The sequence below is a fragment of the Pelecanus crispus genome, chromosome 3, assembly GCF_030463565.1.
Source record: "Pelecanus crispus isolate bPelCri1 chromosome 3, bPelCri1.pri, whole genome shotgun sequence".
NCBI lineage: Eukaryota > Metazoa > Chordata > Aves > Pelecaniformes > Pelecanidae > Pelecanus > Pelecanus crispus.
Window position 1 is genome coordinate 13,508,576 of NC_134645.1, and position 121,896 is coordinate 13,630,471.

The 121,896-nt window shown below is 49.0% G+C and overlaps 1 protein-coding gene across 14 annotated transcripts; it reads left to right on the top strand.

Moving 5' to 3' along the window:
* The first annotated feature begins 16,419 nt into the window (after positions 1-16,419).
* SLC8A1 (solute carrier family 8 member A1) lies at positions 16,420-121,518 on the top strand. 14 transcript variants are annotated; one of them, XM_009481195.2, is made up of 11 exons: positions 16,450-18,248; positions 106,549-106,655; positions 109,307-109,327; positions 110,131-110,148; positions 110,279-110,286; positions 110,703-110,712; positions 110,981-111,049; positions 111,905-112,035; positions 113,212-113,311; positions 118,773-119,048; positions 121,142-121,518. In XM_009481195.2, exons 1-11 carry the CDS (start codon positions 16,450-16,452, stop codon positions 121,516-121,518), a joined length of 2,916 nt encoding a protein of 971 aa, XP_009479470.2. The 14 variants fall into 14 exon arrangements, with proteins under 14 accessions (XP_009479471.2, XP_009479479.2, XP_009479470.2 ...); XM_009481196.2 differs by lacking the exons at positions 110,279-110,286; positions 110,703-110,712 and adding an exon at positions 110,259-110,273 and having other exon boundaries at positions 16,420-18,248; XM_075706966.1 differs by lacking the exons at positions 110,131-110,148; positions 110,279-110,286; positions 110,703-110,712; positions 110,981-111,049 and adding exons at positions 107,069-107,092; positions 111,636-111,643; positions 113,716-113,720 and having other exon boundaries at positions 16,597-18,248; positions 106,549-106,643; positions 111,922-112,035; positions 113,212-113,315; positions 118,779-119,048.
* The last annotated feature ends 378 nt before the right edge of the window (positions 121,519-121,896 follow it).

The following is a 121,896-nucleotide window of genomic DNA, read 5'->3' on the forward strand; positions in this document are numbered from 1 at the left end:
TTGCAAGGACAGCACAGACTAGAGCCCATTATAGTGGAGACATATTTCCCTTTAAGAGAAGCCATTTCACATCCTCTTGCCTAATAGGTGTGCTTTTTGCAGGGTGTTCCAGCAGTTTTCTTGACCTGAAGTACATAAATAAAATATAAATAAGGTGCTTTATACTGCTGAGGTCAGTCACTTCTCACTTTTAATAAAAAAGTCTATTTTCCCTGGAATATCCAGCCTCACTCAGGGCTGGCAAACAGATAGTACAGAGGAGGCCAAATTGCCTTCACAACCAGGGGCCACAGCCAGAGTCAGGCACTACATCTGATTCACCCTGTGTCTCCCAGTGATAGCAATGGGAACCTTGCACAGAGATCAAATGAGGAATATGGCCTCAGTGTGACACTGGAGCTGCTGAGGAAGCATTACAGTCCTCAGTTTGCAGAACACAGCTCCCAGATCGTGCCACATTATCATAGTATTTGCACTTTTTTTTTTTTCCTTAAAGTCCTGGCTCCTAGATTCATGTAATTACATATCACTATTTAATCTCTCTTATTTTTTCAACTTACTTCTGGTTACCCAGTAAATTGGAAAACATCAAACCTCTGGGTTTCCAAAGCAGAAGGCAAATCCAGAGAACACAACATTTGTTGCTTTTTAATTCTGGATTTGGGTGGATTTTTTTTTCCAGACAATTTTTTTCCAGGCCAGGGCAGCCTTGGCATAGTGGTGAAAAGAGCTGGAGCATCAAGTGGAGAGTGCTAGTGCCTGCTCAGTTGTAGTGCTGCCCTGGGGCTGGCAGACTGCAGCTCCATGGCCTCTTGCAGGACGCTCATCTTGAGGTAGCAGAGTCGCTAGGCTATTGCTTTCACTGGGAAACGCATTTCAGTTGACCTTGCATCTGCATTTTTAGTTCCTGTATTCAGCAGTTTTGTAACAGCAAAACAAGGTTTAGGCTTTTTGGTGGGAAAAGACGCTAAGGGACAGGCAGTTCAGCAGGGGACATCTGGTCCTTCATTTTCTAGTGACTCAGGCTAGGAACTGGGTTTTGCCTGTGAGTGCGGACAGGAGTGAGATGCTAGTATTAGCATGCAGTGCTGTTGAGACAAATGACAGCTGTCAGAAGGCTTTTGAGTTCCTACTCCTTTGAGAAGAATGAGGAGACAGTTTGCACCTTGTACATCTCCTACATTAAGCCCAGGCACTGAAGTCATTCTGTGCACATATTGAATTTTTCCTGTATATCCCTGATGACCAGAAAACAGTTTTTTTCAAAAAGTGAGGTTCTGAAGCAGAATTTGAAGAGAAGAGCATGTGGCTTGTTTTGCGGACTAGATGTTTGCAAAATACATGCAGGTCTCCCCATTTCCAAGCTCCCTAAATTCATGCCAGCCCCTATAACTAGCTCTGCTTTCAACCCCCACACAGCAGGTGGTTTCCAGTGCAAATACTCTTTTGTGTCCACCAAACGCAAGCAGTGCTCTGCAAAATTTGGCTGGTCAATGCTTCTTCCAGGAAAACTCTCTCCCAAGTTGTTAAATGCTATGCTCATCAATTAGTGCTCTGGTTTTTTTGGTTAAACCTGCATAAAGCACAGCATAGAGCAAGTACTTGGGGGAAAGCTTGAAAGCAGCACAAGAATGGTTTCTCCAGTTACCTCTGCAGGCTCCCAAAGCATTGCAGTGAGAGCAAATTATACACTGCCAATTTTTCACAGGCATGCCAAAACATCCCACTGAACACTGCCTTTTCCCTGGAGTATAGACTTTAGGTTTTCCAGGGGTATAAGACACCTTCCACTTTCCAGACCTCTGGCTGGCCAATGGACAACTGTCATACACTCAGACCTCCTTGGAATCATCAGGACTCAGGCTGTACCAGCTACTTGGAAACAGCTAAGGAGGCACTGCCTGGAGAGCTCAAAAAGTGTGTGATGTCCAGCACACAGAATTGCCCTTCCTATTCACTGCTGTGTCCCACTCCATCTGCCACATTTCTAAATGCCTGATTTATCCTCCTAACAGCAAAGGCAGGTTTGAAGGTGACAGTGAAAATGAATGCTCAAATTGCTGGAAACTATGTTTCTGAGCATCTTTTTTAGAAACACCCCTTTCAGGGATCTCCAGGTCTCTGCCAAGAACATGCAGAGGAGAGCCAGGGAAGGTTCAGTGGGCGCACGCTCACATCTGCTGCAGTGAGGAACAAAGACAGATGGTAAGCCAGAGGTGACATCCCATCTGCTCCTGCAGGATCTCTCTGGCATCTCCTGAGGGACTCAAGAAAAAACATGACCAGAGATAACTAACCAGTGAGGACTCACTGGTTATCCTCCAGCATCACCTGAACCCACAAAAGCTGGAGCAGAGACCAAAGCATCCCAGTGAGGAGATGTTCCAGACAGAGCCAGGAAAGGGTGGTAGGACAGCTGCTCAGAGGTGAGCATGCTGTGGCTGAGCTGAAGACTGACCTTGCCCTGACCACTTGTCTCTTTTACAGGGAATATAAGGCAGGAATTTTTCAAGCAAGAAATACCTGAGGGTTTGTGTCCCCCTCCTCTAAAATGTGCAGGAGCTCAGATGTCTTTTTTCACAAGGCATTGAGCAGAGAATTGGCCTGCACCATTCTGCCCTGTGCTCAAGACTCCACATTCTACTAACCCCATTCTTTGCAGGGAGGAATTGTCTTTCTGCTCTGCATATGTAGACAATACCCAGAAACCTCCAGCAACTGCAGAGAGATGCAGGCTGCTGTCGGAGAGAGCTGTGGGTGTGCATGAACGAATGAATGAATGAACCATTCGTTAGCATTGGCATGAGAATCTCCATGATTTTGAGACTACTAATTAGTGGTTGTAAGCATGTTTGCAATGGTAGGTGTTCACTTGCATGACTGCAAAGAGAGACGGGGAAGAAAAGGTAGATGGAGCAAACCACTGCCTCTCCCAGCACAGCCCAGGCTGCAATCATGATGAAGCATGGATGTGCCCACACCATGACAAACTTGCTCTGTCAGGACATGAGCAGTCTTGTTGCATTTTTGCCTGGAGCACCAGGCAGAACACAGGAGCATTTGCTCAGCTTGTCCAGCAGATTTCATAGCCCATGCAGAGCTTTATGCTGTTACAGCTACCACTTCAGCTAGCTTGGCTGAGAAAAAGCAGCATGAACAATAGCCACTGCGGCGTAGAGCAGTCCTATAACAAAGTATCTCCTCTCATCATTTGGGCTTATTGTCTCCTCTACTCCCTGACTTCCACTCTTTTTTTCAGAGCCCGACTCCACCTTTCTCTTGGAGACTGTGAAAGGTGGAGGTCTGAATGGGCCTGGAAAAGTGTGTATGAGTGACAGGGGAGCGGGGAACATCTTCTCCCAGTCTCATATCCCTCCTAACCACTCACTTTTCAAGCAGATGAAAGCTGCTCTCAGGTGCAGGTGGGATAATACTGCATCTCTGCTTCACCTTTTCTGTCCCAGTGCCATTAAGGCTGGATGATACAAAGGGTTCATTTGCATGGACTAATGAGCATCACCACAAACGCTGACAAACTCTTGTTTTCTTCAGCTCCCCTCAAATGTCAGAAAAATCCCTCAGCTGAATCAACCTCTCTGAGGGTCTCAGCAGGAGGCACTGGGAGACAGGAACACACACTGTAAGCTGCAGAGAGAGGTGAGCTGGGAGGAACTAGGGACGTGCCTGGCTCTTCAGAGAGCAGCTCACCAGTGGATCCCCATTAGCAGAGTTAATGTCTTGGTGCTCCAGAGGAGTTGTGTACCATATTCAGTGAAAGAGCTGGGAAGTAGGTCAGCAACATAACTGAGAGAAATGGGGACCTTTAGGGAGAACTTCATGGCTGACAGCTAATTAAAATCTGAGTTCCACTGCTTACTGTTGCAATGATTAGATTTCAGTGTGCAGGGTGAAAAGCAACAGCAGGGATTGTGTTTGCTGCAACCACGCCAATTTTTTTCTGCTCACATTCTTCGTTTGCCATGCCAGCTTGTGCAGCACTTTGCATCCTGCAGACATTGCCAAACCAAACGCCACTGATACGCACCCACTGCTCTGCTCAGGTCCTCATCAGAGCACAGCACTGTGCATGCTGTACACATTTAGTTGTGCTCATTTTATATCAATGGCCCTGCTGGAAGAATTGGGTCCCATCAAAGTATCACGCATGACCAGATGCAACCTTATCCCTCCTCTGAAGAGTTTTAAATCAAAGTGAGACAGACAATCAGAGTTAGCTACTGGACACAAAAACATGTTTTCTTCTAAACCAAATTCTTATTTGGAAATGCCTTTCATCCCCTGTGTATGCAATAAGCTCAACACTAATAACAAGGAGCTGTTTTTTTGGTTCATCACAAAGTGCTTGGCAAAGGAGTTTTGTGACATTGTCCATGTCTTACACCTCATCTTGAACAGACAAATTTAGTCTTCCATCCCTGCTGAAGGATGTGGTGATGCAAAAATCTTAAAAAGAAAAAAAAAAGGAAGAAAGGAAGAAAAGCACAAATTAAATCCAAAGGTAAAATTCTGGCTTGCTGTCTTGCCAGTGGTGACAAAAATTACAGGCACTGCAGACAAGATAAGAGAGAGAAGGTGTAAGAAGGTGCAGAAGGTAGAATAATGGCTCTGCTTCTCCACAGTTCTTGTTGTACCTGAGGATCTGGGCATAGAGGGCTACTCAAGGTCGCTGGGTACTGCAACTACCAGTCTGTGAGTTATTAGCCTTGGTCCTATTTTAAGTTCCTAAAGCCACAGAGTTTTGCCTGGAGGGTGGGACAATGGGTTCATCTGCTCCTTGCTGGAGCCAGTGAAGGGTGGAGGAGTCGTTCAGGCATGGTGAAAGGGGAATTGCCCACAGGAAGGACAGCTGGGCCAGCCTGAGGTGCAGCAAGACCTTCTGTGCCAGGCTGCTGGCTTCCTGCAGGACCTGCCCAGCCCCAATGGCCCTCCTGTGGGGACAGAAGGCTCTGTGTGTTCAGGGGCTGACCTGGACATAGCCAGATGTGCGGGCAGTTCCCAGGAGGGCCCTAGATAACGCATATGCCCCTTGCCTGTCACCCCATAGCCCCCTCTGTCCTCTGCAAACACCACAACATTAGTGGTGTGAGAGGTGCGTGAACTTCAACCCAGGGCCCCTTGGGATGCTCCTGGCCTCCTGTCTCCCCGCAGCAGCCATGAGCAGCACAGTGCGGCACGGTGATGGACACAGCAAGGCACTCCTTGCACCCCCCGCTCCTGCTTCCCTTCCCGCCATATCTCCCAGGTCGCCCCCACTCCTGCAGGGTGCTAATGGGGTCGGGCTTGCCCTGGCAGGCTGCGGGGCGACCGGGGGGATGCGACGAGCCACGGCGGGCAAGGCTGGGAGCTGACCGGGCAGGGCGGACAAGACAGGCAGGGCAGGGCCGGGGGCAGGCAGAGCGTGGACGGGGACTGTCCCGGGCAGGGAGGGCAGGGCTGGGGTCAGGCAGGGCAGGGCTGGGGGCTGCCCCAGGCAGGGCGGGCAGGGCTGCTGGGGGTGGGTCCGCAACCAGCCCTGCCTTTCAAAGTCCCTCGCTCCGAGGAGGAAATCAGGAAGTATTTCAAACACGAGGAAGAGGAGGAGGAGGGCTGAAGCTGCCACCGCGGAGGAGGGACGGCGGGTTTCTCCCTGCCCGCGCAGCGCCGCGGGGGGATGCGGAGGGAGGGGCGGCTGCCTGCGGGGCGGGCCGGCTGAGCGCATCCCCGGGGCGCTGTGCGTGTGTGTGTGCGTGTGCGCGCGCGCGCGCGTGTGTGTGTGTGCGTGTGCGCGCGCGTGCTCCCTCCATCCATCCCTCCATCTCTCTCTCCCTCCCTCCCTCCCGCCGCCGCGCTGCAGCCGCGCACCGGGGCTCCGCCACCCGCCCCGCCGCGATGCCCCGCCGCTGCTGAGCCGGCCCCGGCGGCACCCGATCCTGCCCCCCGCCAGGTAGGACCGCGACCCAACCCTGCCCAGCGCGGCGAGTCCCCCGCCGCCCCGACACTGGTTTCTACACCGGGGTCCCTAGTGCCGGGGGAGGCGGGATGGGGGGCCCGGAGCCGTGTGGGAACCGATGGGGAGGCGGGGGTGGGATGCCCCCCTTCCCCCGCCCGGCAATGCTTTTTGCAACCCAGCCACGGCACCTCTAGGCAGACGATGGGGCTCGCCCCCCTCCCCCGCCGGCCAATCGCGACATGTCGCGACGGGAGGCGCGGCTGCGAGGGGGGTTGCCTCCCCCCTCCCCCAAGGGCCGGGCACTGCCGGGCAGGTGGGGCCGGGGAGGGGGCTGGAGCAAACCTACCTCCCCCCGGGGGACTTACGGGCATCTTCCCCCGTGCGCGGCGGCGGGGGTGCGGTGCCTCCGCCCGGCGGGGTGTTCGTTCCTCCAGCCCCGGGGATTTCTGCCTTGAAACGGTTTCCGAGGTGAGTGGTTGGAGGCACCTTGCAGCCACGATGAAATTCCCATTTTCGTCTCGATCAGCATGTGTTATTAAGGGCTGGCATTAAGCAGCGCTCATCACGTAGGCTTTGTCTAGGTGGAAGCATGGCTGTGGCTCTTCCGTCATCTCGAGTTTAATTCTTTAATTGTAGCTTTGTTGCTTCCCTCCCCGCTGAGCCATGCTAAGCAACCCCACACTCAGCTCTGTCTCCAGGGCGAAAACAAACTGCCAAAATGTTGTAGAAATGCAGCAAGCACTAGGGAAAACTGGAGTCTAAAAATGAAAGCTGTAGTAAAACCACAAGGTCACAGGCATGTGGGTGCGAGTGTTTGATTTCAGGGCTCCCCTTTGGCTGTGCTTTGCAGAAAGCTGTTTCTCCAGTCCCAGATGTTGGATATCTGCAAGTCAGGCAATGGAAATGGGGGGTGAGAGAGGCTGGGGTTCTCTGTGCACTCTCCCAGCACCTGCCTAGGCATTCATGTGCTTTTTCTCACCACGACAAAGAGAAGAGGTGCACTTTTATTTAGAAAAGGGAAGCTGGGACGCTTGCACATTGATGTGATGATGGCGGTCGGGAAAAAAAGTGCTGTGCTTTGGCTGGGGCAGTGGACATCACCAAAGAAAGGCATTTGTGTTCCCCTGGGTGCATCTGATAAATGTTTTTCTCCCCTTTTCCTTCCGATTGGTTCTTCAATAGCAGCTTTGCCCATTTTCCAGGAGAGGCATTTATCCCAAATAGGGAAATAATCTAGCATTTCTAGAGCCATAACCCACCAGCCAAGCCATGAACCCCCCACGCTGCATCCCCAGGAAAATTGATGTATTGCCTGACTCCTCTTACACCCCACCAGCTGTTTCTCTGGAGGCATAAACAACTCCTAAGCCAGTGCTGGGGAGCTGTGTTGCTTAAAGCTTCCTCTGTAGCAGGGTTTGTGTTCAAGATATTCAAGGAGATTGGATGTACTCTTTATGCCTAGCATCCCTAATGCCAACACTGAGTAGCACAGTTTTAAGCTGATGAAACTTTGTTTGCTTCTCTCTCCCCCACCTGCACTCTGTTTTTTGCGATCTTCTGGCTGTGAATTGCTCCTGAGACTTAAATATTCACTGTCCTGCAGCTGCCCAGGCTAGTTTGCTCTCCTGGCACTGCTGTACAGGGCATGGCATGAACTTGGCTCACGTCCTTGCTCTTGGGAGTCTCCACAGCACCTTGCATGATGCCATATAGGCACAGCCATTTCTCTGCCTGTTTGGGCCTTTGGCAGTGTCCTGATCTGCTCGGGGCTGTCAGGGTTGCAATTTTCCAGCATTGTGTCTAGGACAGAATTTGGTTTTCTGCTGTGTTTTCGGGAGGGATACAGTCCTGCTGGTTTACCAGGGAAAAACCACTGTTCTCCAGCATCCTCATTAAACTCAGGTCCTGTAATAAAGCCCAGTGTTCTCCAAAGCACGAGCATGACTGGACAACCAACCAACAGGTTGGTCATAGACAACACAAAAGGCATGCGATACTGGCTCTCCTTGCGACCGGTACAGTAAACAACCTGGAGCTCTGTTCAGGCTGAGCGTGCCGTGATCTGCATGTGCTCTCAGCTCATGGACATCAGTGCCCGCAGCTGTGCAAATCCTGGCTGCACCTGGGTGCAGGGTGCTGTGCCATTGGGACTCTGGCATCCAGTATTGGCTGAGCTCACTGACCAGTCTTTCCCTTGCCAAGGGTGTGAGTGCTATCTCTCCAGCTATTTTCAGGAAGCTTGTAGGAACTTGGCTTTCTCTGCTATCTCTATCCCTCTGGCGATTTTAGCTGAAATTGGGAGGGGGGGAGCAATGTGAACAGACAGACTGACATGGAAACTGTGATTTCATATGCCTGGCTTCCTAAGGAAACCTGGCTACAAATAGAAGTGAGATTTGCTGCTGCAAAGAGCTCCTGGGGTAACAGAGAAGGCAGGGGAGACTGGGAAGGAGGGAGGGGTGGTTAACCTCGCTTTTGAGACCAAGGCCCAGCACACACCTGGGCGTAGACTCCCTTTCCTGAGATTTGGTGGTCTAAAAACTGGGCATCTGCTTGGCACTAGTATTCAACTCCCTCTAGAGTCAGTGGTGCGAGAGCTGTACCTCTGGACGTTGACTTTCCTGGGAGGTGCCACCATCCTTCACCAGCCGGGGCTAGGCATCTAGCTGATGGATGGAGCGTGCCAAGGTGGGCCTCCAGCCCAAACTAACCTGCCCAGCTTCTCTCTAGAACCGTGTTCAAACTGCCCAGGTCCACAGCCTGCACTCGCCTCAGCCTTTCCCCACGTACATTCCCAGGGATGTCTCCTACCTCTTTGTCCCTGGATGGGTGCAGGGAGCTGGGGCTGGGGATTTGTCTCTGTTGCCTTGAAGCTTTCTGCTCCTTCCTCCCGCAGGGCCCAGGAGAGCATCCTGCTGCACAGGGGGCCCACACACAGCTACAAACCCAGTGCAAAAATGGGCCTGGAGGGAAGAACGGACACAGGCAGACAGAGAGGAAAGCAACAGGCCTGCTAATTCCTCTCTTCTGGCCCCTGTGGGGCATTGCTGGGCAGGTGCTTCCTCCCCAGGCTACCCAGGAGCCTCAGGCTTATTAGCAGTGTTTTATTCTCCCAGCACTCATGGGAGGTGCTCTTCCCATTTTACAGAGGGAGGCACAGAGCACAGGGAGGTGAAGGGCTGCCCTGAGATCATGGAGGGAGTCTGTCAGCAAGGCAGCCTCAAAGCCGGCTCGTGGAGACCAGGCAGATAGCACCGTGCTTAAATCAGCAAGGGTGATCCACAGGCAGAGGAAGGCATTAACAGCCCAGGAGGAATAATGAAGAGCCTGATGCTGCTTGATAAAAAAGACACCAAAAGCAGGTGGTAGGGATAGAGAAATGGTCTGGAGTCAGCAGCGAGTAGGAGGGGAGATGTTTTTAAAAAAAAAAAAAAATACAACCCCAAAAAGAAATGTAGTATTTCTCCCTTGCTTCTGATTTCCTGGCATTTTCCTTGCTGAGTTCTTGAATCATGGGGGAAAGGGATGACTTGCCACTTGGTCTCCATGTGTTAAAAAGCAAGGATGGAATCTCCCTGACAAACACTTCCAAGCTCAGTCTCTACAAGCTGCCCCCAAATTCATCCAATCTGGCTGCAATTTTATATCAGGGATGTTTTATTTTCTCTATTTATCTGTTTATTTTGGAAAGTTGCTGGGGAGATTATGGAAGGAGACTGGATGTTTCATTGAAGAGATAGGATACTTGGAAAAATCAGTTGCAGACTGATAATTGTTCTAACTTTTTAATGTCCTTTACAGAAAACAGGGTGGCCTGATGTGTATTTTACTTGATTGGCTTCATGGAGGGCTTGTGCCTCTGACTATATTTGGAAAGGTTTTCATGGTTTTTTTATACTGATGCAATCAGGATGCTGAGGGCCTGGAAATCATTTTCCTGATGTGGAGATCTGGAGGGTCATGGGCAGGGGATGCCAACAGGCTGTACCTGTTTTGGAGTGGCAGAGCTGGGTGGAAGGGAGAAAGAGCCGGGCAGAGCTGGAGCAGGGCTGTGAGCGAAGGATTTTCCAAGCTGTGTTTAAAGTGCCGTCACACTGTGCAGCCCTGAGTGGCAACACAGTATTTGGACGTAGTGGTTTTCCTCCACAGTTCTGGATGTACAGCCAGCGTGGCAGTAGGGTCCTTCTCCTGCTTTGATGGCTAAAAACCACAGCTGGCAGGAGCTACTTTTTACCAAAGCTGTGCCATGGGTCAGCATCAAGATCAGAAGTGAAGCCAGCGGACCCTGTGGCTGCCTAGACAAATCTCCAAGCACCCTGTACCTTGCAGGGCTGTTGGCATCCGTTTTGTGTCCCTCAGCTGTAGGAAGCTGGGCTTAGGCTCTTGGCTGATTTATTGATTTGCGGTCAGAGACCAGACAATTTGGGCTTTTTTTTTTTTTTTTCCTTACAGTCAAGTCTTTTCCCAATACAGGCTTTGTTCAAGTTGCCCTGCTGTGAAGCAGATTGCTGCTTTCAATGAGGCACAGGTGTACAGGCTTCAGCATGGCCAGGAAGGGTCAGCAGGCAAGGAGAGGTTTGCTAGCACTCCAGAGATGGGGCAGTGAGTATGAGTCCCACCCATGGAGGCGAGGTGTGCAGGGCTTTCCCCAGAGAAGGCTGGTTATTGCGTGGAGTAGACTCTTAAGTGCTGCTGTCCTGCAAGAGAACCTGGGAAGGGGGTGCTATGACTTGGAGACTTCAAGTCTGACCTTGGGGTAGGAGCATAGGGCACATAACTTGAAACAGCCATTTTTGCTAGGGGGGGCAGGTGGCTCTTACTGGCTAGGAGAGCCTGTCCTCTCACTTGGGGCATTTTTGGGGGTTGCTGTCTTTTCACCAGGGACACTGGCAGGGGAGCGAGTAGCTGGCTTGTTTTCAGGCTCTGTTTCTCTAGCTTGCAGGCTAGCTGTGCCTTGCAGTAGCTACTAGCTGCTCCTTTGCCAAAGTTTTTGGCCCCTCTGGCTGAAGAGACACGGTCTTTCTCCAGCCCCTGACACCAGCAAAGGAGGTTTTGAGCTGCCTTCCCTGTCTCCCTGCAGCAGTGCACTCTCACTAGGAAAAGCTCCTCTCTGTCTAGCTCTGACTATGGGATGGGGAAGGGCTAGCTGGGAATCCCCATGTTGCAACATGCTGCTGGTTGTGTCCCCACAACAGGTTGAAAAGCAGCCACTCTTGTGTGAAGAGCAAACTTCCTGCTGCCCCCCACCAAGCAACCAGTCGCCTGTGGGGAGAGGGTGCTGCTCCAACCTCCTGTACACCAGTGACACGGCTGTGGGGACACCCTCTCCCATACAAGCTGGCAGTAAATTCACGGTAATGATGTTCATTATGAAGCTTATGTCACAGTGGGCTAGGCATTGTCAGGTAGTGTCAGTGGTAGCTGTAATGGTGTGAATGCTGCCGTGTTACAGCTGCTCTGTACAGGTTTTCTGTCAAATGCTGGGAAAAAAATCCCCCATGGAAAATATCTCACTCTCTCTTTGTGTGGCCACTCATTCCTTGTGAGCTCAGGCCTTTTCCTTCCTTGCCCAATCTTTCTTCTGTAATAAAAGTGTCTGGGCTAGCAGTTTTTTTTCAGTACTCAGAAAAAATAATGGTGCTACCAGCTTGTAGCAGATGGTCATAAACCTGTGTGTGATACAAAGGTGTAGGAAAATAACAGGCAGGGTCTTACAGTGGATATTTCAAGGGCAAAGTGCCCAAATGGAGATGGGACTTTTGGGAGGCTGCTGCAAAGAAAAAGCTGTGCTTTGTTGAAACGCAGAGCAGTTTTCAGGCTCACTTTGCATGCAGCAACCAGCCAGCCTGAAGGAGCATTGCTGCCAGGGAAAGGTCAGAGTAGAGTCTGAAAGGCTGTTTTCTCCCCCATTGGCAGCTCCTGAGCTGGGGGGCTGGAGTGCAAGCTGGCAGCAGGAGCTCTCCTACCAATTTGTAAAACCTAGAGCTCCCATGTCCAGCAGGGAGGCAAATATCTCTGCAACCCTCCTAGCCCTGCTGTGGGCAACAACTGCCCTCCTGGTGTTTCACCACACCAAGGGTTTGAATAAAGGCTGGACCAACATCCCTTGGCTGGGAGCTGCGTCTAAACTGAGCTTGTCTCGAAGGGACCATGCAGCCTCTTGCAGGCTTTCATCCATGACTGGGGCAAAACCAACTGCTAGCGCCCTGGGGGAGCTTGTCCACAAAGGGAAGGGGCACAGCTGTGACTTAAGGAGACCCCAAGTTGGGATCTGGCTCTCCTGGTTACCTCCAGCTCTACCTGAAAGCTGTCAGGCAGCTGGTTCCAGGGAAACTGAGGACAGCTCCGCTCCCTCGGTGGTAGAAAGGGCTCTGGGTGCTGCCCCTGGGGTAGTGCATATGGGCAGGGTTGTGCTCACCTGGGGTAGTGGTTTGGGGCTCTTCACTACACACGTAGCCAGCACCGAGCCCGAGAGCAGCTTGCATCCCTGCCCGGTGCTACTGTGATAAATCTGACCCGAGAGGCATTGGGGGAGTGATGCCAAGGCCACGAGCACCACAGCAGGCAAGGTTTGCCGGGGTTGCTAACCTGGCATGCTGTGAATCAGCTACCACATTTGCTTTTATTGTTGATGGCTGGGATGGGAAATGCAATTGAGACACCTTAATGAAAAGCTAACAAAGTTGGGTTTGGAGGGAGGGCTGGCGTTCTAGTAGCCTTGCTTCTCGTTAGAGAATAAGATGAATGATTTTTCTGGGAGTATTCCTACCACTGTGCCTGCAGCAGTGTGCTGACCATGGGCCGAGACCCTATGCAAATGCAGAGTAAGAGGGTCTCTGGGGACCAAGCTGTTTATTTTGGATTGTACAAATAAAGAAATGCTGCTAATTTTATAACAGCTGCTTCTCAGAGGTATTCTCAGTGTCACACTCTGATGGTGTGTGTGTGACCAGCACGTTGTGGTCAAGCATTTTCGAGCCCTCCATGCATGTTGTGGCCAAGTATTTTCTAGCCCTCCATAAATCCTGAGGCTGGTGTTTATAACACTGATTGTGAATTGGTTCAAGTAGGAAAACTGGTGGGATATGTGAATCTTACTTGATGACCACACCAGAAAATGCTGGAGAAAGTCCAACATAGAGTTGGGGGATGCTACTGCCACTCAAAGAAGGGTCCTGGCATATTGCAAGGCCAGTGGGTTTTTCTTCCAGAGCTCCAGCCTTTCCCCACCTATCTGAACTCTCCAGAAAAGTTCCATGTTTCTTATCTCCTGCTATCTGAGGGAAAAATTTTTGTACATGGAGAGCTGGATTGATTCTCAGATGTAAGCCTCTAGGCCTTTTTTCCTCCTGTTTAACGTAATATCAGACTTGATTTAAAAAAAAAAAAACAAACTTATATTAGAATGTTTGAAAGGGAAGAACATGGCAAATAAAGTTCAAGTGACTTATTAATCTGATTTAGTGGGTGTCTTTTTTCTGGCTGAGACTTCCAGTGCTCAAATCATTTTAAGACCGTAGAGTTGGTCCAAAGTGTGATGGGACTCTCCTATTCTTTATGACCTAAATCAGTGACCCAAAGCATAGTATTTTCTCTAGAACCATCTGTTTCCTCTTCTTGCCAAGGGGATTTCACAATCCCTGGTTGCTCTGAATAATTGTACATGTGCAAGGATATGATTTGCCACAGGGAGAAAATTAACTGAACAAGGGCAGGTGGATGCTCTTGAGTTTTCTGTTGAAACTACTACTCTTTAGAAAAAGATGGTGAAGAACCATGCAGCTGAGTAATATTTTATGCCCACACTAATTTTTTTTTTTTAAGCCTACATATTTTAAGAAAACCCCAAAACAACACTTAGGAGCTATCTGGGATAAACAGTAGATACCAAGTCAGCCTGTGTTTTGACAGCCCTTTTATCAAATGTCTCTGAGACTTGGTTTGGAGCAGTGTGAAACAGAGGCGTACAGATGCTGGGTGACTAATTCATGCTTCGGCTAAACTTCAATGACCATGAACACACATCTGTTTCAGCTTAGCTATCTGCCAAATGGCCTGCAACAAGGTACTCTTCTTTAGAAACATCATGTTTTCAATTTTTTACTTCAGACTTCTAAGTGGTGGCTACAGCCTGCATTTTGGGAAGCAGAAGGTACCCAGGGACTGTGATCAGGGGAGCAATGTCCAGGGCTTCTGACTCCAGCAGTAAGAGCTTTTTGTAGCATTAGCAGGATTTCCAACATAAACAACTCCTTTCTCTTAAATCTGTCTTCATACAGGAGCCTTGCTTTTTCTTGTTCATCTTATCTGTTATCACCCAGCTCTCTGACTTGCTCACTTCCTGCTCTGTGTATCTTTTTCTTTTCTTAATTAGAAAATCAAGGAGGGGGGGAGGCAGACCAACAGTTCCTGGTGAGGAAATACCATTTATATAAAACTGTATTGATAAATTCTCAGTATTATTCTTCCAGTCAAATAATCCTACTGCAGCATCCTTAAATAAAAGCAAATCGAGGAGAGGGCTTTGATCCATCATTACAATGTCCCTTTGTGAAGCAGATCCCGTAACGCAGGTGCAGGATGGTACCCATTGCTTCCTCCAGCCAATTCTTCACTTGCGCGCAGCCCTTTCCCTGCATAATATGTCCCTGCCCTAACGAGGAGGGGTGATTTCTGTGTCATGGTGGATAAGGAGATGGGTGGTGGTGACCGGGTGCTTTTCTTCAAGGCAGCGTTGGTGTGTCCCTGTTTAGGAGGGTAAATGCTTGTCCCCATGAACACCTACCTGGCTGTGCTTTTGCAGTCAGCAATGCAGCATGTGTAGCCTGCTGTGTGGCTGGAAACCCAGCCTGGTTCCCAGCTGTGCTGTGAAATAAGCCCTCTTTCAGGAGGAAGAGGGAAGGTGCACTTAGCCATCCTGCTTGGGTCACATTCACTATGACCAGGCCCAGGTGACAGCTGGGATGCTGGCACTGGATGCAGCCTTTAGGGTGGATGGGTTGGTTCGTGTCTCCCAGTGCATGCAGCTGCCGGACGTGGTATTGTGTTTGCTAGAGACCAGGCAGATGGCAAATACTAGGGTGAGACCTGCCAGGCTTTGCAAAGGCTGGACTTCAAGAGGAGTTGACTGGATCTCCGGCTTGTGTCCCATCTCTGATATGGGCCTGGGAATACCATCCTTCTCTTAGAAGTTGAAACCTTTCATGGCTGGGCTTTTCTTTTTTTTTTTTTTTTTCCCTGGGGTGTGGTTTTTTTATGAGCAAAACCAGCTCAGCCCTTTGTATTCTTCAGCAAAGTAAAGGTATTGACATACTCATTTTCCTCTCTTCATAGAAACATTTTTAAGTACCGTGTGATTAAATTAACTTGGAATGGAGAAGCATAGTATGGCCAAGGCTCTCCTTGAGGAGAAAATATATCTTTAATAACTAGAATCTGGCTTTTATTAGCTAGTAAAATTGAGAATGTAACACTGAGCATGCTCAGGTTTTTGCACTAAGCATACTTAAAGACATCTGTTCTGTCAGTTTATGCACTGTTAACTAACTGCAAACGTCTTTAACAGCTCCTCTACACTGCTGGAAAATCCTGAGGCAGGACAAAGGCAAGTACTGCTGTCATGCCTGATGACTGATGTTGTAAATGGAGTGAGAAAGGCCCTTGAAGGGGAAGCCATCAAAGCTGACCTAGTGGGAAAAGAGCGCAGGGAGAGGTTTCCTCTCAAAGCATGCCAAGAGAGCCAGGCTTGGATGCATATGGGGCTCTTTCCAGTTTTGGGAAGGTGCAAAGTGATGCGCTGTGAAAGGAATGGCTCCAAAATCATTAATTAAAGACTGCCCTTCTGGTGCACCTTATGACCAAGTTACTGTTAAGAATAAGGTTTTGCCAGGGCTTGAGCTCACTTCATGCAGATTTCTGATGTGGATTAGATGCTTGGACTGTGAGCAAGAAACGGCTGTGAAATACATCGTTTACAGTGCTAAAAAATGGCAAGTATAAAAATATTTTTTAAAAATGATGGGGGGATAGATTTCCCTGTCCTCTCCTGCTCTTACCTTGAACTCCAGTGAGTGAGTGCACTGTAATTTTGAAATGGGAAGCACTTCTGCCAGCTGTGAAGCAGAATGATGGGCTTTAATTAGATGAGAAACAAGAAAAAGGAATTGAACAAATAGGCTTTCAGCAAAGAGAAAGAAAGTGGCATTAAACACCATAGTAGGGGGTAGGTGCTAGCCCACTGGTAGCATCTGAATCTGTCCTTGTTCAGATAACTGAACTAGATGATTTCTACATGGAAAACTGCAGTAATCATAACACAGATGGGCTCATTAGATGGGTCTTCTTGAGTAACAGGGTAACTTGATCATATGTTTGGGAAAGATGGGAAATAAACAGGGTGTAGAGGAAAATCTGTTATCTCTGGTTGGCCTCACTTAATGCATCTTTCCTTTTGCCTCTGCAGGTTGAAGACGTTTGGGACCTAGTCGGTGGAAGTGGCCATGTCGCAAGCAACTCACCCACCCACCTTCCCAGTGAGCTTCCAACTCCTGAGCGTTGTGCTGGTGTTGCTCTTCCATGCAGACATCATACATGCGGAGAGCCCCAGTGAATTGCCTGTGAATGACACCGAGGAGTGCACTGGCTCATACATCTGCAAAAAGGGTGTGATTTTACCAATATGGGAACCCCAAGATCCCTCATTCGGTGACAAAATTGCTCGGGCAACAGTGTATTTTGTAGCAATGGTGTACATGTTCCTGGGAGTATCTATTATAGCTGACCGCTTCATGTCCTCCATCGAAGTCATTACATCCCAAGAGCGGGAAATAACCATCAAGAAGCCCAATGGCGAGACCAGCAAAACCACGGTGAGGATCTGGAATGAGACTGTTTCCAACCTCACACTGATGGCCTTGGGCTCATCTGCCCCTGAGATCCTTTTGTCTGTTATCGAAGTGTGTGGCCATGGCTTCACAGCAGGGGACCTGGGGCCAAGCACAATTGTGGGGAGTGCTGCATTTAACATGTTTGTCATCATTGCCATCTGTGTTTACGTTGTTCCAGATGGAGAGATAAGGAAGATCAAGCACTTGCGAGTGTTTTTTGTTACAGCGGCCTGGAGCATCTTTGCCTACACTTGGCTTTACATTATTTTGTCTGTGTCTTCTCCTGGGATTGTGGAGGTTTGGGAAGGCTTGCTCACCTTCTTCTTCTTCCCCATCTGTGTGGTGTTTGCCTGGATAGCTGATAGGAGGCTTTTATTTTACAAGTACGTCTATAAGAAATACCGAGCTGGCAAGCAGAGAGGCATGATCATTGAGCATGAGGGTGACCGGCCTTCCTCCAAAGCCGATATTGAGATGGATGGAAAGGTTGCTAATTCTCATGTGGAGAACTTTTTGGATGGGACACTGGTGTTGGAGGTGGATGAGAAAGACCAGGATGATGAGGAAGCCAGGAGGGAAATGGCTCGGATCCTGAAGGAGCTAAAACAAAAGCACCCTGACAAGGAAATTGAACAGCTTATAGAGTTGGCTAACTACCAGGTCCTGAGCCAACAGCAGAAGAGCAGGGCCTTCTACCGCATTCAGGCCACTCGGCTCATGACGGGAGCTGGCAACATCTTGAAGAGACATGCTGCAGACCAGGCCCGCAAAGCTGTCAGCATGCACGAGGTCAACAGTGAGGTGGCAGAAAATGATCCCATCAGCAAGCTCTACTTTGACCAGGGTACCTACCAGTGTCTGGAGAACTGTGGCACTGTTGCCCTGACTGTCATTCGCCGGGGAGGCGACTTGACCAACACGGTGTATGTTGACTTCCGGACAGAGGATGGCACAGCCAATGCTGGCTCTGACTATGAGTTCACTGAAGGGACAGTGGTCTTCAAGCCTGGAGAGACCCAGAAGGAAATCCGAGTTGGCATAATTGATGATGACATATTTGAGGAGGATGAGAACTTCCTGGTCCATCTCAGCAATGTCCGTGTGAGCACTGAGGCCTCAGACGAGGGCATTCTTGAGGCCAGTCGTGTCTCAACACTTGCCTGCCTGGGATCACCATCTACTGCCACTGTCACCATCTTTGATGATGACCATGCTGGCATTTTCACCTTTGAGGAGCCGGTAACGCACGTCAGTGAAAGTGTGGGGACCATGGAAGTGAAAGTGTTGCGAACCTCTGGTGCACGAGGAAATGTTATTGTGCCCTACAAAACCATTGAAGGCTCAGCCAAAGGTGGAGGAGAGGACTTTGAAGACACCTGTGGGGAGCTGGAGTTCCAGAACGATGAGATAGTGTAAGTGAAGGTTTTATTTGTTGCTTACAGTCTCTGGTTCTCCTGAAATTAAATGCACATGGCTCCCAGACCTGCGCTGGAGGTGTTTGGGTGCCAGCGCGTTGTGGTAAGCCATGAATGGCCTTATGTGCTTTGGAGAGCTGAAATGCTGCATTTCTGCCTTGCTAACAGACCAGAGAGTGATGCCTGCTCAGGGGCACTCCACTCTTCCAGCAGCAGGGAGGTGGGACAGGTTTGTGAGCCCAGCCTCATGCACCCTACCCATGTGCTGAGCAGATCTCTATAGCCTCATCTCTACAGTGGAACCGAGAACAAAACCAAGCTGGCTGTTACCACCCAGTCACAAGGACCTGTCTTGCGAAGGGCCTGAACAGAGTGTATGAATTGTGGCACCTACTTCCCTTTGCCTGTTGAGGGTCACGTCATCTGGGACTGGGCCACAGCCTGTTCCACTGATGCTCTGTTCAGGGCTTTGGTGAAGGTCACTTCAACTCCTCCTCTTCTAAAGGCTGCAGGCCTGGGTCATTGTCTGGTGCATGTCCTGAAAAAGTATTGTCATGTAGAGAAGCCTCATCATTAGGATGCAACTGCAGCCACATTTGGCTGCTTGCAAATAAAAAAGAGGCTGAAAGCTGTTGGAGGCTACTCCTGAGTGTGCTAGGTGGATGGTGGAAAAATTATTAGTGCTGTAGCCTTGTTTATTACATTATGTAGACAAAATAAATTACCCCAGTAAATCATGGTAGAACACATCTATCCTTGGGTATGTCATGAAGACATTTCCTTGCCCAGCTGGGGTTCTGGGAGGAGCAAGGGTTGGGAGTTGCATTGTTCCAGCCTCAGGCTCTTCCTACAGTGAAGTCTGTGTCTGTAGATCAGTCTGTGCCAACAGTAGACTCTGTAGCACAAAATCACTGCGTAGAACTTGGAGCAGTCACTGATAAAGGGCACTGCTATGTCAAGGGAGAGCTAAATGTTGGCTTGGGTGTTGCATATCATAGAACTGGTCTCTTAGGAGCTGAGACAGACCCATGATGAGTGCCAAGAGTGGGCCTTATGTTCCATCTGTTACTTGTGTCTGCGCCAGGTACACAGGAATAATGAAGCAAATGGGGGATTCAGAAAAGTTCTCGAAGTAGGGGGAAAGAAAAAAGTGATTTGTAGTTCTCAGGCAGGGTATTAAACCCGTTGGGGTTTTGACTTCTCAGGAAAAACTGAGCAAGAACTTCACAGCTCCAGCAACCTGGAGGCCAGAACATGCATGTTGCCCACACAAGGGTTGAAAGCACACAATATGCCATTGTTCCTGGCTCCCAAATGATAACTGTAGTAGAGAGGAATGCAGTTATTTGATTTTTTTCTTTTTTTTTTTTTTTTTTCCATTTTGGGAGAAGCAGGGAGTTGTCTGCAGAGATGCAATGAACTAGGCTATCAAGATATCCCCCAAAGGCTCTTTGCTATTTAACCAGGTCACTCAGCACTAGCAAAACTGGGCTACTGGCAGGAAGACTTTGACATTTGATCTCAGTTCCCCTGGGATGTGACATGTTTACATGGCAGGCCAAACACATGGCCACAGGCTCTGCAACTGCGCTCAGAGGGGCTTGGGCTTCCCCCTTGTCCATCACTGTGGCCAGGATCTCTGTGCTGTCCTTCATCAAAGACACATAGTGTCACCTGTGTCTGCACTGCCTGTTGGTGCTCAGTCTGTGATGTGTGGTTTTGCAGTGGGATGGTGGTGCCTTTTCCCCGGCATTGTGCCAGGGCCCGCTGTGCTGTGCCTACTGCCTCTGCCGGTGGCCTTTCCTCCACTAAGCTGTTCACTGCTGACTGTTGCCAACAGCCCAGTAACCAAGGGATGTGCTCGAAACGGGCTGACCACATCCTGCCAGAGCTGCTGCCTAGCCTCCTGGGGCATGCTGGTGTGCCCTCTTGATGGTGGCAAGCCTCCTCCTTCCTTTTCTTACTGGCTGTCAGCATGTGCACAGCAACCAAGAAATGGGGGAAAACAGCTTTCTTAGAAAGCCAAGTGTGTTTTTTCTGTGCAGGTGCCAGGGCATTGCCATCATATCTCTATTGCCTTTTAACTATCTCTCCCTGGAATCGCAGGGAGGGATGGTACATTGGAAGCACCACTAGGAGTTTGCAGCCTGGTACAGATGGGGGTTTGGGGAATGAGGTGGGAGGAAGTGGCGACAGCAAGGCCATATGTTGACCAAGGGGCTTGCTCCATTCAGGTGGGAGAGGATATGCACCTACCTTACTTTTCTGGAAGAAGGATGAAAATGTACAAATTGCAATCTATTCATGTGCCTGAAAGGCAGAGGTATTCATCTAACACTTAGCGGCTATAGCCCATGTTCAGATGTTGGATGGTACAATCTGACTTGCAGAAGATTTCCTGCAGGTCTGTGTTTGCCAGGGCACAAGTTCAGGACAGCCCTGCAGCATGAAGGCAGTGTGGTCCTGAAGCTGAGGTGCTGCTTATAGGCACCCCCCCCCCTTGGAAGAATTTGCTCTAATTGGAATAAAGAAGATGTGCTAGCACAGTGTGTGGATTGCAGAGCTAAAGCCTGTTTGCTATGTGTCGTGGTTTAGCCCCAGCCAGCAACTAAGCACCACACAGCCGCTCGCTCACTCCCCCTACCCCAATGGGATGGGGGAGAGAATTGGAGGAGTAAGAGTGAGAAACACTCCTGAGTTGAGATAAGAACAGTTTAATAATTGAAATAAAGTAAAATAGTAATAATAACAACAACAATATAATAATGATAATAATAATAACAATATACAAAGCAAGTGATGCACAATGCAATGCTCACCACCCGCCAACCGATACCCAGACAGTTCCCGAGCAGCGATTGCAGCTCCCCAGCCAACCCCCCCTGGTTTATATACTGAGCATGACATCATATGGTATGGAATAGCCCTTTGGGCAGTTTGGATCAACTATTCTGGCTGTGCCCCCTCCCAGTTTCTTGTGTACCTGGCAGAGCATGGGAAGCTGAAAAGTCCTTGACTAGCATAAGCAGTACTTAGCAACAACTAAAAACATCAGCATGTTATCAATATTCTTCTCCTACTAAATCCAAAATGACAGCACCATGCCCGCCACTAGGAAGAAAATCAACTCTATCCCAGCTGAAACCAGGACGCTATGTCATCGCTTATGAAGCTTATGAAGCTATGCTTCAGCTAAATCACTGCTGTGTAGAATGGTGCAATTCCCCAGCACATTTAATTCAATAAAGTTCTAAAACTTCAGGTTTTCCCATGCTCTGGTGGCCAAGAGATGACTTTGTTGCCCTTTCTAAAGATCTTTAGTGCCTCTTCAGCTCTGTCATTCTAGGCTGCATCAATCAGCTCGATAAAATTGAGTAAGATGCATTTTTCTGGGGCGCTAACAACAAAGGTAGGGCAGTGCAGGGGACATGAGGATGAAAGAAAACTGTGTACAAGCCTCTATTATTAGAGGGCTGGCTTGCTTGTCCCAGTAAAATTAGAAAGCGCTGGGAGGGCCCTGATCTTCTGGAGACCTTCCTTCGGTTCCCAAAAGGCCCAGTTACGTAACATGTTGTTTGTTTGCAGCGTCCAGAGAGACTTTCCCATTTTGCAATCTGTTGATGTCCCCTTTCCCAGAGCACACAAAATAGCTGTGTAACTGCTGAAGCCATGCCACTCCTGTGCATTTAAAGAAAGATCTCATTCTGATGCTACCAAAAAAGATGTATAATGGAGAACATGTTGGTCCTCTTGTGGAACGTTTTATCCCAGCACTGCCTGGTAGCCTCTTGGAGTGATGCTTTTCTGCTCCTTGCTCCTGAAGCACAGCTTGTGTGTTCAATGGGTGCATGTTGGCAAGTGAAAGAAACAGCATTTAAATGTGTTTTGCAAAGGGGTTAGCTGGGGTTGCACGACAGATTGTTCCGAGCTGTGTGGGAAAGCTAAAAATGTGTGACTTGGGTCTCAGCAAGGTCAGTCTTAGTGATGCTGCATGGGTACCTGGGGCTCTGAGACATTGGTGTAGGACAGGGTGCTATGATTTAAAGTGTAAGAGAGAGCCTTCCCTCTGGGGTCATCCTCAGCAAGGTGACTTCAGCCTTGCCTTGCATCTCCATTAATGATTAAAGCTTTCTTGATGAGAACATGGAGAAGACGTGTAGTTGCACGCTCTTCCTGCCCACCCCTCTCCCGCAGTTACTATGATCATAGAAAAGGTCACTGGTTCATCTAGCCAGTGTATTTTTATCTCCTGACCAAATGCCAAATAATTCAAAAGAAGTCCAGCCTCCCATCTTAGAGGATGAAGCAATCCTTCCTCTAGTTGATGGGATCTCTTCTTGCTGTCTCGAAACTTCAAGGAGGGGCACCTCTGGATGTGACTGCAAAGCTACATGAAAACTGTGTTTTCATTCATGTTCAAAAAATAGTAGTTTTTCTAGAGATAATATTGTGACTAGAGATCTAGTGCAATCTCCATTCCAGATGTCTGCACCCACATCCCCCAAAAGAGAAGTTTTTACCGCATTAATAAGTTAGTGAGGAAGATGGTACAAACAATTATATGGATAACCAATTAAACTGGTATTTCACCTATGTAGTTACACCTGTAAATGCATGGAGAATACAATTATATGGATAACCAATTAAACTGGTATTTCACCTATGTAGTTACACCTGTAAATGCATGGAGAATATTATGTTAATAGATCTTGCTGTTCATAATATATAGTTTAGCTGTTTTTATAAAAGGTGTCTGCTGCAGGTTTAGGAAGTGGTGCTCTTGGCCCATTGAATTTGACTTGTCCAAGCCAGCTTTGGCATTTCTCTGGAAGCAAAAATCTAGGAGCCAAATGCTGACAGTGACACAAATATCAGCTCAATCCTCTGATTTTTTAGGGAAAGTGTCCCCAGAGACCACATAGCCTTTCTCCCAAGAGCCCTTTAAAAATGTCAGTGTCAATAAACATAGGCTGTGGCAGGCGGGAACCAAGTGGTACTCTTTTTTAAGTTCCCCTTTTCCAAAAGAAGTTGGGTGAAGTATTTCTAAAGAAATAGCAAAAATAAAATCCTGACTCAGCCCTGGGACCTCTCTAGCTCAGTTTTCAATCCATGGCCTGCAGCTTCAGAGAAAAAAATGAAACCTCCAGCATGGTCAGCCTTGCAGTAGGACACAGTCAAAGAGCAGTGTCTTCCGATGTGGCAGAGACACCGCTCTAAACCAGGTTGAAGTTAAAGCAAACAAACATTCCCCTTTTCACCTTTCATCATTGAATACATTCTCTCTCTCTTTGTCTGTCCCACTTTGTTTGCGTGGGTCAGTGTGCATCCCCTCCCTCGCAAGCCCTGGCTTGCGCAGGGTTAATGTCTGGAGGCACAAAGCAAGATATCAAAACAGACCAAACAAAGATTAAACTCTTATTCAACCTGCTTCCAGTACCCAGCTTGGGTTTTAGAGCATGTTTTCCCCTCGCCACTGGCAGTCTTGCCTGGCCCAGTGGGACTTGCAGGCAGTTCAAATACAGCCACCAGGATCTTGGTGTTGGGTCCTTGGCAGGAGCACCCAGTGCCCTGGATCCATCTTATGGGATTTGGCCCTGGCCTCCCATGGCCCACAGTTGAGCACGTGTGTCGCACCAGTCTGGGGCATGGCATGGGGGCCTGTTAACCCTTCCAAGGGAGTTCTGGGGAGGAGAAGTTCCCTGGGGCTGAAATGTATCATTGCTTTGGGTTCTGAAGGCCAAAAGCTGGTCATCCCCTCTTCAGGGAGGAACATACAGCTAGAACAGGGTCAGCTGTCTTTTCTTTTTCTCCTCTTCATTCACACAATGTTTCCTGAACAACTCCTAAAATGTTAGCCTTAATATCTCCCAGCCGTGTGCATCTCTCTTAAACTGCTGTGCTCGTCTCAATTGCACTGGACAACCCCCACATTTCTGTTAGGAGACAGCAAGAAAATAAGGCCACGTGGTGTTCACAGACCTTCCCCTTTCTCCTGCGCCCAAGTGCCTGCAGGTGCTTGCTGTTGTCCTGTGCACACAGACTGGGCACCGAGTGACACAGACACAGTGTGTACTGAAAAAATAATTTCCAAGTGCCATGTGAGGTCTCAAGCCTGCAAAGCGCATAGTTGCAACTGTGTCTCTAAGTGTCTTATGGCCTGATCTGTTCCTTTCCTCCCCAGAGTAAGGCTAGTGGGTGTGCTCCTGTGACATGTCATCATGGTGTTGTGGGACAAGTACTCCCCGTAGCTTGCTTGGGGAGGGTGAGCACTGGATGCTGTCTGTGCAATTTGCCCAAATAAGTCATGAAATCTAGGCACTTGATTTGATGATGTCCCCTGTGGAGGGGATTAAGCAGCGAGGTTGTGTTATTGGATGAAGCAAGTTGTGCCAGCACATCACTGGGAGGAATGGGGGGGCAGAAGGGTGAGGACAAGAGTGGTTAGCTCTTGCTGAAGAACTGACACAGTTTTTGTCCTTGAAAAAACAATGTTTCCTTACTTGTAATGAGCTGTTGTTGGCAATTTACTGCTGCCAGCTGCATCTCTGTGGTTGATTAAGGGAGCTTGGATCTTAAATGTGTAATAACTCTCTGAAAGCTATTGAGAGGCAGTTATTAGCTTCATCAGGGCCTGTGTACACATCCACTGTGCTCCTTTATGAAAAGGCTACCTATTAAATGCATTGTAGTAATTTATAAAACACAGGATCTAGGCTTGTTTTAAGAAATTAAAGCAGCAACCCTAGCGAAGCTTGTTGGCATGGGAAAGAGTTATCTTGGAGTAAAGCACTGCTCTGCAGTTCCTTGCTGGGGAGACAAGAATGGGGGATAGGAGAAGACCTGTCCCCCTTTGCAAACTCTCTTCTTTCCCTGGCATGTGCTTGAGCACTGCTGGCAGCAGCATTAGCACCAGCTGTGATATGCAGGTCTTGCCAACAGAGCAAGGATTTATCCATCTCCCTCCAGAGCACATGGGATCCTTTACTGTGGCAAATCCTTGAGCAGGGAGAGGTAAATAGTTGGTACACAGGACCCCGATGCAAGTGCTGAGTTCAAGTTGTGCATCCGCCTTCTCTCCTCTGACGCTTTGCCCCCAGGTTTGACCTCGGTGGATGGCACTCAGTAGTTTTCTTCCAGCAGCAAGGCTGCATTTGTGGGCTTAAAATGAGGGCAACAGAACAAAAAGCAGACAGCTGACTACAGCCAGCATCCAAGCATCTGTGCAGATGGGCAGAGAAACATCTGCTGTCATCCAAAGCCAGAGAGAAGAAGCTGGACCTGGCAGACAACTGGCTGAGTCAGAAACAGACCCTCCCCAGGGGGACAGGCTGAGCCCAGAGGCATCATCCTGCATGCTGCGGGCGGATGGAGCACTATTGGCCAACTCTGTACTGGCGGGGTGATGTGATGTCGCTCTGCCCTTGGCGGGCTGGCGTACCAGAGATGATGCAGTCTTCCATGTCTGGGTCTGCCTTGTATGTGTTCCTACTGAGGCTTTGCTCACACCAAGGACCAAACTGCATGTTCACTAGCAAGGACATGCACATCACTGCTGTGCAAGGGGACAGACACCTATTCTATCCCTCGTCTCTGCTCCTTCCCCTGTTCTCCAGCAACATAGGACAACTATGTTAGCTTAACCTTCACAATCTGGTCTTGCTGAACCACCTGTATTTCTACAGTACTCTCAGATGAGGAGCTTTGATTGAAAGTTAGTCTTTCACAGCCACAGTGTTTGTGATGGCTGGGTCCATGGCCTAGCTGCACTGGTACTAGTGGATATGTTCTCTGCTTTGCAGTCTCGGGCATGGTTGGAGTTAAAGTCAGCACTCTCCAAGTCATAAATGCCATTTAGCCTGAGGACATCTTGGGAGATACCAAAACTCTACTAATAATGTTTCTGACACTAACATTGGAGGCATTGTGCTGGTTTCCAAGAATGGCAATGCTGGATCCTGGGTGACAACAAATAATATCAGCATTCTCTGTTTCAAAAATATCTTAGCGTATGAGAGAAAATATTCCCACTGCTGTGCAAGTAAGAGGGTGACCAGCATGTGCCTCCTCTGTCCAGTCCCTATATGGTTCCATTTCCATAGTATCTGGACTCCTTCCTACACAATCAAAGTAACAATAAAATGTGTCTGGCAATGAGAAACAAAGCAATAACAAATAACAGGGCACAGACTGGATCCCCATGAACAGGGTGCTGGAAGGAGAGAGATGGAGTTGATGGCATATACCTGCCCCATCAGAGCAAAGTCCTTTCCAGGGGAAGGTCCTCTGAGTGCAGATGTTCTCAGATGGCTGAGGACAGGGATCGAGATGGGTGGAGTGGAGTCCAGCGCAGAGATACTACCTTCGGGTTTCTTCTAGAGGTGGTTTAGATTTTATGGCATTGTTGTCAGGAAGCTTCTTTGCTCTTTGGAGTGCTTGAGTGATTCCTCTGGTTACTTGCTCCTGTTACAACACTGGTGTGTGGTAGTCACACACTGTGCAATGTTGGGGTCATGTGATGTGGCTCTAAATTAACCACAGGCTCAGTACGCCCTGAGGGGAGCCTTGTCCCAGAGGCAACATGCACTGGCACCAGGCGACAAAGCTGTTGTCTTGCTGGCTGGGTTGTAAGAAGGACATGAAATTTCTTGCTGGGTCCAGAACAAAACAAAACAAAAAAAAGATTGATTTGCTCTGAGTTCTTTTCCAAAGTCTGTTGCTTGCTTCCAGGAGAACAAAATAGTTATACCTTGGGCCTTTGCAAACAATTTGGAGTAGAAATATATTGATCTGTTAAAGCGCTCATCAGCCCCTCAAACTTCCCAGGCAGCCTCTCGGCTTTACAGTGCTACTGGCTCAGCTCCTCCGCCTGTGCAGGCGTTTCCCTTGCCTGCCCCTTCTCCGCGGCACTCACCCTCCCGTCTCTGTGCCACTCATGTGGCCTTGGCTCTGCTGTCTTGTGACTCCAGTCTTTACTTGTGCAGCCTGAGTGCTCCTCTCGCCAGTGTTGTGGCAGATGACTTATCCTGGCATAACTTTAGATACAGGCAAGAAACACGCCTGTCTAGAGACAGTGGACATTGTGCTCCAAGGAGCTGTGTGTCCTCAGCCGTAGCCCTCCTTTCCCTCTTGGTAATGTCACTCTGCAGCCCAGGCTCTGCTGTCCTAATACTGCACAGCTCTCACATGAATATGCAGCCCTGTCACAGCATACAAGGCAGAAAAAAAGTCTGTTCTGCAGGGAGTCTGGAATAAATAGAGCTGCGATGAGCAGGGGAGACATGCACTGGTTTAATTGAGAATGGGGGGCTGAATCTGAGATGAAACCTGTTGCTTTGGCTCAAGCAGGTGGGGAGCAGGTTTTACCTGGCACCAGAGTCTGCACAGGGCTTTGTATTTGCTTAGTTCAGTAGATTTGCATTCACACTTTAGGTTTGGTTATTGATGTTTATGTTTCTCATTAGTGACTGGATATGTGATGGGACCTAGGGGGAAAAGATATCACTCCTACATAGCATAAAAATAATATAAACAAAGTCAGTATTAATACCCCGGGCACAAATGATCCTACCACAGGGGAAAGGGAGGGAAGTGTAACAGGGGATTTACCTGACTCATGAGCTGTCTAGTGACCTGGAACTCAGAAAGAATCATACAAAAACCTGAAAGTGGGTCAGTTGAGTAGGGAGGATTGTAACAGAGCAGCGTGGGAGTGTTTCGTCAGAGTCAGGCTGAGCATAAACTGGATGAGAATTAGAGGGGAAGGAGATGTCCTGTCCATGCCTTAGCAGTGCAGAGGGAGAAGGGGAAGGGAGCTGAACAACAAGATTCCACCAGGAAGCAGGTCCTTCTGTGGACATCTGTGTTCATGAGGCCTGCAGGTGTAGGACAGAGATGGTGTAACCTACCTGGGTCCTCAGACCCAGTGAGCATACTGAAATCTAGCCTTGTGTTGTTAGAGGAATGCCTGAGGGGCTCGTAGAGCTGCTAGCAGTGCCCCTGGAAGGTTTTCTGGGCAATAGGTGAGATCTGCAGGCAAGTTCAGGAGATGCCTTCAAAAGCAGCTCAGCCAGATTGGGTCTGCTTCTGTACCTAAAAGAGCCTAGAATAAATCAACATGTTACTTGTAAGTGCCTCAAAGATAACAAGGAGATGAATAACAGCCAGCATATATTTGTCAAGAACAAATCTTACCAAGCCAACCTAATTTCCTTTTATGCCAGTCTTTTGGGTAAGGGAAGCAGTGGTTGTCATATCACTCAGTTTCAGAAGGGCTTTTAATATTGCCTTGTTTAGTACTGTCATAAGGAAGTACTGGATAAATGGGCCACTGGGGTGATGAGGTCAAACCTGTCTGGAAAGAGAAACGTGGCACTGATGGGGGTGAAAAGGTGTTCAGCAGGTGCTTGTCTTGAACTGGAGCTTGTTGGGTGTGGAAAAAAGAAGTTTGGTGTTTAAACTTGCAGATAGAAAGAGTGGAGAGGCTGGAAGCATTATTGAAGGTGGAGATTCACAGAGATGGGTTAGGAAATAGCCTGAGCAGAAGCAAGACACTGTACAGTGCTTGTGCAAGAATAGTCTTAAGCACAAATTCAAGTGGGAGGGGAACGACTTGAGTTGGGGGTGCCATTGTGACCCAGCAGCCATATCTGAGCTCACGTCACGCTCTTGCAATGAATGAGAGAGATGTCATCCTGAAGATACTCACGAGGAGTGCAGCCATCCTTACGCTCTGTCTGCCCAGCTGTGTCCAGCTTTGAGCACTCGACTCCAGAAGAAGTTGGGAAGAGTCCAACGGACAGAAAAAGACTGGTGGTCTGAGAAATGTGACCTGAGGTGAGAGACTGTGAGAACTGGGGCTGTTCAATTTAGAAAGACACAGGTGTGGGGAAGGTCTAAGCCTTGGGCTGTATAAAGGGCAGTAAGATACTCTCTGTGTCTGCAAGGTCTTGAGGAAGCAACAGAGGCAATTCAGATTACACAGGAGGGAAAATTTCCTTCTGGTACAGATGGGTCTGCTCAGGAGTAGCTTGGGGGAGTGGGTGACCTCTGTCAACAGCAGAGGACAGCTTAGAGACACTGTTGAAAAATTTACTGAAGATACCAGGTGTATTGTTTCTTTTAGGACAGAATTGGGTCAGATGAGGTCTTGGGAACTCATCCTCTCCTGTTCTTATGTGCTAGCCAGGCAAAAGCATTTATCATGTGAGTTGTACTTCAGTCAGGTGGCCTTTGTCCTGCATGGTCTTCTGCTGCAAATGTGTGATGGGGTAACATGCAAAAGCAACCTACAGATGGAGCAGAAAGACCAAATGCATGTATACACATGCAGCCTTCAGAGCTTCCCTGTGGCCACCCGATCTGGGCTCTCTGCTCACAACTGATATCTGGCACAGAGCCAGTGCTTGCCTGCTGTCTGTCTCCTTTGCTAATAATTAGATGCAATCCAAGCTTCCCTGCAGGAGAGCCCTGTCCCCATGGGGGAAGAAGCAAGGCTGCACAGATTAAGGAAGCTAATTAGAGGGGAAGAGAGCATTGGTACTGAAGCCCCAACAGTAAACTTTGAAATCTAGATAAGGGAGCAGTATTTAATTATACACAATTAAAACACCGCATCTCAGCCCCTGAGAACTGGCAGTGTTGGAAAGCCCTCACAAAGGTGCTAATGAACAGATCTGAAGGCAGTGGTGGGCTAGGGGCTGTGCTTATTAAACTTCACCTGGGAAACACATCTGAAGAGAAGAGCTAGGAAAATTCCCTTGGACCCACTGGCTCCTTATTTCTGTGTGGTGTCCTCCCTCTCCCAGAGCAGGTAATGGGAACCCAAGGCTCTGGCACTGAACAGATTTCTCTGCTCTTCCATGCAGCTGGGCACAGATCATTGCAGACACCTACGCATAAGAGAGGCTATCCTGAAAATGTACAGGAAATAGGAGAGGGTTGTAAATACTTGGCCTAAGGAAGAGAAGCAGTCTTTGTCCCCTTCTCTCCCAATGCACAGGAGACAGAGCTCCTGCCCCCGTGCCTGCCAGCCAGGGGCCTCCTGGTATCTGCAGGGAGCACCATGCCGACGTTCCCCTTTGCTCCACAATCCTGCAAAGTTATCTTAGGTTATTTTCCCACAAGTTTGCTCTAGCAACTAAAGCAGCTACTTCCCCTCCCTGCTCCTTTGCCACAGCACATACATAGCTGACTTCTATCCTCTACACCGCCCTCTCCAAGCCAGGAGGGTAGTTTGATTTATATGTTTGATGTATAGTGCCTGCCTTGTGTTCAGACATTCACTGTTGCGTTCTGTGCCAGCTGATCCAGCAAGCTTTGTGGACTGCAGCAGTAGCTTTTATCCTGTAGCTGCTTCTGGATGTTAATGTAGTAAAACCACGATGAGGGAAAGCTTGGATGGATTCCTATCATCTGGCAGAGTAGAACTGCAGAACCAGCCTGAAGTTTTCCAAAATTCCTCTTCCTCAGCAACTTAAAACCCTTAAGGAAGGCTTTAGTTCAGCCTTGGGTGCCAAAGGAGGTGGTGCCTGTTTTAATTTGTAAATATAAAGTGCCAGAGGGCTTCTACCTCCTGAAGGCAGTAATTTGGAAAAGTGCAAGCAAAAGCCTAGAGCTCCTTTTCCTGCATCCTTGTCCCCTGGTATTCCTATTTTTCTTGGTCTTTCCCCCCCACTTTCTTCTAGGTCCATGCATAGAACCCATGAGTCGCATCTGCAATGTTGTCACAAACAGCTTCCCTGGTGATTTGGCTGCTGTAACATTTTAGTTACAAGACCTGAAAGTGATGCCAGTGTCATTGAGGTTCATTTTATTTGCATGAGCCTTTCTGGTGATGTTTTCCTCTGCTGTGCCAAGAGCTAAAGCCTCAGGGGGTTCTTCACTCATTGTGTTTTATGTGAAAATTAAATTTCTTGTTGAATCCCAGAGCTCCAAGAGCTGGGGTTTTAAGAAAAATGCTGACTAGCATCTGGAGTGCCCTGTCTGGCCCTTGGTGAGCCAGGGGAGATCTTGCTGTGCTTTGGGGGAAGAATTGCTCTCCATTGTCAATCCTGCAGAGCTGGAAGGGAAGGTGGGAGGCTTAAGTTGCTTCTCAATTCAAGTCTTCCTAGACCTAGTATGAATGAGCATGTTGGTCTCTTGCAAATATAAAACCAGATTTCTACAAAGCACTTGTTAATGAACCAAAACAGCAGTTTGTCCTTTCAGTGATTTGTGGGGAGTCAGTAAAAGACTCAACCGGGGGAGCTCATTACATTGCTAAAATAGTGCATTTTTAGTGGAGATGCTGGGAAGCTGTTATCTGCTGGCTGTGATGCAGGGCAAGAGGCTTGGCAGCACTGGGAGGAAACCTGTGAGAGGAGACGTCTGTCACCTCTGTGGGTGTGAGCACGGGGCTGGCTCACAATGGGGGCAAGGCAGCCAGGCCATGCAGGTGGGGCATGAGAGGCGGTGATTTCCATCCCCAATCACTGTAATGTCATGGCCGGGCTATAGGCACACTGATACCGTGCCAGGGTCTCAGGTCTCAGGCGCAAAGTGGAGAAGAGGAGAGCGGAGTCCAGCACCAGTGACAAGGGAAAGCCACAGGAGCCTACTTGGACACTGAGCCCCGCGCATGGTATAAAACAAAGACCATTTTGGAAAATACAGTCAGACTCTCAGGGCTTAAAAAAAAGGCACTTAATCCTATACATCAAAGGGAGTTCAGCCACTGCTCTGCTTAATGGGCACAGCGCATTTGTCCCCTTCACCTATTGCACAGGTCAGCTGCAAAGCTAATTCGCACCACTGCCCTTTCCTCTTGCTGTGAGTAGATGGACTTACTCACGCAGCAACTGTAGCCATCTCCAGAAGGGATGCATATACTTCAAGGTGCCCATATACCTAAGGGTTGCATATGCCTATGCCTCAAATATCACAGTAGGTGAAAGACTGACCAGGGAAGTCCGTGTGTGGGGATGAGGCGGGATAAGGTAAAAGAGAGGTGAATGCATGATAAAAATTGGAAAAGGAGGGGTGGAAGGAAAAATGAAAGAGGAGCCAAAATCACAATGGTTCATATGAATGCTTTCTCTCGGCTGCTGATGAGTACTTCCAGAGGTGCAACATGCTCAGGGTCATGTTCAGAGGCCCCTAGTCCCATCAAAGCTTAGAGCAAGGTAGGGCTGCTCAGGTTTGCAACAGCTAGTTGGAAAAATCTGTTTGGCTCTTGCTACAGAATGAGTTTGACATCCATGTCTTAAGTGCATTGAGCTGATAGTGCACAAGTTTCAGCTTCAGCGTGCTTGCAGCGAGAGCCCTGGCTTGGCACTAGGCAGCAAAGGTAAAAGCAGTGAGGAAAAGAGAATTCTTCTGGCTGTGCCAAGAAAAATCACTGTGTGTGGGAAAGGGAGAACTAAATTGATCTGAATTTTCCTGCTATTGGTTAGCATTTTGGTGCCAAGGTAGTCACACTCTGTGTGGATGGCTACATGCATGTGAGAGAGGGAAAGAAAAAAGGTAACGTGAAGAGCTCCATATTTAATATTGTGTTAATCCCTTCCCTCCCAGCTAGACCAGAGGTTTAAAATTCTTTTGCTGGACATGGGAGGAAATGCACTCATCTGTGTGAACACTATTTAATTAGGGAATAAAGCTTTACCTCTCAGGAAAGTTGCAACTGAATAAATGATTTTGGAAGAAAAAGTCTGAAGAAATTAATGGAAGTTGGGGGTTATGTTTTTTTTTTTTTTTATTTATTGCTTCACAGAAAATTCAGGTTGCATTTTGAATCAAACTTTCCTTCATTAACTCTGGAAACTTAAGCAGGGGATGGATTTCAGGCCAAGTGTTTTGAAAACCCCTGCTAACAGAAGGTGAAGCAACACTTCAGCATCTCAATTTCTCTGTGAAAGCCAGTATGTTGAAAAGGTATATATCAAGTCAGGCAACTTGTGCAACAGCTCTTTGCAAGTAGGGTTTTGCTTCTAGTACCCTAGTTAAGTGATGGAAAATCCTGCAAAGGAGCAGGTGGGGGTCACAAAGCCACATGCCAGCTTTGGACCCAGAGCTCAGTGTGATGGTGATCTCCACCAGCAACCATGGGGAGTGGGGCATAGCGCCTGCCCTCCAGTCTTTGCTAGGGTATAGCACCTTTTGATTTATGGCATGAGTTTTACTCATTTATTTCTTTTTGAACTTAGGCACATGTACTAATTAGGGGAGAACTGCTGAGCTCTGCTAACGCATTTGAACATGGGTAGCTTTAGGCTTGCATTTGAGTCATTAAAAATGAAATAAAATGGTGTTCTCTTTGCAGGAATTATTGCAAGCAGGGGCCTTGATTTGGCAGCAGTTATCTCCCCAACACCATTGCACTAATGACTTCTAACGCAGAAAGAATAGTGTGTCATTAATGCAATAGGGTGGTGTGAAGCTACTGTATGAAAAGGAGAGGCTGAGGCAGACTAGTTTATTATGAGCTTGTAACAAACCTGGGAGTAACTGGCTGAGTTTAAACCCTTGGGAGGCTGGAAGCCAAAACATTTGCTGACCCATGTGGGGAAGCCCTTCCTGCACGGACATCCTCCCAAGGATGGGGGCATGCTGAAGGGTGAGCAAAGCGGGTCTGGAGACATGCTAGCACAAGCATTGTTCTCTCTTGCCTCTCCCTTGATTTCTCCATCAGTCCCATTAAAAAACAGGTCATGCAGCCCCAGCGCTTACAAGTGAGGGGGATCCAGTGTAAGGATTTCTCTCCAGGTTTTGCCAAGAGAGTCAAAACCCAGGAGGGTAAAACCGTCCCAGGAAAACCCAGCTCCTGTGTGCTGAGGATCTTCTCTGCCTACTGGTGTGTCCAAGCAGCCTGGGTGACCTTGACATTTGAGCAAGGTTTTCTTCATTGCTCTGTGGGATCTCTCTGCTGACTGCAGGCAGATTTTGGTTGAGATGGAGGCCATCAATTTTTAAACATAAATGATAGGCTGTAAAGAAAGGCTTCATCTCAGAGCTGGTCTAAACTACAAATACAACATAGCTACGTTATGTCAAAGCTGCTAGAGATGGCCTGTAAAGGTCAGTTGGCTTACCTCCCTGTGTGACAGAGGTTGTAGAGGCTTGTTGGTTGTCATTCCTATAATAGCTGGAACTGGGGAAATGTTTGATTGCGGGGTTTTCCCCAGAAGTACCTCACTGCACTTTATCCTCTCAGTGAAAATGAGGAAAATTGGAAACTCCACAGAAGCATACCTGGTTTTCATTTAAAAATCTGGAGGAGGAGAAACCATATAGATTTGGGGGGGGGGGGGGGGGGGGGGCTGGCTTGCTTGCTTTTTGGAGAGAAGACACCTGGGACAAAATAAAATGTCACCCTTGCCTACTTCAGTCCTTGATGACAGAAATCCACATCACAACACTAACACTGAGTGACCTGCAGAGATTTACCATGCTAGGAAGGCCCTGGGCCATGATCCTGCTGTAGGGGTGCAGTCACTTTGGTTGAGGTTCAGTTGTGAGGGAGGCAGTTTGCTTGTGTATTGGGACACTGGAAATGGCTCACACCTCCTTGAGCTGCAGAACAAAATTACCTTCAATTTCTTCTTCTGTTGCTCTGTGCCCTGTAGCAGTGCTCTCTGAAGGTGGTTACAATGCAGGCATAAACAAAATTCAGCACACACTGGGATTACACATACCTGGAGTCATAATGGAAACCTTAATGCGTTAAATCAGAGCTCTTATTATCTAATTTCTCATTGTCAACCAGTTTCTCGTTTCTCGGTAGATAATTGATGTGGTGGAGAATAGTTCTTGTCTTCTGGAAGCTGGCTGCCTTTTGAAACGCTCCCATCAGAGATGCGTTTTTCAGGCTTGTACTTCTTCCTTCTCATTATCTTGTCGATGGGAGCTTTCTTTGCACTGACTCCACCGAGTGAAGGAAGCAGAATGTATTGGCAGGGAACGCAAGGCCATTTTGTCTTTACCCTGCGGATGTGGGCACTAAGGCCTCAGGAGCAGCTCCTGCTGGGTGAGGGGAGAATAATTCCCCTTTCTGCCAGAATTGTTGCAAGGGTGGCTGCAGCCTGGTAGAGGGAAGCCAGCTCAGCCACAGCTGTGGCTGAAAATGCCTTGAAGCAGGAGGGTTAATCATCTGCCCACTGCTCCTGTTGATAGGCTCTACAGCTGGTCTTTCGGCAAAGGAGCTCTTTTCAAATCTCAAAGCTATCGGCTGCAGACAAAGGCAGCACATTTTTGAAGTCTAGAGGAGTATAAAAGACTGCAGATGAACCTGAAGAGTTTTCTCCAGTAGCTAAACCCTTGGGTTATATCTGCTGAAATTGTTGAGAGAAAATGCAACAAATATTTGTAACACTCAGATTTCTACCAAGGATGCTGCATACTCACCTGAAAGAGTGCACACGGCTCTTGCCTGTCAGCTAGGGAGTATAATGGACTGAGTTGCAACTGCATGAGTCTGCATGCAAATTTCACTGCTCTGTTTTGGGGTTTGGTTCTTTTCTTTTCCAACCTTGTGGCTGGGCACATCTAGCAGATGCACCTTCCTTTTCAGATCTGTCCTTCCACATTTCCTATCTGGTGTTTGCAAGCACCACTTGTTTGGTTGTGGCATGCAGGCAGGGAGCAATGTGGACCAGTGGTGGGAGGTAACCAGGTTTCTGAGGCATGCAGAATGAAGATTGAGAGCAAGGTGGCTCTGGAGCACATGAGGAAGCTGGGAAGGGTCAGCAGGCATCAAAGTCTCTCCTCACCACACCTAGTCCTCCTCTGGGGTTGGAAAACCCCTTCTTCCCACAGAGACCTTTTGTCTTTCCTCGTATTGTCCTTGTTTCCACCCCAGCCTCCCCTCTGTCCTGCCACTCCAGTTTCCTCTGCTCATCTTCTGAGTGTCATGGGCTCAGGGGAAGAAGGCTTGTACCCTGCCTCAAACCAGGTGGACCTGGGTCATCCTGCTCCAAAATGTGCTGTGGGTGCCTACACAGGCATAATGCTGTTCCTGGTTTGGCCTCGCAGGCTCCCTGTGGGGAGAACTGATGTCCAGTGGGCTTAGTCCTCAGGTGTCAAAAATTAATAAATGAGCTGTGTTTTACTGGGATCTAAATTGGGATGCCTCGGTGCCCTTTTGGCACGTGCCCCAGGCTGCACTGAAATGTGTGGTGGTGCCTGTGCGTACAGCCTGGTGCTGCATGCAGGATAGGCTCCTGCTGCGAATGCACCGGCTCTGGTTGGATAAGCCAAATATGCACTGTGATACAGCCCATATAATTAATAACTACCAGCAAAAGCTATTGGGATTTGTATTTCAAACTGCAGTTCTCAAGCCTGCATCTTCTTACCTGCCACCACTGCAAAGAGGTTTGTTGCGTCTGATGGTTGTTTCCACCCCTGTGAACTCACCATTTGCTGTGGCATAGCTAGCTGGCGTTGCCGCTGCTTTGGCACTGACTGAGAGCAAAATTTGGTTGGTTGGTGGTTTTGTGACCATGCCCTGCTGAGACAGAGCATAAGTTACAGAAAGAGAAACAAAAGAGGGTTTGTATTTGAATAGAAATGGTTCTCGTGGTTTTGTCACCACATATGGCAGGAACATATGCAGAAATGAATTTGCTGCTGTTTGCCTAGTAACAATAAGCAGGTTGAGACAGTATGTTAGATCTCACAAAAGGAAACATGAGTTCTCTTTTATAATCTCTATTTTTTTAATTCAGATGTTCACTGCTGTTTTCTTGAAACTGAGTTGCAAGTAATGAATTGGGGGTGCGCAGGAAGGCATTCAACTGCAATGAAAAAGAAAAAGGCTCCCCCAGAGGCACATGGGTTCATCTGCCTGTCAGACTGCTTTATGAGATGTCCTATGCAGAGGCTGATCTCTTGATGAGGACCAAGCTTCGTGAGCTCCAGCTCAAGGCTTACACATGTTGGCTAACTCGACTGGTTTGCAATTAATGTTACGGATGAGCTGTTAAAAGTGTACATGCAGCAGACTGAGAGCAGGAATGCCAGATATTTGCTTTTGAGCATGAGACCATCTCCATGGTGGAGTGCACGTGCACAACAGTGTCTTGAAGAGAGGAAGCACTTAATATCACAGGGCCAAAGCTGTTGATTCTTCAGGGGCTATGAACCCCTGGAAGGGGTTCCTGGAAGGAAAACCTGCAATGCCAGTTTTCAAGCCCATGTGTCTGTGAGCATACATCCCTACGCTATGTCTCACCTAAGAAGCGATGTCCCTGCCCTCCCAACTACACAGCAAAGCCAGAAATAGTGATTCTTCCAGCATTACAGTAAACCTGAAAGCTGGGAGGTGGGCAACAGTTTGCTAACCGAAGGGGAAGGGAGGACAGAGTTGACATCTGTGGTGTTAGGTTAGCAAACACTCAGCTAAAAGCAGACAAGGGCAACAAGAAAACATCACTGTCCCAGCCAGCCTCCAGTTTGTTAATCCCCGGATGGGGAGAAGGACCTTGTGCCAGGCCATGTGCCTCACAGTGGGGGCACGGGCACCCCTGTGCTCCTGGCCAGGTGGCCAGGCAGCTGCGGGAACACACGTGACATATGAAGCACCTCTCTGAGTAAAGCTCTGCAGCTTATTTCCTGCTGCTGTGGAAGGACATGTGGGGGATTCATAAAAAAGAAAATCTGAAATTTTAGTGGAAAATATGGACTTTTGCTATCAAAAGAACTTTTCCACAAAGGGTAAGTTGTAGTCACTACTAGTATGTGAAGCAAAGCGTTTCAATGCCTTGTGATTTTCTAGGTCCATTTTCATGCAGGCATTGGTTTTGCTTTCATTTCTGCGAGCCTGAATACCAGAAAACAACATTCCCCTGTTCACCAGTGAGCATCTTACAAAACGTCTTGCCTCTGCTTGGCAGTGCTTTACTTTAAGAGTGCAGTGGGTCACCCGATGACTTTGCAATAGTTAATAGTGCTTTACAATTCAGAACTGCTGTCGCAGGCACATGAGGCCGGGGGATGTCTCTGCATTTCCAGCGTGTTGCACTCTGTTGTACACATGGCTGTGAGCGTGGCATGCTGAGACATCCCTGGGAGAGCAGAGCTCTTAATGCAACAGCATGACAATCATACTTCAAAGCTGATTGACGATACGGGCTTGCTAATTTTACAAAGGTTAATGGATCTCATTGGTGCCAAGTGTGCAAGGATTGCTAGGGACTTAGCATCTTTTTCTCCCCCATGTAGTTCTTTGACCATATATAGCCAAGGTATCAACTTACAGGCCTGGGGATTTCAGCTTTCTGTTTAGATTTTAGATGAAAGGCTGCAGTTGGAAGTGATTGTTATAAATATTTCCTGCTATCTGGTAGCAGGCTGACTTCAGTCCCTTCTAAGGAATTCACCATAATTATCCTTTATAACAGCTGCAATGAAAACTCTGCTCCTGGCAAAGGCCGGTGAATGGAGCATGCCCTCCGGCTGCCCCGGTGGGTTGGGGCTGCACCACGTGTTGGAGGGCTCACTCGGGGCCGAAGCTTCAGGTGAGAGCAGAGCTCTGCTGCAAAGCCTGCTGCAGTGCTGCTGGCCTCTGCACCCTGTGCTGCAGCTCTGTTCCTTTGCTGTGGGACCGCTGCTAGGGCAACGCAAATGTATGATGTCACGTGCTCTGGCAACATGTACAAGCCAAAGAAAGCATGTGCAAAGACCATCAGGGATGTTTTAGACTCTGTGCAAGCGCAATAGAGGGGAAGCTGCTGTCCCCTTTGCAGGTTCGAACCTGCCTGGCCACTTTCCCCCTCCTGGCCGGGTGCTGCTGGCCAGAGTCTGGATAAGGGGCTGGTAGAGTGGCCAGGGCTGGGCCAGTTTGCAGGCGCTGGGGTTTGCAATGCAGATGAACCTCCTTTGTCCCATCCTGAGGCTTACAAAGGAGATGGAAGTGTTCAATAAAAAGTTTCACCTGCATCCTCCTGCGGTTTCTCCTGGTGTGGCCACAAAGGAGATGGGAGGTGGGGCTGGGCACTCTCCACGTTGCAGGAATCAAGGGATTCACCTGGGCTCTGCTCCCTGCTGGTGACTAGCAAAGAGCTCCCTGTGTCTGGGAAGGAAGGGGAAATGAGTGCCATCCAGCACACCATCTGGCTGTCCCTATTACATGGGGTAATGTCTTGCCATAAGTGCAGCCCATGGAGGGCATGGGCTGAAACGTTCCTGGAGGAAGCTTTCAGCCGTTTCCATTTAGGGAAAAGTAATGAATGCAGTGAGCATTTGGGGCCAATGTGACTCACCTAAAGAAGCCCTGGGACTGGAGTCTGGGTAGCTGCTTTCAGTCTCACAGTTGACTGGCTGGGTTTTTCCTTCAAATGCTCAGATTAACAGGGAAGATGAGGGCTGTCACTCTGCCCAGGACTCTTCCTCTTTCATTTTCCCCTTTCTCTCTCTCTCTTATATCTTTCAAAATCTCTTCACATATCAAAATCCCCACATCAAACCAGCCAGAGCTGCCGCTCCATGCAGAAGGACTAAAAAAAAGATGCAGCAAGATCAGTTAGAAATCCTGGCTCCTAGGGCCTCTGGAAATTTGTGCCACAGAAATGCTGCACTGTTGTGCAATTTAGTGCCTCTGAAGAAGAATAAATCCACTTTCAAAAAAATCCGTCTGCATATTGCATATATTTATAGTTAGCTGCAAGCCTTTCCAGTGAGAACTTTTATAATTTATTTTAAATTAAAGCGACTAGTGTGACATACCAGTACTTAGCCTTTTAACAAAAACATTTTAGTCATATAAATACATTTGCTATTATTAAACTCTAGGGAAAGCCAGCAAGCTGCTCCAAATAACATCCCTGTGGTTTGCCTGTCTGAGCTCTTCTGTTGATACCCAGAACCGAGGCATTTGGAGACTTTGTTGGAGGCCAGGGGTTAATTTTATTGTCTGCTTCCTTGATGGCTGTTGAAGCTTGTTTTAAACTTTGTTTCCTCTTTCTCTTCTTTTTTCCCTCCCCCTTTCTATTATGTCATTCCTTATACCTTTTTTCCTTTCCTTTAAGCCTTTTTAATCTTTTTCCTCCCTCTCTCATCACCCCAGGAAGCCCAATTCCCAGTCGTAGTTTCTGGCCTTCTCTCAGAAGGCAGCCAGAAACCTGTCCATTAAATCAGTTGCTGGGACTGACTTTAACGATGGCATAAGTTGCTCTTTGGGTTAGCAGAGAGTAGGGGTATTTCTGTGCATGGAAAAATGCCTGCAAATGAGATTTTAGGAAATCTCTATCCATTTATCCTGTCTGTATTTACACCTTTCAGAAATGCCAAATAGGAGTGAACTTAGAGGCTCCAGAGTACATAACACCAAACACGGTGCCAGCAGAGCTGAGGGCAGGTTTCGATCTGTGATTGGTCCCCTTTTTGGGGACCTCCCTTCCAAAGAGCTGTCTAGAGGTTAAAAGACAAGTGGCCAATGACTGGAGTCAATCCCTTCTCCTCCACGTTGGTCTTTGCCCAGTTCATTTTCGAACAAGAGCTGAGCAGCTCTTCCTAGTGCAGCCTTTAAGTCTGTGTGGCTGCTAAGAGAGGAAGGAGGCAATAAATCACTTCAGCCAAAGGCATGGGCCCATCCAGTCGCTTAATTAACAAGGGGCTTTCTCCTTATTTGTAACCTCCTTTCAAAGCAAGTGACTATGACTGGTAATGAAAGGAAACATATGCAATAGTTTAAAAATAGATGTCTCAGGGCGGTGAGGAAAATGTTTGCCCTGCTGTGTGTGGCTGGAGCGCTGGCATCCAGCGTCTCCCATTTGCCTGAGACTCTGTGAATGGGAACCTGCATGCGCTGGGGCTGGTTCCCCAAAAGTGTCCCTCTCAGCTCCTGTCCTCCAGCACAGGCACTGTGCAGGGAAAACCAGCCTGCTCCTGCTTGTGTTCCCATGCTAGTCCAGCAGTGGCCCTTTGGGATTTATCCAGCCCAGCCTGGCTCTCCTCACTGCGTCATCATCCTGCCTGAGCTGGGAATCCCCCTGCTTGCCAGTCCTCTTGGTGCATGCAGGATCCTTTATACGCAGTGTGTTATCGGCTGCCCTCAGGCAGTTTAACCACAATGCGGGTTCCTCAGAGCACCTGGGTCAGATGGGTTACCCCCACATTGTCTCTGCTGTCCTTCACCTCTTCTGCAGCCCCACAGCTGTGCCTCTACCCATCACAATGTGGGCCACATGCTTTTGACCCCCGTCCCCAACCTCTGCAGCATTCTCCCTTCTGTGCACCACCTCTCCGCTTGCTCTCTCCCAGCACCCACAGCAGCTTATTGCTTCACATGACAGAGCAGTATTTCCACTTCTGCGGAACAAAAGCAGGGCCCTGCCATGCCAGCACCTGATAACACTACATCCTGCCCAAAGGACTTTGCAGACTTTGTACAAGCCTAAAAAAGCCATAAATCTTGCCCTTGCGGGTGGGAAATGGAGGCACAGGGGTCTGGGACCAGCCTGCAGGAGCCTCCTGGCATGCATCATTGCTCCAGCTTTGGTGAGAGCTTTCTGCAATTCAGCAATGCACAGGTGGGACTTAGTCTGCTGAGAAGAGAAAAACAGCAGCCGTGTCCTGCCCACAGCCGCCTCCTGCCAGCTTCAATCACCGAGCATTTCTCGAGGGAAACCAATGGGCCTTCATATATGCTTTAGCTATTGCTGGACCAAAAGGCTGGATTTGGCTGTCCACACCACACTTCAAACCTGAAGTAGAACCTCATGGTTTTTGGGCATGGTTAGTTTGAAATAATTCATTGAGGTTTTTTCATCTTGCTTGGCACGTGCTTCCTAGTTAGTCTGTGTCTCTTAATGCGCATTATAAGGACAAAACCAGGGCAGCCGCTCACAGCTTGGAGGTCCTGAGCCCCAGGAGACATGGGGCTTTCTGAAAACATATGAGCATTGATTTGCTGGTCCACACAAGGGCACATCTGTATCAGGCAGGACGGGCAGGATACTGGACAGCAGAAACACAGGGTATAACGGGCCAAAACAGCGTGGGTCCCTGGTGTCCCCTTGCAAAGCCAGGATTTTCTGTCTATGACACGTGCTGGAAGTAGGAAAGTTTAAGATTTTAGCATTTATCTTTCTCTCCAGCATGGGACATTGAGAGGTATCAGGAGGCTTCTGTGAACATAATTTCTGTTTGCTTTGTCCTTATTCCAGCTTTTCTTTTCTTTCCCTCTCTTAATTCAGACAGTTTAAAGGACTGTGAGTATTATGCTTCAGAATTAAAAGCAGACCAACCTATCTGGTCATGCTCTGAAAATAGCTGGAAATTTGCAATTCTGGGGCAGCGATCCCCTCTGTCCCTGTCTGAGCAGGTCACTTCAGCACCTCTCACCCATCCTGCCCTGAGCTGCTGCTTTCTACCAGCTTGACTGCACCCAAAGGGAGGATCTTTCCCCAGGCTCATGCTCCCCTGCTTCTCTTCTCACCATAGGAAACGGGGCCTGGCAGTGCTACTGCCAGAATGATTAGGGCAGTTCTGCATGTAAACCAGAAAAAAAGCAAACACTCAAGCAAGTAGGGGGGAAAAAATCATTTAACCCCTGTGACAATCACTTTATTGTTGTTTTTTTAGCCCTGGAGGTTTTCTCATGGTTCAAGAGATAAAAAAAGTCTTTCTGCCGTATCTGTAGCTTTTAGTAATCACCCAAGTAATTGCATTGGTTGTAAACTGTGTGGTAATAAGCATGTGTACAGCTGTGATGCAAAAAACAGAGCTAATCTGGCTGACGGTGCCAAGCAATAGGCAGTGCAGAAGTAATGATTATTAATAGTATGTGTTGACTTAGGCTGATAATGCCCCAGAGCTTTCATTCTCCATATCTCACCAGCAGTAAATGGACACTTGGTGCGGAAGACAAATACCTTGTAACTAGGAAACTGCCTGCCCCTCGACATCCTGGAGGTAGCGTGATCTTAGAGACAGCAGTTGACCAGCATGGAGGTTTTGGGGTGTATCTTGAGCGGAGGGAAACCAAGATACCAGTGCATGGGATGGTGCCCTGTGTCTTACAATTTTCTTTGCATAAAGAATTACAGAACTGTTTGGATGTGATAAATGTAGACAAAATGTGCTGTGTGGGCAGGAGTGATGCAGGTTGCGTATGGGGAGGGCTCTTGTCTGAGTTAATTATTCCCAGAACCAGAAATAATCAGTGCTGAGCCCTATTTTTGGAAGCAAATGCAAGATGAGCTAGCAAAATATTAAATAGGAAAAATTATTACATAGTCTGAAGGGTAAGAGCTGGTTGAAGAGGGGAAAAAGAAATTTAATTGAAAAAATATAAAACCTCACAAGTGTTGAAATAAAAAAATGCTAGATTAATCCAGGAAAAATCCCTAAACCAACCCAAAACCTAGAATCTTCACCTTTTTTGCTTTCTGGCTCTTATTTCATCTTTCCAAACAGGACTCTAGGTGACTGTCAAGTTACAGGGAGGGTTGGGGAACAAACTCTTTTCTTTCTTTCTTTCTTAAACTCTTTTTCTACTCTCCATCTTTTCCAGAATTCCTTGGGCTTGTGGGAAGAAAACTCTGATATGACAAATGCAAAGTAAAACCATGGCTGTGGTAACTTCATAGCATTTCAGAATTTCATTGGCTTTAGAAAGTCTGTTTAGCAAAAAGAAGTGAGAGAGCAGGTTTTCCTTTTTTCCCCTCCATTTTTGACAGCTTTGAAAAATTAATGAAACGCTGGAAGGAAAGTCAAAGAAATGGGTAGGACACAGCAACAGTGAGTACTTAAAGAAATGGCAGGGAAATAGGTATTTCCTATTACATAATAATAAACTTAGTAATGAAAGAAATAATAATAATAATAATATGAAAAATAATATAAAAAATAGGCAGGGAAAATGTGGTATTCAAACATGTAGTTAGGAGGATAGAGAGGGCTTGAAATTTTCAGCAAAGAATTGGAAGAGAAGTTTTGTGGGGGAAAATATCTTTTAATGAGGCATTTTTGGACAGCTCTGATAGTAAGTATTAATCCTCTAAAGAGAATTGTGGACATTTAGAGGAAATAAAGACATTTTCCTTAAGCCAGACCAGCAAGTGGCTTCTACTCAAATGCAATGATTTACTCTGCTTTGTTTAAGGATCTGAGATCCCTTAAATCAGAATCCCTTAATTTAGAGCCAAAACTGTCACAAGCAAAGGTATTTCTGATTGTAGGACACTACTTACATCAGGTGAGCTGGTATTACAGTTGATAAAACAAGCAGCTAAAATGTGAGCTATGGTATTTAGAAAACTGGTCTTATTGCACAAAGTGGTGATTTTAAGGGGTTGTGCCAAACACCAGGATGTGACTTAACATCATCAGAGCTCAGGAAATATCAGCTGCAACTCAGGGCCATTGGCATCTTGTTTTGTGAAAGCTTTCATAAAGATTTCTCTAGCAATCCACCTTGGCCTGGCCAAGGCCTCTGAGAGGCACTTTTTTTTGCAGCTGAGAGCTGTTTCTGACGAGCTTTCCCCTCTTCTCCAAGAGTGGGGAAAGCTGCAAACATGTTGATACAAGTCAAAATGTCAACAAAGAGCTTGCCCCAGATGGAAAGGGAAGCAGGGGTCTCTGCACAGCCATGGGCAACTCCAGCCCCATCTGCCTCTTTCCAGGTTCCTACTTCTCTGCAGCCATAGGGTTGTCCCTCTCCGCCCACCAAATATTTACCTTGATCTAGGTTAGATTACTTAGGAGACTTGGGTCTCCTTTGACCCCAATATTAGGTTGTTATCAACTGCAACATCCCACCTTATCTTGGGATTGGAGCTTGTTCCCCATATTGTAGGGTGGACCTCCTCATAGCCATAACCTGGCTGGGGTTGGGATGAAGTGTTTACAAGAAGCTTTCCTCTCCACCTAGGGGAAGCTAGCTATAGCATAGTCCTTGTACTCTGTTCTGCACGTTGCCATGGTAGAGACTGATCTGAACACCTTGTCCCCTCCTTTCACCCAGAGAAGAACAGCTTAGGATACTTCTGTTGGTGCCCCAGGCCAGACAGGCCTCTCCCTCCCGAGTCGCTCAGCTGTACCAATAGTGTCCATGGCATGGTAGCAAGTCATGTAGGTGGCCCGCTGGCTCATGCTGGCCCAGCTCCAGACCACAGCAATGCCTGCAGAGACACTGGTTATGCTGGAGAGAGCAGCCTTGTCTTCCTCGTTTGGACTTGAGAGAAGAGAAATGTCCTTGCTGAGGTGTTTCTAGGATGGGAAACCATCAGGGAATCACATTTGCACTCTCCTTTCAGAGCTCAGAGCACATGGATGTGCTGACAAAGAGTGATATGCAAATGATAAATGTGACCCTTACCTCCTCCTGATTAGTCCAGGATATCTGTGTGTCTCCCACCACTAGAGGAACTTATTTCATTGCAAGATTGGGGGGAACAGGGACCTTGGCAGCTGGGATCTCCCAGACTTTGTCTGTATGAGAAGGAGAACACAACTGCAGACCCAGCACAAATGCCCAGTGGCCTCTTCCCTTTTGGATATTTAACAAGAACTGACTAAAAACCTGTGCTTGGGAGTGCAGCACTAAATAGCTAGAACTGCGGTTGTAATGGTGGGAGGAAGTGATTTTTTTGTTACTTAGACTCATGAACAAGCCTCTTGGATCACAACACGTGTGCCCATGGACAATGGAAATAAAGGATCATTTGGGGAGCTAGAGAACAAGTGCACTCTTTTGAGAAACTTTCACATTTGAGGATAGGTGATTGGTCAAGCATCCATGGACTTCTGTCATGAGAGGCCTTAGGAAGAAGTGTCATCAGTTTTCTTAAGTTGAAAACAACCAAAATAGCTTTTGTTGCCGAGTAAGTGGTTTGGATCTCATTTTCCCACTGCGTATTGTACTTTGCAGACTAAAAAAGACATGAGAAATAGAAGTGACTGATTTTTCCATTCCTTAAGCTGCCTCCACGTGGGTTGATTGCTCAGGGGATTTCAAGGCAGACTGAAACACAGACAAATGCTGGCTTCATGTACGCTCTTAAATATTGCTGTGTTTTGAATTTTATTAGAAACTTGACAGACTTTTGCTTGAGCTCTAACTTCCTTTTCTGCCTTCAGTTTATCAGCTGCCATAATTTTAGATGCACAATCACAGTGTGCAACCATATAGCCCAGAGCATGTGAGGAAGGGGAGCACTCTAAGAACATGTTAAAGTACTTGTTGTATTAATAGCTGGCAGCCAGGGCAAATTCGACCCAAATTGGTACATTGCACAAGTGAGGAAACCCTTTCTCCAGCATGCCTTGTGCTATCAATCCTGCTGTGCTTGGACGGGAAGGTTAACTGCCCAGGAAAAGGCCAGGATCTTGTCTCAGTCATATTCTCAGAGTTCTGCCCAAAGACACCTTGGGTGTATATATACTCAAGGGCATATATATTCAAGGGAGAGGATGTGATAAACCCATAAATCTGTCAGAAAGTAAATACAGCCTCGTGGTCTTTCTGAGCTGACTGCAGCTCTAAACCCTGCTGATGAGGCAGCCATAATTCCTTGTGCAATGCACTGAAGACAGATGCACAAATCCTAGTTTAGCATGGGAAGTAGGTGTTTTTCCATTGCTCCAAAGAAGCCTTTGACTTGTGAAACCAGTGCCCTTTATTTGGTTTTGCTGCAGCTTGTCCTGTTCAGGGTGCAAAATGCAGCATGGCAGATGCTGCTGGATCTGTCCATGAACACCTTTGAATTGGCTGATTAGGTCTTACAAACCCCTGGGGATGTGAAAGACGAGCAAGTTGGGGAGAAGAGGTGGGTGCAAAACTGTTGTGGAAGGAAATCAATCCCTTTGGAGCAGCACCAGCCCTCAACACTTTGGTGACCTAAAGGTAGGAGAGAAAAAAAGCTGATTGATAACTGATGAAGCTATTAATATGACGGGATGGTTTCTTGAGCGTTGTCCAGACCACAGCATGCTTGGGAGTCACTGGCAGCTTGCCGCCTGCAAGAGATATATTCATGGTCTCCATCAGTGCAAGAGGGAGAAACTCCCTGCTTGCTTTTTGCTTCCCACACAAACAGATTCCATGCCGGCTGGTGTGCAGACTCCCAGCTGGTGAGTGATTGAGATGCACCTCTCTGAAACAACTTGATTTTCTATGGGAAAGATATCTTTGGCCACCATAACTTCTGGTGCTGCAAAGTGTCCTTGCCTTGAGTTTCCTCCAGTACAGAGCAAGCCCTGGTGCCTGCTGAGTATGACTCAAGGAAATGCTGAAGACCAGGGTATGACTGTGACTGGTAGGAGATGTTGTACTGGGCATCCCATATCCTATTCTGAAGAGGTCCCGCAAGCTGGAAGGAGTGCCAGTTCTGGACTACAGTCCAGCTTGTTTCTTCTGCAGTACCAAAATGGAGGTCTTAAGTGGAGCAAAAATCTGTGCTACACCAACCCTCAGTTCACATGTAATGTCTCAAGCCATCCACCTGGAGTAACCACCTTGGGACTCGTTTGCATCCATGAGAACCGGCAATCCTGCTGACCCTGGGTCCATGCCAGCAACAGCCTCTCAGTCAGGGCAAAGCCTTACAAGAGGACAGTGTGGGTTTGCTCCCAGTTGGGCAGTTTCTGTGTTGGGCAGAGGTCTCTCCTGGAGCCTGATTTCTCCATGACCCTGGCAGCCCCCTGTGCCATACCTGAAGCAGCAAGTCAGAGGGGCCCACCTGTATCCTCCTGTCCCCTCATCCTGATGGCAGGACATCTGGAGAGAGGAGAAATATGTTTGCCTGTTGGTTTTTTGGCTTGTGCATGCCAGTGCAAATGGAGATCGCCTCAAGGGTGGGGACACAGTTGTGCTTCAGGGCCCTGCAGCACAGACCTGTCTCAGGGAAAGCAAGGGCTTTGACTGGCGTGGCTCCGCAGCTCTCTGGAGCGGTGGTTTCATCACGCTGCAGAGGAAGCACCAGGGAAATTAGCCAGACTTCCAGTTAGTCTATCAAAACGCCCATGTCGCCCAGTCTCAAGGCAGGTGGAGCAATAACGAAGACGAAGTGGGGAAAGGCAATCTGTACCCAGAGCAGTTTTAATAAGTGAAATTGAAAATAAATCACTGCAGACGTGGTGGCTCATGCCAGCTCTCATTCATGCTCATTTGCTCGCTCTGCTTTCTTTTCCCCCTGCTAATTGCTCTGCCGCAATGCATTATTATCCTGTTTTATTACCCAGCTGGTGGAAGCTGGGATAGTCTCCGAACCTGCCTTGGAGAGGAGTTACACTGGAACAAACCAGCCAACGTCTTTGCCTGGGAGAATAAATTAGGAAATAAAGAGAACTGGAGAGCTTGACGTGTTTGATGTTCAATGGTGCAGGATTAGGCGTACCTAACTGAGCAAACAGTAGAGCCCGCGGCACTGGCATACTCATGTGCCCCTGCCTCCCTGTGACTGCCTCGAAGCTGAAAGCCCACTGTCATGGTGCCAAAAGGCAGACCCCCAGAAAGGGGGTCTCTGCAGGCTGCCCCTCCCTCCTTTCATTCCTGAGAAATTAAAGCAAGTTCTGGGAAAGCAGCCGGGTGCTGGAGACCTCAGGAGATGTGGCTCAGAATAGAAACACTCTCCCTCACCCCAGCCCTCTTGGAAGCCATCTTTCAGCCAGAAAGGGTTTGTTCCCCTCACCTTACTGACAAGCCACTGGCTGTAGAGCAGGAGAAAGCAGGGTTTGAGCACTTCCCCTGACAGTTTTGGGGTTCTCAGGTGAAGGCGAACTGTTTGCACCTTGTTCTTCTCCATCAGGGATGTGGGTCTTTGTTTTGAAGCGGATGAAGACAGCAAAGCGCAGATGTCTCATGGTCATGAGTTTGGAGGGAAGACTGGACTGCGCTGTTATTTTGCCATGCTTTGGGAAGCCAGACTGCTCCCTAGGTACAGCTTGGCGTGCTCCTGGTCTTGCACCCAGCCAGCCTTGCTGATGCAACTGTGCTTGGAAATGTCAACTATGGCACAGGCTCTGCCCAGTCCTCTCCTGCACCTCACGCTCCAGCAGGACCAGGCAGCCGACTGCTGCAGGGGCTCCTACCTGCAACCAACCAGGAGCAATGGCAGCCCAGGATTTAAAAAAAACAGCATTAACTATTTGATTGCTGTGGTTTGGGTTTGTTTTTTTTTTTTTACCAGAAGCTCCCAGGCACTTCTGTCCTCCTTCACAACAAACCCTTCTCCTCTAGCAACTAGGTGATTCCCAGGGTGCAGTTAAATGGCACTTTGTAGCATGGTAAAAAACAACCCTTTAAGGCTTAAAATCAGCTCTGGGTAATGCTGAACCATGTAGAGCAAGAGGTGCTGAAACGGCAGGGCTGCCTTGAAATGTCATGGTATGGAGAGCTCCACTTTGGGGCTGCTGGTGAAATCTGCAGCCAAAAGCCTGCCTGCTGCTGCAGAGCATGAGCCAAGTGAGCTTGTGGGGGCCGAAGGATGTTGTCTATGCTACATCGAGCAGCAGAGCGCTGTGTGAGAGACAGATGAGTTTTGGGGAATGGCTCTCCTTTGGGTGAGCTGGAACCCACCATCCCCATGCCTGAGGCATATCAGAGATGCCAAAGCCCAGCTGGGGGCTTTCTCAGTAGTGCCACTGCACATGGGAATGCAGAGCAGAGGGTGGCTGGGGCGACTCTCCCTTGGTGCAATGAACTGAAATGCAAGGCAGTGATCCGAAGCATTTTGAAGACATTATCTCCTGATGTCTTTCCATTTGACATGAACCCATCTCCCCTGGCAAGAGCCCAGAAGTGCATTGTTGCTTGATAACAGCTAGCAGGACTCGCCTCACAGGGAGCACAGGGATGAGCCAGCTTGTGCTCGGCTGCCCACCTCCAGCCGCCGGCTCCTCTGCCCAGCAGCTTGCTGGCAGAGCCCACACCTGTGGACAGGAGCTGCTTGCCTGCCTGTCATGCAAGGGGGACGGGAAAGGCATCCATGGGCCCCTGCGCAGCATAGCCTGGGCTTCACTAGGGAGTGAGCCGCACATGTACTCAACACCCTCCAGGAATGCCCCAGCTCCCCTGGCAAGATCGATACACCTGTACATTTTGCTGCAAATGCAATTAATTAATTAAGGTTGCTTTGATGACCAACATTTGGGGGTGGTTACACTCCAAATGCTTGGTCTCTCTGTGTGACTCTGAAACCACAGATGCCATTTCCAGTAGGGGTTCCTCTTCCCCCTTGGTTGTCTCTTAGCCCAGTGCTAGTCTGAGACTGCAGGAATCTGCTTATCCCCAGACAGGACCTTCACAATGCTGTCTCTGTGCAAGCAGAGGAATAGGGCTATCTGAAGTCCCAGAGGTCTGTCAGTCCAGGGCGAATGCACACAGCTCACTATCAGTCTGACTGTACAAGGAGTGCAAGGAGCCAAGTGCCTTTTGGCCACATCAGCATTTGTAGATGAACCTGCAAGGTTCATGCCTGAGATGTAATGTGTCCTGCACACATGTGCTGCATGTGCAGCAGAAGTTTCCTTGTTGCAAGTAGAGGAAACACTTCAAAGATGCTGATCCAAATCCTTCAGGAGAATAAGGCAAGTTCTTTGTTGGCTTTTCCGTGTCTCTGCATGATTCACACAATTCAAATTAGAGAGTAGGTTACTCAGGGACCCTTCATGGGAAGCCAGAATGGAGATAGCCTGGGGAAAAATCCTAGGAGATTAGGGAAGCGGAAGCAGTAGGATCCCCCTGGGCAGACAGCCAGGGAGGCTCTGTTGAGGAAGCAGGGCTGATGAGTTGGAGATGGTGGCTGGCTGGGGTCAGAGAAGTGGGTGCTTGTAGCTTCTGCACCTGACAGTATGCAGGTTCACCATGGGTCCCCCTTGCAGGTATTTCATTCCCTGAATTTCAACAGTATTGCACAGGGCAGAAATCAAGGCAGCTTTATGGGGTGTAAGTCAGTGCCTCCAGCCAAATCTGGTTTTGAATTTGGGAACAGCTATCAGCCAGCATGGCTCACTTCTTGCACTTCTCACAGTTGTGTGTCCATTTAGGGCTTTGCACATCTATGCATATCAAGTACTCCCCAATTATAGAGACCAGGCATGCAGAATCACTCGTGTCTTTCAGGAGTAAGTGAAAAATTTGCCTTGTGTTGCCTGGTTTTAGCAGCTATTCTCACCCTTTTATCTGGAGCCCCTGAGGTGTGAGGAGCAGGTATGGTTCCTTGCACACTGCAGATGGGCTGCTGCATAAGGACAGAAATTAAATGATTTGTCTTGTGTGTAATCCAGAGGCTCAGCTGAATTACTCATCAAGCCCTTTATAAACCACTTCGTAGACTGCTGCTGCTGCTTATTATTTATGATATCTTACATTGTCTGATGAGTTACAGTGTTTTGCCTGCTGCTTCTTCATCACTGCACTCGTCAGTTTATCAGGCAGCTTCTGCTGGCCCGGTGCAACACAGCCCTGCCAACAAGCAGTGAGCAGTTTTGAGATGCATTGTGCAAACCACTGGGTATCTGGAAGCTAAAGGTTGTGGGCTTCCATCATATGTACGTAGAAATTTTCAGCATGGTGCGATTTGGATAAGGAATTTTCCCCAGCTATGCACACATGCATTAGTCATGTGGAGGCACAGTCTCTGATCTGCAGGGTGTTTGGGTGCAATAGGATTTTACATGTATTTCATGGAGCTGTGATTTCCATTTTCTCATCAACAAATACAAGTCTGTGCAGGAATGAAAAGCATTGAAGTGCTGGAGAAGAGTCTGATGGAAGCTACATGGGAGAAACGTTGATATGAGTGTCAACTCATATCCTTATCATGATGTGATGAGGATAAGGGTATCATCTGAAAGTCTCTTATATCATGTGCTGGCTGTTGCTGCTAATTTTTTCTCTTTAGAAGTTGCCAGAAACTGCTCTGTGCAAGGGGAAAATATCACAGCTGCTTTCTTTAAAAAGTCACGCCTCCTAAACAGCTCCTATGTCTGGGAGGCAGGTGGTGAGGTACTCTGCATGCATCAACACGAAACCCCCTTGAAGCCATCGCAATCATTTATGTCACAGCCCCCTCGGTGGCATGCCAGGAGACAAGGCTTTCTGGTGGCATAATCCAGGAGCCCACTCTTTGCTTCAGAAGATGACTCCTGCTATCAACATCTCCAAAATAAAGCACTGGGGACTTTCAAGGGTATGGGAGGGGCAGCCTGCCTGCCTGGCCCTGAGCCAGTGTGGCTTTGGACATGGCGGGGCTGGGTTTGGGGCCACCAGGTGCAGCCAGCACCCCCAGGAGAAAGCTGCCGCAGAAGGAAGCAGCCATCCCATGCTCCCAGCAGCAGCATGATGACGGGCAGGCAGCGACATTAGCTGACCCCCAGGTTTACTGTAGGCTGCCAGAAATCTAGCCAGAGTCTGAACTATTAACCAGTTAAGAGAAATATGCTTTTTTTCTTTCAAAGAAGCATTGCCTGGGGTTTGGTCTAAGGCTTTTGCAGGTACCTCTAGCTTTAGCATCTCTTGTATTTAATTGGCAACCTGGTGCTATTGTGTAACCACTTGAAATGAGAGGGATTTCCAAAGAGATCTGGAGCTTTTCCCACTGCCTCCAGCAAGAATCCCTCCCTGCAGCCTTGCAGTCCCGTCCCCCCATACTCATGTCCAGAGCCCCATAGAAACTCCCCCTGCACTCGCACCCTGGATTGCTGAGCTCCTACTCTAGCCTCACTCTTCCCTTTTTTTGTCGATGTACAGCATTGTGATGTTTCAAAATGATTTATTTTTCCCCTTGTTGCCTTCACCTTGCCAGAAATCAGAAAATACCAAGGGTAGGACAGCTCCCCTGGGGTGTAGCTCAGAAGGGAAGGCGCAGAACGAAATGGCACCATGAGCAGACCTTGTTTGCAGAAGAGGTTGGGGGAAGAGGCCCAGCCACAGCACTGGCCAGAGGCAGCGTGGCCTAGCCTGGCTGCAGCCCCAGGCTGCACTACATCACCATGACCTACATACACCCGTGCTGCCGGTGGATGTATTCCCAGACTTTTAAAGAGTTTGTTCCTCTTGGCCTTGCTGGGAAGAGCGAGGGAGGTTTTTTGGGGCCAGGCTCAGCACATCTGCCTTGGAAGATCTCCTTAGCATGCACTTTTTGCTGTGTAAATAATAAATAGTACATTTAATATTAAACAGCCTGTGCACTTACCAGACCTTGTTGCGCACGTGAAACCTGGCAAATGTGCATGAAGGTAGTTTGGCTTTAAAGCCATGTAGGATTTCTGATGTGCCATCTTCCTTTTTGGGGGGGGAGCAAGGTTTGCTCCCTTGCTCTTCCCTCTGCTCCTCCAGCTGCCCCTCAGTGCATCCTCTCCTGAGCTGAGCATGGTCCTTGACCTGTCCTGGAGTTCCTCTGCCTTGGCCATCCTGCCCCTTGCACCACAACCACCCACATGTCATCATATGTCTGCAGTGAAACCTCAGCTGCCTACCTGGGCACAGCCCCAGGAGGACCATGGACATGGGGGTGGAGAAAACCTGAGGGATTTGCTTGTAGTGAAACAGCAGAAATGTGTGTGCAGAGCTTGGTGGAGCTGGGACAAGATTGCTTTCTGGCAGGGAACTCAGCAGGATGCATAGCAAGGATGATGGAGCAAGTGAATATTAGTCATTTGGGGAGGAAGGACTGTCAGTACAGTCAGTGATGTCTGCCTGGTTAGCTCACAGACTCCCAGGGAGATGCTGGAAACCCCATCACCAGGGTAATTTAAAACCCAACTGTACTCAGCCCTCACAAGCAGCAGGGAGCTTGTGAGTACATGCATGGATGCATACATAGGTGAGGTGGTGGATAGCAGTATGATGCAGTTGGATTTTCCATCTCTGATTTCTATGCTTCAATGACCATCGATCATTTCAGAGAGTTAATCACATTACTCCGCAGTTTCAGGTGAATAAGGAGCAGGCGCGATCTCCAAGGATCCGACACACTGCAAAGCAGGCATCTGTCTGTGAGAGCATTATTGCATTAGCTAAGCATTCCTGTTTGTATTGATACATGCTCTGCTCTTGCATCGCTGCTAACAAGTGAAGGCTCTGTGGAGTAACATTCAGCGGCGATGAAGCGAGGCTGGGCAGCCTGATTAGATTTCATTGTTTGTTTGTGTAAGATTCATGGGAGGCAGAGGAAGGGAAAAAAGTCCAGATGAAGATGAAAAATGATGCTGCAGATAAAGGCTAGTGGTGAATATACAGAGCTAGCCTTTAATTTAGTCTTCATAGTCTGAAAGCAACACACACGCTCACACATGTAAAACTCAGGCTGCACATAATGGATTTTGAGAAAATGAACCCTCAGCTCCTTCCTCCCAGCTTCACTTTTTAGAGAATGCCTTTCCTTCATTTTAGAAATGATTGCATTACCTCAAACTGCTTGTAAATCTTATTAGCCAAGTAATATAGCTTGGACTAAATGCCTGTTCCTACATGGGCCTCAGGGGAATATGGAAAATAACCAGTGTAGCCCTGTTGCGAGCTCCTACCAGCTCTGCAAAGGAGACTCCTTTTTTTCTGATTAACCTCAGTTCCTTTCTTTGGTGAGGCAGAGGGAGAAGCAGCAAGATTAATGAAAATTAGGTCTATTAAAGCCAGTGTTATTTTCTAGTTGTGTGTACAGCCTTGCCACAAACTGAACTCATCACCAAATGCAGAATTAATCAAACTGGAGTGCAGGCACTTGGTTTCTCCTTGTACATGTGCATGTGCATGTGTGTGTGCACGGGTGTGTGTATACACTAAGGTGCCTGCACCAGATGCATTTGCAATTGAAAGGAGCAGAGAAACAGAGACAAGGTGTTAATTTTCCTATTATTTATGTAGTTGAGAGTTTGCACCCAGCAAAGCTCATGGAGCTGTGACTGATGAGTTAATGGGACAACACACTGGTATCTCTGGAAGGAGCTGCAGAAACCTGGGGACAGAAATAGTAGTTGGGGCTGTAGGAGAGATTGTCTGACATGCTTAGGGATGCAAAGCCATAGCTCCTGCTCCTGCTCCAAAGGAAAGGGATTTGTGGTTGTTGGTTTTGTTTCCCAAAGGACTCCAATGTGGGGTTAGAGCTTGTATAAGGATCGGGATACCTTATATTTAAATCTGTCTGATCCCTAGCATTGGGGCAATTGCTGGGAATGTGCCAGTGCCAGAGCCAGCTGCACTTCTGTACATCCCAGACAAGTGTCCTGGACTCTCAGCTCTTGCGCCTTCCTCCCATCAGCTGCTGCCTCCCCCTTTCCCTGCTTTTCTGACAGGGTTTTATGGGATGGGGAGGACCCTGCAGCCACTGGTGGCAATGATTTCTCTGCCTCTTTTTAGATGTGTGACTGTCCAGCTCGCCTCCTCTTATGTGTGTCTGTGCACCTCCTCTTTGTCCATGCAAAACCCAGAGCCCTCTTTCCTTCTCAGTGGTATTCCAGCTCTGAGTTTCCCTTTACCTTGAACCATGCCCAGCCTCTCTCCTTGGATCCTCCAGGGACCAGGGGGCCTCCCCAGGCCCCACTAACTTACATGGGGACATGTTGCAGCCATTCTCCCTGCCCCAGTGCAGTGGTGGAACCGGGTCTTGGCTGGGCATGACTGCCCTTGCGTGGCCAACAGTGAATCTACTCCCGTATCAGGAGGGCTGTTTGTCTCACAGGGGCAACGCAAGGTGAGTGAAGGGGCTTGGAGGCTTTCCCACTACCCTTTGGTGAAAAAGCCCTGATGGGGGAGCAAGGAAGAAAATCCCCCAGCCCCTCTGCAGTAGTGTTTAGCAGCTGCTTTGGGGCTGAAGACCTCTAAACATTTTCCATGAGACGCCTTCAGAAAAAAATCACAAACTTAAATTGTCTGAAAGCCAATTTAAGCCTGTTGATGGTGAATGGGATGAAGAGAGTCCAACAGGAAGAAATCAAGGATGTGCAAGTTTCCCCTTCCCTCTACATGTTGCCCAGCTGGGTTGGGGAGCCTGGGCTTTGGCACTGGAGGAGCAGTGGTTTGGTAGGACAAGGGGCCACTCACCTTCCCCTCCAGCTCTGGCTTGCAGAAGTATTTTGTTTTCAGCAGCACTGAAAAGCCCTTTTCCAGGGTAAATGGCTGTGAGCAGCACCAGGCTGTCTGTCAGCTGCAGCCAGTGCACTGTCCCGCCTGGCTGCCCCGCACCTGCCTGCAGGAGCTGCAGATGGCGAGGATGAGCAGAAGGAAACGTGCACTGGGGCTTTCAGGCTTAGCAAAGCTATTTGTAAAGGTGAGCAATGTTAGGTGTGTGGTACCCCCTGCACCAATGCAGGAAGGCACCACATGCTCGTTCCATCACCTTTCATGGGTCCCCTGCGAGATGGTCCCTAAACCAGTTGCAGGCCACAGGGTCATGGTGTAACTGTGATGGGTGGCTGTGCTGGTTCTCCCACAAACAAACCACCTCAGAGAGAGCTGGGGCAAGCACAGATCTCCTCCATCTGGTGAACCATGCTGCCTTTGAAAACAAAGCAGCAGCTGAAAACTGCATAGATCTTACCACTCCACTCTTGTCGGAGTATAAAGAGGCTGAAGGGAGATCTGCAATGGAGATTTCCTGCGGGCATGTGTGCTCAAGCAGTCCCAAAAGAAGGCTGGCTTTTACATGTCGCTGGCCTTTTTGCATCACCCCATAGCAAACAGAAGAGGACCACAGATGGTGACCCACCAAGGTTACCAAGGGCAGGGCAGGGACTGGGAATAGCATTAGGGTCTTTTTCCCTTTGGTGGGACCATTGAAAGGGAGCTAGTAAACAACTCTAGTGACCAGCAGACCTCCGGGCACCCCTTCTTGTGCTGCAGGCACCACCTTGCCCAGGCCCTGGCTGCACTTGTTCAGTAGCAGGCAAAACTCAGTTTTGTTTCTGTGGCTGGGAAGTCCCGAGCCAGCTACAGTCACTGTTGTTCTTGCTGGAGAGCACACTTGGGACTTTGCCGCAAGGAAGTAGCATGGCCGGGTGGGCAGAGCCCACTGACCACCAACAGTCTCAGTCCCGTGCCCAGTCCAGGTGCTGAGCCACAGAAGGACCTTGGCAGAGTCACATTGTTTCTGCGATGCTGCTCCTCACCTGTCTGTCATCCCAGAGCTGTTTCATATGAAGGCCGTCGATGGACAAGAGGAGAATATTGAATTATCCAAGGGCATGTGAACCTAAGAAATTAAGCTATTTCTCTCTGAAAACATCCCCCCACCATGGTGAATAGTTTGCTTGGGCTTGGTCTGTGGATCCTGCCTCACAGCAGCCAGGAACTGGAGTTCCGTTCCCACCACAAAGCTGAGCCCACCATGGGGACATCTCATCCCTCTCTGTATCACCACCACTGACATGCAGCAGCCACTTTGCTCGCGTTTATCCAGGGAGTGCTGCTTTCTGACTCTGAGCAACACCATCAGGGTCCCAGCAAGGAGAGAAGAAAAAGCCTTTTGCTCCCTGCACCAGAGCAGTCCTTCCAGGGTAACCCAGCTGGAGAAAGGCAACACAGGCATGTAACTGGGTGGTCAGCTTTGGGCTCTGAACCTGTTGGAGAAGAGTGTGAGCAGGTTTGGAGACCACTTTCCCATAGGAAAGGCCAGGAGGGTGTGACCTCTGGAAGCGCACCCTGTGCTGCCTGCTTGCCCTCTGCATCTTGCAGTAATTTTATTTCCAAACCCATCTCTTCCGACCAAAGTGTGCAGCTGTGAAGCACAAGGTTGAGAGGAGCCAAGCTAGGGAGGGAGGATGGGGAAGTAAGGCTGCTGTAGGATAAAAACAGCTGACGGATTAAGTCCTATCCACTGGGAGCCTGGGGAAATCCTCCTCAGGGAGTTATGCTGAGTCTTACATGGTCCAGAGTAAAGGGAGTTAAATTACTCTCCTTATCCGGTAAGTTCAACCTTTTTTTCTGTCTGCAGAAATAGTAATTTTTTTGTTCATATTACTTATTTGCATGCATTGACACATGTTTCAATAACCGTCTGGATTCCTCAGGCTCCTCTTAGCACAAATTTTGCTGTTGGCCATTCAGGTTAGATCAGTCCCTCCGAAATGAGCAGAAGAGTGCCTCCCTGGCAGCTGGGTCCACTCTGCCAGGTGAGCTTTCCAGACCTTAGCCGCTCTTCAGCCTTTATCAGGCTCTCCAACAACCATACTGAAAGGTGGGCATGAGAGTTGGAAGATATTGCAGTAATGGTCTCATTGGTGCTGGGCTGTCATGTCTCTGACTCCCTGCCGTAAGCCAGCATCTCCCTTTCTATGTACCCAGCTCAGGACACACAGCAGCATGGTGGGAGAGCTGCACCATTTCCAGGGTCACTACTTTGGGGCTACGAACCTTCCTCCAGCACCTTAGGACCAATTCTTTATTCCTAGTTGTTTGACCTGGACTGAATGAGAAAGCATGTTGTTGATAACGTTATGGGGCTCTGAGCAACCTGATCTAGTTAAAGCTGTCCCTGCTCACCGCAGGGGAGTTGGGCTAGATGACCTCTAAAGGTCCCTTCCAACCCAAAGCATTCTATGATTCTATGATAAAAACACAGGGGCTTGCATGCTTTTTTCTAAACTTTCATTTAAAGTAGCTGTATTTTCCACCTAAACATCTGATTGTGTCTTTAATCATACTAATCTCCTAACCACAAAAATATTTTGTCAATTAGTGCCACAATTTGGCGTGCTTTATGTGGGACTATAAAAAATCCTTTTGTTTCTTTTAAATCTGCTGCTTTTTAATTTCACCAAGAGATCACTTGTTCTTGTGTCAAGGAAGGATAAATGAGAAGTGTCAGGCAGACCTTTTATATATTGCTTTATCCTGAAGCTAAACAAATCCACTGTGTGCAGCCTGGCTTACTATGGAAATCTCTGCACCCCTTTATCAGTTGTCACCCTGTTACTTGATGTTCTCCTTTCTGAAGTGGAATGACAGAAACCACATATGTGCCCTCGCTGCAGATTTACTGAATGTCATCGTGCTGGTTTGATACTATTTTTTTCAACCTACTGTTTGCATGTTCAAGGGTTTCTTTTGTTTTCTTGATGTCAGAGCGGAGTTCTTCACCAGGCTGACTGCTGCGAAGTCCTTTTCACTAGCAGCTACAGCTGATTTACAATGTAGGGCGTGTAGGAGTGGTTTGGGTTTTTTCCCATCGATGTGTGCTTTGCTTTGCATTAATTTCTTCAGACTTCATCATCCCACTCCCTCACCCTTCTCGGGTGCCTTTGAAGATTCCCACAGTTCTCTCTGAGCTTGAGTCAACTATGCATATACATGTACATATGCATATTTCTATGTGTATACATGCATATATATATATATGGGGGGGGTGTGTATGGGCTTTTTTCTCAAACTGTTGAAGAATTTACAAAGCCCTGTATATCCTTCCACACACTGTATGGCACCCCGCTGGTGAGCTTGTTCTCTTGAAAACTGACCATTTATTCTTCCTCCTTGTTTTCCACTTCTGAGCTATTTTTGAAGCTGTGACCTCTCTCAGATCTCTCAACTATTGATCACCGGCTTTCATTGCCATCCTTTCGTGAGGCCTGGACCAGGTTGAAGCTGTCTGAACTACGCACGAGTTAGTGCTGCACAGAGCGCTCTTAGATGCTTATCCTCAAATTTCCTGCTCTGACACCAGACGCCTCCAGTTGATGGCTCACTCTCTCTCCAAATTTAATCTGCTTACTGCACAAAGCCACTTGATACACTGAAAAAAAAAGTTGGAAATTTTTGTGCCACATGTGAGCTGGGGGCAGGAGAGGAAGCTAAAATGTCAAAGGCCTGTTATTGCTCTGCCAGCAAACTAATGAGGCTGAGCAGATCCAGGGCTCAGAGCTGCACCGCCCCACGTGGCTACCAGCCTCCCGTCCCACAGAGCAGCTGCCCTGCTTGATGCACCAAAACCTGAATAAGCAAGTACACAATCAGATCTAATTCCCCTCTAGCGACCCACCCGGGCGCAAACAGCCAGCTCCTCATGGGGTGTAAATTACCACTGGCTGCTGAAGCCAGTGAAGCTGTCCATAGAGGGTCTGGGCCAGACTCTCTGTTTTCCAGGTGGGCCATGAAGTCATACCACCACTGCAGATCCAGACAGCAGTGTCAGCAGAGGAGGGTGGACAGCATCTTTGGGAATCTTTAAGGAGGCCAGGAACAACACAACACAAGTTTTATGTAAAGTAGTGGGGATGTCTGGCCACTCCATGTCCTGAAATAAGACGAGTGGTAGCCCCTTTGGTGAACATGATGGGGGCTGCTGCATTGCTTGCCTTGTGTTGTAGTCTTTCAGCTTTAGACCCATCTTGAGAGGATCCAGATTCCTTCACTTTATGAAGTTTTAAAAAAAAATTAAGCTAACTTCGTGTTCAGTGAGTCCCTTTGTGACAAATTACCCAATGACAAGCCAAGGGGGAAGTGTTTTGCTCTAGCAAGGTCTGGTGTCTCATTCAGCATGAGGAGCTGCTCTCTTAATAGTTTTATACATAAAATTCTGGTTCACCATGCTGGGAGAAATGGAGCGTATCATGCATGCTGTTACTGAGCCGTTGTGAAATGACGTTAAATACTATAGAGGGGAAAGAGAACATAAAAGCAGACTATGAGGTTTTTTTTATCCCAGAGCAGCATTGCAATGTGTGTGATGGGGGTAGAATTCAGAGTTCTCACATTTCATTAAAGTCACGTTTCCCTTCAAACTGGAAAATCAGTCCCAACAAAAAAGCACTAGGTACCCTGTGAACCATTCATTTTGCGAGCAGAAATGCCAACAGCAACCTAAAGTGAGCAGTCCTCATCAAGCTGCGCATTGAAATAATATAGGAGAGGGCTGGTGCAGGCTGCAGACAAATGGGGACAGCTCTGCATGTAATGTGATCCTGCTCGAAGCACCCTCCAGCCCTGCCTGCCAGAGTTTTATCCGTTGGGTGCAGGCAGCTTTCCACTACTCCCACAGGTCCCTGTCTCAGCCAGTCTAAAAAGAAAGCAAAAACCCTCCTGTGGCTCACGTTCTGTATTTCTCTCATGGGTACAAACGCTATGCTGCTTTGCAGGGCCACAGGGATTTTGCCTTTGAGAGGTGACTAAGGACTCCTGGATTAGACCCAAAGTCTATATAAACCCTCTCTATCAGGACAAAGCCCTAAGGCTGTGTTTTTCAGAGGATGGTAGAGGCAGTGCTGGTTTGTGCTAGCATGTGGTCTGGTTCTTTATGTTTTTCTTGCCGATTTGGGTGCTGCACCAGTTCGAGAGTTTAAATGGATTTGAAGCACAGCTTTTCATGAGTTGCCATCAAAATATAGATATGCAGTGGATATACATTGTTCTACGGGCTGCGTAGAGTGCTTATGGTTGTGTTAATGTCCTGAGCAGGGGGATTCAGTTAATCTTGGCCAACATCACTGGGTGAATTTACCAAAGGCCATTCATTTTTTCATCATCGTGCCAACTTTTCCAGCTGGGAAAGCAATGAAAGGCCACGTCTGCTCCCACAAGACCAAGAGAATAAGGAAAATATGGTTGTTCCTGGAGGGGTGTCTCACAAGTCTGCTGCTCCAATGAGGTTTAGGCAAAAGTGAGTCCTGGCAGAGGATGTGATAGCCCTGATCTCTCATGTGAAAATGAGGGTGCGAAATCCAGCTCATGGTGAAGGGTCCTTCTCCTGCATGATGCTGTGCCTCCTGCATGTCTACACCTCCATGGGGGAGTTAATGCTCCCACCTCTTTGCCCAAGCACTGGAAACAACTCTGCAAAACTGTGCAGGAACTCTTCATCTGTCTTCGGGAGTCATGGTCTGACACGTCAGGGAGCAAGACTGTCCCTGACCCATACTTGACTTTTCTTTTACTGTCAGTGGGGCAGTGGGGTTGCTAATACCAACATTAACACTTGGAAGTCTCCTGTGGTTCAAGATCTGAGACATGTGGTCTGAACTGCACTGAAATGAACGGCAGATTAAAGGGATCTGATGTGCCTCTGCGTTTGTGTGTGTGCACATGCTAAAAACAAGTTAAAAAACCCACTTGGGTATGATTCACCGAAATATTGTGTGGGGGAATCATTTTCCACCAGAGACATAATTGCTAATTACATGAGTGTGAAGCAATTTGATTTGTAAAGTTTTGTTCTTTGCAGCCTGAGAAACCTAATTTTGCAGGAGCTGAGGTTATGGATATTTAGGCAATGGAGGTATTGTTGTTTCTGTCAGAGCCCTGAGTTTAAGTTTTCAGGAAGGCTGCTGCCCTTTAAAATAACTTCGTTTTATTTATTAGCTCAAAACTTTCCCAGAGCGAATGACAAATAAAGCCTGTGGTATTTTTCCAGGGCTTATTTTGAGATAAAAGCTATGTGGTATAAAGGGTTCCTCTGGCAGCTGGACAAGAAGACCATAAATCAGCATCAAGGAGCCGGGAGAGCTGCCTGACGGATGCGGGATGTGCTAGAGGGTTTCTCCACTCTGGATGAACCTGGGTGAGAGCTGCTCAGGCTGACATGGTGCAGAGGTGAAGGTAGCTCCTTCCCACCTTCCCTGTGGTCAGGTGGGTGGCAGAGTGGTGTGGGGCATGCCCTGGCTCCTGCCCCCCAGCCACATGGACTTTCTCTCCACTGCGCCGCCAGGAGAAAAGAAAATGAAGAGGAGGGACCTCACAGGAGGGTGGTTTTTTCCTGTGCTGCCCTATCCCTGCCATGGTGGCTACTACATCAGCAGAGTGTTAGCCAGGCCGCAGGGCCATGGCACAGTGGCACGTCCCTGTTCCATGGCAGTGGCAGGAGGGGGCCAGGAGCTGGCGAGAATGATGCTGGCATGCCATCACAAAACGTGGTGTGGCTGAACGTGGTGGCAGCAGGTATCTTGGTTACTCCAGTCCGTGGAACTGCTAATTAAGAATAACAAGCTCAAGCCAACGCAGCGGTTTGCTGTGTGCCTCTATAGAGAAATCATCCTCCCCTTATGAGTCCTTTCGTCCTCGCAGCCAGTACACAGCCCAAGCCCCTTTAATTTCTCCAGACAGCGCTGAGAGGTCCTGGGGTGGCTACCAGCAGGTTTTGTTCAGGAAGGAAGAGATGGAGAGGGCTTGGGTTGCAAAAGCCAAGGGAAGCTGAATGGATCATTAAAAGCAAGATAAGAACCTAAAAGCTTCCACCAAATGCCCCTATTAATGATGATTTGATTGTTTACACCACTTGACAGGGATGAAACCAGAGGCAGATGCAACAACTAAATATTCAGTCACTGCAGTGCCCTGCCCATGGTGCCTGGCCTTTGCTGGAGACCTCCTTTGTGCATCCAGACACAAGGTTATGTGTTTGGGAGGACAATTTGGCTTTCCCCATGGGGGGCAGGCTGCTGGAGGCCAGGCAGGCTGCGTGACCACCCAAACATCTGAAGCCAGATGCCGTGCATGGTTTCTCGCAGAAAAGGAGAGCTGCGGTAGCACAGCTCGGGGGCAGCCGCGTTCAGCAGAGGAAGCAGCAAGATTGCCCACTGCCGATGTCTGCTGGGCTGGGGGCCTCCTGCTGACGGCCAGCAGCTGGGGGAATCGTGGGTGTCCCCCAAAGGCTCCAAGTGGGTGCCTGGGGGCACTTGCCCGCTGCCCCTCCTGTGCCCTGCAGGCTTTTTGCTGGCAGCCAAGGAGACAAGATTGAAGCAGGAGCTTTTAAAAGACTAGGGAGAACATTAGGAGAGAAGACGAGTGGAAACCAAGCTCCTTGTCCTTGCTGCTTACCCCAGGGTGGAGATGGTCATGCGCTGGAGCCAGCTGTTGTGGGCAGGGAGGAGTGGGGTTTGGGCAGCCTGGTGGGGAGGGGCTGAGCGGGGATGTCTCCCGCCCCAAGGACTCATGCACGCCACCCCCATCGGTTCCCTACCAGCCCCCAGCAGGCAGCAGCAGTTCCCTGTATCAGAGACAGCTGGTAAAGATTGCAAGGCACTCAAATACCATGGCAAAAGTGATGAATGCGGACAATTTCAGGCAGATTATGTCTGCTAGATAAGCTGTTGGTACCTGGAAGACACACTGCAGGACAGCTGCTGTGCAGGGGCAGAAGACCTTTCCTTCTCCCACTGCACCCAAGGAGGTGGCTGCGGGTGTTCTGGCTCCACTTAATACAAACCATTGATTTTAGGTGCAGCTAAGCATTCAGAGCAGTAGTTTTCAGTGCATACTGATCTGAACCTGGAGACATTCCAACGTGGAGTATTGCTCTGCCTTGCTTTGGTGCTTTGTGGTTGAAATCAGAGAATCGAAAGCCAGGCCACCGGCTCAGCCATGAGCAGCTCACCAGAGGGATGTGTCCGAGGCTGCATTAGGAGGGAGCTCTGAGGGTGCTGAGGTCTGTCCTGACCCCTGCAGAAGACGAATGTTAGCTGTGTCTCATGTGTCCTCTCTGTATATCAGCATTGCTCCACCTCACAGCAGTGTGCAATAAAACCATTGAGGGTTTTCAGTGAAAGGCCTGGGTAAGCACCAAGGAGCAATGTGCTGGGCTGTTTCCAGCTGCATATAGACTTTGCTTCGTGTTTGTGCTGCTCTGAAACCTTGCCAGTGCCCAGCACAGCCAGGCTGAAGGCCTTTACAGAGGTCAGGTGTTGGTGCAAACTGGCCGGGGAATCCTGCCTCCTCTGTCTGTGTTATCCCAGCCCTCAGATCTTGTTTTCCACAAAGACCCTGCAGCACAGTCACCGCCCTGGCCAAGCAACCGCTGTGATGCGCAGCAGGCATCCTCTGTGAAGCCCAGTTCACAGAGGGCTTGCAAGCATCTCTGCAACCTGCATAGATACTGGAGAGGCCAGAGGGTATCAGGTGCTGGAAGCTGGAGAGGTCTCAAAGGAGCAAAGGTTTTTTTGGCATAGGTCTTCAGCATGTCCTGCATCTTGCTGTTGGTGGCACATTGAACGCTGGCAAACCATATCACCATCCAAGCCTAATCCATCCTTGGTAGCATTGTGAGTAAATTACAGTATAATTTCTATAAGGTCTTTCCATTTCTTAGCTGCCTTGGATGGATGGGCTGGCTGCTGAATTAGCCATTTGCTTGCAGTGTCTCAGGATAACTGCAGTTAGCTGCATGTGGATTTTACCCCCTGTGAGCACATGCCTGTTTCTTTGGCTTCAAGGAGTGAATTCCCAGTGTTTTTCGTAGCATTGTTCTCTTCTATGTGCTCCCTCCCGTCTTCAGAGCAGGCCACATTTCCCAAGGATAAAAGCACAGAGCTAACCAGGCTAAACTCAGAACTGCCATGTTTGTGAAGTGCAGCCAATCTGGATTTAGATCAGCAGAGCTCAGCTCACAGCACAAAAATAGACAAAATTCTTCAAGGCATCCTTTAAATGTTAGCAACTCTTTAAAAGGCAGCTCTTTCAGTCTATCTTCCTAACTTTCTCCCTAAAACACTGCTAGTTGCACAGAATGGGCCCTGTTTTCTCCCAGTTGTGCAGCTGAGGTCTGCAGCTTTGCTGGCGTTTGGAGCTGTCACTGTGGTAGGGTCTCGTGGGGTTTTGTCACCCTCCCACGTGAGTGTGATGATCTCACTGGGAGTGTAGGGCTCAGGGACATTTCTGCTGCATGCTTGAGAAGAGGAGCCCCTCTGTTCAGGTAGATCCTTGGCTCCAGCAAGGCAGGGGGGTCACTTTCTGGTCTTCAAATGCATCAGACTCCAGTCTCATTGCTTCCCCCAGCAAATATCTTACTGGGAGCTGGCTGTGCACATGTAGTTACAGCCCACCACGGCAAGGAGCTGCAGGAAGCAGAAACTTTTGGGGCGGGGCCAGCTTTCACAGCTCAGTGCAAGAGTATCAACTCAGGCAGCTGTGGGGCTGCAAGAAACCTCCTGGGACAGAGTACCCCTGAATGAGACAGCTGGTTTAGTGACAGTGGAGGGCTCTTGTGTCGGCCATGGGAGCTGATAGGTTGTACCCAGTTCACACTTCAAGTTTTTCCTCTGCAAGTGTACAGGAACTTTGTTATGTTTGAAGAAAAATGTAGCTTTTCCCATAGCACCCAGGCTCGAGGAGACCAGACCTTTGGGAGGGTATCAGCCGACACAGCACAGAGCCCTGCAAACAAATGCTTGCTGCAGCACTGCTCATTAGAAATGGAGCCCTGCACATCCTGGGCAACATCCCGCGCTGAGCACCGTTGCTTGTGAGGGACCATGGTGACCTCTAAGGGGTCTGTGAAGATCACTCCACAAGGCCAGGGAGCTTGAATCTGTTACACTCATGGTCAAAAATTGTTTGAAGTTTGAAACTTCTGCCTTAGAGGAAAGGAAACAATGCATTATCAGCTGCCAATGTTGCACAAGAAGCCATCAGCAGGTCCAAATGCCTTAAAGCTTTGTCATCTGCATTGGAGGGTTCAACATATTTCGTTGACCATCCCCTGGTGCAAATACAGATAGAAGATCCCTTGATGTTAATGCCACGCCATCCCTGATCAGTAAATGCGTGGATATTGATGGTGAGAGGTGGTCCCCTTGAATTAACAGCAGCTGCTCTTTAAAGGTCCTTCTCTGCCCGGACTCAGCTGGCCCCTGGCGCGCTCACAGCTGCAGTGATGAGACGCCCAAGGCTCAGCACTGTGCTTTGAGCCTTGTTTCCCTCATCGCTGAGGCATTGCCTGCTCCATTTTTCTTGCTCTCCTTCTTTTCTTTCTTTTTTTTCGCTCCTGCTCTGTTTATTTTTAATCACATCCTCAGGGCAGCTGCAGCATCCTGGCTTATTGCAGTTGCATGTCTGTGTATTGTCCACACTTGCTCTCCTCATAGCTGAAGCAGCTTTTCAAAATAAAAAAATCCCTCCCTCGCAAGCACCACACAGATGAAATATGCATTCCTTGGTAAAACATTAAAACAAATCTCTTCCACAGAGGCACAGCCCATGAGGATGTCTTTAAAACACACAGGGAGGTATGGATGCAATATTTACAATCTTGAGCAAGGCCATTTATAATTTGCCTGAGCTCCTTGACACTATTTGAGCAGTTTTTTCTTGAGTGTATCAGAACAAATTAATCAACATTTTCTTTCCTAACTATATGCACATGGACTTCTAAAATTTTGGCTGTAGGTTGTAGCACTAATTGCTCACTGGGCTCATCCAAGCGGCTTGGATTTGATAAGCAGGAGAAAGCGCCAGACACTTCAGCGCATTTCTAACACAAACTGACCAGCCCATTTCCCCTTCTGCAATTATTAAAGGTCAGCACAAAATGAACCAACGAGGCAGAGGGATCTGGTTGCCTTTTGCTTTGATGCTGGGTTCTTGTTTCTCTTCGTTGGATTGTGGTGGTGGGAAAGAACAGGACTGAACTGCCCCATCTCCGCTTGTATCGCTGTGTGTCTGCCCTGGGGACAGTGCTGGCCAGAGACCTGGGCCCAACTGTTACTACTGGGAGCCCTGTCCATGGGGGCTGGCAAGGGGTCTCTTACACCACTGCCTTCTGCTCTCTGCTCATTTGCACCTGCACGAATTTTCCCGTTAAAAGAGGTATCCATGCAGTGTATTAAAGACACCACACCACTTGCTCATGAACTCAACTACCACATACTGAACCATTCCTCATGGCAAAACACAGCTCCATGCACCTGCCAAAAGAATGACTTTTGTTGTTGTTATTTAAAAAAAAAAAAAAAAAAGCAAAACCAAGGATAATAAAAACTGTCCAAAAAAATGTCAGTTTTTACTGCCAGGCTGTACCAGAGCTTGAGAGATCCCCTCTTGCCATAGCGCTAGCTTGCTCCTTGCCCTAACACTGATACCTTGGGTATTTCACCTCTGCATCCCCTGTAACCACTAGTGCTGAAACTGCAGCACCACAGCAGGGGCTGGAGCAAGGTTGTGGCTTTTCCTGGTGTGGTGGTTTGGAAAGGCTTTCTCCTTTTCTGCGTGTGTGTCCTGCTGAAGCTGAGCAACACTTTTGCTGCCGCAATGAGTTTTCATGTGTGTCTGTGTGACAGCTGCAGTTGGGAGAAACACAGGAGAAGAGGGGTGAGGAGGGGAGCAGAAAGCTCCCCAGGGAAGCCCAAAGCATTTCTGTGCATCCCTTATGCTGCCTTATCTTACAGGGTACTTGTGACCCATGCTTGTACATGGGCTTTGTATGTCAGTGGCCTGCAGTCTGAAAATACCTTTGCCAGCACCAGCTAAGCGTTACTGTGGGTGTGCTGAAGTGGCTTAGCATTGGGAGATTCCTGTTTACTGCAACCATGTTGCAGGTAAACCAAAACTGTTTTCCATGTTTCAGGATCCATGTTTTAAGAATCTGATTGCTAAACATGTTGTGTATCCCACTGGCTCACTCTGAGCAGGTGGAACTGGTGAGCTCCAACATGTCATCTGGAGACCCAGAAATGCACAAAGCTACGAGGAGGCAATTCTCTCACAAACCAGGTCTGAAGCCAGAGCAGACCTGGATCGTGACTGTCACGTCAGATCAGCACTTCTGCAGGCAGAGAGAGGCTGAGATTGCTCTGGAGCAGGTGACACCACCTGCACACGCCCCTGGGACCAGAGGTTGCAGAAGTCCTGGTGTAGCTGTAAAGCTTTCAGCACAAAGCAAGCTGCTTTACAGAACTTCAGAACCTGCTGGTTGCTGCTGGAGAAAATCAGCTCCTGCACATACAGCATCTTCCAGCAGGAACTGCTGAGCCCTTTGCACCAAATACCTAGAGCTGATTTTCTATTTGCCACAATAAATTAAGACAGGTCCCAGTGCAGGGCCAAGGGACCAAGGTTGTCCCAAGCAGCTCAGTTGTGTGCCTGGTGGCCAGAAGGGGAAGCTGGACCCGGCAAGCTTTACAGCACTTCTAGCAGGTTTGCTCTCCCCCAGTCTCCCGAGGCACTCTCCCAGCAGAGCTGAGTCTTTCTGGTGGTGCACTGGGGAAGTCTGACCGAGACTAAGGCTAAGCTTTCAAAACAGAGGTACATGTTGTGCTGATGGTTGAGAGGCAGGGCTGGGCTGCTGCTCTGGCCATGCCAACATTGGAAAGGGGTAGTGATGTGGCGGTGTCCCTGCTGCGGGAATGGCAGCACCCAGCGAACATGGGCAGGTGAAGCCTTTCCAGCCATGGCATCAGGGTTCCGGGCATTTTGTGGCTCTGCTTTTGGCCACTGGCAGCTTGTAGGGCCTGTTTGGGTGGCCCAGCCCTGGGGTTAGGCTGTGATTGTTCATCACCAGAGCTCAAGACAGCCCAATCCAATGGCAGGACACCTGTGCGCAGCTGAGCACCAGGAGAGTTTATTGCTGTGTGGGTGAGAAAGGGTGAAGGTCTCTTGAATGGTGTCAGTGTGACTCGGGGGTGGCTGGTAAGGATGAATGTCTGGTCCCCGGAGAAGCTTGACAGAAAAGTTGCACATGGTAAATCCCTGCTCCACAGCTTCTCCCACGCTTATCACGCTCTTACCATCCAGTTACACATTTGTTAGCATTTCTTGCAGATAAGGCTTCTGGGTGCTCCAGCAAATGATCCTGCAGCATTTGAACCTGGCATGCATGGCCTGCAGACCTCAACATTGTTTATGGAAAGTGAAGGGTGAGTGGAGAGCTGCGTTAGAGCAGAAAGAACCTGCCAAACCTTGGGCAGCAGCCCAGTACACAAGAGGGGTGGGAGAAATAAATGTGTTATGGCTGTGGTGTGGGGTGCAGCCAGCTCATAGCCTCACAAGAGAGTGTGGGGAGGGCTTCCCAGCATTGTTGCATCCTCAGTTTCATTGCCTTTCCTAGAGCAGACACTGGCAGCATTTTCCTTTTTACCCTCCGCTCAGGAAGTGCCACTTTAAAAGGTGCTGATGAGGGCTGTGAAGTGCAGTGTCCAAGGCCCTTGTGCCAAACAATCCAAGCCGGTAACTAAAGCCCATCCTCCCCATTCAGCAATGGCGGCAGAGGCTGACATTTCTGCTTGCCTGGCCAGCAGAGTTTCAGCACAGGTTTCAGGAGGACCAGGATTTCTTTGGCTGCCCTTGGAGTATGAAGATGGTGCAGCAAAAAATCCTGGGCACTTGCCCATAGTGCTGCTGGCACCCCTGCAGCACACTGGGAATGGCAGGGATGGGAGTCTGGTGCTCACTGCATGTGCAGAATGAGCAGAGATGAGGTTCAGCAGCTGCTGAGACTCCTGAGAGCTCCTGAGTGGTGTTGGGAGGACGTCAGGCATTGACGTGCCTCTATAGAGACAGTTGGGCAGCTGTGGTGTTACAGCTGTTAGCAGAAGGATTTCAGAAGTGTTGAGTAATGCATCAGTGTAGCACTACCCCCCAAAACCCATCTCCCTGCACTTGGTACTTCCAGGATCCCTGTGCCAGGCACCCAAGCTCCATGATGACTGGGAGAACCAAGAGACTGAGCAATGTGGTGAATTATTTATCTGTTATTCATTTACCCGATGTGTATATAATGCTGTGCAGCAAGTGAGCAGGCGCAAAATTAAAAACCAAAATGATGGATGCTACCTTATGAAGGGCTTTTCATCCCACTCTTGAGACTCATTCAGCTTTAAACATTGATGGCGGATCGCCTGTTGGCAAACAAATAATTGTGTAAATCTATCCGTCTCAGCTCGCTGCCACAGTTCAGGAAGCAGAGGGTTTGTGCAGTTGCAGCCACATGGGCTGAGACGTGTGGTCTGTGCTGCCTGGGGTGGAAGGGGGGCTCAGAGTCCCTTTAACTACCTCCTGAAACTAGCAATTAATCTGTGCTTGAGTACTTACGTACCTGGCAATACAGCATCAGCTAGCTGCAGTCTTTAATATGCTGATCCTTACAATGTCGCTAAGAAGCATGGGCAATCTCAGCAGGGGCTGCAGCAGGTCCTGTAATCACAGGGCTGTTGTTACGTCTGTTACTGCTTGGATAACTGGTGCCTCCAGTCGCTGTTATTTTACTTCAAAACCTGCCAGGAGCATATTAGTATGGAGGATTAGTTAAAAAAAAATTCAAGTCAACAGATCCCTGCTGAGAAAGGTGGTGTGATGCCAGAGGAGCCTGGGGAATCACTGGGTTGAGGGAAAAGTGCAGTGAGAAGCAGCTTCCCAAGTCCAGGCTGGGCTGCATGCAGCTGGCACGGTCTTTCCCCTACTGCCCAGGCCAGCCACGCTCAGTCTTTCCAAACACATAGACCCGTAGGACCCCAAATTTCCCAGACAGACCGCACCTCTGGCCCCCCAGGCCATCTCACCCCTGGAACAGGAGGTGGGTCCACAAAACCAGGTGCAAGCCCAGCAGACCAAGAGGCGCTGCCTACACAAGGATAAATTTGGGGCTGTTTCAGGTGAACCCCAAAGCTGTGGATCTGCTTTTTTTCTCCCCCAGCTCCCTCCCCGCCTCTTGCTTGGCCTGTCCATGCAGCCCAAGCTCCTGTCATGGTTTTGCCCCAGTGAGCAACCAAACACCACGCAGCTGCTTGCTCACCCTCCCCCCAGGTGGGATGGAGGAGAGAATGTGAAGAGCAAAAGTAAGAAAACTTGTGAGTTGAGATAAGAACAGTTTAATAATTGAAATAAAATAAAACAAATTTACTATTATTATTATTATTATTAATGAAAAGGAAAACAATGAGACAGAGAGAGAGAGAGAGAAACAAAACCCAGGAAAAACAAGTGATGCAACTGCTCACCACCCGACGACCGATATCCAGCCTGTCCCCGAGCAACAATGGCTGTCCCCCAGCCAACTCCCCCCAGTTTATATACTGAGCATGATGTCATATGATATGGAATAGCCCTTTGGCCAGTTTGGATCAGCTGTCTTGACTGAGCCCCCTCCCAGCTTCTTGTGTACCTGGCAGAGCATGGGAAGCTGAAAAAAGTCCCTGACTAGTGTCAGCACTACTTAGCAACAACTAAAACATCAGTGTGTTATTAACATTATTCTGATACTAAATCCAAACCACAGCACTATACCAGCTACTAGGAAGACAATTAACTCTATCCCAGCTGAAACGAGGACAGCTCCTCACAGGAGTCATTCCTGAAATGAGATGGGTGGGTGTTCAGCTCAGCAGGCAGTAGGGGCCATTGCATGTGCCAGCCCAAATGTTTGATCCACAGCATGGAGTCAAAAGGCAGAGGCGTTTACAAGCTAGCTTCTCCCTGTGCAGAGCTGGCAGTGTGTGAGCTGGCCTGTTGTCCCCAGCTCCTTTAGCTCCAGCTGTGGTCTCCTGATGCATGGTGGTACCTCTGGCCACAGTCTTCTCTACCCTGTCAGTGTTCAAACTGTTTCACACCATCTTCTTCCCTCTGTTTCCCAGCCTTCAGGAATTTAGGGAGGGCCAGGGGATTGTGCACAAAAGGCTGGGGTTTGTCAGCTCCTCGGCAGTCTGGAGGCACCCTCAGGACCAAGGTGGCAGATGGATGGCCCAGGGGAGCCACCAGCAAAAGGCATGCTGAAAACATCTCTGTTGGCTCTCCTGAGCCATAGGCATGTGGTGAGGTGCCTCTCTGGAGACACTGTCCTTGCAAGACTCCAGGGTTAATTTCACTATGTGCTGAAGCATGAATTCCATGTGGCATGCTCCCACATGGGCATGCTTCTGCCCACTCCTGCCCGCTCTGGCAACACTGTGCCACTTGGTGTGTTGCAGGGCTTTCAGGACAGCAATAAACAGCAGGTTTTCATGCTGGCAAGATGTCAAGGGACAAAGTAGCATGGCTTCGGGGTAAAGGCCTAAAGCATTATCTGAGCCTGAGAAACAAATGCCATCAGCCCCTCTCTTCTTTGCTCTCTGGAAGAAAGACCTGATATTCTTTTCACATTTGAAAAGCCCAAGACAAGTATCTTAAAACATGGAGCATGGCCAGTCCAATTACTTCTCTTGGTCCCATGCCCAGGGTTTATTCCGTGAAACATCTCAGTGACAAATGTTCTCACTGCGAGAAACTTTCTAGTACTTTTTTTTCCATTTCTTTATGCTGTATAAACTTTTGCCAGAGGCTGCCCAGAACCAAGGTGTAATTCTCATCCATCCAGACCTCTGCAAAGTGTGGCTGGAAAATATCTCAGCAAGGTGATAATCGCTACAGCTTTGGGAAATGGCTTTGTATAAATGAATCCAGCAATTTCTTTTGTGGGAGTAAACTTACCTTGGAGATATTATGTCCTTTTCCTCCTTTAATCTTTTCCCTGGGATTTCCGTATCATCACCCCAAGACCCAAGCAGACTGTATTGCTCATTTTCAGTCTGTTTCAGGCACAGATTAATTGCAAATACCCAGCTGTCTTGCTCTAACTAGGCATACCATACCATTAAACTAAACAACTGCCAACCTGAGCACATGAAAACATGGCTGGATAATGTTTCTACCAAAAAGAAAATGTCCTGGTTGCAATTCAGGTCTAGACCTTTGTCTTGCAGAAATCAGTGCCTCTTCATTTAGCATGGCAGACTTGGCCATTTTAAGCCAGCAGAGAGCTGCTGCGTGTGTTATTGCTTGCATGCATATTGTGTACATGAATGTTGCAAGAGGATCAGAGAAGGAAGTGAGCTGCAACCTCGGGAAGTTAAACCCTGGTCCGTACTGTGGTTCTAGGCTGAGAGCAGGCACATGGACATCTGGATCACAGCTTGTAAACAGGGAAGAAACTGGGAGACACCGATGCATTTTGGAGGGGCAAGAAGCATGGTACTGCCAGACCCCCAGGCATGGCAGGCAGTGCCAGACTGAGAGTAGGAGCTCACACAGCTTGCTGGCTTCTCCGTCCTGGCCCTACCTTGTGTCTCGACGTCGGGGCTTATTATTCCGTGCAGGACTCCATGCAGGCAAGTTGCCAGCTCTGACCGCTTAGCCAAATTAATAGTGCTGAGCAGGAACAAGACGTACTGGCGAGCTTCCCTGGGACCAGGCAGATCGTGGCTGCCCCCCATGGGAGCCAGCGAAGGGGAGAGCTCCCCTTTCCCAGGCAGAGCTCAGCCCCGATGGCCTTGCTCTCTCGTAGGTCTGGGAGCCCCAGCATCCCTTAAGCTCCACTTAGGGGTCTTTTTGATTTGGGAGGAATTAGGGAGAGGCAGGCTGCACAGAAGTGCACCTCCTCCATTCCCCTACCACCAGAACTGGGTGGCCTGAGGCCCCCTGCCCATGGCTGTCCCCTGCATGTGGGTTGGGGCTTGCTCACCCCGATCAGTGCCCTCCAGATATTTCCAAGCACTGATGGCACATCAAGCAACTAAGTGCCCTTTTTTTGTTATTCCTGCAGCAGTTGCTGTCTGTGCCTAGGCCAGCACAAACCCCAAGCCTGCAGCCAGTGGCTCAACCACGTACCGCTTCCCTTTGGAAAGCATGGGGCGGAATGGACACTGAGGCCTGGGGAGCACGCAACAAAGAAATGGCACTGCATGCAGAAAATCAGCAATATCTAGGACAAAGCAATCACTTGAAGAGCCCTGTGCAGCATGCAGACTAGCTGCTGTGTAACAACGTTATATACCAGCAGGCTATTCGTCACTGCTCTCTTTTATTTCCCCAGTGAAACCCCAGGTGTTGCATGCACAGCTTTTCCTGCTGTAGTTGCTTGATCTTCATAAATCCATCCCTCACCATGCCTCCCTTGAGATCTCACTAGAAAGCCTGGTGTCTTGGCCATCCAAAGGTGCAAACAAAATGGGAATTACCATTTTGAAGTGCACTGAAAGCCCCTGGGTTTGCATACAGATAAGGGTTCACAAGCTGTGCCTACCACACTCGAGGCATGGCTGGCAGTGCTGGCACATACCGAAGCAGAGGCTGGGCTTCTTCACTCTGCTCAGCCTGGCTGCCCACTCCTGCGCCTTTCTCCACGTGCAGCCAAGGGCCAGCTGGGTTTGTAGGTACCCCTCTGACACCACACTTTGGGATGCTAGTATTTTTTTTTCCCCACAAGCCACGAACTTGCCCTTACTTCTTTGCTTGCTGAGAGGAAGGCTGCCTGCGGCTCCGGTCCCCAGCATTTCACAAAGACTTGATTCACAGAAAGTTCATTTTGGGGTCCCACAAAGCTTCAGACTTGTGGGACACTGCTGGGATCTCTGTTTGGTCGTTAAAACATTCGTGGTATCACCACAGCTTCCACTACCGCCGCCTTAGCAAAAGAGGTGTCAGAGAAGGTGAACAGTATCCTCTACAGCTCATGGTGCAGCAGGATCCACCCAAGGAATGGAAATGTCCTCAAACCGAACTCAGTAACTGAAATTCAAAGTATGATGTTGAATTTTTTTAACAAAACGCTGTCATTGTCCTAAATATAAAAATGTTTGATTCCAAACCATTTTTCATAGTAATATTAGACAGAAGCGGCTTGTTCTAAACATGTCACTTTCGACAAAACCAGCATCTTTATGGCTGAAAAGAAATACTTTGAGAATAAATCTCTATGCCAGTACTAGTGATAAGTCTTTCATTTCATGCTCTAATTGAACATTGGCTTTACAACTTAAAAGCAATCATCTGAAATTGCCTTCTGCTAATGTTAATGCTTCAGACAAAGGGTAACAGACAGATTATAGGTTCGTATATTATTCAGGCAAATCTGGGTTCTTCATACATCACTTTTTAAAAGAAAATTAATTTTTCCATGTGTCAAGAATAGTAATAGTAATAATGGATGAATACTTACATCATCCTGTATTGCTGAGATTGGCAAGAACATCGCCTCTGAACAAAGTGAGTCGTAGCCAGTGTGCATGCCCTTGTGCCAACCCAAGTGGGTGGATGGGCAACCTCAAAAATGCCACTGCCTGTGACTCAAACCTGTGCTTCTTCCAGTGGAGAGACTAGATCTCACCCCCTGCACTGATAAGCCGAATCCCCTTCATCTGTTTAATAGATGCCTTCTATTTAAATTCCTTGCTTGGCAGGTGGCTTTGTGGATTGGCAATGGCTTGCCTCCCAAACTGAGCTGAGAGTGGAGGTACCAGTTTCGATGGGTGCTCTTCCCTGGCAGCACTGAGCTGAGCTGTCCCCAAGGCTCCGTTCTCCCCCTGTCCACCCCCATCTCATGCACACTGCATCTCCCAGGCCCTATAGAAAACACGCTGGCTTCCCATAGGCAGCAACTGCACCACTGCCCACCTGCCGTCATGCTCCCATCCACATCGGCCTCAGGTGGGCAGCAGAGCTGGGTGGGAAGGCTGCAAGGGGCTGCTCTATCGCACCAGCAGTGCACTTCCATATGTCTGTGAATGGGGAGGGCTGGTGCATTGCTCAAGCCAAGTGATCCAGCAGGGTCCATGCAGGGCTGATGCTGAGACTGGACAGATGTCAGCCACAGTAGTAGAAGTTTGGCAACAGAGGCAGGGTCTTCCACTGAAGCTGTAGGTTAGGACTAGACCTGCCTTTGATGCATCTGGATTGTCCTCTGGATGGGAATCACTGCTGACTTGCACATTTTCCTCCTGCTTACTCCCAAAGCCTCTTGTTTCCCAGCCCAGCTCCCTCCCAGGGATGATGGTGGGTTTGCATGGTGGCCCTGGTGCCACTGTGCCCCCCCACATGGTCCCTGCTTTTTTGGCCATGCCATGGGAATCCCGTTCTTTCCCAGGCGTCATGCTGGGAGAGGTGTATTTTTAGCTCTTGGTGCTGGGGGCCGGGTGTCTGCATGGCAGCAGAGCCCTCAGCTCCCCAGGTGCTGCCTGTTCCCACCACATCTGCTGCTCTCCATTTGCAAGCTGCTTCTGCAGCGCCTGGCACAAACAGTGCTGTTGTCTCCTCACTCAGCAGCTTCATCATTTCACCTTGTTTCCTTTTTCAGGAGCAATCTTTCCTTCTGTCAGCTTTTGAGAGCCACTTGTGTTTCCCCTGCAGTTTGAGGTTATGTCTGCCTTCTCACTCGCCCCTGCCATGCTGACCCTGTGGTCCAGCCTAGCAGTTTCAGGATTTCTTTGGCACCTAAATTGTTGGGGGATGTCTTTTGCGTAGGCTGGAGGGAGTCTGTGCTTGTTGTGAGCTTGGGTGGCGAGATGGGATCACGCCTGGATCCAACCATTGCATCAGCAGTGCCAAATTGCTCCTTTGCTTTCCTTATGCCCTGGAGGGGCTCCCACGTGCTCTTCAGGTGCCCCTGCATGCTGCTCTGGACCTCATGTGGGAGGTTTGTGGCTCTTGTAATGCTGGTGAGAAGTAAAGATCCCCCAAGGCTGCCAGGGGAATGGATGTAGCAGGCAACGGAGAGCACCATATTCAAACTGTGCTATCCCAGCACTGCTTCAGTCCAGGGGTTCCTTCCTTCCCTCCCAGATGTGGAAACAGCTGCCCAGCAGATGGATGGCTCCTTGGGCAGAGGCAGAGTGGAAGGTCCTGTGATCTGCAGGAGCATTATCCAGTAAAAATAGCAACCAGTAAAAAATAGCTGCAGCTGGGAGCTGTGCCTAGCATTGGGGAGCACAGCCCCAACAGGGGAAGCATCCCTCTGGGCAGAGGCTGTGACGCCACAAGCAGGCACTTGCAGGATGGAGCAGTCCTTGCCCTTGGTGGGAGCAAAGGGCACACGCAGCTCTTCCCATCCTTTCATTGCAGGAGCTGAGGCTCCAAAGAGAGCTGGGAGGGAATGCGTCACAGCTCAGGGCTTTCTTCTTGAGATAAGATGGTTAGACAAGCAGAGAGTGAAGAGCAGCTGCAGCCCCAGGGAGTGCACTGCACACAAAGATGAACCTGGCAAAGGATTTCTCCTTGCTTACAGAGGGGCCGCTGATACCGACAGCGCTGAAGTGGTCACACAAGAAATGCAGGGCATGTTTAGGCTCCAAAGGCCAAATCCCAAATCCAACTGGTCATGCTGCTATCCACGTCCCATACTTAACCCAAGGAAGCCATTGGTGTAAAGCTGCAGCAGCTCAGCAATTTGCAGCAACATCTAGAGTCTTATGCAGCACTTCCAGCTCAGAGGTCTCTGGGTGTTTCACAAAGCACAACTGGTATCATGCTGTCATAGAGGTAGGGGAAACTGAGGCACAGAAGGATTGAGATGGAGGTGATGTGTGCTGGATCAGACCACATGGCTGAGTTTTCCAGTGTGTGGCTCACAGTCTGGACACTGCCCCATGGCTGTGAGCAGCACTTCATATGGACAGAGAAACACTGCGGTTTTATCTGCTTTATGTTATCTACTCCACAGTTGTCAGTCTCCTGTTAAAAGTGGTACAGTCTGAAAACACCTCTTGTTAATAGCTTGTTATCAGGACTGGTGCTGCTATGTACAAGCATTATCTCCTTGATCCCATCTATCTCAGGAAATGTGGTTGAGAGGAGAGCGAGGATGGAGCTTTGTGGCTGCAGGAGTGCGGGAGAGAGACCTGGGCACCCCACAGTTACACCACGACTATCTCTCATCTCCGCTCAGCGGAGCACTTAGAAATGTCACTGGGGAGCTGCAGTGGCCATGATTGATCGTGTCTCCACTGCACGCCTGCGGAGGAGACCAACTTCAGCAAGAGGAGACCTTGGCTCGTGAGCCTCCCCTTGAAGTGCAGGAATGAATTATGCAAACTAATCGGTCCCTTGGCTCGTCTGACAGCTGCTGCCTTCCTGACACCTCCTGCCTTTACCTCTTTCTTTATCTCTAAGGAGTTTTAGAGCCATTGAGGCAACACATCCTTTTCATCTGGTGTCCACATGTGTCCCAGGATGCCTGTGGAAGTCGGGGTGACTCATCACCTGTTGTAGGATGTTGTCCCAGATGCGAAGATAAATTGCTACACTAGCCTTGACCAGAGCCTGGTGGACTGCTGGGCTGCCCCTGGGCTCTTAAGAGAGAGGAGGGAATCATAACCCATGTTAAAATATAATCGATATAATCTATTTCTTCTGGCAGCTGGCAGAGCTTCAAACACTGCTGGCACCGATGGCGCAGCAGGCCTCACTGTGCTTCTCCACCCGACTGCAGACATGAGGCTGCGGTGGGGCCAGGGTTAGGGGTGCCAGCCCAGCTCCAGTGCTGCCTGTGCCACTGGGGAGCTCATTGCTCCCCAGTACAATTCCCACTCTTGCTGGCTAGGAGGCTGGAGGGAACTGGCAGTCTTCTTTTGGCTCAACAAATAGTTATTCAAAGGTTACTATGCTTATTGTAGACTGGGGACAGGTTGTTAAGCTCCCTGACTAGACTGATCCTGTCTTCAGTGGAGGGGGAGAGGGAAAGGTAGGGAGAGAGAAGCAGGGCAATAGAAAAAGTCATCTGCACAAGGATGTTTGGACAGGACTGTATCCGTGCCCCGCTGTTGAGGGGATTTGATCCTCGCTTGTCCAAGCAAAGCAGATGTGCCCTCCTGCCGATGGCTGCTGCTGTGCTGCTTGCCCTGGTGGCTTGCTGGGATTCTGGTCCCTAAGAGAGCTGGAAGCTGAGATAGAAAGGAGGGCAGAGACGAGCCAAACGGGAGCAGGACGGAGAGGTGGAAGGAGGGGGTGAACACAGGACCCCCACCAGCACTGGTACCTTGGTCACCCCTTTGCTGCACCCCTGCTGCTGTGCCTCTCACCCTGGTGTGATATGCCCAAGCCACCGGCTGCCAGCACAGCACAGGAGGTGGGGGGGGCTGCCATTTCCCCAGCTGTCCTCCTGCTCCGCTGAAAGCCACATTTTATTTAGAAGTGAATTGGGAAATAGCCTGTCTCATTTTTATTCAAAAAGCTCCCAGACTGGAGACAGGTGGGGAATGTGCTGACCCCGAGATAGGGAGGTCATCAGCTTTTGGGGGATTAAAATAGGAAACGTTTTTTTGTTCCAGGGGTTGGGGAAAACAAAAACAAAACAAAAGCTAACCTTCTAAAATCTCACAGAAACGCCTCCTTTTGCTGCCTGTAAGACAGAAGAAATATCTGCTTTCTCCTGCTCTTTGTCTGCCTTGGAGTGCAGAGCAGGGACAGGCAGGGCCTGGCTTTTATGCCAAGATTGTCTGTTGGCCAGAAAATGGGTTTTAGTTGTGGCTGAATCTGGAAAGTGCTGCTGAGCTCAGAATGTTCCCAGGGATGGCAGCTCGGTGTGGAAATCGTTTAAAATTAATGTTTCACACAATGTCTCTCAGGAGCACTCAGGTGTGTGTGTTGGTCCTGTTCCTGTGTGGTCAGAACAATTTATGCAAGCGGTACCATTACAGTTGGCTGCTGGAGGTGTAATACATGAACACTGAACTTCAGATGTACAATCACAAGCATTTGTGCAGAGTTACAGTTATATGGACAATCTTTGCTTTCCCACCCATAGGCCATTCCGTACACATGGAGCTCTCATGTTCCCTCAGTGCAATGCAGCTACTGCCAAGCCACCGAGAATATGGTGTGAAATTATAAGGGCGCTCAGTTGAGGCAAGACAGCACTTGAGAAAGCCATGGTATCAGGGACGATGCTGTGTCTCCGTATGGTCACACCACTCTGCTGCTGCGCACTCTTTTGCAATCAAAGCATTAAATACCCACAAACCACTTGTGCCGGGAATTTGCCAACAAGTCAATGCTAACAAGTTGACCCTGCAGAAGAGCTGCTGAGGTGGGTTTGGGTTGTCATTCTTCAGAGCAGCTCTTTTAGGGCTTGCGTTTTTGAGATACAGGGTTTTAATTTCTCCCTGCGCATCAGCTGTCTGGAGTGCTGTCTTCGGCATGTGAGATAATGAAATCCCATATGATTAGCATTTGTGGTTTGCCACTGTTTGCAGAAGAAAATAATAGCTAGCTTAAATACCTATTAGTCACCCACAGCTCTGCATGTCTGCCCTGTATATTTAGAAAGCAGATCAATTCAGCCGGCATAGGGATTTTTTTGAAAGAATCTTTTAAAGGTGCACTTGTGAAAAAACAGCTTTTAAGTACAGGAAATTTGATATGGCTCAGCAGTTCTCACCGATTAAAAAGCCAGTGTCCAAACCCACTTCTAAAGTGCTAGTAGGAAGCAGAAATGTTTCCTGGGGGAGTTTAGAGCCCAGCTGAACATAGGCTTCAGGAAACAGATGCAAAATGCTGTGTGTGGTTTTGTAGTATGTTTTTTTCTAAGGCTAGTTTTGTGTCACTGGCCTGGGCAGGGTAGTTAAAAACTTCCCCTGTTTGCATCTCTTACCTTCTCAGTGTTGTTTCATGCTACTTTACAGATGAAAGCATCTCTGTCTGAGCTAGAGAACCCTGGAGCTCTTCCCTATGCCCGTGGGATTTTTGGCAGTTGCTTTTCGAAGGCTTTGGGGACAAGGCTTGAAATAACTGCAGGTAGCTGGGGAGCCTCCTCCCTGGCTTTGCCTATGATGAAATCCCAGCAAGGTGGGCCAGGCGCCGGCACTGTGTCCATCAGAGCAGCCCTGTCACACAGCCTGCCTGGCCCAGGAGCCCAAATCCCCTGGCCAGGCATAAGGGGGATATAGGTTGGTGGGGAAGATGAATCCAGAGAAGGGGGAAGAACATGTTTGTTTGGCATCATCTCATTTCACAAGGTTAAGCTGCTTCCTCCACCGTTTCACTGTCTGCAAGGGCCTCCCAGAGATTTCTGGTGCTGGTCCCAAATCCTTGCAGAGGAAGGCTGGGGATATGCAGATGTCTTTTCCAGATTTGTGCTTGGATTATAACCAGACAGGAAAAGAGGAAAGCAGCATTTGAGAGTGGATCAGAGATGTCAGCAAGGGACCAGGGTCCATCCAGATCTCACGGGTTTCCTTGCTTAGGCCATACCACCAAGGCGGGGCTCAGAAGGGCCTGGTCTCAGCCATGGAGGAGCCCGGGGATGCCAGCGGGTTCAGGTAGAGAGCACTGGCTGTGAAGGGCTGAACAAGCACTGCTGCCTTTGCACGCGGAGCATCCTGAATGGATAGCCATGCCGGACCATGTGCGGGGCTCACAGCATGGCTTTTGCCTCCAGGATTGTTCATTCCTTTGTAGCAGCAGAACAGGGAAAGGCTGCTTCTGTTGCAAACCAGGGCATTCAACCCACCACACACTGCAAGCATGCTGGAGTTCCTGCATCAGCCCAGAAATATCCGAGAGAAGTGACAAACCCTGCTCTCTAAGCCCTTTCTTGCAGGAAGAGTTGGTGCGGGTTGCTTCGCTGCTGATAAAATTCCACCCTAAGAGGCAGAAGGGAGCTGAGCAGGCATTCCTGCTGCAGGAGCTGAAATCCCCTCACAGCCTTTCCCACTGCCAGGAGGAACATGGCAGAGAGGGACAAGCACCTCTTTGGGCTTCTTGTCCTCGCCCGAAGCACCAGCGCAGCATGCAGGGCTCTGGGGCTGGGCTGGGTTGAAAACTGGGGTGAATCTGATTTCAGATCGCTGATCCCATCTAGCATTGGTCTGGAGAAGAACAGATGCCCTTACTATGCAGATCTAGGAAAAGTTGCAACTAATGGGTATTTATCAGAGGAGAAAGCAGATCTGTGGGCACAAATTTATGTGTGAGCTTGAAAGAAGTATGTTCCCTAAAAGGGGAACAGTGTGAATAATCAGGCTTTGAGACAAATGCTAATCAGCATTACATTTTGCCTCTGAGTCTCCAGACAGAGTGTTTAATCTCTGGAATTAAGTATTTCCCTGGTGAGAAGTTAGACAACTGCAAGAAGCTCCTGTTTGAAAAATTAAGCTTGGTGTACATTGGGTTTAGATCTCTCTGATTGTGTGGAGTTCAGTCTGTCCAGAAGCTGGCCAGCCTCTGGACCTTTGAGCAAAACAAAACCATTAATTTCTTCCCTGCTTTATCAAGAGACCAACAGAGAAATATGTATTAATCAAAAGCTACCAAGGACAGCTTTCAATCAGATATAAAGGCACAGTTTTCCATACGAGAGCCACAACACAAACATTGTCTCACTGTGAAATATTTTCTCAAAGATTAAAGCTCAGATGTTCATTATCTGGAAAAGTATCTCCTACAAGTTGCATCTTCTTTTTGGTAGTCCCTGGGGCTACGTAGCATTGAATACAGGAGCTAAGCCACAGGAGAAGAATGGATTTATGGAGATGTGAGTTGGATGTTTGACAACTGTAGGTTCAGGCAGTTGACTAATCAATAACTGGTATCCATCCCAGCTTTTCGTTGCACTAGTGATATCTAGTTTAAAGCAGTTGCAGATGGATTACCCTTTTATTATGTGCTCTGGGCTTGCTTCTGAGAGTCTGGAGAGCATGCCAGATGATGTGTGTACGCATGGACACAGCTATACAGAGACATATATGAGCACCCTGCCATAGCTTTGGGGTTGGCCTTGCTTTGACCAAAGACCTCCAGAGGTGCCTGCCCACCTGAACCCTTCTACAACTGTGTATTTCTGACCAGGCTTCAGGAGAGGGTATATGTGCTTTCCCAAATGCTGTGTGCCCATATACACATAGAAATGTATGTGATACTCACTGCAGCAAGATAAGCTGAATCAAGTCACAAAGAAGCTTCACAAAGAAGCAAGAAGAAAAATTGTACCTTGCTAATAAAAAAAAAAATTCTTTTAAAACTAAAAAAAAAAAAGATATAAGGAAGGAAGAGAAGTATTTGTTCCTCTTAGGAGTAAGAGTTCTGATATTACAGTACTTATTTTGGAAATTTCATGACAGTGATTTCATCCTTTGTAGCCACTTGTGGCTTAGAACATTTTTACCATGGTTGCCAAGTAACAATCACTAAGCATTTGTGTCTAGATCAGTAAAGGGGAGTGGAGGGAATGGATAAAATCTATTTTCAGAGGCATAATGATCAGTGGCTCTTTGTAGGTTAACGGTTAAGTTCACTCAGCAACGACAGTGTTTTGTTGAAGGCCTTGAGATTTACAAACAGGAAAACAGAAAGCAAAGAGACTAGAGAGGGTTTTTTATCATTATTATTACTCTTTCAGAGCAGAGTGGCTTATGAGTGATTAAGGAGGCATTAACTATGTTGGACGTGAAGTTCTGTGCCCAACAGGCGCATTAGAATCCCCTCCTTGGGGCCGGGCTGTGGTGTGCTCATTTCCCCCCAGGTTTCACTGTGCCAAAACCTCCCGGCACTGCAGACCCTGCTCTGGCCTCATTTCGCTCATGGGGCAGCTGACAGTTGATGCAGGCAGAGAAAAGGTTTCCCTCGCTGCAAAACAAGGATGGAACAATGGGAGGAAAACAGGGAGGAAGGCCGGGAAAACTGGTAAAGAGTAACTCCAGGCGTTCCCCTGGTGTGGCAGAGGCTGCATCATGGCAGCCTCTAGCCTACACTGCTATGGATTTTCCCTGCCAGCCAGCCTGACCTGCCTCTTTGCCACCAGCACCACTGCCTCCCCTGCCCAACAGACAGGGTGTTTTTCCTGAGTTTTTCTCAGGAGAACTTTCCTCTTCCATGACTGGCCCCTCCTGAGCTGTTTAAACATCCTCCAACACATCTCAAGGTCACCTTCATCCTTCTGAAGATATCATGCCATGGATGCAGCATTCAGGGCGGGCCTGGAGAAAAAACAGTTGCATGCCCTGTCATCTTCCAGGTGGCAGTCCTCTACACATCCCTGTGCACTGTCCACCTTCCTTATTACTGCAGAAATAACTCCCACTGATTCCCAGCAACTCCTTGGTATCCTTGCCTGAATTGCTGCTGCCAGTCAGGTGTTTCCACTGCCCCGGTGATGTGGCACATTCCCCAAAACCAAGGCCATGCCTTGGGGAAGGGCTGGGGTGGAGGACAAGGACAACTGCATCTCCCAGTGCATGTTTCAGGGCACCCCTTGTTATTGCAGCCCACTGGGAGATGAAGGCTAGGGATGAGCACTGCTCTCTGCTCTGCCAGCCTGGGCTGGAGCGTGCCTCTGCCTGATGCTGGACTCCAGGAATGTCCCTGGGCTCGGCTGCACAACGGTAGTTTCATCACGCTGGCAGGGCTGGAGTGACCACACAACTCCCTTTCCTTTTCCTCCCAAGAAGGAAAAGACAACCCTGGGAAACAGGCCAGGCATTAATTAAAGCTCATAATCCTTTCTGTGGCAGGCTGGCACGTGGGAAGTACCTGGCTCCTTGAGAGAGGGAAGGGGCAGCAATGGTCTCCCTTAATTCTGTTTCCTCCAGGCGTGCACTCAGAGGAAATGCGCTTAAGTGAGAGGAGCACCTGGGCGTGCTGCCAGGAGCCCTCTGTGACCGGCCTGGGTTTGTCTTGGCGGATCAAGACTCAGGGATGAGCCAAGGAGGCGGCTCTCGCTGCTGACTCCAGTGTAATTCAGCATCCCTCCTGGGTTGGGTGTCAGGGCTGCCCCGCAGCCCCTGCTGCCAGGGAGGGAGGGACAGAGGCAGCAGAGGGCAAAGTGCCAGAGAGCAGGGGTGAGTGCAAACCCAGCTCATGGGGCTCAACAGTGAACACACTGGGGAAGGGCACGCGTCGAATTGGGGCTACCATGCCCCTGGGGGCTTTCTGTTGAACGATACCTGGCAAGTGGCACTGCTCCCTGCATGGATTATGGGGATCAGAAAGGGATAATAAATGGATGTTTTAATCAAGGGGATGGTCATTCTGTAAGATGACTGATCCTGCATGCTCACAGGGGGAAAATGCCCAGCTCTGCCAAGGTCTGAGACACCCACGGGTGCTGCATGCTACCCACAGCCCTGGCTGGAGAGAGGGTGCGCCCCTTGGGCAGGAGTGCGGTGTGAGGACAGGGACAGCAGCCTCAGTCCTGCTGCTTTCGAGATTAAATGAAGAGCCAAACAGCATGGGTGTGTTTGACAGGGAGAAAGTGTGAGGAAGGACTTGGGAGCAACAGGTGAGGGACAAAGCACTACCACGCCTGGCACCAGCAGCACATTTCCCACTGGTTTCACAGGGGCACAGAAATTTCTGCCTGGTCTCCCCAAACCTCCTGCATACCATTCTCTATCCTCGCATGTAAAAGCCAGGTTGTTAGCAGAAAGCAGACAGGAATGGCTACTCAGGGAAGAAAAAGGGATTTGCAAAGTCTTTTTGCAGGTTCCTTGGAGATGGTGAGTGTGGAGGGGATCCATCTCACACACATTCTCTCCACCACAGGTGACCCTGTGCAGGAAGGATAGGTTTCTATTTAATTGTGTGATGTGGAGTTGCTGTTTCATAATGCTGAACAGGCTGAAAACCAAGCAGGGGAAGACTAAAACATGCCAGAGCAGAAATGCTGGCCCTTTCCCACACAGGCCCTCCCCCTTGGAAAACAGCAGTATTTTTACAGGATTGGTCATATCATGGAGTTCATTTCATGATGTCTGTTGGATGAGATTGCTGAGTCCATCTGTGGTTAGCTGGAGTGATGTAAGCAGCATGGAGTTGGGCCCTATCTGCTTGGAAACCGTGATGAGTGGTGCAACACAAATGGGAGTCCCATGGTTTGCCTTTGATGTGTGGAAAGGCATTTGGGTTTTGTTATTTGGACCAGAAAGCCAAATAGCTTTTGTGATCTGCTGGTCTGTTGGACTGATGTGTGTTTAAAATGGGGAGGTAAGGATATCTTGATTTAGGACAGTGAGGTTGCTTTCATACAAGAAGTGAGAGCTTCAGCCATTTCGGCAAGGATCTGATGGTGTTTGTAGGGGCACTGTGACCTTTTTGTTGTGAATGTAGAAAGTAAGATTGTAAATGAATTGGCATTTAACCAATAGCATAAGGTATGCTAAATGGATCCTTGGACATAGAACAGTGCGTCATTTTTAATAAAAATGGAAACTACACATTTTGGGTCATAAAGAGCATATTTGAGAAACTGGCCTGTGGTGATCTCTCCTCCTTCAGCATCTTGTTCCTCCAGGGCAGGGAGGTTTTGTGGATAAGAGAGGTAACAGAACCAGTCCAGCCTCAAGTGTCAGCCAGGGCATTCTCACTTGAGCTACCAAACCCCGCCAGAGCTGGTGGCAGGCAATGTCACCATTGCCAGGCTGAGCCAGAGCCAGAGCTGAGCTTCTCTGTGTGCAGCCGTCCTCCCCGGCATTGCTTGTGGATGGCCTGCTGGTGACCACAGTCCTCAGTGAGGCAAAACCAGATGCATCCACGGATGAGGCGTGGGCTGTGTGTTACTGCTGATGGGGGAGTTAAAGTGAGCAGCTTCCTGGAAACTGTAATGCAGATAAGGCTTAATGCTGACATCTCACAACAGGGCCCCATTTGTGTTCCAGGAATTATTTACCTTTAATAAATTTTCATCTTATAGCTTTTGACAAAAAAAAAAGAAAAAAAAAAAAAACACAACCTGCTGAATTGCAGTGGAAAAAGCTTTCTTCTTCCGCTTATAAAATCCAGTAGTTATAAAGGAGCAGCTCCCAGTCCAGCAGGATTTGTAGCTTACACTGAAGGGGTTTGGGGTGGCATTGAGTGTGGGGTTTTTTGCAAGTAGATTCTTGACTTCCAGATCCAAACTTAATTGTCCTCTTCTGGTAGTCTGAGATTTGGGAAACAATAGAGCCAGAACACTAATAATTGCCTATGCTTTTAAAGACCCCGTCTTCCTCTGAGAATCACAAGTTCAGGGAGAAAAACACATGACTTGTTTTTCAGAGCTTCATCTGGCTGCATTTCATGGAGCAGGAGAGGTAAGGAGTCCTGCAGGACCTCCATTTTTAAGCATGAGCTCAGTGCCGGGTTTCACACCTCCATATCAGCGAGTTTCTGCCTGCACAGTGCCTTTACCATTCTGGGAAGAGGCACATGGCATTTCTGCCCGGAGTGCCAGCACTCAGCCTTGGAGGTGTTGAGAGAAAGGCGGCTGGGGCCATATCTGTTTGGCTTTGACCCAGCAGGACATCACTTTTCCAGAATGCTCCAAGCAGATCTGGACATCCTGATGCGCAAGCAGCCCTCCCCATGCCACCAGCTGGTTGGACATTTCAGCTGGCACCTACCAAGGCTGCTCGATCAAATCCAATGTGGCTAAGCAATTTCTGCTTCATGGCCATTTTGGCCCCATTGGGTCTCCCTTTCCTAAAGCTGCTGAGTTATTTTGGTGCATGAGCCCAAACAACTGCTGTTTCCAGAGATGTGTTTTGTCAGTGGCAAAATGAACCTGAGAGGCAGTGCATGTATCTGTTTGTTAGATTAGCAAAGCACCCAAGGCTCAGAGGAGACACCACGTGCATGTTCAGGTAGTTTTGCTGGGAAGCATCCCACCGAGACTGGCAGCCGGGTTGCTCTGAGGCAGCCCCTGGGGAACCGGTCCACCAACACTTGGAGACACGTACTCATTTCCGAGGATCGAAATACAGCCCAAAGTGGGCATGATGTGGAAAGAGGTGGAAGATCAGCACCACAGGGACACTGGAAATGAGTAACAGATACAGGGACGCTTATGTTGAATCAGTTTCTGAGTTGAATCAAGCTGAAAGGGTTTACAGGCAGAGGGTGTAGGGTGGCGCATGGTCAGACTGTTTTAGGAAGCTAAAAATAGCAGCAGAGTATAGTCAATCCTTGGTTAATCTGGGTTTTCTAAGGCCAGACATCCAGATCCAGTTCAGTACTTTCATTAAAAAGGATGTATTTACAGAGCTGCTGAACTGGCCTGTTGCCCACTGGGGTGACACTGGCCACTGGGCACTGGGCCAGTTTGACTGGGTGACTTCAGTGTCCTCCTCCAAAGGCTGCACTGAAATGTTGGCCTGGCTCATTCTCCTGAGACCTCATACAGTGGGTCACAAGCAGAGCTGGGATTTCTCTGCTGAATATCTCAGCCCCAGGCTCACGAATGTCCGCTTCTGTCCTCAGGAAACCCAGTCACACCAGACTTGCCCAGAAATTTCCTCTTTTGGTCAGACCTTCCCATCTTCTGTCTTGACCCATCAGCAAACCTTTAAAAGATTAATTGAACGGGTTTGCCTGTTTTTGAGAGATTCGGGAAGAAAAACCAGACATTCTGCATGTACCGGCATGAATGAGGCTTGGTTTGTGATTTGGCTGATTGATGAGACTTGGTTTGCCCATGTCTGACTGATGTGTCAAGTGAGTTATGTGAAGGCTGGAGTAGCTCAACCCTGTATTAGACACCTGAAAACTCACACAGGAGCGAGACATCAGGCATGACCCTGCTGCAGAAAAAGCTGCATGTGCAGTTCGCACGTGGTTAGCAGCAGAAAGCCTGCTGGCAGGCCATAACTTTCTGATGTCTAATAAGCACACTATGCCAAAATTCATTTTTGAAGGTGGCTAAAACCATCCAAGCAGTCATGGACTTCCCAAGGAGAGGAAGGGGAGGGAGGCAGAGCAGGGAAACTAGTGTGCATTGGTGATCCCATAAGCCTCACCCTGCCAGCAAGCAGACTACAATCTCCCCTGGGACACCCCACAGTCCCCCAGGTCAGCGGTGAAGGTTCTGGAGCATCATCTCCTCTGAGGGTGCAGGGGCAGAGCCGTGCTGATGAGAGGAGCTGCAGCAGGTGCTGGCTGTGTGTCTGAGATCACCCAGCATCAGCAAAAGCCATCTTTCCTGACTTTGCCCCACCTCCCACTGCTGTAGCAGAAAGGAGATTTTTCCTGCAGTGCCAACCAACAGGAAGAGAGGTGTAAATCACTGCTAGATTATTCCTCTCTGGTAAGAAAGCTTTTAAAATACCTATCCAAAAAGTAGCTGGCTTTGTAAGGAGCACGTTGGTCTCTGACAGCCTCCACAGTTTGACAGACAGGCCCCGTTACCCCCCTGAAATCACTGCAATTCACTGCCCATTTGGTGACAGGCATGGTTCTTTATCCTCCTCGAGTAGCTCTCTGTGGCCATGGTTCGTTTTTCCATGCCCATGCAGGGTCACAGCACTTTGTGAGCTGCCTAGGTTTTCATATTCATTTCATCTTTTGAAAGCCACATACAGATTTTAGAGAGAGCTGAAGTGCAAAGCAAAGACGGGAAAACCAATGGGTCAGGAGGAGAAGCTGCTGGTGTTCCCGCAGAGCCCACTGCTGGTGAACTGCCCATCCCCAGGTGTGAAAGCAGGTTTCTCCATAATGTTTGGCTTCCCAACAGCCTGGATGATGTCCCCTGGAGATACCTGTCTGTCCAGTGATGGAGGGGGATTCTGAGAGCGAGTCATCAGTTTTGGCAGGGCTGGGACGAGTCCTGCGCCTCAGTGCCTCCAGCCTCTGTTTGCAGGCGTGAGCTTTGGGATGCTGGTATATACTTGACAGTGACAACTGCATGGATAGCACAGAGCATCACACCACTTTCCTAGAAGAAATTATCGCTGCCAGGGAGAGGGAACCGGAGGAGAGCAGACAGGCAGGGCAGGGTGTCCTGATGGCTGCAGGCTGGCAGCTTGGTATGCCTGGGAAAAGCCCAGGCCATCTGAGAGGCAATTTACATCACTTCTGATGCTGTGACAGGAGATTGCTGGCTCCAAACTGTGAGAGAGATTACTTTGTTTGCCCACAGTCAGCTGATTAAAATGGTATTTTCCGCACATTTGCGCAGTGATTAGTGATGAAATGCAAATCATATGCAAATTGGTGCAAATGGCTGGTGTGCACAGCCAGCTCCAAAGTCAGGCACTTTCATTTCCTCTGAGGCATTTGGGCTCTTTTAGGATCCACACAGAGGAAGAGGACGAACCCACTTGTGATCTGAGTACATAGCTGAAGCAAGCAGTGCAGAGACAGTGGGAAAAATCAACCACAGCCTGGATGCACTTACTGAGCAGTGTCTGTTTTGGTTGCATCAATACATGGAATCCAGCTTATGCAAAGATCTTTATTAAATAAACAGCTACAAACCACACAAACAAGCCTTCCTCATACCTCACTTCCCAGCCTAGTTTTTCTTGTTTACCAGGGCCTGGCTGGAGTCCTGTTTGTGGAATAGCCTGTTACATTGCAAATCAAAATGCATCATGGTTGCTGGATATAGTAACAAAATATGTTTCTCGAAGTATCAGATTTGGGAAGGTCTATAAACACAATGAAAGCAACAAAACAAATTCCCAAACCCTTGCCACAAAGAATAATTGCAAATATATATAGTTATATATGCATGCATATTTTTAACGTGGCTTTGATTCTTCTTTGACTTGCAGATCCAGAGCATTGCTTCAGTCTGAAATTCAGTGAGGCCGTGTTTCCTCACTTCCAGGCAGCTTTGTGGGGATGGCAGGGCCAAGATAAATAAATAAATAAGGGGTTGCAGAGTGAAATATTATATTTAATAAAGCTGACGAGTCCTCCTGAAACCCAGTTGTGAAAACTTTAAAAAGTGTCTGTTTCCTGTAGCTATCAACATGCTAGAAAAAGGGAAGCCCTACGGGCTGGTCAAATTTTTCCCAATCGCTGCAGTGACTTTTGCAGCTGGTCTTGATTTGCCTGGATATTGCTCATTTTCCTAGTGCTCATAACAGTGCTGGAATGGAAATCCTGGCTCTCCTGGCACCGGGTGCATCCCCATGGGGTGCTGGCAGGTGCAGGGTGCCAGGCCAAAAATTATTCATCCTGATTAGCTCTTGGCTTCCCCTGCAGTTTGAGGAAATGAGGCTGGATTCATGAATAATAGAGTGAATCCAGGAGGCCTAATAAAGGACAAAATTCATGGTCAATATAACTCCCATCACATCAGCAAACAGGTTTGTGCTGCTTGCAGTGTTACTCTTCCTTCTTGATGCACTATATTTACAGGGTTTCTGTGTGCCCATCAGCTGGAAAACTAACCCTTACCTGGGACTGGCTGATGATTGCAAACAGGAGTAGCAGAAGGGAAACAGGGCTGCTCTGGACTTTAAAAGGCAAAAACAACACAAGCCAGCATCGAGGCTGCCAGTGTCTGAGGCTGCTGCAGCTCTGTCTGCATGCCTCTAGGCTGTGCGTGTGTGTGTGTGTGCCAGTGCCTATTAAATATACATGGCCCTGCTATTTGTGGGACACCATATGTGTACCGGGGAAGTAACCAGGCTGATGTGTGACTTACTCTGCCTCTGAGGAAAAGCAGAGGAATTGCTGCCTATACCTAGATCTGTGTGAATGGGACATAAATCTGTATTATCTTCAGCTTTCAAACCAGCCTCCCTCTGATGTTTTTTATGGCACAGCTATTTCAGTTGGGAAAAAATGGCATTTTCTGGCCCCAGGAAAAGCTGTAGTCTTCCCTCATGCCTGAGCATGCCTAGCCCAAGGACATGGTGCAGGGTCCTCTGCTCTTCAGCTGGAGATCATTTTTGTTCACTGCTTTTCTGGCAGGGCCTATCACATGTAAGTTGTCATCCATTTGGAATACACCTTGGTCATTTTTATCTGGGTTTCTGGGAGCTTGGAAGCATACTTTTCTGCCTATCTGCTAGGATTTTGACATGAAGCTGTTTATTTGAGGTGTAGAAATGGAAACCTCATCTTCATAAGTCACCCTGGAATTTTCCTCCAAAGATCAGTGAAAGCAATCATTAATATGGGGCATCATTTATAGCTATGTGCAGAATAATCCTCCAGGCTCTCTGGCAGCTATGAATTGGAAAACAATAAAGACCATTACTAGAGGGTTCTTTTTTTTTTAAAAAAAAAAAAAGCATTTCTTTGATACATTGTGTAGCTCTCAGGAAAGGAGACAGCAAATTAAAAATATCTCTCAGCAAATTCATGCAGCACTGTTCCAAATTCCTAAGCTTTTTTTTTTCTTTTTCCATGCCCTGATATCTTCCCTGAATAGTGCCAATAAAATAAGAAACCTTTGCTAATCTGCTCTGCAAAGGTTCCTCTGGGGAAACAGCAACCATAAACAAATGTTCACCTCTGCAGATGGCTCCTGAGTCCAAGGCTGCAGCAGCTGCACCCGGACACCTTGGCTTGGCCGAACATATGAGCCCCATGCCCATTCAGCTGGGACTCACCCTGGCTCTCCCAGTGCTGCCGTCCTCTGAGCAATTCTGGAGGCTCATTCACTGCTTGCTGCCTAGATCTTCCTGATTCATTTTGAAATGCAGTCAAAACATGCTGAAAACTGCAGGGGGGAGCAAATTTGACTTTATTGTGCAGCCTCATGGCCCTTCTGTCCAGATTTGGTCCAGATCCCCACACATTTTGCTGTACATGGTGGTACCATCAGCCAAGTCTTTGGGACTGTGCTGCCACCAATGTTCTTGCAGCTTCTGGCCAGTCAGGCTCAGGCTGGAGACTGCAGGCGCATGGTCAGAAACCCTGACCATGCTTGAGCCCTGCTACTGCTATTGTGGTTAGGGTTTAAATTAACCTTAAACACATAAATAGCTTTAAAAATATGAGCTCTGGTGAGAAAATAGAACAGCAACTGTGTGCAGCTACTAGGGGATCCCTACCTGGCTGTAATAAGTAAACATGCTCATGGTCAGTTGGCATCCTGATATTCAGTCAAAAAAATAGATATTCACGATGAGATGGTGTGAATTGGTGTGATGAATGACAGCAGTAGGAGCTGTCACAGAGCATTTGGAAGGGCACCTCAGCCTCTTTGAAACAGGTTCTTTGAATGGAGTCTCCTGCTGAGATTCATTCTCTTCTTCGAAAGCAATAATATCCCCACAACAGCACCTATCATGCTTGAAGGAAAAGCTAATGAGTTTCAGAGAGGAAAAGGGCAGAATACAAAAGGCAGCCTTTATTTCCTGGCTGGTTGTTTTGGTCAATTTGTTTTCCTCTTACTAGACTTTGCTATACTTTCCTTGAATCCTGACAGACAGTGCCTTTGGAACACTTCTTAAAAGCACCTTTTTTCCTTAACACTGTAATTGCCATCACCAGCATGGCTTTCTGGAGCCAAAGGCAATTAATGCTAGCTTTGTTTCTCTCTCTCTTTCTTCCCCTCCCAGGCCTTGCACTGGGAGGGCTCTCTGGGCAGACCTTGTTCCCTTGGCCTCCCTCCTGCCCTCCTTCCACCCAACAGCTCCTAAACCATCCCTGTGGTTCCCACCAGGCCCAGGCTAGGGAGAAAATCCCAAGCACAATACTGAGGTGTGTTTCTACCTGTTTGTACTTTAAATGCTTCTAAGTCTTCTGGTTTTAAATTGCCTTTCCCAGGAGCAGCAGTTTTTTTCTGTAGGATCGCTCCATCTGCAGCCAGCCAACACAATGAGCAGGCTGGAGCATGGTCTTACAAAGCCAAGCCCTTTGGCCCAGGGTTAAACTCCAGCCATGGCTCACTAAGTTGAGCTCAGGATCAGGACAGCCAAAAAAGGAGAATCATCCCCCACAGATCCCAGGCTGAGCACAGAGATGCAGGATGTAGATGCCCCAGCAAGCATCGTTGCTTACCTAGCACAAACTGATGACAGGGCTACCAAAATTGCTGCAGAGAACCTGTCATCCTCGCAGCAAGCAGGAGTCTGTGTGCTCAGAGACATTCATAGCTCAGAGGCCAACAGTAAGGAGGAGGAGGGGAGGCACGGATGTGGGATTTACCCAGGCCCTTCGGCTGCCCCTGCTGTGGGCACCCAGGCCAGCCAGCTTCCCTGTCACAGCCAGAGCTCCCAGCTCCCCAGCAGTTCCCAGGCACAGGGAAAGCCCTGCTGGGGACACAGCCTGTGCAAAGGCAGGTTTGGCACTGGGAAAGGATGGAGCATTTCCAGAGCAGATGAAATCTTCCAAGACCTTGAGCTGCCAGTTCGAAGAAGCCTACGCATTTTGCAAGTTTTTAGTCTTAGAACTTGGTCTAATTTAAGCGAACTTTTATGGGATTGGCACATCCTAAGCACTGGAGAGATCCTTCTGCTAAGTTTCATCCTCTGTAGTAAAGCATAAAGGAAGAGAGAATTACTCAATAAGGTGTTTGAGAAAAAAAAATGTTTTCATGGGTAAAGCAGTGGGTTTTTTTCCTGAAGTTGGGTCTTAAGTGGTGAAGGTGGTGGGGCTTTTCGTAACTCCCTCAGCAGTGGCCACCCCACATGGAAAATTTCAGTCTGAATGGCTAAAATCTGGCAAAGTATCAAGCAACTGAAACAGACTCTACGACAGTGGAAAGTCATGGGCAATTTTAATAACAAATGCTTTGACATGCTCTGCCTTTAGCTGAAAGCCCTGCGGGCATCAGGGATCCGGATGGGCATGTGTAAGATATGAGGATCAGCTGGAGAAATGGCATCTGGGAGCTTTTCTCTCTTGTTGTCTGAACTAAGGATTGCAGAGGGATGGAAACCAGCTCCTAGGCTCTGGGGTTTGTTTTGGAATCACTGCTTCCACGTAACATTAGCAGTTTCCAGCATGAGAGCAACCCTGTGCAGCACCTGATGTGGGGTGTGCAACCTGTGGGGCTTGAGAGAACCCTGTCTTTGCAAATAATCTGGCAGGCTTCAGCTTCTCACCTTTGTCACAGGAGCAAATCCAGCATGTGTGTGTCCACAGGGCTCTGCAGTAGGATTTTCCATCCAGCATTCTATATATCTGCCAGTCCTCCGAGCTTATAGGCAGGGACTGGAGCTGCTGAGCTGGCCACAAAGGGGAGTCATTTTTAGCCCCACATATAGCTGGATTTAGTTTGCTCCCACAGGGAGGTCTTCTCTGATGGCCTGAACACACAAAGATAGGTCTAGGCTGAGGGCACCAAATGCTGCATCCTGCTGCTGTGATTGCCATAAATGGGGCTGACAAGCGGCTGAGGCCTCTGTGGGCAGGGACTTTTCTGTACTGACATTTTTAAATGCTCCTTGCCATTTTCCCCCAGGTGCATGTAAACTGAAAAGTGGACTCTTTCCCCCAGGAAGAGGGGAAGAACTGCTGTCCAAGCTCAAGCCCATCGCAGGGAGTCACAAGGCACTCGAGTGCTCTTCCATGCTCACCTTTCTCTTGGCCACTCGGTTCCTCTTATTTTAGCTTTGTTTAAACAATCTCCTTGGTAACTGGAGACAGAAGCAGAATTTTTTCATCCTCCTCGTAGGGTTGGTTTCCTGCCTATCTCAGCACTGGGAGGGATCCTTAGCAAATATGTGTTTGCTTTTTTGCTCCCACCACAGGCTTTAACCCCATGTACCACTAGGGAGGCCTGGTGTCTCTTTCAAATGTTTTTTATACACAGAGTTTCAGTTGAGAGAGCCATATTTCACGTTTAATCTATTTGGCAGTAAACAGACGGCATGTCAGTCACGCAGTGTGAATGCTGGCTCTTGAAACTGCCCACGTGCTCCCAACCTCAAGTGTGTCCAGCAGCAGGGAAACACCACTGGAGTGGCCCTTGTCAGAATGCTGCAGCTGCTGGAGAGGCAAAACCCTTCGGCAGGGATGGGGAACAGCTCCTTGCTGCAGCAGCACCCTCCACTCGGTACCGCAGCCCCATACATCCTCTAGCGCCCACCTCTGCCAGGATGCAGCAACCCAAGGACATTAGGGTCCTCTGGTCTTCTTGGAACAGTGTCAGAAAGGTCTCTGCAAGGGAATCAGCATTAAGTACTAGCAGCTCCAAAAGACTTGGAGGTGTTTGAAAAGACAGGGAAAAAGTCCCATCTAGCTCTCCACTGGCACACTTTTTTCCTCTGCCCTCTGGAGAAGCAACTTGTTGGAAAGGAATGGGGAAAGAAGAAAATAAACCAACTCCCAAACTGTCTGAAGGCTTGGCTGTTTCCAGCCAGGGGAGGTAAAATCAGCTCCTGCGCTTACTCCCTCTTTCTGAAAACAAGTGGTGTTCAGAGACACAAATTTCAGAGGCAGCCAGCTTTCCCCGTTGCTCTGCCATGTTCAGAGCCAAGCCCTGGGGACAAGTTTGTCCCCTCCCTGTAATGTCTTGCTGGGCTCGGGGCAGAGGGGAACCCGGTGTTGGCACCCAACCCCAGCACATGCTCTTTCTTGGCCAGAGCCATCCCCAAAGGATGGGAATGGCCATGTGAAAACACCAAGCAGCACCTTTAGTGCAGAACTTAGAGGTGAGATTTTGGGGTCATTTGTTGACTTAATGCTCCAAACATTGTCACTGTTTAAGGCAGCATTGCCGTAGCAGCAGCCCCTCTCTGGGGGTGGGTGGGGAGTACTTTATGGGGCCTGTTCTGTTTTTGCTGGCCTTATCCCTGGGTAGCTCTGCATCGCCTCCCTCGCAGGTCTTGCCTTGTGGCATAGCGACAGTATTGCATGGCACGGGGGTGTGGCTCACGGCTTGTGTTATGGTCTTCAGAAATGAGCATCACTGATGCTTCAGGCCTGTATAACAACAGCATTTCATATGCTGGTACCCAGAGGTTTTCATGTCTTTTATAGAGTCAGGTAACCCCCAATACTGGTCCAGCACAGGTGACTTGCCAAAGGGAGTCTGAACCAGGAGTGAACTCTGCAGCCAGTCATTTAGATTGCTAACATGTGAACACTGCACTTGAACCTCCCTTGGCAGGAGATTACTTACAACTTCTTCTAATAAAAGTTCAGTGTGACACTTAGCGACAAGCTCATAAAAGATCAAAAGCCTTTTCCATAGCTTAGGAGTCCATTAGCATCAGCAGGGCCCCAGCAGGGAGGGCAGGTAGGATGTTTGCTATATGCTGTGCTTGCAACTACAGATCACATCTGCACATGCACACACCACGTGTTGAGGCAGATGTCATTTTGTTCAGCAGTTTGACTGCAACTTATGTGCATGTGTGTGTGCATGCACACATGTTTTGCCAAGTTGGCACAGAAGCTGTTGAGAGCAGTAGGGCATGCTGGTGCAAGCAACGCAGCACAAAATGGTTCAGTCACAGGTACTTTCTGAGTCTTGAAGTCAGTCACTTGCATCACTAGGCAAAGGATGATAAACATAGTGATGAAGTGCTTATTTCTGCAACACCATCAGGAGGCCTTGATCCTGCATTTGGGTCACTGCTCCAAGAGTTTTGGTGGAGCGTCTTGAAAAGAGAGGGCTGACCTATGGGGCCAGCCAGCAAATAGCAGGAGTCAGATGCATCCCAGCTCCCTGTGAACCAGGGCAAATCTTGCCGATGGAGCATGATGAAACATTGGAGCTGAGTTTCTGTCCCCTTCATTACCTGCCTACATTACCTGAAGACCTGACTGACCAGCCAGGCACAAGAAGAAAATCCCAGAAAGGCAGAATGGGGGGAAATGCCAGATTTTGGCTCTGAACCCTGCAGGCTTAGAAATGGGATTTGCAGGGTTTTATACTGAGCAAGAATGTTGGGCTGGGCTGAGCCCTTGGCATTCAATCCTTTGCTTGCAGCACAGGCTGAATTTTTAGGGACTAATGGCAGTTTTTAGCTGGCATGGGCAGGGTTGTGCAAAGCCAGGGGAGAAGTTATTTCTGCTTTCCCAGGTGCCTTAAGCAATTGCTGCTGGGGGTGGTTTTGAGCAAATCCACATCAAATGATTTTTCCTTCCTAGTCACTGTCACTTGTATTGCACTGTTTGTGCATGCTGTCCTTGGAGATCCAGATACTGATCTACATTGAGTCTCTCCTGTTTGATCCCACAGTGATCCTGCCTCCAGCAGGCACTCTGGGAGCTTTAAGGACTGTGGATCACCATCACTAGACATGCATGGCAATGGGATTGGGAAAGAACTGCAAAACACTGTTTTGTCCTCATGTTACCACATCCAGGGCCATGGGAAGGGGAGGTCACACCTTCAGCTGTCCTGGGACAGTGAAACATTTAAACATGACCACGGGCTCAGGCCCTATTTTGGGGCAGATCAAGAGAGTGCCATGCATCTTTGCCTGGCCCCTTGCAAAATGTGACATTGGCAGACGAATGAAGAAGTATGTTAGCCAGAGTGCAAAATTCACAGTCAGATCAGAGCCATCAAGGATTCCCCAGAAAAGCATTTCTGGTCTGACAAGTCCTGCCCAATATGGTCTTCCTAAGAAAAGTGTCAAGCAACATTCAGTCTAGCATGTGAAATCATCTTACCTCGCAATTGTCGCTCCTGAAAAGTGTTTTCTGAGGCACTGAGCATCAGCTGGGCCTGTCATCTCCCACCTATTCGAGCAGCAACAACTCTCAGTCCTCCTGTCTCTGCAAACCACCTCCCACATCTTGTGTCTCTGCAAGGCCAAGGAAGAGCAGGCTGGATCCTTTTCCAGGATTTTCCTGGTAGTGATGCTCTGGAGCAGGCCAGCATTATGTATTTGAGCCGTATGTTGTCATTTAAACCTAATGCATCCTGAGGCCAGGGGAGTGGTTGGTTTATGCAGCCGTCGAAATGACAACACAGCCCTGTGGTCTTACAAAGATTGATTCATCAAGCCTTGGAGAAAGAGTTGGAGGGCAACAAAGAAAATAAGAGCAGCCAGATGAATTTTGGCTCCAGAAGTGGTGGGAGGATCGAGGGACCAGTTCCTGCTCCCTTTGTTTGCAATGCCCAGGCTAGTGTGCTCGATCCTGGTTTTGGTAGGCATTGGACTGTGCAGCCACATGCAGATCTGGGCTTCTGGACTAGCAAACCAAGCTGCCGTATCAGATCAGCTCACATCCACAGTTCCCAAAGCATGTGTCAGGCTTAGCTTCAGTTGCTCTCCATGACACGTTTGCAGCACACTTCAGGCAAAATTTTCATTAAGTGCAGGTGTTTCATGTCAGCAAGGCTTGGTTCTGCAAAGGACCCTGCATGGGTGACTCATGGAACATCTTACAAAGATGGTATTCCATCAGCTGCCTTGAAAGAGCTGCCTTGTTCTTGGTGGTTGGGTCCAGCCGTGCCCTGGGGTCTGGTCCAGGCTCCTTGCTGTGGCAGTTTGTATGGCCCTGGCCACTGGCTCTGGTGGTGCCCAGGCCTGATGATGATTTGAGAGCTTTCTGCCCCACGGCACCTGGTCCGCTACAGCAGCCCGCTTGCCTCTCTGCACAGGCACTGCCTGGTGCCCAGTGCTCACATGAGCTGTGTGAGGCACACAGGGACGAACACCTCCAACCACAGGCAGCTCTTTCTCTCCCCATCTCCACCTTCACTACAGTTTGCTCTCCATCTCCCTGACTGGCCTTATCTGCTTGGTGAGCCTCCTCAAAGGTTGCAGGGGCTTGAGGCCCTGTCAGTGCTGTCAGAGATGCAAAGAGACCAAAGCCACATGCCTGTGTCTCATGGCAAGCTTTAACTTTAGCTAATTAAATGACTGACTGACAAGCAGATGTATGAGATTTCAATGTAGCAGCTTTCTGCGGGAGTCTGAGAATGCGGGCTGGAATAGGCAGCACCAATGGATGTGGCTTTGAAATGTCACCTCCAGAACGTTCATGCCTCATGGCTATTCTCTCACTGTGATTGCTGACCCTCTGGAAGTGCTTTGCTGTTGGGGAGTCAAGGCTGGCAGCACCAGGCTTAGGCAACAGGACTCCACTCTCAACTGCTTACCCTGGATGTTGTAACTGAATCTGCAGTTGAAAGTCCTCCAACTACTTCATGTAGTTCTCCTGGGTGATCAGTGGAAGCTGGATGGGTGACAAGCTGCATAAGCGCATTGTTCCCTCTGTTGATTCAGGAATAAGTGTCTGCCTGCCCAGGCAGTGACAGCGTGTCATGTTCTCATGGGCAAGCTAGTTACTGACTGCTGTAGCAGTTGGTTGGTTGTATGTTTAGAGATGATCATTTTCCTGGCCCACTGGGGACACCATTGCTGGCTACATGTAGTACTTCTTAGCTATTCCAGCTCATGGGTGATCTGGGCACAATGATGCTTTCTTAGCTGCAAGATCTCTGATCTAGGTGCACATCAGGGTTGAGGTAGGCAAGGTCTCTGGGTTGGAAGGTCTCTGGAGTAGAAGGTCTCTGGTGCAACCTCTTCTCAGAGGGCCCACATCAAAGCTAAAGCAAGTTGCTCAGGTGAACTTTGAACATCTCCAAGGATGGAGGTAGCTGGCCTCATTCTCTCACCCAAAAAAAAAAGAGAATAAAGCAGTGTTAAAAAGGCATCACTACAGTTCCAAAAGAGAGCTGTAAGATGTGTTGTGCAGCAATGAAAACCACATTTCACCATGCTGAATCTGAGCAGCAGTAGGAAGTGAGTGCTGGACTTGACACATCTCAGCTCCTTGGAGATCTGGCCCTGTCAAGAAGTGCCCTGGAGGATGTCCCCTGTCCCCAGCATGTCCTGCCTGGATCTCTCTGGAGGTGATTGCTGATGCCCTGGAAACAGCAAGCTCCCTTGGTCCTTGCAGTGCTGGTCGCTTGTCTGAGTCATGAGTGGGGTTTCTGCCATTTCACGAAACTAAGCAGTACAGCGTAGATTGGGAATGGCAGGATTTTTGTGACTATATTAAGGATTTCCACTGCTGCACCATGACTGTGCAGATATTCAGCTTTGAAATGAATGCAAAGGTCCATGTAGGTGGTCACCTACCTGGTGCCATCTGATCCCACAAGAGAGAAAAGGCTAGTGGAGATAGAAGAGCTGGGAGTCCCATCTCCTTACACCTCTTCCCAGTGCTGCACCCATCTTCTCATGTGGCCTTGGACAAAAAAATACTTGTAGAGAAATATTCCCCTCTTGGTCTCTGTTCTGCCTCTGTTGCTAGCTCGTTACATATGTACCTGTCCCTGCACATGCATGAGATTGCTCAGACGGTGCCTTCCCCAGCTGGCATTTTCTCTAAGCATTAGCTCCCTTCTTGCCCTGCTTTTGACATTGTACAAAGCCAGTTTGCTTGCCCCTTGACAGGGGACATTCAGCCCTGTCCTCCTAGTGCCATGTCCCTGCTGGGGTCAATTGCAGGCAGGCATGTGGGTGCTCTCTCTTGCCCTTCCCAGAGATGTGCCCAGAAAACGCAGGTGGGCTGGCATGCTTGTGCCAAGTACACATCCTCCCAAGAGCAGCTATTTGCTGTCCATGACACTGAGCTGGCATTAGCAATCACATTGCTCTCCCTGGCACATGGGATACTGCAAATGCCGAAAGCTTACCGAAGCTCAAAGGGCAATGGGAGAAATCTGCAGAATACATAGAAACCTGGTCTAGCTAGGAAACCCCTGAGACACAAATACCTGGGGGCTGACAGAGCATCAGTTGAACATACTGTTTAGATACCCATCCTCCTCATATATCCTCCTACTCCAAGGTGCTCTTGGCAGTTGTCAGAAGAAGCTGTGCTGGGTGGCCACTGGGTACGATCAGGTATAGCAGTTCTTCCCTTGGTGTCCCATCCTTAGAGCATCACCTGCCAAGAGGACTTTTCCGTGGGGTATTGTAACTAAGGGTTGTGTGGGAATGCTGTGTTAGAAGACCTTTACAGTTCAAATGAAATAGCATGGTTTGAAACGAAAACTAAATCATGATGGAGATCATTGGGCTTGGAGCAAAGGCAAAGATTTGTATGCCGTGTTCATGAAGATACCATGAAGATACTCTTGTTGCTGCTGGCTGTCATCAAGAGGAGAAGAGCTGGAGCTGCAATTCTGCAAGATTTGTTTTATTCTTTGATTTCTGGTACATGGAAATGAGATACAACTCATTCCCTCAGCAACTGCCTTGGCTACAGACTCAGGGAAGAGCAATTTCTGGTACAGTTGGATGTGCCATGGATGTCCTCAGCCTTCATGCCAGAGCAGGGCTCTTTAGCTCAGGCAAAATGAACTCAACACCAATGGAAGGAAAACCCCAGGAGCAGCAGTGGTTTACTGCAAACTTGCCCCATGGTGTCACTGGGGGTCCCTGCAGCAGGCAGGGAGGAAGGCAGGGGGTGTGCCAAGCCGGGTGGTTTAGGCCAACACACAGCCTGGCTCAGCAGAGGGACCTCTAGCCCCATGCACCCAAATCTGTTGGAGACATGCTCCAGAAATTGGTCCTGCAGCGTGACCAAGGGACAAGGCAGGAAAAAAATATTTCAGCTTTTTCTAGTGTTGCACACTCACAGGATCTTGAGTGTTAGGCTTAAATATCCAGCTCCTGGAGAGATTAGATTATGGCAGAAACACCACTTTCATCTCCAAATCAAAGCTCATTCTAGACCTCTGTGACAATTTGAGGGACAGCTTGGAAACACCATCTAGTCTGACCACAGATTCGCATGAGATGAAGAAAATGTGTAATGGTTTAGAGGCTGCTTTAATCTTCTGTTTTTTCCATCTGTCTCATGGATTTGGGACTCCTGGTTTCTGGCCCTGCAGTGACTCAGCAGTGGGGGTTTCAGGGTGCTATACAGTACCCCTCTTGTGCTGGAAGATCCCCTGACCCACAAGAGAGACTGATTTTAAATGCAAATTTCAGTATGCAGTTGCACTGTTGGGAGTTTAGGTCTTGGCATACTTCATCCCACTGTATTCAGCTAGGGAAACCAAGGGGCAGCTGTCTCAGCTACTGCACTCAGCACTGCAGCCCACATTGCTCAGTGAGCCTTAGCAAGCTGTCCTGGCTCTGCCAGGCACTCCTGTTCTGCCTCATTTGCACCATTTGCAAGAAAATCAGCCTCACACAGCAACATGTACCTCTGAAAGAGACGACTGCAGGCAGCAGGCCTGCAAAACTGGACAGCAGGAGCACAGGACTAGGTGAGGCCACCAGGAACATGGGCTGCAATCCACAGCCTGCACAGGCAGCCCCACGCTAGCTCTATGCTGCTCACATCAGCACAGCTTGTGCTGTCCAGCAATCTCTGCCTGGCAGAGGAGTGAGAAGTGGAGACCATGTCAGAGGGTCCAGCAAGAGCAAGGTGTCATCAGTGCACATCCCAGATTACTGTAGAAAGCAGTCCTTACTCTAACGCAGGACAAATTGTGCAGTTGCCTGATTCTCCTCCTTCTCCACTGATCAAACCTTGCTGCATGGCCATATGCATGCAGGGCCCTGCAGAGGGGCTTTGCAGCAGGCAAAAGGCAGTGTGATGGAGATCAGGCACACTCTAAGAATAGCCTGTGTTATTTTCACATACTTGCTGTTTCTCAAACAGATGTGATCTCAAACACCATTAGGAGGAAATCCTTTTCTCCAGGATTGCAGTCTCATCCCAGGGACAAATTTGCCTCAGCAATTCTTGCTGATTGGAGATTCATCCAGAAAGCGGACTTGTCATTTGTTCCTCCCACCCTTTTTCCCAACAACCTTGTACAGCAGAAACAGCAGCAGTGCACATGTCTACCCAACACAGAGCACTTGCTCGCACCCGAGAAAGATCACTTGGAAAACTGCATAAGAGCAGCACCTGCTGGCAGCAGCACTTTAAGCCCCAAGGCCACGTTATTCAAGGCCGTCCTACTGGTGTTGGGTCTAAGCATCAGGAACAGCTTTTTTAATTGGCATCCATGTTTCTTTTTGTGAGAGAGTATTATTTTGTGGGGCTTTGAGGAATGCTACACACAGCAAGCCAGAGCACACCCATTAGAAGTTTACGTCTTGATACCTCTGCTGCCCTCAGAACTGATGAAGGCAGCTTTTTTAATTAACTTGCCTGAGAAAGGCTTTTTTTTTTATACCTGGGGGCAGGGTGCAGTGTACATTTTAATGGGAGCTGTCAGGAGAATTACTGATTTTGTCAGTAATGTTTTTGAAATTGTGCCGTTCTGTTAATTCTGTCAGGTCCTCTTTGATAGCTTGGCTGAAAGCATTTTTGCATCCTTCATTAGTTTTTTAATACACAATAATATTCCCTAACTCATCAATGCAAAGCAAGATCAGCTGCGTGCTTGGTAACCATTTTTCCTATGTACAATCCTATTGCAGCAATAATTATGCGCAGAACAAATTATTACAGATATTAATTATAAAATACAATTACACTGAGCCATGCTGCATTGTTACACTTTTCACAGCCATCGCTTGCTCTTGAGTAAATGCTTTCATTATAAGCATGAAGGGCAAACTTAATACACTTCTGACTCATAGCAAACAGCACAAGAAATCATCCTGGCTGTTCCTCCAAGTGCTTAGTGGTGTTTGCTCTGAATGGGAATAAAATGTCGACTCTGCTGCCAAATACTTGTCAGCTTAACAGAGGAGCTCTGGGTGGCAGCACAGACATGCAAGGAGGGGAGAAAGCCAGAAATTACAGCACCATGGCCTGCATTTCACTCCCCTAGAGCGTGGCTTTCTTCCATGTTTATGGGTTTTTGGTGCTGGGACCTGCCAGGAACAGCAGATCCTCTTTGGTCATATATTAGAGCAGCCTCAGGGCTGCTCCAACTTGTGCTGGCTGCCCATGGAAGGAGCAGAGGAGCCGGGGATGGGACAAGAGGCGTTTCTTCGAAGGACAAGGCAGACAGTCTTGGGCAGGGGGAGAGCGATTGGGAAGCTTGTTTAAGCAAGAGCATTCCCAGGAGGGCGGTGCCATCAAGTGTGGGGAAAAAGCAAACCCAGCCAGCAGGTCGGTAGCAAGCAGAGGGCTGCAGACAGTCACTGCATTGCCTTTTTATTTCTTGTTGTTATTGCCTTCTTATTTCTTGTCTGGGACAAGGTCAGAGCCAGGAGGAGGTCCTGTCCTGGCAGCAATGCCATGCACGCATGGCAGTGAGCAGGGCGCTGTGGGCAGGAGCAGGGGCTGCTGGATTTCTGCCCCCCATCTTGACTTTGCAAGGGCTTTGCACTGTAGGAAAGACCACAGTATTCCCCCCCATGCACTAGCCTCTTGTACCCCAGGGGCTTGGTTCACCTTCTGGTGAGCAGCTTTCAGCTGGCTGTTTCTGGGCTACTTACGTGAGTCCCTGAAAAGAGCTGGAAAACTTCTTCTGTGCTATTTTTTTCCCCTGGTAAAGCAATTCGTTCACTCAATTTTCACTCTGTTGGGTGCCCCAAGGAGGAAATCTCTGTGCTGGTGGCCACAGCCTCCTGTGAGGCTTTCACCCTTTGTGGTGTGTGCTTTGTGGCCATGCTCTGAGCAGGGGTTCTGCCTTTGGACTTGCCTTGCTGATGCCACAAGGACAAATTCAGCAACCCCAGGCCATGTGAGAAGAGAGACTTGCTGCACGACTGTCGAACAGGAGAGAACCAAACCTTCGGGGCTTGGGGAAGGATGTGCTGCTTGCAAAGGAAAATAGAAAGGTCAAATCTCACCATCAGTGAAGGTTTCCTTCACCCTGCCCTAACCAGAAAGAATGTCTTTCCCATATGTTCCCTCCACAGAAAAAGTCCTAACTCCAACATCCCTTTTGAGCTTGTAAATTGGAGCCTCCAAAGTGCAAACTCAGCAGCTGATCATGATGTTGTGCATGGATCTGCTGTGCCTGGCAAGACAGAGCCTCTTCCGTGTGCAGGGGCTGCTTTAAGCAGCTCATCATGCTTTCAGGGGCTTGGTCTGTGCTGGTTCCTAGTGGTCAGGAGCCTATGCAGTTTGTGTAAGCTGTCAAAGCGTTGTTCTGCACCCTGGATTTTTGGAAAGGGATGTGTCTTGCCACCCCTGGGCCGAGGCACCTCTGGGGGAGGCTGGTCCAGGCTGCGTCATGTCCAGCCATGGCCTCTGGCCACTCTGGGGTAGATGGCACCCTACGAGCTGCTGGTGCTCTGACCCTGTGGTCTGTGCTCATCCTGAGGCAAGCTCAGCCCATCAGCTCCTGCCCTTTGCTTTCGGCTGTGCTGCCCCCTCCAGCCTGTGCTACCAAACCCACTGTTTTCTGTCCGCAGCCCCCTTCTCCTGCCATTTCCACCCTCCTCCTCCTCTCCCTGTCTCCTCTCCTCCCTTTTCCCCCCTTACTCTTGAATCTCTATTTCTTCTTCTCTGTTCCAGCAAAACGATATCAATCAAGGTGATAGATGATGAGGAGTATGAGAAAAACAAGACCTTCTACCTAGAGATCGGGGAGCCTCGGCTGGTGGAGATGAGTGAGAAGAAAGGTGGGGGATGTGCTCCGGGGCTGAGCCCAGCCTGTGTGTCCCTGTCTGGCTCACTCATGCCTGGCACCTGCGACACATCCCCAACGCCTATGGAAAAGGGCAGGAGCAAGGACATTTCCCATCCCCCCTGAACTCATTTGTTCCCCAGCCCACCAAGATCCAACCCCAGCCGGGTGATGGGGATGCTCCTGCCCTTCCCCATACGCCCCAGGAGGGATGTGCAGCCGCTTCCCCCCACCCGACCATCTCCGGCACCACAGCACCCGGGTGGACGTGAACTGCATGTGTGTGTGATGCCAATCTTGTGTTTGCCTTTGTCTTGTGTTCCCACAGGAAATTCATTACCCTTAGAGTACTTGACCGTGAGGAGTATGAAAAACAGTGCAGTTTCTTCCTTGTGCTTGGGGATCCAGTGTGGCTACGACGAGGAGTGAAAGGTGTGAGAGTAAATCCAGACCAGCTCTCGAGACGCTGCCGTCCGCTTTCTCTGTGTCTCCCTACTCTCACACTCCTTTCTCCTCACACTTTGGCTCCCAGCCGTTTTGCCCTCCCTCCTTCAAAGCTTGGCCACTGCACCTTTTTGCTCTGTTTTCTTTCCTCTTTCATTTTGGGAGGACTCCGTCTCACTCACGAGGGCCTCCCAGGAGGAAGACGCACTCCCAGGAGGGCCCAGAGCACCCAGGCAGGGGACGATGAGCATCGCCAGCCCCCAGAGACATTTTGAGAGCGCTGCCCCGCCACATTGCAGCTACACCTTCATTTAATCAAGTAGAAAATTCAGTCTCGAGAAGTAAAAAGGTGACGCTGCATAATTTTTATCAGAAGATAAAATAGCCTTCACTTGAAATAAAATGCATGGCCAGAGCAGTAATTTTAGCCTTTTTTATAATGGCACTAGGATCTGAAAATAGCTGAGAATCACAACACAAGCAGGTAATACCATAAGATGCAATCAGTCTAGGAGAAATCAGATTATACTCAAATGAAGGTTCATGGCTCTGCACTGGATAATAGCTTCTCACAGGAATAATAAAAACAATTTCATCTTTCATCACATTTCTAAACCAACTGCAAACCTTCCCAAAATGACAGAGCTCACTTATTTTTCCATGCATTTTTTTTCTGCTAGGAAATTAAGTGAAAATTAATGTCAACAGCTAATTCTGCGCACTACTGGTGGCTGAGCAAGAAGCAGTTTTAGTTACTTAAGATAATTAGTTGCCCTACAACAGACCTTTATTAAAGCCTTTGCAAAAAATTGACAGCAGCATTTGGTCTGTCTGCCTTGGAGCTGCTTTCTAATTTCTGGGACATAAGCTCTCCCTTCAGCAGGCATGGGGTGGTAATATATTATTTGTTCAGGACAGAGAGAGCCCCCAGCGGTCCCCACGCTGAGTGGGGACATGCTGCTGTATTTCAGGCTAAAAACACATCCAGCAGCAATGCCACATTCCCCTTCAGCACAGGTGCTGTCTAGGTCAGCTGCGTCGTCTCCTCCATCAGATTTCCTGCTGGTTTATGTGACGAGCTAGCAGAAGCAGTGATAAAAAATCAGACACACTGGCATGGCCCAGGCTCTGCAGGTGGGATTTGTATCATTAAATGGTGCCAGTGGCATCTATGGAGCATATCTGGTGTTGCCAGGATAAAGTGACACATGGACAATTCAACCCAGCGGCTCCGCCTTTGCCCATCTTCACAGGGACCAGTGTGGGCTCAACCTTGCAAGTGTAGCAAGAGCAAACATGCTTTCCAGGCCCCAGGCTTGAGAATCGTGGTACCAACTCACTAGATCCCAGCTGAAATTTTTAATTATAAATAAAATGAAAAGGAAAGAAAGTTCCTCATCTTCCTGATCACAAAGATAACTGAGGAAACCTGAGGGAAGCTCAGCTTTGCAAACTCACTAGCTGGAAGGCAACTCAAGATTTTAAAGGATGCTATTTCCTGCTTTGGCCATGCAATGATTGTTTTTTTAACTCGTGTTTTGTGCTTGGTTTTGTATGAGAGGCAGCGAGGTGGGGCAAGCTGTGTGCTCGGCACCCTGGAGACAAGAGCATCTCTGAAATGTCACCCTTGGGCCACGTAGCTGTGGTGGGGTGCACGCCTCAGGGGCCAGAGACCCACCGGTGCGCTAAGGGAGAGGCATTTTCTTTTCATTTGGAGACCTGAAATGTTGAGTGACAAGATCCTTGAGCCAAGTCTTGCCACAGACTTTTCTTCTCTCATATATGCCAGAAGCACAGCTGCCTGCTGGAGCTATTGCTCTCCATTAGGCAGCTGGAGGAGGTCAAAGCCAGTAGCCGCTGTACATGGGACGTCTTGTGTCCTCCCCCGGGGCAGAACTGCCTCTGAGACCAATGGAAGATCTTGCACATACAATTCAAAGGGGGAAAATGAATTTTTGGAGTGTGCCTTTTAATCCCATATCCACCCCATGTTTGCAATAGTTTTTATTTTAAATCCACAATCCCATGAAACGTTTCTGTTCCTTTAGTTTTAGTGTCTTTCTCTCAACACTAATGATATCCTGCAGCTTTACAGATCTGAAATCTCTGCCCTGGGATCTGGAGTCTTTCTGTGGATATCCCTTTTGATTTCATTATTCATTTACTTTTCTTCTTCTGTGTTTGTCTCTGTCTCCTTCACAGCCCTGTTGTTGAATGAGCTTGGTAAGCGCGCATTTGTTTTTCTTTTCCATTTTTCTAGTTTGTCTGCGTACTTTCGGAAGACAGTTGATTTTGTTTGACATTTTTCTTTGCTCACAACATTCTCTTTTAGGGTGGTCAGCACTATTTAAGTAAGCTCAGGTATCTAATGCCATATCTTTCCTTGGAGTAGAGGCCCAAAGTCACTGTCAATGAGCAGTAACCCACTGTGGTGAGGAGCATTTATTGGGAGTGACATTGTTACAGCCATAGTAAACCTGCCAACACCCCAAGTTACAAACCTGCGCCGTGCAAATTAACCTATCACCTCTTACACTGGCATGGCAGAAACAGGATTTCCTGGCAATTTAGGGATACTTGTGGGTGGACAGGAAAGTTGGCCAATCTTTTTTGAGGAGACAGTGCAAACTTTGCCTCCAGTCTTGGGGAGATTTAGACGCCACCCAGCCTCTGAATTTCCTTGCTAGCCATCCCCAAGATAGGACTGCTGGGGAGGGAAGCAAAGACACCCTCATTCCCCAAAGCACCCCCAGCCCCAGGGCAGGCTCGCACTGGTTTTACCCACTCCGCGGCATATATTAGATACTGGAGGGTGGAGGCTTGCAGATGGGGGTTGAAAAGCCTGTGTTCAGGTCTCCCCGCACTATCCCTGGGGTGTGTGTTGAGGAGCAGCCCCCCATGTCCACAGTCTCCGGCTGTGGAGCAGGGAAGGACCACCACATCCCTGTGGGCTGCAGGGTGTCCATGTTGCTGTGCTGATGCTAATCCCGTCTCTCTCTGTCTCTCTCATTTTTGGTTTCATGTAGGTGGCTTCACCATCACAGGTATGGATTTCTGCTCTCCCCCTGCCCTCCCCTTCCCTACTCTTAATGGCCATAATGCTCACCCTGCTCTTTCCTCTTGGTTTCCTCTTTGCTTTTGTTCTGTCCTGGAGGGAAACTCTGGAAGGGTAAGAAGGCTCTGTGCCGCAGCCCCTGCTGCCCCAGCCGGTCACACTAACACCATGTCCTCTCACAGAGTGCTCTGCCTGCCACACACACCTAACCCCCTCCTCAGGGAGGGTGAGCCATCACCCCTGAAGCAACAGGCAGCCCCACTCCATCTCTTGGAATAGGGGGTCTTCTCCATTTGGTCCAGCCTTCCCCTCCCTGCTACCTGCACAGGAGGTGTGCACAGGGCTCTGCATGGCACGGGGAGCCTGTCCTCACTCCCCAGGCAGTAGCCAGCGTGCCCAAGCAGTGTGGGAGGTGTGGGACCCCATGGCTGCTTCAGGCACGCAGCCCCTGCCCTTCTCACCAGCAAGACCTGGCAGCAAAGTTTGATCATCCATCATTAGCCAGCTGTGCATCCATCATTAGGCCGAGCACTGCAGAGGGAGAAGGTCCCAGGTCCCGCATGTTGCAGAGCAGCCCCTCAGGAGCCCTGAAAACAGTAATTTAGACTAACAAGCCTCTGGCCGTGATGCTGGTCCTTCTGACCAGCAGGAGGAGAAGGGCTTTCCTGTAGTGTGGTGCCACCTGTGCAGACGAGGGGCAGCCAACAAGGGAGCAACACTAACCCCGTGTGAAGTAGAAGTAGAGTTTACTAACTGCACAGCGGCAGTTTGCACAGGGCATACAGTCCCTCCTGCTGATCTTCTGTTGATTGCTTTGATAGGCAAACCTGTCTTCAGGAAGGTCCAGGCTAGAGATCATCCTCTTCTTTGCACTGTGGTCACCGTCCAAGGTACCCACAGCGTGATGCCCAAGGGCCGTGGCGGTCTAACATGGACTGACTGGGGTGTTTGCCTACTGACAGTTTAACTCCTATCTCCAGACCTAGCCGTGATGTCCTTCTGCCTATCCCTGGGGTGGACTGGAAGGGAGCTCAGTGGGGGTTGGCACAGGGACAGTGAAAAAATCCATGCTGCCTGAGATCCCCATGCCCCAAAGGTTGCACAGATGCCAGTGGAGGTGCAGACTTACGCCACTGCTCTTGTAGTCTCTCAGTTGCCTCCTCTCTCACGGTGTGGGGCGAGGCCATGCCTTCTGGATGGGTCCTTGCACCTGTATGGCCCAGCACTCTTTCCTCCAGCCCCACTATCGCAGCAGGAGTGTCATGCTTTCTGGCGGCCAGCCCCCTCCCCAAGATAAAGCCCTGCTCAGAAGGAGGCAGAGCTAAGATTTCATACCTGTCTCAGCCCTGGGGCTGCTGGCAGCTCTCTCTGGTTGTAACAGGCTGGTGGAAATGTCCTGACTATGCCCCAATGCAGACTTGGAGAGCTGGGAAATAGCACAGCCTTAGTGATGATCTGTCCCTTCCCAGCATCCAGATGGGAGAGTTATCAGGTACCAGGTGATAAGCTATTCCCCAGCCCTGAGGGTGAACTGGACTCTTTCTGAGGTTGGACGAGTTGCAGACCTCTTGCTAGCACTTCCCAGCAAAACTACCTTGTCTATTGCTCCATGACCTCCTCCTTCTCAGCTGCTCTGTCACTCACACTCCCACCCAGAGGCTTCCTGACCTCCCCCTCTGATGGGAAGCCAGCTCCAGAAAGTGACCAGCCGCACCTGGCTTACCAACGGGCTCTTTGCTTTGCAGAGGAGAACGAAGAAAAGCAGCCACTGACCAGCAAGGAGGAGGAAGAGCGTCGAATCGCAGAGATGGGGCGCCCAGTCCTAGGGGAGCACACCAAACTCGAAATCATCATTGAAGAATCCTATGAGTTCAAGGTACTGTCTGCGTCCTCTGGCCCTGTTCTTCTTCCCCTCCAGCTGGGGACCCTCCTTTTGGGTTTGTACAGCATTGGCAAGCACATGCTAATGGCATTGCAGCAAAGAAAAGCAGCTCCTGGCATCACAAGGTCTCAGAGCAGGACCAGGGGACACTTGAGGACACAGGGGTGGCTGAGCCAAGGCATGATGAAAAAGTGAGGCTCACTCCAGTAAGATGGCAGTGGGTTAAAATACACTCTACATCCTCACTGTGTCTGTTAGCCCACAGCCATGGTCATTGGGGAATGATCCCAGACTTTCTCTCCCACTCACAGACTGTTTGTTGTTATTATTATTATACAAGCACATCAATCTGGTGAGCCTAAGAGCTGACTGGGCTCCAAAATGCTGCAGGTTGCTTTAAAATAAACCTCGTTCTCACAGTGATGTGCTACACCCAGGTCCTATTTACAGGCGGTCTTGAGTGAGCCCCGAGCCTGGGACTCCCAGCGCAAAAGGCTGATACCCTAAATGCAAGTAATGGTTGTGAAGCTAAGCTGCCATGAATGTGTGTGCCAGACCAAGAGCTGAAAACTGGCCATTTCATTATCTTTTCCATTTTTCTGTAATATGAAAAATAACGGACCACCCTTACTGTGTCACAGTAGTGGCTGCCTCCCTCCCACAGTTTTGCTGCCTGCCGTCAGTGTGCATCTGAGGCATCACAGCATGCGGGCAGCCCTCAGGCTGCCTGCCCAGGGGCATCTCCTACTTGCTGCTGCCGCAGCACCTTCCCTGCCAGTGCTCAGCTCCAGCTCGTGAGCAGCACAGAGAGGTAGACCCCAGCTCCACAAATGGGCCTTGATCAAATCCCAGTTAGTGCTTTGAAGCAGCCCAGTAAAAATTCTTCCCAAGGCATTGGGAACAACAGGAGCCGTGGCACCTCAGCACTATTTGCTGTTAAACCTCCGCTGAGATGATTCAAACTCCCATCATGAGCAGTTTCAAAAGCGGCAGCGAGGGGAATTGCAAGTACTTACATTTGCTTTCACTGCTGGGGCTCTTGACCCGAGCTTAAAATCTACTAAGCTTTTTCCATAAGTGCATGGCTGTAAGCACTAGCACTGGTGGGTTTTAGCCCAGCATCTCCAGCCCGATAGCCCTTAATTCTCTCCTTTGCATCTCCATCCACAGAACACGGTGGACAAGCTCATTAAGAAGACAAACCTGGCCCTGGTGGTTGGCACAAACAGCTGGAGGGAGCAGTTTATTGAGGCTATTACTGTCAGTGCGGGTGAGTTTGGACCACAGCTCCAGGTGAATTACAACCAACCTCATTCATGTCTCAGCTTGGCTATGTCAGTAATACAGACCGTAGTGGAGCAGCAGGAGGCAAAACAGGTGGCAGAGTTATTTACAGGGTCTGCATAAGTAAGAGAGCTGATTAAACCCTTTCATGAGATCACCTTGTCTGATGTGTAGGAAACCTCCTGCATTCAGTGTGTCTGTAGCACCTGGCAAAGAAACACCCTGTCTGTTACCAGATGGCAGAGGGGAAAAGTCATTTCAGTAAGAGAGATCTGGGAGGCGAACACAGTGTTTTAAGTCCAGAGCAGCATAAATGATGTTGGTGTGAAGCAGCAGTTCTCCCCATCCCTGGTGCTCCCCCATACTGCTGTGGCGAGGACAACGCGGTAGCGAGGGTGCCAAGCCCTGAAGACAGCCCCTGAGCCCCCTCTCTGTGGGCCAAAATTTGCCCTTGACCCCCTGTTTTCAGGAACTCCTGCTGCTCCAGCCAGCTGTGGCTGGAGGTTATGGCTCAGCAGTTACAGCTGCAGCAGCACATGATACCTGTGGTCATATCAGATCATATCTGATCATATCTTCCCTCTCTTGGAGAATTGCCTTTCCCTCAGCAATGCCCTGTTGTACTGTTCACACAGGCACCAGTGCCATGTTTACCAGTATGCCCAGTACAGGTTATATTAGCATTCCTGGTTAGCTCAGTTGGTTAGAGCGTGGTGTTAATAATGCCAAGGTTCACGGGTTCAATCCCTGCTCACTGCAGGGGGGTTGGGCTAGATGACCTCTCAAGGTCCCTTCCAACCCAAAGCATTCTATGATTCCCACATCTGTGGAAGATGAAAGAAAGAAGGTCTCCTCCCGACATGGTTTTAACAGCTGGAGACACTGTAACTCACTGACTAGATGTTACAGCCTCACAGCCCAGCCTGGGCTGCGTGCATGCACACTAATTTTGCCTTAATAGACAAAATCAACCAGCTTAAATTGAATCACTGGGGAAAGCAATTTGAGCTCATCTGGCTAATTGTGCATTGAAATGCATGGGGGAACACTCACACTTCCTACCTTGAGCTCTGCTGTAGAGGTAACCTCTGCCCAGCACAAAGTAATTAAAAGTGATGGCCATAGCATTTACCCTCCACCTCTGAAAACGAGGACGGGACATTGTGCAGCAGCTATCTCCTCAGATTGTGATCCCTCCTCTTGTAGCATAGTTATTCTTAGAGCCTCCAGCCAAGAGCGTCCCATTATTTCGGATACAGCATGAACATATCATGCAAGACAATCCTTGCTGCAGGTTTTGTAGCTAATAAGGCTAAACTAATCTATGCCAGAATCAATTATTTAATTGCATCCCATATTAAAGCAAAGATAATCACTGCTACTTGGATCCCATCTCTGTGACACATGTAAAGACTGCAGTTATGTGAAAGCCCCGTTGCCACTGTGTCTTGAATATACAGCCACCATCAGTGCTAACAGGATGATTAACAAACATTTAATAAATGTGGCATATTTCAGTGGACGTGAGCTGTCCCTTGCAGCTGGGGAACAGTAGTTTGTCTCTGAGCTCTGGACCTACTTTCTGCAAGGATTTAGCTCCTTAAGTTTTGCACTGAGCAAGTTAAAATGCCTCAAACACTGGAGTTTGGGTTTAAGTTTTTCCCTGCAGCCCACCATGGAGAGCAGTTGAGTCACACATTCCCACTGCAAAATGTAACATCTCAGCTGAGAAAAGAAACATTAAACCCCTGTTTCCCACCCAATGAGCAACTGGCGGCAATGTTGGCAGGGAGGCTGAGCGATGGAGCAGCAGGGGGTCAGGTCTGCAGAAGGCCGGTACAGGTGCAGGCAAGACTGTGCCACACTGTGCCATGCTATCCACGGGGCTGAGCTAGAGCCTCTCATCCATAGCTGCCTTTGGTGTGCACCCAACAGCCCATAAAGTTTCTTCCACAGCAAAAACATCCTGCAGTTTGTGAGCCTGTTCTTGAATGCACCCCTGGGTCACCATCTGACCTCACTCTGCACTTCAAGTCACCTTCACAGGATCTGGCCAGCTCCTCGAAAGAGAGATGTTATTGCTGCTTAACAAAATGATAGACAGATCTGGATGAGTGTTATGACAGTGGCACTCATGTTCATTTTTCAGTCTGTTTTATCACCTCCTTAAAGATTTAGATCCATGGCAGTCGTGCTGCCATGCAGCTTGGGAGAGGATTAAAATACCTGCTGCAAAATTACAGTGTGAGCACGGCACAGTGTATCCTGCCAGTAACAGCCTTTATGCAATGAGCAAAAAGAACAGGCCAGCATAGGCTTCCCAGGCTGAAAAACTGTTCATTATCTCCACAACAATGCACAGGAATAGGGTATTTATATGTGCCAAAATAATAACACCATGCCACCAATTAGCTACTGTGTCTGCCATAGTCAGTTTGAAGCTTTAAAGCCAAGCAACACAGAAATTTCCATCAAGTTATTGTAGAGGCATCAAGTTTCCCACTGCCTCGATCTTATGTGTTGGTCTTGATCTGCAAAGGTGCTTTGAAGACAAACAATGTGTGCAAAGTTGCACCCCAACAAGGTGCTGAGTAAGACTTTTCCCTGGTTGGTCATGGCTTTATTTAGCCAATATTTATATTGAAAACCTTCAAAGATGACGTCCATCAGCCAGGGTATGTGTCCCAGGGCTGCACCACCCTCCTGGAGGAGATGTTTCTCCTTATGTTACCATCCAAGCTGCAGTTTGTGGTCATTACCCCTTGTTGTATCACTTGTCAGTGCAGAGAGGAGTTTCGCTCCACCCTCTCCGTACATGCCCTCCACGTTGCTGTAGGCTGTTGCTTCGTCTCCTCCAACCTCCTCTCTTCCTGATTCACCAAGCCAGCTCCTTCCCCATAGGCAACATCCTCCAGGCTCCAATCATCTTGATGACCCAACAACCTCCAGCTTCACCCCAGACCCTATGTCCCCTGTGTACAGACAGATGTCCGTATTAGATGTTCCTCCTGCCTTGCTCTCACTGGCTCCATCTCTCCTGCAGACTCCCTCTCCCCTGCAGCTGCATCTCTGCTGAAAGCCCCAAGGATGCCAACAGAGTGCAAGGTTTAGATGTACTGGAGCTGGGCCAAACGAAGAGCAGGTTGACTCTCCTTATAGGTTACCAAATCTCTTGAGGATGATCACAATATGGGTGATCCCTGGGCCTGTTCCTTTTCTTGCTCCCGTGTGCTGCGTGCACTCTCTGCAGGACCACAAAGGGGAATAGCCAAGAGGCGAAACTTCAGTGCATACGGTTTGGCCTTCACTTTCCCAGGAAGGATGCCATGTCTTGATCCCCCAATTGACTTTTCATTGCCACCTTTGTGATGAGGCAGAAAGCAATTATTGTTACAAGCAGCAACAGAGCAAGCAGCTCACCAGCAGCTTCCCCCAGTAACTCTGTTGTCATGGCATGGAGCCACCGTTTGAATGTGGGGTTAATTGATACCCACATAATTGTACACAGCATACAGCAAGTCCATTTTATTTTCCCTGTGGGAGGATTTACACATTTTGTTACTCAATCAAACATCTACATTGTGGAGGAAGATGTGAAAGGAGGAATGTTCACCCTGGCCAGCAGTGGGGCAGATAAAAACAGCACAGTCTCATTCAAAAGCTTATGCCAAGCTGATCAGTACTGTGGCTGCCAGGAGAAGCAGCTTTTCCCACGCACAGAGCCATCATCCCCTTAAACCCAGCATCTGGCGACGTGGGCCCTTGTTCCCTTGCCCACTGCTGTGGAGTAGAGCAGAGGCTTAGGTTTCACTGGGTGCTTTTGGCTGCTCTGAGACTTGGCCCCTTTTTTCCACCATCCCAAGGTGTCTTCCTGGGAAGGAGGGCGAGGCTCAGTCATGCCATCTTGTGGGGATGGACCACACATTGAGTCATCCCCATGGTAGGGAGCTTCTGCCAACAGCTGTGCAGGGAGATCTGGTAGTCCACATCCCTGGACGGAAAAAAATGCATCAAAGACAATGACAAATCACCAACCTTAGTGCAAGGCATGTCTTTTAACACAACTCACAATGGCCTTGGAATCCCCGATGTCTGTGACTTAAAAACGCATCCTTGTTCCTTGAGGGCAGAAGGAAGGCTCCCACTGATTTCATTGGGAAAGCACCACCTCCCGTTCATGCCCAGGGGTTGTTTGAGCATGAGCTGGAGGAGTTTTTGACTGTGCCACAACTCTGGCATTGTGCACTGTGCCAGGCTGGAGGAGCTCCGCATTCACCACACAGCCTGTTCAGAGGACAGGCTGGCCAGTGGGCTCACAAGGTGCCTTGGCAGATCTGCTGGAGTCAGGCAGGAGGTCACAAGCCCCGAGGGTCTCACTGGTGGGGTCAGCCTCTCACGATGGGGACTCCCTGGAGGCTGGATGCCAAGTGGCTTTGGAGAGACAGGTGAGGTGCCAATGCCTGGAGCAGGGAAGGGAGAAACCAAGACACCTGCCTGGATCCCCATGGCCCAGCCAGGACCAACAAGATGAAGATGTGCTGGGCCAGTGCCAGGAGAAGAGGGCCAAGGAGCCAGGGTAGGGGGCCAGGACAGTCTGATGTCTGCTGAGCTCTTTCCCTGCAACCCACGGGAGAGCTTCTGGGCACAAGCCCAGCCTGCATGTCCAGGGGGCATGGCTGTGGATGCATAACTCCCCGAGAGCCTTTGGGGGCATGCATGCGTGCATGTTTTCATGGGCACGGGGTGCCCACTGACCTTGGTCAGACCAGACCGAAAGGAATGGGCAAGCCAGAGCTCATAGAGAGGCATGTGAAGAGGCAGGGAAATGCAACAGGGAAGACAGTAGTGATGGACCAGGGAGGTTTTAGGGCAGGTATTCTTCATGGCTGGATCCAGGTTTGCAGAAAAGGTGAAGCATCAGAGCTAGCAGCTCAGCAGCCACCAAAACCAGCTGTCTTTCCAGAGAGCTGGAAGCAATCACAGGTGCTTGTGAAAAGCAGCTCAAAAAGGTCTTCCTTAGGGAAGTCTCCATGAGGCACATGTTGCTCTTGGTGTGTTTACCCACTCCGACCGGCTCCAGCCAGCATGAGGCCAGTCATTTCCCACGTCTTCTGGGGAAAGGGCTCCTGAGCAGAGGCTGAGTCCCAGAAAGCATCTGGTGGTTAAACCCAGGCAGAGGTGCTGGCATGAGGCTCTGTGTTTTCTGAAGTGCAGGTTGGTTTTCGAGACCGATGCCTTTGGAGGGCCTCTCTGTGCCGTGGGAAGGGGCCAGGAAAGGCTGTCAAGCCCTGTGATGATTGCCCATAAAATAAGATACTTGGAGGTCAAGGCCTTCTAGTGCCCAAATCATAACACATGGCATTTGGGGGGCTGCAATATGCACAGGAGCTTTGCCCAACATCCCCCAGGACGGGCAAGTCTAATCAGGCACTGGTGGTTTTCTCCAGGGGAAGATGATGATGATGATGAATGTGGGGAGGAGAAGCTGCCCTCCTGCTTTGACTACGTGATGCACTTTCTGACCGTCTTCTGGAAGGTCCTTTTTGCCTTCGTGCCCCCAACAGACTATTGGAATGGCTGGGCTTGCTTCGTCGTCTCCATCCTCATGATTGGCCTCCTGACAGCTTTCATCGGCGACCTGGCATCCCACTTCGGCTGCACCATTGGCTTGAAGGACTCGGTCACTGCAGTCGTGTTTGTCGCACTGGGGACATCGGTGCCAGGTAAGGACAAAAGCAGGGTTTATTGTAAAGGTCCATCTCTGCCCAGTCTGTGTTTGGGTTTGGGCTAGGAAAGCTGGGCACAGCGAGGTCCTCGGCTGTGCTCTGCAGGACCCCTGAGAACAGATTTGAAGTGTATGTGGAAGTTGTTTGTCAGTCTCAGATGGGCCAGGAGGATTGAACTAGGATGTGAATTCAGTCCCCTAGAAATTGCTGTGGGAAGTCCAGTGTCAGCTTGTGTGAGAGGGCCTCTGCCTTTCACTCTCCTTCTTCCATGGGCTGTGCTGGCCAGGCATGGCCTGGTTCCCACACAAGGGGCTCTAAACCAACCTGACCACCACCCCTACGTCAGTCACACCTTCCCTCGCCAGTCCCAGACTTCCGGTGATTGCACTCGGGTGCTTGAAGATATTGAAATTATCCAAATGCTATCAGAGCCCAAAAAAGAAGCAGCAGAGTGAAAAGGAAGAACAGATATGGGCAAGGAAGAAGGAGCATTTTTTAAGACCTTTGGCACTTTTAGGTGTGAGGTTTTTAGGGCTGTCTCACACCCTTGACAGCAAAAATCTTCCATCCTGCTTTTGTCAACAAAAGGTGGCATTTAAGAATTCTTTTTAGGATACATTTGGCTACTCTTGTTTGAACTAGCGGACATGTCATGTTAGCTGGGTGCTAGTTGGGATCCTCCACACTGGGGAGGTGCAGGGTACTTTCCAGGAGGCAGACAGGCATCAGACAAACATGCAGTAAAATCAAGACTGACAGGGGCCTTCCCTGCATTAAAAGCACTGCTCGAGCTTGCAGAAGTGTGCATGGTTGTTTCCACACTCTGGCTGGCAGTGTGCTCCAGATATGCCCCATCCCTCCTCCCACAGTGGCAGCTGTAGCACTGCAGAGGCATCAGCACTGTCCCACAGTCCCATTACTGCACCGTGACGAAGGCTGAGAACAAGGATAAATGCCTTTTCCTTCCCTCAGCAGTCAGATACATTTCCGTGGGAGCTTTATTTAAAAAATAAAGCAGCCTTTTGACTTCTTTGCTGCAAATGGCCCCTCTCGCTGTGCTTTTAGGTGCCCAGCCCCTCCTGTTACATGAAACTGGGTCTTCATGCCAGGCTGCGCTTCAATGTCTCACCTTGGAGCCCCACTGGGAAGGAGCATAAAGGAAACTCTCTAGAATTAAAAACCATGAAATCTGACCTCACCATTTTCTTTTTCTGAGCCATACTCCACTGCCTGTACCCAAGGTGATCTGGGAGTGCAGATGTGTTAAGGATTCATCTTCTCATTGTCAGCTGAGAGTGCTTACCTGGACAAAACCCAGATGCTAATCCCCCTTCCTGCTCATCCCCCCTGCAGAGCCAGAGTGGGTTTGGATGTAAAATCAGAACTTCCCTAAGGTGCAGAGCAGCATCATGCTGGTCTACTCAACACAAGATCTGCCATGTAAAAGGCCAGCTGAGTTTTATCACAGCTCTTTTGCCACCGGTATTAAAGCTGATGGAGCACCTGGGAAAGCATGCACATACCTGCATGTTTTTTCCTCCCTAAGGGGTGAAAGATGACTACTTGTTTACCAAAGTGTCAGGGACTGCACAAGACACTGGACTTTAGTGGGGCAAAAGGTTTTGGAGAGACATTAAAGCAAACACAGAAACACAAATACAAAACTTCAGGGGACCTGAAGGATAGATGCAAACCATTGTGGCTCCCACAGAGCTTTTCCAAGCTTTTCAGTTCTTTTGCAAGTCAACAAATTAGTGGATGTGGGAGAAGGGGCCAACACAGTGTAGTACCAGGAAGTGTTGTCTCTTGCTTGAAGCACTGTGAGGCATCTGGGGCCATATGGGGGGAAGCCCCATATTTCTAGACATTGAGATTTCCCTCCTGGGCATTTCTGGACCCTGACTGTCACTCTGGCTCTGGCCAGATGTGCCCTTCCTTGGGAGTGCCCATTGACAGGGCTGTACCCTGTCCCCTTACCCACTACCTTCATTCCCCAAGTGATGCCATTGACATTTGTCCCCAAGCTGCCTGCTGCTGTCCCTCCTTACCTGGCTGTTTCCTGAGGGTTTCTCTCTGCCTTCCCTTTGTAGACACATTTGCTAGCAAAGTAGCAGCAACACAGGACCAGTATGCAGATGCCTCCATTGGGAACGTCACCGGGAGCAATGCCGTGAACGTTTTCCTGGGCATTGGGGTGGCCTGGTCCATCGCGGCCATCTACCACGCAGCGCACGGACAAGCCTTCCAAGTCTCACCCGGCACCCTGGCCTTCTCTGTCACCCTCTTCACCATTTTTGCTTTTATCAGTGTGGGCGTGCTGCTCTACCGGCGGAGACCCGAGATTGGAGGTGAGCTGGGCGGGCCGCGGACTTCCAAGTTGCTCACATCCTCACTCTTTATCCTCCTCTGGCTCTTGTACATATTCTTCTCATCTCTGGAAGCCTATTGCCACATAAAGGGCTTCTAAAGGGACAATCAGAGATAGTAAATATATATATCTATATGTATCTATATAGAGTGATATATAGGTATAGATATAGATATAACGCTGTGTATAATGAACAGAGAAAGAATAAAAGAGATTTGCCATGTTCACACACCTGCTGACGGAAAGCGGCTTTGGAGCATCCTTTGAACTAGGCAGGACCCCAAAGCCAGCAGGACCCCTCCCTGGGCAGTGGCCCTGGCCAGGAGCCCGGCAGCAGGGCCCTCTGCAACTCTACCAACAAGAGTGGCTGATAGCTACCAAGCCCATTCCCATCACTCTCTCCCGGCCGTGGCCCCCCAGGAGGATGGATGCAAAGGCAACCACGGCCCATCGGTACAGGGAAGGCCAGAGTAGCTG

Excerpts from the sequence above, each read along its gene's own strand:
- SLC8A1 (XM_009481195.2), top strand. The coding sequence starts at position 16,450 with ATGTCGCAAGCAACTCACCCACCCACCTTCCCAGTGAGCTTCCAACTC. Across the intron at positions 112,036-113,211 it reads AAGAATCCTATGAGTTCAAG|AACACGGTGGACAAGCTCAT; the intron begins GTACTGTCTGCG and ends CTCCATCCACAG. Across the intron at positions 119,049-121,141 it reads ACTGGGGACATCGGTGCCAG|ACACATTTGCTAGCAAAGTA; the intron begins GTAAGGACAAAA and ends TTCCCTTTGTAG.